Source organism: Anastrepha ludens, chromosome 5, assembly GCF_028408465.1.
Source record: "Anastrepha ludens isolate Willacy chromosome 5, idAnaLude1.1, whole genome shotgun sequence".
NCBI classification, from domain to species: Eukaryota; Metazoa; Arthropoda; class Insecta; order Diptera; family Tephritidae; genus Anastrepha; species Anastrepha ludens.
In genome coordinates this window covers 74879653-75023831 of record NC_071501.1, presented here as the reverse complement: position 1 = coordinate 75023831, position 144179 = coordinate 74879653, and the positions used below count along the sequence as shown (strand labels likewise).

Sequence of the window (144179 nt, the reverse complement as noted above, 5' to 3'; positions counted from 1 at the left end):
AACGCCAGAAGCAGCTATAGATCTACAAAACATTACGCTACCACCGCGTGCTCGACAATAGGTATCAAATTTTTCATTTCCATATCCGCATTTCTTTTCCTCCATATTTTAGTCCGCACTTCCAAATATTAAACTTCGATTGCTCAGTAAATGAAACATTCTTTTGTCAATGTATGCCCATGCCAACTCTGACCGAAGGTGACGGTTTTTTCTGAAATCAGAAAACTTCTGCTGAAATATCTGCTATTATTAAAATATCTCTTAATAGTTTTTGGATGAACCCTTTTTCCGGGTGTGTCGACGATGTGCTGAACCAATTTCGGAGCACTAATTCTAGGATTTTGGTAGATTCTCTTAAAATGGAGCTTCCATCCCTGGATAAGTTCTGTAGGTTGCCGATTCGCTTTTTATTTTCATATGAATTCATACGAACTATCACTTGTATGTATGTATGTAATAGCAACGAAGACATCAACTGAAATTTTCCATTAACGGTACTTCCCAGCTACATTTTCAATGTTTGCTTTGCTTAAGTGAACCGAAGTAAATGGTGGTATATAGACTTTTATTATACCGCGTTTTTGCTGATTTGTTGATTTTTTTTTTGTTATAAAGCAAGTAAAAAAAATTTATTTTTTGTAATTTATGAATACAATTTTTCAATTACTGTATACCTTCTGGGAAAAAAGGAAATATGCTTTTATATGTAGACTTAAGTGCTTCACTGTGTATCAGGCAAAAGGCAAACAAACACTAAGACTATGGAATCCTCTTATTAGAAACCTATACAGCTGGGCAGAAGCAGAGTTGACCCTATACATCCAGTCAGCACAGGCGAGTCCTTAATTAGCCCCTCTATATTATGTACATAGTATAGACTAGACCGAGCCAAGAGCAACTGACGATGAACTCTAATTGAGGTTAAAATATCGACAAATAAATAAAAGCAACAATTTTATTTGTTGTCTTATTGTCACATAGGCCTTAAACTTGCAAAATAAAAATATGAAAAAATATAAAAATAAAAAATAATAAAATATAAAAAAAAGATAAAAATAATAAAATATGAAAGAAAAAAATTCTAAATAATTCTAATTCTAATATTGCTGAACATATTTTTAATTCAATTTGATATAACTTTAACCAGTAAGCCTATATTGTTTGTCAGTGAGTCGAACTCGAAATCGCATGAAAAATTAATGGAAACAAACAGTTAGAACTTGATTTTTCTAGCTATTTTATCAGCAAAGTCTCTAATAGACCAGCAAAATCAAGGTTTTCGGGCAATTGGTTTTCAATGGACAGTGAAGCCAAACCTGTCAATCTTGTTTGGCGCGATGTAGACCGCAAGTGTGTTTTTATCAATATCAGTTTGGGAAAACAGTTTCTAATATATTTTTATTTTTTATAAAATAAGGTACTTTTCTCGGCACGGGGAGTAAATATCTTGCTCTACTTCCTCCTTTAAGATATTCTACTATGTTATGTTTCGTGCATGGCTTATTCATGAAAGTTCCTATAATAAATAAAGCTTAAGCTCTGTGGCGTAAGGAGCATCGAGTAAGGGCCTTAGTTACACTTAACTTTTATATGGTTCTAAAATTACTAGTGGAATAAGCGCTGGGATATACTGTCCAGAGTTAGACCTAACGAAGTTGTATAAGCTTCCAGATCACTGCAGTGTGTACCAGGCTGAGGTTTACGTTGTTGGAAAGGCACAAGACCAAGCTTGTGATACTGCTGGAACAAACTCCAAGATTACATTTTACATAGACAGTCAGGCAGCCATTAAAGCAATTACATTCTTTAGTATAATATCCCAAATCGTTCTTCAGAGCAGGCAGGCAGCAGAAAAATTGGCAGCGAATTGTAAGCTACATTTCTATTGGCTTCTAGGCCAAAGGGCATTGAAGGGAACGAGATAGTTAACGATATAACGAAAAACGGAGTCCCATTATCCTCGGATTTTAGCAACGAAATACCAAAGTGAGTACGAATATTATACAATGGACTTGATCAAAACATGGTTAGAAAATTCAGGACAAGATAGGGGAGCCTGTCCACTTGCAGGAATGCTCAGATCATGTGTAAACATCGATTTATTCTATCACAAAGACGTAGAGATCATAAAACTACTTGTACGATAGGCGTGTTGACGGGACATGGCCCAGTAGCAGCGTATGCTTATAAGAAAGGAATCTCGAACAGCGAAGAATGCAGGAAATGTAGGGAGCAGGGCTCAAAGGAAACTGTAGAGCATCTCCTTTGCGGATGTGCTGAGTTATTCAAAAACGCTTAAAATAATAGTGGGCACCACAGTTTGATGTATTGAAAGAAATCTCAGCAGTAGGTTGGAAATGTGTCCTCAAATTCGCAACAAAAATAGGCACCATGCGGGTGAACTTTTCAAAACACCTACTAATGAGCTCCATGTAATATTGCTGTGGATCGAACTGGTCTATGCGTGACTGCAAGTCAATCCGTTCAACCTAACCTAACCTAAATCCTATTAGTAAGACCATGTGTGGCGAAAAAATCTAGACTAGCTATGAAGCTCAGCTGGAGAGTAAACCTGAAGGTTCCCGAAAATCACGCCATCAGTACAATCCCGAAATTTGCATACCTAGTACGTGTTTATAGCGAGTGAGTTTTCGACAGTTCATTGAGTTGATTATCGATTTATCGATTATCGGCATTTATTATATCATTGGTGATGCCAGTAGTAAGAGTGCTCCTTGATAATCTGAAAATATATCCAAAGGTATTAACTTTGACTAATTCCAGGTTTTAGAGAAATGGCAATTGAGTTATAGTGAGTGCTTCCAAAAATTTAGTTTATTTCTGCACTTTCCATTTTTTGGCTGCACTTGTGTGAGAAAGAATCGAAGATTTTCTAAATTTCAGGGAAATTTACTGTTGACTATTTACCAATCAAATGCAGAAATAAAATAATCACTTCTGACGCGCTTTGTAATACACCTACGTAGTACATAAATTCACAGGAAACTGAGAAGACCTTACAGAGAAGTTTTTGTTTTTATACTGAAATGAATTTCTCAGCGAAACAAAACTTTTCAACGAGGCTAAAAAAATATGTGTAAGAAAAGCATTCCACATTCTTCGCTAAGTACTATAAAAATGTATTTATTTTCCCGTTGGATATTTGTTTTGCAAAAATATTAGAAGTGCTACTCTTATAAGCAGAAAAAAGGAATATTTTACTCTTATACCCAGAAAGCCGCAAGGATTATTACTTGGGATGTCACAGGATGGAGGCACTTCTCGCATGTGAGTGTTAGTAAGTCTATTTGTAGAAAAGTAAATACTCAATCCAAATAGGGCAGAGATGCTGATTGGTGTAGGATTTCAGTTGAGTCATAGCGTTCCACATGCCAACTGATCACCTACTTTGAGTGTGGGTTTGTATTTACATATATTAGGGTGTATGTACAAGCATAGTTTTGTCTGTATGTACTACAGACGTTTTACAATAATTTGAGGGCATGTATGGTAAATTTTTATGGCCATCGTAGGCCAATGTGCTTGTGTGGCTTAAATACATTTTTACATTTTAAAACATTGGTAGTTAAAGGAAAAGTTTTTCATGAAAAAATAAAATGCCATCCTCAGGCTGAAAAAATCATTTTAGGCCATTCCTTTAGGTAAAAAAGTAAAAGACCTCACAAAATACAAATAGCGTACGGGCCTGGTTTACTAAATAAGATTCCCAGTGTGTCGCTTTTATTATTATAATGTATGAGTATCGCTTCAATCATATCATCGAAACAAGGAAATTAATACCAACGACATTCGAGCGAAACACTCAACAATAGACCAAATACACTATAGGTATAACCCGAATTATAGAAAATGCAGTCGAAGAAACGAAGGTATGCTGTGCGACCTTTCTCGACGTTGCAAAGGCTTTTGGCAAACTATGAATACTAAATAAAATTACAGCACTGCTGCCCGAACAATATTATCATATACTAAAGTCATATCTGTCGGATAGATTCTTCCGGGCCAAACCAGATGATGAGTACTGTGAGCTGAAATAAATGGAAGCTGGAGTTGCTCAGGAGAGTGTGTTGGGACCCATCTTATATATACTTTTTTCAAGTGACTTACCTGTCAACAAAAACTGCGTTACTGTAACATTTGCCGATGATACAACAATACTTTCTATAGGTAACACAGAAACCGAGGCTAATATACAACTTCAACACGCTGTAAGTGATATTTTTGCGTGGACAAGAACGTGGCGAATTAAGCTCCACGAATCGAAATCAGTCCATATGAATGTCTCTTCCATTGTATCTAAATGGCGTTAAAATACGTAAATACGTAATTCGTAATAAGGCGAAATACTTACGCCTGACTCTAGATGCAAGAAAGAAAAAAAGAGCACAACTTGAAATCAAATATAAAAATCTCTATCGGCTCATGGGCAAAAGGTCCAAATTATTAATACTCGACAAAGAACTGCTGTACTAGCAAATTATGAAATCTGTATGGAAATATGGAATAGAACTTTCGGGTTGCACAAGTTCCAGCAAGTAATGCAGACTCAAAGATTTCAGGATAAAGTATTAGGGTGCGCCGTAAATGTTAATTGTATATTCGCTTTAACGACCTTGAATGCAACCTTGGTATCAAATCAGTCGCCGCCACAATACAAAAGTATGCTAAGCCATGGATAAACTGAAAATTAGCCCTATCGTGATTTTCGAAACTTTTTGTAAAATAAGACATCCCCAAGGAGCTCAAACGACAGTTCTCCACAAGGTTGCTTCGTCAATTGACGTTCCTTCTACCGCTTACGGTAGTGCACATGTGACCTGTATTTTGGCGATTTGTCTAGATGGCAAGAAAGTATCGCCATTTTTAATCACTGAAGGTAAAAAAGACCAGATTCAACGAGTTTCTGGAATTTATGTCATTGAAAGTGAAAAAGCCTGGTGCACTAAAGCAGTTATAAGAAAGAGGGTTGATTTTATGCTGCCACCACTGTTGAGGGGTAAGAATAGAGGTTTGCTAGGTTGGGATTCCGCCGCGCTAAAGGCATGAAAAACTTTCTTACTGAGAAGATGATTGATCAGTCAAATCAAAAAAAAAAAAAAAACCGAATGGAGAGAAATTATTGAGTTAATTTTGTAAAACCAGGCTTACAAGAAGTTGTGAATTGGGTAAAAAATTCATGGGGCAGAATAACTGTTAGTGATGTTTCCAATGCATTACGAATAGGCTACTGAGACAACAAGTATTCATTTAACGGCGGCTATCGCAAGACGTGAGAGATTTGGATAAATGATTCAACAGGAAATTAATTTGGAATAAAATCAGAATATAATTCAGAATTCTATTTATTTGACGATGTACCAGAAAAATATGGCATGACTGTAATTGAATAAATTTAAATTTCTGTATTCTGTGTAAAATAAATATTAAATAAAAATATATAAATATACTATTATTTTTGCCCTCTCCCGAAAATAAGCCTTAGCGCGTATTTTGGACCAAAAAAGAAAGTAAGACAGTGTTTTATTTCCGGAAGAAGACGGTATCTACAGCGAAGCTTCCATGCTGTCTGACCTAAGCAATTAGAAGACGAGGCTTAAACGAAGGAAGCAATTCTGCAGAATACCCACAAAATTATTTGTATTAAGGCAAAGTATTTTATTCTAAAGCTTTGTTACTATACCGCATAACATACGTACAGGGAGGGCCATATAGCGTTTGCTTTCTGAACCACCTATTTTTTTGAGAACGGTAACACAAATGACATGTCAAATGTGTTCATAATTTACTTAAAGGTTTGACATTTACGAAATGGGACGCCATACGCTTGAACAAAATTGGGAAATATTGAAAACCTATTTAAAAAGTGGTGAGTCTTCTTCCGCGGTTACAGTAAATGGCGAGCGTTACCATGACATGCTCAACGAGTTTTTGTTTCCAAAAATTGAAGAGGATGACATGGACGACATTTGGTTTCAACAGGACAGTGCTACTTGTCACACTGCCAAAGTTACCCTCGAACTTTTGGCTACCGTTTTTGAATTCCGATATCAATTGGCCGCCTCGGAGCTGTGATTTAAGCCCAGCCCGTTGGACTACTTTTTGGACAAATGCTATGCGAACCATCTAGAGACGATTGATGCTTTAAAACACGAAATCGAAGTTGCCATTCATGAAATTGGAGCCCAAACAATCGAAAATGTGCTTAAAAATTGGGTTGATCGAATGGCCTACTGTAAAGCCAGTCGTGGAAGTCATTTGAACGATATTATTTTTCATTCATAAACGAAAATGTTCAATCTTCAAAATAAAAAAAAAGTTTGAAATAATATTGATTAGTTTTTTTTTTATAGCCGATTCAAAAAGCAAATTTTACATGGCCAACCCTATATATACAATATACGCTATATTTCTTTTCATCTTCTGTAAAATTAAATAAACATTTTGGATTTTCTACGCGAGAGCAGGAGAACAACTTGGATTTTCGAGTTTTAATCCACATACTTGAAGTGATTGCTCTTGTACTTTGTTTATTGCCATGGAGTAAGCAACTGTAAGCGCTTGAATTCAAGTGGCACATTGATGGGGATCATAGAAGTACTTAGAATCAATACTTTCCTCTCCTTTCGATTTACCATTCAGAGTTGTCGCTTCGATAATATTGTGCAACCCTTCTTTTATTAAAAACCTGAATGAAAGGCATTCATAAATACGATAGGCTAGGGAACAATTTCATTCGCATTCATAAGAGTACAAGCTAATTTTTTTCGTTGCACAAAGTGGATTCGGTTTAGCAGACTGGCAACAAATGTTTTCAAGAGTTGAAAGGTACAAAAGTTCACTCTTCTCTGTTAAAGCGTGAACGGCTGGTCTTATAACTATAAAAGAGCGAGGTAACAGTTACAACACGAGAAAATGTCACAAAAAACCCGTTTCATTCGATTTTTGTTTTTGTTTCTTTATCTCTGCCTTTGTTTTTTTTTGCTTTTCAATAAATAGAAAATAAAATGGCGTTACAATGAATTTTAATTAAGTACATAAGTAGTACTAAATATATGTATGAAATTATATATTGTCTGGGGGAAAAAGAAATCCATTATTTTCTCGGTAGATGGCTGTAGTGATCGATATCTCGTAAAGTACTTAAAGTTTATGTGCGTTGTAAAGGTGACATTTCATACAAAAAAACTCGGTTACTGTTTTTTTTTTTTTTTTACAGAGTGTTAACAATGGAAGTCAACAAAGAGAAAATTCGGTACATTTTACAGTTTTGTCTTTGATAAAGGCGAAAATGCAAGAAAGGTCGCTGAAATTGTGAATGGTGGTAATGGTGTCGATTCTGTAACAGCTAATTACGTGGAATTTTAAATTCATCCATTCCGTTCAGGTATTTCTGATGTTAAAGAAAATGGCAATAATGTCGAAAATGTCGATTGTTAGTAGTCGTAGGATCGCCCTGGAGTTAAAGATCGACAAAAAAAAAAAACAAAAAAATTGGTTTAAAAGTATTTGCGGAAACATTTTTCCCAAAAAAGAATGGATATCTTTTTACTAAACTAATATTATTTTATTCGAATAGCTCCACATGTCTAAGGCACGGCCAACATGGTGAGAAAATAAATTCTTCGGAAATAAAATTGACAATTGAAAAGCTTAAGTAAAAAATACCAAATATGCAATAAAAAGAGTGAATTTAAGATGCGATCGATATCTCGTATTGCTCATTTGTGAGGATATAGACTTTAGGTTGTAGGCTTTAATTTCTTTATATGTATATTCCGTTTGAGCACTACGATTTTTCACAACCCCTAAAAACGCTCTTTATTTGTGTTCAGCCCAAAAATTCCTTTCGGAAAAACTTGGTTACATGCTGTCGACCGAGACAAAGTCGAAATTTGCAGGGCTTTGTAAATTATCGTCGCTCTTTATTGGAACATAGGGCGGAAACATGATAACTCATACAGTTGTAATATTTTTTGAATATTTTTTTAAATATATGAAAGTGTTTTCTCTACAGTCTATCGAGCCGGAGTTTTATAAACATAATTAAAGAGTGATATTTATGACATAAAACGCATACTTTTTTTAAAATGCCGTAAATTACAAAACTTTTCGAAACTCAAAAATCCAGCTTGACAGGCTATAACAGAATGTTTTTACTTTTTACAGATCCTTCAACATTTCAAGGAGAAATGATGCAGACCGTGGAGCACCTTTTTTCATTGTACTTTGGGTCACGTGATTTGTTATACACTAACTTTTGTAAAGAAAAATTAAAATAAATTTTTTTATAAAGTTTAAGTACTATATTTTTTTATATTTATTTCTACTGTTATTGTTGTTTAGACGTATGTAACCCCTTAACGACAGCTATTTCCAAAGAAATAAGCACCGATGATTCCGCCAATGCTCGATGAACTTTGCGAACAGATTTATTTTTCTCAAAGTAAATTTCCACAATTTGGAAGCATTTTGATGACTTGCTAAACTTTACTGAACAGAAATGTAAATATAATTTGCCATTCTGAGCTGTCAAATTATAGTTATCGATATCGATAGTTCTCATGCAGCTGAAAAAACATCCGATAATTCCAATCGAATCGAAATCGATAGTATCTTTGGTTTATTGTATATAGGGTTTTTCAGTAAGAGCGCTTCAACTTTTGAACTTTTTTGAATAAAACACAAACGGTTTGACTTTTTTAACTAATTTTTTTTTTATCGAGTTTGAACATATACATTTGAGTATGATATTCGATTTCTTTTGCATGACCACCGCGTGCACGTTTTACGAAGTCCAATCGTTGAACCCAATTTTCGACCACTCTTTTGCAAAAATCGGCCGAAATTCCAGCAATTTCGCGTTCAATATTGGCTCTGAGCTCACAAATCGTCGCCGGCTTGTTACTGTAGACCAATGACTTCACATAACCCCAAAACGGGACGGCTTGTTAAATGGACCGTAAAATGGCCGTAATGCTCTTAAAGTAGCAGTAACAGAACGATTATTTTCATAAAAAATTTGCACGATTTGCAATCGTTGCTCAAGTCTGTAGCGTTCCATGATGAAATGTATACTAATGAAGTTTACAAATGACAAGCGAAAAATAAAAAAATATTGCGTCGTTCGCCCTCCCTATAGGAAAAAAGTTGAAGCGCACCTATTGAATAACCCTATATTTTGTGTGAGCTTTTCGAAAGTAACCGTTTTCGTCATGACGCAAGTGACGTGTTGGTATCCAATTTATGGCGACAGCCACAATTGGAGGAGCCGTGCAGTCATTGAAGATAATACCTGGATATTTGAATATAATATCGAGAGCTGTAAAGAAAGTCCCAAAGGACTGAAAAAAGGGCAAATAAAGTGAGGATGCTCAAGTCGCCAATGAAGCGAAGAAAATGTTGTTTTATGCGGCATCATTCATTGGACAGGCTGGGACTGAATAGTTACTCATCTATGTTCGTCATAAAGCCGTTACGGGCACGCATTTTTCATGTGTATCCGAACAATTTTTGGCAGAAAAACATATCGCAATAGTTTGCGCTCGCCGAGAACGACTGGATAAGGCATCACAACAACGCGTCGGCTAACATATCGTTCATTGTGGGATAGTTTTGAAAGGTTTTCCAACATTCCCGCCTCCACCTTCAGGTGTAGCTATCCCCTTTGCAACTTTTTTTATACCACAAGGTAAGGTCGCACTTTAAGGGGTCTAGAGCTAGAAAATGTTGGGTATTTTCAGGAATTCTTAAATTTGTTTGGGCTTTTTATTTAACTTCTTTAACATACAAAAAGAAAAAAAAAATTTTTTTTTTAATTTTAATAATTTAAAAAATGGCGCTGTAGTTGACCCTCCCGAAAAATTGGACCTAGCCGGTATTGTCCATTTTGGCTCTTCTATTCATCAGAAACACAAAAGACAAAAAAAATTATTAATCAGTATGACTGCAGCTATGTCCCGTACTAGAATAGAAAAAAAACAAACAAAAAAAATATAAAGGGTGGTTAAATTTAAGGCCCGATGTTGAATGTAAATCACACCTAAACGTGAAGTTTTTTTCTGCATTTCATTGGACATTTTTCAATTTCAGGCTAATTCAATTTGAACTATGGAAATATATACAATCGAGTAACGCGTTAAAGTTTTTCAGGCTTATTATAAAAATGGGCGTTCAAATCAAAATGCATATCGCGCACTTCGTGATTTTTTCGGTCAATTTAATCGTCCAAATGTGCGCACAATCGGAAAAATTGTGCAAAAGTTTGAGCAAACCGGGTCTGTAGGAGATGTGAAAACACCAGTGCATGCTCGTACAGCTCGTACTGCACAAAATATTGCTGCTGTTCGCGATAGTGTGGTTGAAGAGCCGTCCACCTCAACTCGTCGTCGTGCCCAACAATTGCACCTCTCACGCTCGTCGTTGATGAACATTATGCATAAAGACTTGCATTTACACGCTTACAAGGTGCAATTGACTCAAGAACTAAAGCCTTTTGACCATTTCAAGCGTCGTCAATGGTCAGAATGGTGGTAGGAAATGGCAATAGTGAATGACCAATCTTCGAAGAAATTCATCTTATGATGAGGCACATTTTCACCCCAGTGGATTCATCAATAAGCAGAATTGCCGCATTTGGGCGAATGATAATCCAAGAGTGATTGCCGAAAAACCAATGCACCCACAAAGAGTGACTGTTTGGTGCAGTTTATGGGCCGGCGGCATCATTGGGCCGTATTTTTTCCAAAATGAGGCCGGTCGGGCAGTTACTGTGAATAGTGTTCGCTATCGTGAGATGATAACGAACTTTTTATGGCCCGAATTGGAAGATATGGCTGTGGACGATATGTGATTTCAACAGGGCGGTGTCACACAGCTAACGAAACAATGACTCTTTTGCGCGTAAAATTTGATGGCCGAATAATCTCATGTCGCGGCGATGTCAATTGGCCATGAGATTTGACACTGTTGAACTTCTTTATTTGGGGTTATTTGAAAGAAAAGGTGTACGTTGATAAGCCAGCAACAATTAAAGAGCTAAAGGATGAGATAATTCGGCACATTAACGGCATAGAACCACAATTATGCCTCAGCGTCATCGAAAATTTGTACCATAGGATGGAGGTGTGCCGCCGAGGTCGAGGCGGCCTTTGGCCAATATTTTGTTCTATACGTAATTGAGCCATACCAATATTATCTTAATAAAGAGAAATGATAATAATTTCTTAAAAAAATTGTATTATATGCAAAATCAACACCGACCCTTGAAACTTAACTACACTTTATTTGAATTTGGCACTCTTAAAATCCTTTTTCTTCAGTTTTTTAATAAAAAAAAAAACAAAAAAGAAATTATTGAAATAATAATATAATATGATTCTAGTACGAGTGATAACCATTGATGTTGTGAACAATATATTAAAATTTCAGACGATTTGGTTGAATAGTGTTTTTTTGTGTTTTGACAACACCAGACCGAAAAAAGTCGTATCGAGATAAATGAGTTTAAAGTTTGAGTTACAGGAGCAGTTGCGGACCGCTTTTTACCCAGTTAATGGGCTGTAGAGGCTATAATATTGAAAAACAAAAATTCGATTTTTCGAAATTTCTAGACCACCGGAGGCCAAGCAATCTTTTACCGCGGTGCTGAACGGGTTGTCTTCGAATCCAAAAAATTCGTTTAAAGTGTCTTTTGTTTCAAGTTTCGCTAACAGTTTTTTAAACATTGTAGAGAGCTAGAAGGAGACTAGTGGGAAGGTTGTTTGCAAGTTAAGTTTGCTTGCAAATTAATTGGGTTGCGCTTTATTGACAAACTCCCAGACTTATTGACATACCTCGCAATTTATATTTTATTCACCAATTTATGTTTTATTCGTCGTAACTTTTTTGATAGAGTAGATAGTTATTCGGACATCCTTGGGGAGTTTGTGCTATTTGTGGAGTTTTTTTTAGTGGGCTAATATTGATGCCTGCCAGTGTGGAGGACAATGAACGAGTTCGTAATTATAGACACGGTAGCAATTATAATTTCATGTCCGTATGTATGTATGTAACTACATATGTGAAACATATTCTTATTTTCTCCAGTAAGGATGCTTAGATTTATGCCTACTCACATACATACTCATACAAATTAATCTAAATCCACATCATCTACAAATAAACAGTCACACCTTACGCCATGGAAGTTTGCTAACATTTCCTACTTGACATAATTTCTTACCACGCATACCTGTATAAATTAATAAATTAATTTGTCCATTAGTGTCGCCTGAGCAAGATGGAAACGTGCTGCGCCAAATAATTTATGAGGAGACTCTAAGCTGTTCTATTACCAACTTCATGTAAATACCTACATATGCACACATCTATACACACTTACACACATATGTTCGTCTGTGATCTTTGGCACAAAAAATAGCCCATTGACCAGTATGCAATAATAATTTCGTGAATGATTCTGTTAAAGCTGCAGCAACATGTGGAATAGCAATAAACCACATCATTTTCAGTTACTTCAGCAAATTTTCGCCCATCGCTAGGTGTATGCCAACTTAAGGCCTATTTGCATTCCTCGCCTTTCTAGTCCATCCTTTGCACCCTGTAGGTATGCGACAAAAATAGTCTATCGCTGTTAAAATATACAAAAATATTCATCTAAAATGTATTTACATCAAAAGTGTCAACTTCGAAATGCTTACGTTTTCTCTAAGGCTGTCAACAAGTGCTGCACATTTTATTGCTTCTTCGTTAACACGCACACGCTGGCGTCGAAATGTTTGAAATGGTCAACATTTGGCCCTGCAGCGTTTTGGGCCAAATATCGTAGCTCCGCAGTTGTCGATGGGGGCAGCGTTCATGTTGATGTGTGCACGCTTGCGGATTTTGCACATCTGCATTTTGCATATCTATGTGTATCTTTGGGCAGCGTTTGACATACTTAGCGTTCCACTTATATACAAGTATGTGCATATGATTCATCGATTTTGGCATAGCAAATATTTATATAAAAATGAGCGTGAAACATCACCCGGTAGCATAAAACTATTAAAAAAAAAATTGCTCCAATAGTAATCGCTCTCGGCAGGCAATGGCAAACCTCCGCATGAAATGTTGTCACGAAAAAGGCTCTCATAAAACTCAACTACCTTACAGAGTCGTTTCGTAGCATTGCCTAGGAGCTAAAGAGCGACCGTAAAACAGTTTTAAACCATTTGCGCAAATTTTACGCAAAACTAATGGATTTCTTTTTCCCTAAACTAATATAGAAGTATAATAATTATAGTAATTTTATATCGGCAGCGTGTCCAATGGCCGAAACTCCGACATAAAAGATATTTTGTGTCCCACTACATGTTTTGGAAGTAGTTAATACTAGTCCTATTGACTGGCACTGCTACATTAAATAGTTTCCATCAGATTCTATTTAACCTAGATGTTCCCTGCCATAGGGTAGGAATTGGTTGAAAGCCAAATTCTCTCAGAAAATTTTCCGCCTTGCGGTATAGCTGCAACAGGAGCATTCTTCATTTGGATCCATTTGAACATTGGTTTTGCTGCGTAGAAGGCCCGGCCATTTTTGATCTCCTCTCTGGCCCAAGCCAACCGTACCTCCTCTTGCTTCGTCAGGTTGGACTTGCTGCTAAATCGGTCACATCGGTGTTTGTGCTCTCGACGCTTTCGTGGTCCGAGTCTTCGTGGACAACGGCACCCCCGCGCTGAAGAGCATTATGTGTGTGTTTGGCAGTAGAATTACGAACACTGTAGCCTGCTCCCGCTACAATGGAAGTTTTGTTGCTTACATTTTTGCTTGTATTCATCTTTTTCGTACGCAGGTGGTCGACGAGGCGAGCGCAGTGGTCTATTTATATAATGGGGAATTCAAAACGGTCCACCACCCCATGCCGTGGCAAGGCCAAAGTTACTTCCTAAGGCGGCCCGGTGTTAGGAAGGCGCCGTTGAAATACAGCCGATCTGGTGAGCCCCCTGGCTGCAAACCATCCAATGGGCATGGTGTCGCATAACACCCTGGATTAGGGGGTGGGCTAGGAGAGGAAATAACGGGATGTAAGGGGTTTGGGGATGACAAAGGGATCTTCGTCGGTACGGTGATCTTCGTCGGTACGGTGATCTTCGCATGGTGATTGGATGGCCACCAAGTACGCCGTAAAGCGAATGGATGTCTAGCCAATCCCCATATGGAGCTTCCCTCTTAGTTCGTATTGGGTTGGCCCCAATATGGGGGTCAGATCACCACTTAAGCTTCAAGGAGACCAACATGATGAGGAAGGAGTAAGAAAAATAAATTTTTTTGACAAAATGGCGGTTTCTCCAAAAACTTAAATTGTTTATAAAAAAATATATTTATCGGTGAGAAAAAATCTTCCATTAATTACTAAAAAATATATTTAAGAAGCTCGTGTTAAAATTGGAGACTTTCGAGTTGTTGTTGTTGTAGCAGTATCTTCGCCCTGTCAGTGTAGTGTAATTACCGGTCGTCTTCGTCTAGCTCATCTAAGGGTAGGCCCAGGAAACTGGCAGTTTCGACGGGTTGGGTCCAGAGGGAGAGGGGTGTTAGATGAGTAGGTTTGATGGGGCATGTGAAGAGGTGGTTAGTGTCGTGCGGGGTACCTTCACATGCTGGACATATGTTTAGTATGTCGGGGTCGATTCTGGATAGGTAGGAGTTTAACCTGCTACAATATCCATAACGTAATTGTGCCAAGATTACGCGGGACTCTCGAGGAAGCTGGAGCTCTTCGTCTGCGATAGGTGGTAGTTGGACTCCGATAACGGCATTCGGGGGTCGGGAGCTTAAGAAGGTGGTAAGGGTCTCCCGATGAATGTCGTTAATTGTCTGTCTGTATACTGTCTGATCCTGGAGTGGTCTGTCCGTTTTGTCCTGGATCTCGTCCACGTAGTTGAGGAAGTGTCTCCTGATGTGCCTGGGCTCAGGCTCGAGCAGGTGTCTGCATGGGTGAGGCCTACGGTGACACCCAAGCAGAAACTGCTTGCCGAGCATTTTGTTGTGCTCCTTAACCGGGAGCATGTGCGCCTCGTCATGTAAATGTTGGATAGGGGACATCAGGAGACATCCTGTCGCGGTCCTGATGGCAGTATTCTGGCAGGTCTGAAGCTTCGTCCACTGCGTATCACTGGTTCCGGGCGACCAGACAGGCGCGGCATAGTTCAGAACCGGTCGGCCTATTGCTTTGAAAGTCGACAGCAACATTTCTTTGTCTTTGCCCCAAGTGCTGCCGGCGAGCGACTTGAGGACCTTGTTGCGATTCTGTACTCTCGTTGCAATAGCGGTTGTGTGCGCTGAGAAGGAGAGCAAGCTGTCAAAGGTGACTCCCAAAATTCTGGGGTTGTTTACCGTCGGTATTGGGGTATCATCGACGTGCACCAAGTGGCAGCTTGACCTCCTTTGTCCAGGTAGTAAAAAGGGTCGCCGTGGATTTAGTGGGAGAAAGCTTTAAGTTTCTCGCAGTGAAGAAGCGAAAAAGGCTGGTGAGGTAGTCGTTTACTTTTGAGCATAGGCCATCAATGTCATTGCCCGACGCCATTATCGTGCAGTCGTCGGCATATGAGACCAGTGAGACTCCCTCTGGTGGCTGGGGGAGTTTCGAAATATAGAAATTAAAAAGCAAGTGTGAAAGGACACCACCCTGCGGTACTCCTTGCTTTATTTTTCTCTGTTTTGAGGTTTGGTCTCGAAATACTACCGACGAGTGACGACCACTCAGGTAGTTCGCGGTCCACCTCTTCAGCCCTGGCGGGAGTGTCGACTGTAAAATGTTATCTAGTAGCGTGGCGTGGCTGACTGTGTCGAAAGCCTTTTGTAGGTCCAACGCTACTAGGACAGTCCTCTCGCAGGGGCGGTTTTGGTTTAGTCCGCGGTTTACCTGGGTGTTTATGACGGTGAGTGCCGTGGTGGTGCTGTGCACTCTACGGAAACCATGCTGGTGTAGGGCTGGAGTCAGGTGTTCAGTGAGGGGTGGGAGTAGAAGGGCTTCAAGTGTCTTCACTACTGGGGAAAGGAGAGTTATCGGACGATAAGACTCCCCTTGGTTGGCGGGTTTCCCAGGCTTCAGCAGTGGGACCACTCTCCCTAATTTCCACTTATCAGGAATGATGAGAGTGGCCATGGACAGGTTGTCAGCATGTTTAGTCCGTCGGGGCAAATGGCTTTTGATGGTTTCATATGTTTGATGTCCCCCTGAACCTCGTCGCTGGTGAAAGTAAGCGGTGCACTATTGTAGGGCAGTTTGTGCAGCCGTCTGGTGGCACAACGTTTGGATCTGTCGACCGGAGGATGCAATATACCATAAATTGCCGGCTAAAATAGCTCGCGCATCTCTTCGGGTCCGACGAAGTACGACCGTTGAAGGTGATATCCACCTTGTCGTTGTGCTTCGTCGGGTTCGACAGGGACCTTACGGTGGACCAGAGCTTGCTCACACCAGAAGTGAAGTTACAGGACTTCAGATGCTCTACCCATTTGGTCCGCTTGTGTTGGGTGACCAGTTGCCGGATCTCCAAATTGATATCCTTTATACGAGGATCCTCGGGATCGGCCTGGCGTAGGCGGTCACGCTCGTTTGCCATAACGGCTGCTTCGGCTGGGAAATTGGGACGTAATTCCCGGATCCGTCCAGCAGGTATGAAGCGAGCCGCGGCGGCTGTAATCGCCTTGCGGAATGCGCGTTCGCCTGCGCGCACATTGGTGGGAGTGGGTAGGGCTGCGAAGATATTCTCAGTAAATTCCGCGAATCTGGTCCAATCAGCTTTGTTGAAGTTGATGTATGACCGGTGATCCGCGGAAACAAAATCGGCAGGTCTCTCGATCGAGATGATAATGGGCAAGTGGTCTGATGCAAGCGATAGCATAGGTCGCCAGGTTATGCTATTTATCAGTCCAGCGCTAGCAATTGTTATATCAGGCGAGCTGCTACAATTGCCCACTACCCTGGTGGGGTCGTCGTCGTTTACAGTGCTGAACGTCGAATCGTCTATCTGCTCTGCCAATAGCTGTCCCCTACGATCATTTGGCAGGCTTGAATGCCAAAGATCGTGATGCGCGTTAAAGTCACCTACTACCAATCGGTTTTCTCCCTTGATGAGCGCACCAATATCGGGTAGATATCCTGCCGGGCAGCAGGTGACAGGGGGTATGTAAATATTGTAGATTTCGAGCTCGGCATCGCCTGACCGGACAGCTATACCTTGACGTTCTAAGGTGCTGTCCCTGCGGTCGATGCCTTCATCAATAAGACGATACTGCACTGAATGGTGTACTATGAACGCTAGGCCACCACCGTTGTCTCGCTCGCGGTACTTTCGGTGCACATTGTAGCCGTCCCTGGTAATCAGGGGGGAGCTAGCGTGCAGTTTTGTCTCCTGGACTGCAGCTATCTTGATTCCGAACCGACTCATGAAGTCGACTATCTCGTCAATCTTGCTCGTGAATCCGTTGCAGTTCAGTTGCAGAAGCTTGAAGCTTCGCGGGAGTGTCGGAGTGAGGGATGCGTGATGTTGTCTGCATTGGTCCTGCTGTGCGTTCCGCAAAATGGGGAGTGGTTTCGAGTAATGTTTCGTTTCGAGTAATGTTGGTCACCGATTTTGAGAACACCATTTTGATAAAAACGCGTTTAAAGTTTGAAAAGTACTTTCAAGCACTCTAAAACGCATTTTCAAATTTGCGTGTAACTTCGAAGATATTAACCGGAACGATATTAAGTATTTCGTGGGTATTCTTAAGTATATGTACATTAAGAAAAAAATAATAATTTTTTGACTGTATATAACCCCTTAAACCATTAAAACCAAAGCTCTTTCATTATAATCTCTGCCGTTCGTTTTCGAACCGCGGAACATAACATGCAATGCACTTTCTCGTTCTTCTGACCAGTGTGAACAAAAAGGATCATCTTCGAGTTTAAGCCTGTGCAAGTATTCTTTAAAGCATCCACGACCAGTAAGATGCTGCGTTGTATCGCAATCAACTTCAACTGTTGTCAACTGTCTGTTCTGTTCTGCCAACTGTTTATCCATGTAACAACCTTGGGAATAAGTTTGAAAGTCCAGCGGCCCTTGTCAGATTGTTCCCATCGCCGTTGCCATTCAGCATTTATTTTTGCTCTGTCTTCCTGTTTTGCTGCATTCGACGACCTATGCGCGCTGTCGCTATACAGTCGTGCCATTTCATCCGCTAGACGATCAATAGGTACCTTTCTCGTAATTGCACATATTGCGTCATTCGATGCAGTTCGGTATACACCAGCCACTCTCAAGGCATCGATTCTGTATGTGGATTGAATATCTTTAAGATAGGTTTTCTTCGTTTGAGTCCAAATCGGTGCTGCGTAGAGGATCACGGAGCATGTCACTGTTGATAGGAGTTGCAGTATGCTTGATCGAGGAGCACCGATGTTAGGCATTAGCCTCCACAGCGCACCATTTTACGTGTAGCTTGCCACTTACTGACGGTAGATGCTGCTTGAATATCTTGCGCGAGTCGATGAGTACTCCCAAGTATTTTATATGCGGCTGAGACGTGATGTTGTGGTGACTAACCGTAACAGTTAATTCCTCACACATCCGTTGTGTGCTCAAGAGGATCAATTCGGTGTTAATTTTTTTCTGCCAACTCGAGCTTGGCCTTTCTCAAGTCATATCTTGTCTTTGCACAAGATATGATCTGTGATTTCAACATCTTCCAGACAGAATTCACACTCTGTCTCATTTCCAATGTGAATTTTTCGGAGATGGTGATTTAAGTAACAGTCACTTGTCAGAAAACCAAGTATTTTCTTTATATCTACTTAACGCAGGTTATGTAGTTCCCTTTTGTAGGTAAAAGGTCTCATAAGATTTTTGGCTTGATGTAGATCTCCTTTGGGTTATTCTTTGAGCATTTTCCTAACTATTTACCCTGAACCTAACCTAGCCCAACCTACCCTGAATTTAGCTTCTACCCAGTTAATACCACAGCATGGTTCTGGACCGTAAAAATCTGCTGCCGACCGTACCTAGCGAGTTCTTGAGCAATTTCATTACCCTTTATTCCAGAGTGACTCGGAACACATCAAAGTACAATTTTGTTTGTTGCAATAAGTTGGTTTAGGTTGTTAAGGCATTCGTACACTATTTTCGATTCCCCAAAATGTGAAGCTACGGCTTATAATACAGCTTGTCTGTCCGATTATATAGTTATGTGGGTACCTGGTTGCCTCTCATATGATTTATTCTCGCACAGAATGAAATTGCTTGGATTTCAGCCTGAAAGACGCCAGACAAAAGCCATTTGCCCATTGGTTAGGAGAATTTCGTGTTTGAACCATAGATTTTCGCACCCACTCCAGCGCATGGTTAGTGCGCAAACCTGTAAAGTTGCGAGGTCCTTCTGACCACGGATAGATCGGTAGCGCCAGAGAACACTTCTAACGATAAAAAGGACGCAGCTCTCAGACTTTGTTGAAATCCTTACCAGCATTGTCCGTTAGGTATCCATTTTATCAGTATTGATTAATTAATTTATTTATCAGTATTGATAATTATTCTATGAGACATAAAATCTGAAAATGAAAATTTTTAGTTCCTTCTCTAACTTATTGCACGCGCGATATACACATTTGCATATTTACAAACACGGGTTTAGAAAAAATGGCATGTGGACGATTATTGCTTTGTTTAGAACTTTTATATTCGCGCTTATGACTGTTGGATTAATCTGCACATAAATATTCATATGTGCATGCATTTAGGTGGCAGGATCACCTGCGTTTCAGAGTAGATGTTGACATAGCCAATATACGAGCTCTTGAATATGTATTTGTTGGCTGCTTATGCTACGCGCATATGTATGTGTATTGCAAGGTGTAAATAACTAAGAACAATAAAAAAATCAAGTTGTATTTTTGAAGCATTTCATCCAAATATTGCAGTGTTTATTTGTTTTTGATTAATGGAATGATAAAATGCGAGCAAGAAAAATAAGACCCGTTTGAAGCTTTTCAACTCGGTTTATATTATTTTGAATGTTACAAAATATTCATCCTACAGTTCTAAAGATCACTTCTAATTGATTTACCCTTAAGTATGCAGCCACGTTCCGTTGTTTGTTTTACTACGAGTATTACTAAGTTTATATCAACTCACTTTTTGTTTATCCCACCACCTTACCCATTGGCTTGATGTTTAACCTCTTGTTCTGGACAGATGAGCACATCACGTCGCCATGCAATGACGTGCAATGTACGCATGCTGAATTAATCCGAAAAAAAGCATGAAGTTTATTTCGAAAAGCAAAACAAATGTCAAATTCTAGGAAGTATTCATTTTCAAAATTTCGCGGGACATTGCAGAAGGAATTCTACAAAATGTTAATATTTCTGAATACCCAACACGCGGACAACGTACCATTGCGTTTACAAGCAAAACAGTGGGGTCATTTAACAAGAAAAATTCCTCCTACACAAAGTAAACAAAAGCCGCAATGGAGATATCAGGTATACGCGAAACAGAATAAAAGCAGTGAAAGTGTATGGGAATGTAAGAAATGTCTTGTTGCAGTGTACATTCCTGATTGTTTTCAAATATATTACACTTTACAATATTTTTAATAAAATTTTTCAAAATAGTATTAGTTTTATTTATATTTACAATATTTAAATATTGCGACAATATGCATTTTCTCAACACACTCTGCTAAAAGCTTTAAGCGTACCCGGTGGTCTATAAATTAAAAATAAAAACGATTTTTTGTTTTTTCTATATTTTGAAAGTATAGTATCTTAAGAATAAACTGTGAAATTTTCATGCGGAAATTTTCAATATTAAAGATTCTACAGCCCATTATCCAGAGAGCGGCCCGCGCGCTGCTGCACCTCAAACTTTAAACTCATTTACCTCGAAACTACTTTTTTCGGCCTGGTGTTGTTAAAAAAGCAAAAAAAAAACTATTTAACCGAATCGGCTGAAATTTTAATTTGTTATTCACAACATCAATGGCTATCGCGCGTATTATTTCAATTCTTTCGTATTTTTTTCATTAAAAAACTGAAAAACCCGATTTTTAGAGTGTGAAATTGAAAACCGCGCCATTTTGTCAATTTTTTTTTTTATTCTAGCACGCAGTCATACTGATTAATAATTTTTTTTGGCTTTTGGGTTTCTGACAAATATAAGAGCCAAAATGGACAACACCGTCCAGGTCCAATTTTTCGAGAGGGTCAACTTCAGCGACATTTTGAAAATTATTAATATTAAAAAACAAAAAAAAAAAAAAATTCCATTTTTGTATGTAAAAGAAGTTAAGAAAAAGCCTAAAAAATTTAAATATCGTTTCTAATTTTTTATTGTAAAAAAAATTCTAGAAAATACCCTACATTTTCGAGCTCTAGACCCGACGGGGCGCCTTAATAAAGCGGTAGAGGCATCAGATTTTAAATTGAGATAAAACCACGAATAGAAACTCAAATTGATTGGCCAATCTTTATTATTTTTGTGTAGAATCATTCATGACATTTATTTTTTAAAAATAACCCCTTTCAAATCTTGGCCGCAGCTGTGCCGTTGTTCAGCCATCCGTCAACATCAATTTTGAATGACTCGCTGGAGGCCTTCGGTCGGTATCTCGTGAATAACTTTGGTAATGTTGACTTCCAACATCTCAATCGAAGCTGGTTTATCTATAAAGCATTTAGACTTTACAAACTCTCACAAATAAAAGTGCAAAAGTGTGATATCACATGATCTTGGTGGCCAATCCAACTGGTCCGAGACGGCAGATAAATTCCTGACCGAAATGACGACGCAGTAAATCCATTTTTAATGGGCTGTCTGGTTGTATGGCAAGTAGCGCCATCTTGTTGGAACTAAATGTTGTGGAAATCACGGACTTGAGTTTCCGGTACCAAATGGTCGTTTATCGTGGCCATTCACTATTACATTGGCGTCAGCCTCGTCTTTGAAGAAATATGGGCCGATGATTCCTCCAGCCCATAAGCTGCTTGCTTGTTTCCAACGGATGCAATGGCTGTTCTTGAATAGCTTTGGGTTGGTCTTCCGCCCAAATACCTCAATTTTGCTTATTGACGTAGCCCTTAAGCCAAAAATGAGCCTCATCACCGGACAACAAAAGTTGGCCTGAGCGCGCGAAGAACTCTTTTCACAGAGCGCCGGTTTTGGTAATAGAATTGTACGATTTGTAAAGTTTGTTGAGGTGTAAGTCTTTCCACCATGAAATGTCAATAAATACTGAGAAAAATTTTGTATTTAGTTTGACAGTAGTCATTCGTGATCTGTAAAAAAGAAAAAAAACCTATTGGAAAAATCAACTCCATTCTGATCACTCTTTATATCCCGATCGTTTAAATCGATCTCAAATTGGCAGTAGCGCAGTAAGAATTTTAGATCTAAGTAGACGATATAAAATTCCAATTCGCGTTATAGCTTGCTTAGCCACGTTTTTGTCGTCTTTCCAAAGTGTGTGACCAATCCATTGCCATGTCCTTCACCGCACTTCACGGGCAATACCGAAGATTCGTAGTATGCGTCGAAGGCAGCGGTTGATGGAAATTTGTAGGCGTTTTGGGATTGTCACTGTAACTTTTTAAGTAGTGCACCTATGTAGTAGCACAGATTTAACGTACGCATTGAATATTTTCAGTTTGGTACCGACGCTTATGTTGTTGTTCTGCCACAGAGGCGCGAGAATACCAAATGCGAACTTCGTTTTGCCCTATTTGTTCAACATCTATGTCAGAGCCTCCCCTTGCGTCGACAATACTCCCGAGGTAGCAAAACTTCTCCACGCTCTCGAACTGCTGCCCATCGACGTCTAATGATTCAGAGGTGGTACTGTTGAGATAGAAGGCTGATTTTAAGTTCAGTCGAACGAAGTTGCTATTGCACGGACGCTGTCATAGCTTTAAGATCAGAAAGCTTGGGTGACAGTAAGTAGATGTCGGTGGCATAGGCCAGTTATCTCAACATGGAATTATCAAACTTCTATTGAATGTGACGTCGATCACCAACAGGAAAAGTAGAGACCATGATATCTTCGATAACCAAAAGAAAAATAATTGGCGAGAGGATACACCTTTGGCGCACTCCATTCTAAACTCGAAAAGGCTCTGACAACGCAGCGACAATTTGCGCCACGATAGCCTTTCTTAATATGAGCTGCAGTTGCTTACCAAAAGGTGTAGTTTTGACTTTAATTCAACTGATTGTTCAATGATGATGCGAAGTGTGTTGATTTAGTCAGCGCATGAAGAGCCGGTACGGAAGCCTGCCTGACAAGAGCTGATAGTTGCTTCTTTAAGACGGTTCAGTATAATTCTGGCTACTATCTTAGAAATTGCGGGTACTACGAAGATCCCTCTTCAATTATTGCAATTCTTGTGATTAGTAGGTGAGCAATTTTAGCGAATAGTTATCGGTCGCACTTGTAAAATTCGGCCGGTATAACGTCAATCACTGGAGCTTTTCCGTTTGGAAGTTATTTGATTGCTCCAGTGATCTATGCTAGGCAAGGCGGTGTAACTTTAATACGCGAGTTTATGTCAACGGCGATGTCGTTAGGAGTTGGGTCAGACGTATTGATAATGTTGTTAAAGATGGAACATTTTCATAATAAATTTCATAAATTATAGCCAGTTGTTCAATCGTGGAAAATTTTACATCTACTTGACAAATGTCAAAGATGGCATAAAAAGAAGTTACCCTCTAGGAATTATTCATTAACGACACCGAGGCGTAAATTTTGAAAGTCCCAGTCCAGTTGATAGGCCACTTACAAGTTTATTGTCAAACCATATCCTCTTGAACCATATCCTCTATTAGAAATAAGTAAATTTACTCAAAGATTTGGGTGTCGCAGAACGAGAAATTCTCTGTTGGCCACTTTTACAACATGTATCATTTCATCGGTCCAAAGTTTCGAGTGAAGTATTGAAAGAAGGCGAATTATTATCTTCGACAAAATTAAGTCAATTTTATTACTTTTAAGTACTGGAGTTCTATTTGAAAGCTGTATAGCAATAAATTAAAATAAATTCCGATTTCATAAATTGCTTGTTTACGCAAATATTGCCAATTACTTTCACTGTCTCAAATTCCCCGCTTTAAAGCCACAAATGTTTTGCTGCATACGAAAATCAGAGTAAGGATGTTTGCGATTACGAAAATGAGAGAACTCATATATAAGTATAATCACACTCTTAGCGCATATACATATACAAGTATGTATGTATATGTATGCACAAAATAACGCATAATACCTACATACGCTCGATAGCGTCAGAATTCATTTAAATTCGCGCTATCGACGACAAGCAAACAAATCACAACTAATTGCAATATCCAACACGCATGGTTACATACATACATACACGTACGTCCAATGGAGGGGAAGGCCAGTTGAAACAACACTAACACACTTACTACACACTGTTGGCAATTATTGGCTGACGGGTGGTACCAGCTATAACTATGCCACTTATAGCACTTGAGTTGTTGCGTATGCGCCAGCGGTGATTAAATTTTGCAATTGACAAAGCGTCTATGACGAAATGCGATACCGACGTAGTGGCGACAAACGCGCAAACACCCACTGCCATGCTAACACCCACAAGCACTCGCGTGCGCGCACACTGGCACACTGGGACACTGCTAGCAGGCATTAATACTTACATGTGTGGATTAGTGCATGTGCTGTTGCATATTTTTAGGTGTTTATATGAGATTTGAATTAGAATTAGTTGGTACGTTTGTTGGTCGTTTGATATTGACACAGTGATTACAGCGTTTATCAAATGTCAATTAAGCGTGCACCCCTGACAATGTTTATCATTTTTCCGTTTTTCCGCTTAATAAAATTTAATATGTACCGTGAGGCAATGAGTAGGAGTAACAACAGACAATACTTGACGTTTCGCAATTTTTGCATTTATTAGCTATATTTGATTTAGCATATTTGTGTCAGACATTTGCATGTAAGTGTGTATGTGGGATATTAATAATATTTGATTTATTTGTGTCAGACACTTGCATGTAAGTACGTAAGAATTTTATCCAAAATTGTAATATCGCTAGCTTTGGGTGAAAACAGTAAACGCGAAGTGTTCATTTTCATCATAGCAGACGCTCTAGGGCATAGTTGGAAATATGTGCAAGTTGATGGTTAGTATTGCACAAAACACTATGCTCCCCCTTGGCCTTTCAAATACCGACACTGAAATTTTATTTTTTAATAAAAAGTGGACTTGGCACGTCTTCTATTTAAGCTAGCGATAAACAATTTGCATTTAATTTAGTCTGTTATTACAGTCGCAGCTATTTTTGCAAAAGATAATGTGCATTCTCTTCCTCTGCACTTTCTCCGAGTTTTTTACAACGCCAGCGGACAGCTGATGCTTTTGATTAGCTGAATTTAATAACACAAACAGTTGATTTGCTTTTTGTTTAGTTGTTTATGTTTGCGTGTGTGTGCGCCTTTAGTGTACGTGCATTCTTAGAAATTATTGTCCCCGCGCTCTTCCTCTTCTCCTTCTTCCCCGATCGGTTGTTCTTCCTCTTCTAGCATTTCTTCTTCCACGATTTCCTCCTCAATACGTTCGCCAATTATAATCTCCTCGGCAAGTTGAAACAGTTCACGCATATTCTGTGGGAATGTTATAATTTGCAAAATGTATTTTGTTTTTGTTTTTATTTTTGTGATTTTCGCTTACCGATGCATGCTGCATCTGCATTATTCTGTTATCTTGATACCGCAACTGCTCAAATTGTGATTTTGAGATGAGATATCCACGCTCTACACGGTACTCCATTTCTTCGTCTAACTCAATTTCAAGCCGTCGCATTGATTCACTAATGGTGCTACCCTGTTCGTGTACCTCCGACTCGTTGGAAGCATCAGAGGCATCGTCCAAGTATTTTCGCCTTTGGCTTTCCCTTGCTTCTCTTTCGCTCAACTCTTTGCTGCTTTCTTGAACGCCAGGTTCGGTAGCGCCTTCGGTTTCGGCTTGTATGATATCTTGCACGTGCTTCTGTATAATCGCCTGCGGGTATGGGGAAAGTAGAGGCAATTAATGAAAATTTTGTAGAAAATTTTATTTATACATAAAATTTGTCTTCCGTAGTCCTTGAGCTTTTTGGCACGAAAAATGGCCTATATGTAAAAAATCTAGCTATTCAAAATGCCGTGTTCTCTGCTAATCTATTTAATTGATTCTGACTGGCTATTGTTATGGCTGGCCTATAAAAAATAACGAGTCCATCGTGAATACTACCAATACTGATGAACTTAGATTTTACCTTAGGTTATCTTTCTATCTGGGTAATTTAAAATTATGGTTATGTTAAATTACTAATGATTCTAAGCTCTACGGAGTCGAGGGTGATGCTCTCTTTGCCGTGTTCTATATTTCGCCCTATTTAATGCTTTACTGCCCCTGCTGTTCGTTCTTGGAAACAAATTTCCTCTGACCATTTATTTGGTATGCGTTTTAGGCAGAGCATAATGGGGTCGGTATAAAATACCAAAAAAAGTTTTTTTCTAATAGCGGTTGGTCCATCTCTGAAATTCAGCGTGCTTTAATACTAAGAAAAGTTTCTCATAAAAAACGTCTGTCACTCGTAGGCGGCATATAGGTTAAGTTAGGTATATCTGGCATATCTGAATAGATCGCACATAGACCACAAGACCCGTAATATTACCAGTGTTGTTGGGATCATTTTTAACATACTTCGTGATCCATGTCTTGGCAGGTTTAATGAACAGCTTAAACTTTTGCCACCAAAAAGGTCCTTCAGAGATGAAAAGTGTACCTCGCAGTTTGTAGGTTGAGAGGCGTATACTTACAGCCTCCATACCTTGTCTACCTTACAATCCCATTGTATGCCACTTTGCCCTGGCACTATGAAATGGTTGCGGACATATCCCGCCGTCTTATTAAGAGACACTTGGCATTGGCAAGCAATGATGGAATTTGAGACAACCCCACCAAGAGGTTTAGTGGTCGTATGACTACTGATTAAATATAGATTTCTCTGCAGGCAGTCACATTTTTCCCTAACCAGACAGTAGTCTCATTAATGGCTACAATTTCAGCCTGCAATACGTTGCAATGATTAGGAAGCCAAAATTCTTAATAGCGTTGGCTTCTTACAGAACACGCGAAAGCAAACTTTATCCTTAAACTTTGAACCATCTTTAGACTTAAGAACCGTAAACATTGCTTCCGTCCAGATATATTGTCAACCCACACAAGTCTAGCTGGAATTCTAGTACTAAATAACCTATTAAAATATAGTTCAGCTAAACATCCGAGTATTATGGCCGAGTATCCAAAACTTAAATCGCGCTATTGGTTAGTTGCGGCAAGCCGAATGTTGCCTGCATCCTGTTTACGAACCAAGTCTAGGGGAGGTAATAAGGTCTTTTTACCACTATTGAAGTAAATGAGCGATATGTAGTGAAGTAAAAAGTTCCCATAATTTTCGCTTGCTGCCTTTGCTGAGTCTCATTTAACGATGCATGCACAGTTAGCACCTTTGGATCTACAAAACAAGTTGCTTGGCAGTTTTATATTTGGCGCATGCAGTTGTATGTTGCGTTCCTTACTCGAGATAAAAATTGAAAATTCGTTACATTCTTCAGTCCGCCTCACGCAAAGTTGAAAGTCGCATGTGACCAATGCATTATCGACTGCAGTACCGCAACGGCTATTTCAACGATTTTATTCCGCTTGTATGAATATCGAAGCTGGCTCAGGCTCAAATACGCCCATCGTTGAAAATGTTGATAAAATTATGGAACTCGTGGGGTCGGACCGACATGTTAGCTTAGAAACTGAAAATTAGTGGAATTTTTTTCTTTTTCCTACACAAGTGGGATATTTCTAAGCTTCTGTTTCACCAAATATATAAATTGGCATAGCAGGGAGATAAATAAGGTGGCACAAAATTAATCATCCAATTTTGTTTTTGAATACATTCTTTATTAAGTGATAAAACTCTTTATTTTGACCTATACGCATTTCATTGCTTGTACGTTTGCTGTCTAGCAGCTGTTTAGTTCACAAGTGTCAAAGATGATTGACGTAGCACGCCACTTACAAAAATTAAAGATCTTCCGCTAGGCTGATTAATTTTGTGCCACCTTGTACTGTTGAAATATCATAACTTATATTCAATATAATTTTGAATGCGATGGTCAGACGACCCTCAGGACGGTAAATTCAATCATAGTGCCTTTAGATCTAGTGAGCGCAGAGCAGAAATTCCATAACAGAGAAGCAACACAAGTGTGCGATATACCTATTCCAAAGCATTGATTTGACAAAAAAATTAGTGTTGCTTTTCGGTCTCTGCCTTTTCTATATCAGAAATGCGAAAGTTGTACTTAAAAATTGGTACAAATATTCTTATTTATCTTATTTTTAAGGATGATTTTTCTATTGTTTTGAAAATATGAAACGGAAAAAAAATTTGGCTGAAAAAAATAGATATATTTGCATAATCGAATTCATATTTTTGTTTTACACTTTTTGGTATTTTATATTGAAAACTATGGAAACTCATAATTTAATTGGTGTAGAACAATTCCAAATAGAACGATGTTAGTTCAGAATATAGGGGAAATAATATATATCAAATAGGGGATGAAGTTAAAGTAAGTAAATGAATATTCTTGGACATGGGGTAATTCGCAGCATTGGACACTTGTGAATGATTTCTACAGCTATAAGAAGAGGAACTAGTCTGCGATGCGAAAAGGCTATGTGAAAATTTTGCTTAGATTTTGCAGTAGTTGTAGATAAGGTTTATGAGAGAAATGAGCCAGTCCCTTTATTTGTGGTATTTCAGGCCTAAACATGATTGCTTAACTATCTGCGGATTCGATAAAGATTATCTGCTTGAAGATATTAAATCACTCTACGAAACAAAATTGAAAAAAAAAAAATTGTTTAATTTGGAAATGGCAAAATGGCTTTGTGTGGGTACTCAAAGAACGATCCGAGAAGCAAATTCGTTTAAGAGTGCAGGAAAATAGAAAGATACTGGGCGTTGGTCAAAAGAGAAATCAAGGCAATAAAGAAATAAGCGAATAATGCTAAAGGTATTCGAAAAAAGTGGTTTTCAGTGGTCTTAGAAAAGCTAAAAAGTCTCAGAAAAGCTAATAATATTTAATAATGCAAAAAACTTAATTATATAATAAAAGCTGAAATGAAAATAGCAATTAAATATGAGTTTCATTTATAAAATTCCTAGTTATCTAATTAGAAAATTTTCAAATTTAGTGCTGAAGAAGTTTTTCAAACGCGGTCCTGAGGAATATAAATATTTGAATTCTCAGCTAAAAAAATAATAGTGTTTGTGTGAAGGAATCTTTCAGCAAAAAATTACAACAAATTGGACTAAAGTGTCGAGTAATGCATCTTGAATGTGCTGATATGAGTATAATAAATATTAAATAAATCTTTATTGAAGTTTTTCATTTAGACTCGTTTCACTCACCGTCTTTTCAGCCAATTCTTTACCAAGTTTTTTGTCTTTAGCTTTTGAAGTTGGTTTTGCAGCCTCTTCTAGTTGCTGGCAAATACGTTGTTCGGCTTCACGGAATTTTTTCCTACAAAAAAAAAAAAAAAAGAAATAGAAAAAATCTATACTATAAAGGTGAAAATCTGTACGTTGTCCGCGCATCACTACGAAACGACAACACCAAATGACGTACAAATTTTTATGCATTCATATTTTCACCCAATGAAGGTTATAGGCATGTTTTTATGATGGAACTCCCTTCCCACAGCCCCCAGGCCGCGCCACCACTCTCATTCGTCATTAATAATCGAATATTTGCTTAAATTTAATCTAAAAAATTTTAGTTTTTCCTATTTCCCACTATTTATAGCACACTCTAGACTTCATAATCCGCATAAGCTGTTTAACTATGACCCAAATGCAAAGTTGAAAAACGGTTTGAGATAGAAAATTAATAAAAATAATTTTGCTTGATATTTTTCTGATTGGTTGTTTTGATTTTATTCAACGAGGCATAGCAACGGATGCCGGGTATTGTAATATTATGGTTTTAAATAAAAAATTATTTTCTATTGTTTGTAATTCTTTTTCTGAGGCACCTATGCTTAAAATTTCATGATATATGTATATGTATAAATAATATCTCAACAAATGTCTGTAAACAAATATTCAAGAAATAAATATTCAAAAAGGTTATCTTACCTAGCACGCACAATATTCAATATATCTAATTTATCCGACGTGAATGGCGTAGGTACTCGCAACGTGCGTTCCTTCATTTTGGCGCGCTCTTCTTCAAGGAATCGCTTAAGGGTTTGCTCACATTCGCGCCAATCCTCATTATCGATGCTGAGTAAAATAAATATTATATAATATTAAAGATTAAATAATATAAAAAACTCAGTGTGTGTCATATTATAAGTAAAGTTGACGGAAGTCGTCACGTGCTGAAGAATAACTAAAAATAAACATGAAAGTTAAAAGCATTACTGTATAGATGTTCAAGGTGGACTATTGCGAATTTCCGTCAGCACTAATTCTAAGCTTATTAGGTATCCCTTTAATCCTATGAACGAATATTTTAGAGACCCTAATGAACATTTATGTATAGAGCTACACATGAATGCTTTCATCCGACTACGTCATTATTTATAAATATGAGAGTGAGTGTGGGTTAAATCCTAACAGAAGCATGTAAAAAATTAATTATGCTTTACAAAGCCAAAGCTCAAAGTGATGAAAGGAGGTGAAAAGTACTTAACAAAAACAACACAAATTACTTATCGCGCTTTTAGGTGTTCTGGGGAATGTAAAATTTGTAACTGGTTAAGCAGTTTTTGCTGATGCTTGGTATTAATGATAAAAATGCGTTTTAAAATTACTTCATCGTTGCTAGCTGCGCCATCCCCTCCCCGACAAATACATGCAAACATTACAAACACAAAAAGCAATTATAGTGAACAACTAAACGGTCTAAACTAAAATGGAGACTCTATGTACAATAAGTTTAACACAATTCTTAGTTTGCATGAGCCTGATTGACTCTTTATCTCACACTGCTCATTTTCTCAAGGTTACTTTTAATTGCATTAATTCCTTTTACTATTTTGCCATATGTGCTTGAAATTGTGATTTGCTATTAAATTTAACTCACCGCAACACATCCACGCCCCGTTCAGCATCTTCGGCCTTGTATCGCTCTTCGAGTTCATTTTGCTCCTTATCGCGTTCTTTTATCTGCTCTACACGTTGTTGTTCCTCTTCCACATATTTCTGCCGTTCACGTTCCCATTTTGAGCCTTGTGCTTTTAAGCGCTCTGCGTTGCGCTCACGGTTGGTTTTGAGCTATTTCGGAGCGGAAGTTTTGCGTCAAAATGGAAAATTTCATGGAATTGGAAGACATTCTCACCTTAGAGCGTTCCTTTTGTATTTCTTTATTCGCAATTTTATTAACAACAAATATTGGATCATCTGCCAGTTCTTCAGGTATCTCGTCTGTTTTTCCTTCGATGATTAGCAGGCGTTCACGTTCGACTTCTCTGAGCTGGTGGGGAAAATATGAAAAATATTAGGGAGAAAAATACGTTATCCCGGTGGCGGATTACAAATTGTTGAGAAAATATGGATGGTGATATAAAAATAAACGCACTGTACTTTAAAATAGGTTGAAATTAAATGAAAATATACGATTAACATATAAAGTTATAGTCCGGGTAGCAAGTTTTTACTACACAAAAACAAATTAGAACCAATTACAACCAACTAATATACATTTTGACTGGAGAAATTTTCTCCCTAGTTTTGCTAAACTAAATTAAATACTGCAGTGAAGTAGAAAGCAATAAAAAGAGAAAAATGAGAAAATAAGAAAAATTAAAATAAGGTAAAAAATAAAATAAATTAAAATAAAATATAATAAAATAATGTGAAGTGAAATAAAGAAAATAAAAACATAGAATAAAATGAAATCAAATAAAACGATTTAAGGAAAAACAAAATAAAAATATATGAAAAAATTAAATAAACTGAAATAATACAATAATAATAATAATAATAATAATATTAAAATAATAAATAATAAGTAAAAGGTATAATGAAAGTAAAAGGAAAAAACAAGAGAAAAAAAATTATAAAATAAAGTGTAAAAATAAAGGAAAATATAATAGAATAACAAAAAAAAAAAAAAATTACAAAAAAGCAAAAAAATACATACAGAGAAAAACAGATAAAATGAAGTAAAGAAAAGTAAAATAAAATAAATTGAAAACAAAAAAACTTAAATTAAATAAAACGAAATAAATTTAGGTATATTGAAATAAGTAAACTAAACTAAAATAAGGCAAAAATAAAACAACAAAAACAGAAATAAGAAACAAAGGAAAGGAAATACATGAAAAAGTATACAAAAGTAATAAAATAAATTACTAAACAAGTAAATCACATCAAATCGAATCGAATAAAGGAAAGTAAAATAAAGAAAGATAAAAAAATTAAAATAAGTTATGATAAAACTAGCATTACCCAGTGGGCTTCACACCACCATACATAAAATGTTTTTTTTGTATCGCAAGAAATTTTTCATATTAAGTTTTCTTTATAGAACTCGTAAAATGTTTAAACAGTTGAATTAGTTGATTTTTTTCATTCAACATTCTTTCTAAAGATGTTACAATAGCCTTTTCTGTACTTTTTTAAAATTTGATTGTGGTGGTCACCTATATACAGGTAAGGTGAAAGAGCCGATAAAAACTTGTAACTAAACTTTGATTCTTTAATTTCCATTTCAATTTTTTACACTAAATAAATTATGCTAAAATAAATAAAGTTAAAAATGTTTTTCCAGTTCCTCCTGGACCGTTCAATTTTTTATTACATTTTCATCCAAAATGACTTGCAATTCGATATTGCAATGCATCATAACAGCGATGGAGTTCTGAAATACGTTGTAATTTCTTATTTCTACGATACAAAACAATATCTCGTGGCCGAAACGGTTCACCAACCACAACAATGGCTACTTCATCAATCGTTGGTACATTGAATCGTCTGGCGTGCTCCCCAATTGGTGTTTTATCGGCTTTTATTATGATTTTGTGGCTATCGGTGGGTATCAGATCGAGTACCACTTTGAACAATTTCACCAATTCATTGTGTTGATGAAACATTGTTTGCAATTCATTCACGATTGATCCTCACGATCTAATTCACGATTCTCATCACCAATAAAATATATTTTGCAAAAATTGATGGTCACCATCTGGGAAAGACCCAGCTCTATGGTATATTTGACCTTGAATCTGTAAAGTTCGAGAAGATAACGGATCTGAATTTAACATAATACACTTACAACCACAACAGAAACGCTCAAAAGCGGCTATGTATTTGTTGTTGTTTTTCCCATACAGGCATTTCGTATGAGAGGAAACCATTACTCACATAAAATGTCATAACTCAGGAACGGCTGCACCGATTTCAATCAAACTTCACACAAACCACCTCCTCAAAGATAGAAAAGAACTCTAAAATTTTTGTGTCAATCGGTTCGGCGGTTCTTGAGTTATAAGATTACCAAGGAAATGTAACTTCTTTTTATATATATAGAAGATAATGCAAAGTAAGACAGAAAAAAATAAATAAATAAGTAATAAAAATAGACCAACAGAAGAATATAATCCACTGAGATAAAATAAAACAAAACAAAAAATATGTGAATAAAAAAAAAGGAAAAAAAAAAATAAAAAATAAAAATAAAATCAACTATAGTAAAATAATGTAAAAAATAAAAAATAAAAGGAAGTCGAATAAAAATCGTAATGAAATAGAGTGAAGTAAAAAAATTTATAATAAACTAAAACGAAAAGAAACATGTAAATATATAAATAATAAAAAATTAAAAAAATGGATAAATATAATAAAATAGTGTAAAGAAGGATAAAATAAATAAATTTAATAAAATAAAATGTAATATAATAAACTAAAATAAAATACAGCGAAATAAAGTTAAATAAAAAATATGACAAAAAAGTATATAGGTATCAAAAAAAATAAAATAGTAATGAAATAAAGCCGGGTAAAATAAAATAATAAAAAACAAATGAAAAAAATAAATATAATTAAGTATAATAAAAGTAGAATAGAACAAATAAATCAACCATAATAAAATAAACCAAGTAAAATAAAACAACATAAAACAAAAAAAAAAAAAAACCAAAAAATAAAGTAAAGTATAACGAAAAAAAAGTAAATTAAAAAATAAATAAATTCACAAAACATAAAAAAATATTAAGAGAATAGTCGAATGAAATGAACATCATTATGAAATAAAGTAAAGTAAAGAAAAACAAGATAAAACAAATACAAAAAAATAAGAAATAGAAAAACAATAAAAAAGATGAGAATAGATAAATAAATTAAATAATATAAAGTAAGGCAAAATAAATAAATATAATAAAAGAGAACTAAAATTTAATTAAATCGAATAAAGAAAAGCTTTACAAAATAAACAAATATGTTATAATAAAACAATATAAAGCGACATATAAAAATAAAACTATAGAATTATTGTAAATCAAATAAAATCAAAGTAAAAAAGGAATAAAAAATAAGTGCGTAAATAAAATGCTATGAAAAATAAATAATGAAATCAAAAAAACGAACTTTAAGTAAGTTAAAACAAATGAAAACCAAAAAAAAAAGAAACAGTAAAACAAAATTAAATTAAATCGACTAAAGAATTATTACACTTCTTATATACAAAAAACAATAAGTTAGAAAATAACATAACTTGAAATAACATAAAATAATATAAAGTGAGCTATGAAAATAAAAAAAATAAAATGAAATATAATCTATTGAAATAAGTTAAGGTATTCTGAAGTAAAGTAAATTAAAATAAAAAAAGAGGTTGTGTGTAAAGTCGGTTTACTGACGATAGTTTAACGTGACAACGTCATAAGAAAATATTGATGGAATAGTTGCAATTTTCAAAACAAAATTTTAATTTTATTTGTTTGATAGATATTTTGTATGGATATAGAGGAGGAGGTAAATGGAATTGCAATGGAATAGGTCAAGTTACATTTACACAAACGTGAAAAATTACGAAACATTTATCAAATTCATGAAAGATATCTTCAATTTCGATTGTGCATCAGACGTTAATAAGTCAACAACACTAAGAGGCACCATCATCAATTTGCCTTTTTCAGGACACTTTACACTCGAAATACTCCCTTTCATTTCCTACTTTTTCTATCATCGTCCTATTCTCAACAGAGAAATGGTTCATTATCATGCACACAGGAAGAAGGCATATGCAAATACAAGTATGTGAATTTATATACCTACATATGCGCATATACATACACATATCGCTTGCAGTTCATTCAAGGTAACGGCAATGAGCAAGGTAACGACAAATGAGCAAGGTAACGACACATTTTTTCGTGCGTGCAGCCGGCTAAATCGAATTATAAGACGTTATCACGTCAATATGATAAAGGTAAACCAAACAAAAATACATTAATAAAGAGTTAAAAAATAAATAATTATTAAAATAGAATAAGTTTGTCAAAATAATATAAAGTAAAATAAAAAAAATACAAAAAAAGTGAAATAAAATATAACAAAAAAAAATAAATAAATAGTAACTAAAATAAATCCCTTTTGGTTGGGCACCTATTGCGGCGCGTCCCAGGTGGTGGATAGGGTACGCCACAGTTATCTTCTGTGGTTAAGTAGGCCATAGCCTCGGTAAAAGCCTACTCGCGAACCGGCCTAGTTCTCGTCAACCAACAACTATGGTAGGTTGAACAACATGTAGTGCAGTGTTACTGCACGCGTGCCGTAACTGCCATAATTGCTGGCAGTGACCCATATCCACTTCGGTGGATGGCGAGAAGCCACTCGTATTAGTAGGTCATGTCTCTGCTAATACGAATGGAATAAACATGGACTCACGGGGAGAAAGCCACTTCCTTATATCAAAGGCTACCAATCCAAGGTGGAACAGCACACGCCGAGGGATGCATGGCTTAGGGTGAGCTAAGTCGCTAGTATGCGGACTCTGGGGCACCTGTCGCACCCCAGTTTAAACTCGACTTACCACGGCATAGGGCTCTGGCGTGGCGAACCCCATTATTTCCCTACTAATATCTCTGGTTACGACTGCTGACTCGTCAGCTGAGTGACCGCCCCGCAAAAAAAATGAATAAAACTAATACAAAACAAACAACACAACAAAAAATTCCTTCCCGACGCGGAAGACCTGTTGGCTCCACCAAACTTATGGCGGGGTCAAAAACCACCCCTTCGGTGTCGAAAGTGCTCACTAAGAGCAAAACCGTCAAAGAGACACCACCGCATTCTCTTGTGGCTTCTTCCTCCAAAACCGATTCGGCTGCGGAGAAACAATCAATAATCAAAACTGTTTTGCCAGAAACTGGGAAAACTAATCGGACAGAAGTCTCCAAAAAACCTGTCCCTCCACTCTCGATTGGGCCCGGGAATTCCTTCGGAAGTATGAGGCGTCCAAAGAAAAACCGAGTGCAGCTAAGCGGCAGCGGTCTTCAGAGGATCCTCATAGCTCCAACGACCCCAAGAAGCACAAAGCTTCCTCTGAGGTCAAAATACGCAAGTTCTGCGAAGTTGCCAGAGATAGTCTGGTCATGGCGGTGGTAGATAAGAGCCACCCTGACGGTTTCATCTCTCCATCAAACTGGAAGATTGTGGAGAGAAAACTTCAGTTGGGATACCTGGACGTTCTGAAACAGAACCCAGGGCCTCCTCCTTTCTGCTCTGACGCGGGATGGTTCCAGGCAAGGGTCAAGTTGATCGCGTGCTCGGATCAACGTTCTGTCAACCTGTACGGCATGGCCCTCGACCGACTCGGCGAGGTATGGCCCGGGGCGAATCTTAAGCTCGTCAATAAGAGCGAAATGCCAAACCAACCACGCGGCAGAGCCAGAATACCTCTAGAGCCATCCGATCCGGAAACTATTCTGGAGCTACTGAAGATCGGAAACCCGAACCTACCCACCGAAAACTGGAGGGTAGTTAAGGTGGAAGAGCCTTCAGGAAACTCCAGGCACATCACGCTGCTCCTGGACCAGGAAAGCGTTAAAGCACTGGACGACCGCAAGGGGATTGTGGCGTTCGGGTTCATCACCACTACCATTTGGACCTATCAGCCGAAAAATCTCCTCGCACCCAGCGAAGAGAGTACGGCGGCCCCCAAGATGGATGTCGATAAGCCTCTCTCACAAGCTTCGACGATTGAGTCCGACTCGGAATCGATCAGCGAACTTGTGGGACACTTATTTAACATTCAACTCGGGGACGAGGATAGACTTCTAGATAGCAGTGATGACGCGAACGACACAGTCATTGAATGTGCGTCTAAAAGTGCTGCAGATTAATCTGCACCACTCTAAGGCTGCCTCGGCAGCCCTCATTCTTCGTCTCTCTGACCTCAGAGAAGACATCATTCTCATCCAAGAACCTTGGATATCAAACAACAAGATATGCGGCCTGAAAGATAGGCACTACACCTTGTTTCAAGGTGAGGCTAACGTTAGATCGCGCTCTTGTATTCTCATTCGAAAACATATTAATGCTTTTCTTCTTCCCTTTAGCAACGCTGACACCACTGCCATAGAGGTTGAAGCTGTCCACGGCCCGATCTGGATTGTGTCGGCTTACATGCCTTACGACGCAGCGGAGGCGCCTCCTCCTGAAGCAGTGAGAAGGCTCGTCAATACGACGCTTTTGAAGCAGAAACGCATCATCATTGGAGCAGACGCTAATGCACATCATATCGTTTGGGGTAGTACAAACAACAACACACGGGGTGAGCAACTCTTTGACTACATTCTAGCGAATAAGCTTGATATATGTAATAGAGGTGATGTCCCTACGTTTCTTAACTCGTCTAGAAGAGAGGTACTCGATATTACTCTTGCTAGCGAATCATGTACACAACTGGTGCAGGACTGGAGCGTTGATAAACAGCACTCTTTTTCCGACCACCAATATATAACATTCACTTTAAAAGCCGAAACGGCAAAACCCATGAAGTACCTTAACAAAAAACGTATGAATTGGATCAAATATAAAGAACATCTTGCCAATGGACTTCCTGATATCAGGCAGTTTGAAATGGCAAATAAAAACGAAATCGAAAACGCTGTCAACATGATAACGAAGACGTGTCAAAGCGCAGCACGACAATCTTGCCCCCTGACGAAAACAGGAGGTAAGCATAAACCTTTTTGGTGGACTCCAGAAATCTCAGAACTTCGCAATCGAACTCGGAAACTCTTTAACCAATCTAAAATAACAGACGAATGGGAAGAATATCGACAATGTCTCAAAGACTTTAAGAAAGCCGTCAGAAGTGCAAAACGCACATCCTGGCGATCATACACTCAAGAATTAGAGAACACTTCAGAAGTAAGCAGGCTACGCAAGATTCTTGCATCAAACCCAGTCTCTCCCAGTTTTATCATGACTCAAGATGGAACTTGGACTACTTCAACTGACCACACTCTTAGAATACTTCTAGAATCTCACTTTCCAGGCTGTGTTGCCAACTTACCTGCACTTCCCAGTACTCTTCAGAGTAATTATGGGAATAGATCAGATCTAATCAGCTCTAATAGCATCTCTACAGCAATACTAAGCTTTAAAAAATTTAAATCACCAGGTCCTGACAACATCATTCCAGCAGAACTTCAAGAAGGACTGGAAGTTCTACTGCCTTGGTTAACAAGGATCTTTAACAAGTGTTTAAATCTCTCTTACCTCCCGACAATTTGGAAGAAATCGAAGGTAGTATTCATTCCGAAAACGGGGAAGCCTTCACACTGCAAACCAAACGACTTCAGGCCCATTAGCCTAACCTCTTTTTGCTTAAAGGCTTTTGAAAAAGTCTTGGATGAGCAAATCAAAACCCAACTTGATACTAAGTTGATCTCTGAGGCACAACATGCCTACACTAAAGGGAAATCGACTGAAACGGCACTTCATTCACTGGTGCAAACAGTGGAAACTTCCCTTCACAATAAGGAGTACTCTCTTGTCGCATTTATGGACATAGAAGGTGCTTTCAATAATATTGAACCCAACGCTATTTTGTCTGAAATTGCCAAATTGGGTATTAATTACTCCATCCGAAAGATGATCGAACAAATGCTCCAAAATAGAATAATCACTTCAGAGCTTGGGTTAAGCCGCATGAGAATGTACGCCGTCAAAGGCACTCCTCAAGGCGGAGTACTTTCACCCCTTCTCTGGAATCTCGCTGTAAACAGTTTGCTTCGAAATCTCGAAAAAGCAGGCTGCGAGGTTGTAGCCTATGCAGATGATATTGCACTCTGCGTGTCAGGCAAACACCTGAATACCCTCACTGAGCTCATGCAACGCTCAATCAATATTCTGTCAAAATGGTGCACCGAATGCGGACTAAATGCGAATCCAGCAAAGACAGATCTTGTTCTCTTCAATAGGAAACAACAATCTCCTCCACTGCAAACAATAACTTTAAAAGGGGAATCATTACTCCTATCTGATTCAGCTAAATATCTAGGAGTTATTCTAGATTGGAAGTTGAGTTGGAAATTGAACATCGAAAACAGATGTAAAAAAGCTTTCATAGCTCTCTATACTTGTAAGAAAGCTATAGGCAAAACCTGGGGTTTTTCACCTCGGATCATTTATTGGATATACACCTCGATCATCAAACCGATACTCTTCTACGGTGTGGTTGTATGGTGGACAGCACTCGAAAAACGATGCAGAGTAGCCACAATTGATCGAGTCCAAAGAACAGCCTGCCTCCTGATAACAGGATGCTTAAGTACAACACCTACTAAGGCTCTAAATACGTTGCTTCACTTGTTCCCTATCGATCTGGCTGGCAAAGCGATTGCAGCGAAAGCAGCGACACGCATGAATGCTATATCGAAATGGAATAAGTATCTTGGCCATTCAGCCATACTGAACAGGAACACTGTTATCTCTCCCGACATAGACTATCATGTAAGTCTTCTATTCTCCTGTTCACTCCCAACTAGGGAAGAATGGAAGACAAATCTAACCGAAATCGATGACCCTCTGATTATATATACAGATGGTTCAAAACAAGACGGCAAAGTGGGATTTGGAATCTTTTCCAAATCCCCTCACATCAATCTATCATTTAGATTACCAGACTACTGTAGCGTATTCCAAGCGGAAGTATGCGCTATCTGGTATGCTGCGAAAACTCTCTTAGAAAATAGAATATCACTAGAGGATATCCGCTTTTTCACCGACAGTCAAGCGGCCGTTCGAGCACTCAGCTCCTCTTATACCCACTCAGATGTGGTTCGATCCTGTCTCTTATCTCTTAACGAGATAAGTGTTCAGAATTCTGTCCAAGTTATCTGGATACCGGGTCACAGTGGATTCGAAGGTAACTGCAAAGCTGATGAGCTCGCAAGAGCTGGAGCTGCGCAATCAAATGTTAGTGACTTACCCACAATCCACATTCCGCTCTCAACATGTAAAATGCTCATCGATCGAGAATTTCACAGCATTGCTGATCGGAGGTGGCGAGTGGAAACTACTTGCGTTACGACCAGACAAATCTGGCCATCCTACAATCTGAAACAGACAAAAACCCTTATAAGTCTTTCGAAACACGAGCTAAGGCATATAACATCTCTTATCACCGGCCACTGCCTTTTGGGCACTCACGCACGTCGGCTCGGGGTTCCTCAGAACGACCTGTGCAGATACTGCGAGGACGAAGATGAGGAAGTATCGAGCAGACATTTGCTGTGCAGTTGTCCCGGTCTAGCCAGAAGTCGACTCGCTCTTCTAGGCTCTCCAACAATTGACAATCTTTCAGTACTCTCGGACCTGAAAATCGAATCTCTCATAAAATTTTCGAAACGAATTAATATCTTTGATCAAAATCTACAATAAAAATCTCGGTTAGGTGGGGAAATCATTCAAAATAATGAGCTCTAGGGCAACACAACGGACCCAACTTGCGGTCTATGTGGTACTCCGATGCGGGGTCACCCTTAAACCAACCAACCAACTAAAATAAATGAAATAAAAATCAAATGAAATCAAATTAGAATATCCTAAAATCATCACGCAGATGCAGAAAGCATCACTCATAAAAGCAGCATCGATCATACGTGGGACTGAAGGATAGTAAACTCGATGGCTAGATGATGTAATACAACGACAACTAATAACAACACAGCACAACCCTTGGACCCTTCGGACCAGGGTACGCGAATTCCAGCAGGAAGCTGTGAGTGTCGAATTCTGATATAAAATTAGATTAAATGATGAACGAGAGTTTTCTTTTCGCAGGCTTTTTCTTATTTAATTGACCGTAACAGCACGTTTCCAAGTTACAGCCTGCCGAATAATGTCACCGCACACCTTTTCCAGTTTCTTAAGTCTAGAGAAGTCAGGTCATCTTCAATTTGGTACTTCCACCAGACACAAAGACGTCCTCTTCGCCGGAGCAGTTTCTTCCATACGGACGACATGACCCTGCCACTTTAGGCTCTGCAAGGTGACTCGTTTGACTATGTCAATATCTCCGTAAAGGTTTTGTAGGTTACTAAGATTAATATAAAAAGCTCTCTAATTTGGAATGCCAAAAGCCTTAGTGGTGTAACTGGTGAAGTTTTATTTTCACAAAAGTGTTTTGCAACCTCAAACAACAGATGGGTTTTCTACAAGACAGGACAGGACATTTTTCCACAGATAAATAAAATCTGAGTTTTTTGACTGTCACTTGCCTATGCACAAAACCTGTGCTTGAAAATAAACTCCTCTCCTTCAAAGTCTTTACGTGCACTCTGTGGGTGAAAGTACATATTTTCACAATCTATCAGAAAAGTGGCCGCCGTAGCCGAATGGGTTGGTGCGTGATTACCATTCGGAATTCACAGAGAGGTCGTTGGTTCGAATCTCGGTGAAAGCAAAATTAATAAAAACATTTTTCTAATAGCGGTCGCTCCTCGGCAGGCAATGGCAAACCTCCGAGTGTATTTCTGCCATGAAAAAGCTCCTCATAAAAATATCTGCCGTTCGGAGTCGGCTTGAAACTGTAGGTCCCTCCATTTGTGGAACAACATCAAGACGCACACCACAAATAGGAGGAGGGCTCGGCCAAACACCTAACAGAAGTGTACGCGCCAATTATTTATTTATTTTTTTATCAGAAAAGTGGATCACGGAGATATGAGAAGGCAAAAACGAAGCAAGTTTTCTCCCTGCTTTGATTTTTTATTTTATTTATTTATAAAAATTTATTTATTTATGGTATTATATTTATGAAAGTGTAACAGTTATTAATAACTATTACACTTACGAAATAAGCACTGACTGTCAGGGCCTTCGGTTTATGATGGTAGATATGTAGATTATACACCACCGAGAGCTATGATTTTAAAACGCGGCCTGCCAAATCAAATTCCATTTAAAGAGCCAATCAGGGATAAGAGTGAGAAAGGCGAAGAAATGGCGTGTTTCAAACTATAATCCAGAAATGAAAATTGCTTTTGTGTTCAAGAAAATGTGGATTCACAAACGTTTAAATCATTGACAGCCAGCTACCTTACTGATGTATGCAACATAGAGTGACTGTATGTGTGTGCGCAAACTATACTATTGTATTAAATAATTTTTGGCATTTCATTTGCATGACTTGCTGTCAGATAATTGTCAAGCTGTCAACCTTTTGTGGCCACAAAAATATTGCATACCAGCTGCATTTTGTTGATGCACTATTGAATAAATATTAATTTAGTAATACTGTATAAAATAGTATGATTGCAAATTTTTACTACTGGTTTGGTAGTAGTTTTTCATTTTTTTCTGTTACGTTTTAAATTCGTTCTATGCAGAGAATGAAATCATTGATAGATAAGGGAGGTGGGCGCTGAAATCAGCATGTCGACTATCAAGGCCTATCTGACGGGAGAGCTATAAAGAAAATCTATGTTCTAAATGTTGATTACACCTGCCATGCAAAATAATGAAAATATTTTTATAGTGATTCAAGTTCAAAACGTTTACCGTGAATTTATTTTATAGAATTGTTCATTCACGATATTATAGCGGTGGTTTCAGATGTTGGCTGGAAGCGTTTTTAAGGCAATAAAATAAAATAAAGCTTCATCTTCAGGTTTATTAGTGGCAGTGGAGGCTGATTTAGTTTTTGGCTGAGGCTCGAAATTAGTTTTCGTACGGAATTTGGCTGGTCCGGCATGCGATAGTGAATCCTGGTCGTAGTTAATCTTTGTGAAGTGGAAATGGTATTTAATTATATCTATTAATTTAATTTGCGCATAGGAACTAAATGTAGCTGTTTCTGAAAAGTGTGCTTAGGGAAGATTTCAGTGATATCCACATGCTACAGCCAAGCTGCGATCTTGGCCTTAGACATCCCCCCACCCCCTTCAAGGGTAGTCGAGTTCTGTAAATCCAGGCTGAACTATGGCGGTAGACATAATAGCCTGATGCTAACACATAGGTATCGCGGGTAACGAGATCTCTGACTCTTTAGCGAAAACTTCCTTGACCCGGACCCGTTCTGCCATTCCCTTCTGCATCCATCGAAGCCATGGTTAGAAACGGATGACTCTAACCCACAAGCGAGCTTGGCAGGCTGAGAGAGGCTGCAGATGGACAAAACTGATGTTACCTGTCATGTCCGATCGACTGTCGCAGTTCCTTCTGTCACTAAGCAGAGTGTATAAAGCTGGTTGGACAAACCACATGGAAAAGGTGGACATCTCAGACAGTGCACTCTGCCCAGCATGTGGAGAGGAGGTTGAGACGGCGGACCACTTTCTGTGCGTCTGCCCCGTCTTCGCTCGAATCAGGCTTGAGGTCTTTGGCCCTGATGTGAAGAAAAAGAAGCGACCTTGGCTCCTTGGCTCCACAAGATCTACTCAGATTTTTTCGGAAGTCGAGTAAATTCAAAGAAAATTAAAAAAGGAATCCGAGTGCAGTACAATGGATTTAATTGTGTCTGAGTGCTGTACTTGCTAGTCTGTCCCGACAAAAAAAAATCATGCTAATACTTAATTCGTCTTTACTTATATTCATCATTTTCGCCTTAAGAGTTAGGTGGCAACGCTAAATATACACAAATAATTTTAATTAAAATTTTGTTCATTCTGTGGAACACATTTTCTGTGATGTCCATATCATAACCTTGATTTAAAGTTTGTTATTAATTTAATTTTTTTCTTTAAAATAATGTGTCAACGTCATTTAAAAATAGTATTGGGATAAATCAAGTAAGAATGGACATTACCCTAGCTCAACGGCGTACCGCTGTCACTGAAATCGTGCACCAAATACCTAAGAGTAATAGTGGACAATAAATTGACACGTAAATCCAATGTTGAGGAGAGGGTGAAGAAGGCAACGAATGCTCTATACGCGTGCAAAAGGATTCTGGGAAGTACATCGGAGCTCTCACCCGCTCTTATGTACTGGTGTTACACTACAATTGTTAGAACTATTACTACTCTATGGCCTATTGGTGTGGTGGAAGGCGGTTAGGAAAAAAACATATCTCAAACCATTTGTAAAAGTAAACGACTCTCCGCACTAAGCATTGCAGGAGTTATGAAATCAACTCAAACGGTAGTTCTGAGGCTATCCTCAAACCAACCCCGATCTCTATGCGGAAAATCGGATGGAAAACTTGTGAGGCTACAAACAACCGATCAGCTTACCTCTAGAACCTTCGCGCATAGCTCTATTACTGAGAATTTCAATACAGACTATTTGGTTTCAGTTACGTGTTTTGGAAAACAGCTAAAGGCCGTTATCGAAGACGATGGATGGCGCAAAGGCTTATTTCCTAGAAGTATTACCGTCAATGTATTTTTCAATGGATCAAAATTGGAAGAGGGGGTTGGTGCTGGCATATATTGTGCGGAACTAAGCATAACAAATTCATTTAAGCTCCCTAACTATTGCACTGAGTTTCAACCTGATACCTTTGCTGTAAATAAAGCAGCAGAGCTTGTATGCGCAGAAGCAACAATTAATTGCGCAATAAACTTTTTCGTGGATAGCGAAGTGGTTAAAAAATCCTATAATCCAAAAGTTTCCATGAATGCAACAAGCTCGCTCGTAATAGCAGGCTTTGTGTATATTCGGTTCTGGCGCATGAAGGCGTAGAGGGAAATGAGACAGGTAAAGAAGACGCGCGACTGGCAGGGGATCAAATAAGTCAGGTAATAAAACACCAGCGCACTATTCAAAAATAACTAAAGGAGGACATGTTGAGAAAGACGAAACGCAGATGACTTAGTTCAACCAATTGCAAAGTTGCTAGGATCGTGTGTAAACGCGCATACGATGATAAGTATATTGAACCGGCTATATCGTTCGATAGAAAAAACTGTAGAACATTAGTTGGCGTACTAACAGGACATTGCCTATTGCAGCGCATGCTTACGAGCTAAATCTAACCCTTCACGATGCTTGTAGGACATTTATTGAGCTGGGTACAAAAGAAACCCTGCAGCATCGCCTATGCTCCTGTCGGGCTCTTTCCAAAACTAGACTATGCTAACTGGCTACTCTCAGTTTAGAAGTACTAGAATGTATCTTTGAACGAAGCTTGAGCGACTTCTAAAATTCAGGTATTTTCGTGAATTCGAACAGTATGCGCATTTTCAGTGATGCGTATTTTCGCTACAATAGGACTCTGATCTGACCAAAATGATCTCTGCGTGGCTTCGGCTAGCCAGTACAACCTAACTTAACCTCAATCAATGAGTGCTTTTACATTGATATAACTATATAAGTTTTAGAAATAATATGTACAATTACGTAATATATTTCTTAAAAAAAAAAAATTAGGTGGCAGCACCAGCTACAAATATTTTTCCAAAGTTTTTCAAATATGATATATATTATTTAGTAATAAATATATGTAGTATAGTATAGAATTAAAATTAAATGCATCATAAGTTTCTATTTTTCGAATAAAAATCGGGCGGCGGCATCAGGTAAAAATATTGTATATTTTTTATATATTTTTTGCTTGCTTAAACACCATTCATACTTAATGCACAAAACAATTTGAGATACATTTTTATTTTTAAAAGGAAATACAGGTGGCAACGCTAACAACAAAAAAAAAATATTTTAAATCAATTTTTCTTAGTATTGTAATACTTGTGTCTATGTAAAAAAAAATTGCTAATTGTTGCAACAACTTGATAAAAACAAATGTTACACACAAGCCGGGTCGTAGATAGGCTTTCCACTGGTGTAAGAAGTTAAAAAAACGGGGCTGTAGTTTTTGATTCATGCTCTTTTTTATGTTTTTCTATAACATTAATTATTCAATTTTGTTTTCGAATAACTTTTTTACTAAATAAAAAAGCAAATAATTTTGTTTTGCGCGCTCCATTGCTTGTCCTGCAGTTGTCTAGTTCTCCAGTGTCAAACACGATTGATGCACGACGCAATTAATTGCAAAAATTAAAAATCATCCGATAGCGTGACTTATTTTGCGCCACCTTTTAAAAATTAAAATTTTACTTTTCCCGTTAAATCATCATCATCATTACACTAGAGTCTTGTGCATATCATTGCTTCCACAACTACGGTTCTCCACTCCGAACGATCCTCTACTGCGCCTTTCCAGTTTGTGATCCCCATTTTCGGCAGATTTTCTGTGACCTCATTAGCCCAGCGTTTATTTGGTCTCTCTCGGCCTCTGCGTTGAATAGGTTTTTTATGGAACACTATACTGGCCGCTCTCGATTTGGGAATTCTGTTCATGTGCCCTGGTTCGCCGACATTTCATAAAGTGGTTTGCGTTTATATTATGTATTAATGCGTCGAACCTTTGATTGTATCTTATCTGATATGTTCCATCATCCCGTCGAAAGGGACCATATATTATTTGCAGTATCTTTCTTTCTTTCGGCTAAACACCCAAAAAGGGTGTAAGCGTCAATTATATTTACGTATATATATTTTCTTTCAAACCTTAATATTTTGTCGATGTCTGTTATTTTAATACCCTGCCCCTACATCGAAAGTCAGTATGGGTTTAACAAGCCCTTTATGCACTGCCATCTTTTAAGCTATTGATGGCAATCGAGACTTGATTAATTTTATGCGCTACTCGGTCATTTATTGGCAGAGAAGTCTCTGAATTATTGCTCGTGAAGCGACCTAAGTATTTAAATTTGTCGAACCTCCGTATGCATTCACCACCGATTTCAATATGTGTTTTCTTTGCGAAATGCATATACAGGGTGGGCCATAGAGCGTTTGCTTTTTGAACCACCTATTTTTTTGAGAATAGTAACACAAGTGACATGTCAAATGTGTTCATAATTTACTTAAAGGCTTGACATTTACGAAATTGGAGGCTATACGCTTGAACAAAATTTTGAAATATTGAAAACCTATTTCCAAAGTGATGAGTTTTCTTCTTCTTCCGCGGTTACAGTAAATGGCGAACATTACCGTGACATGCTCAACGAGTTTTTGTTTCCAAAAATTGAAGAGGATGACATGGACGACATTTGGTTTCAACAGGACGGTGCAACTTGTCACACTGCCAAAGTGATTTAAGCCCGTTGGACTATTTTTTGTGGGGAGCCGTTAAGGATAAATGCTATGCGAACCATCCAGAGACGATTGATGCTTTAAAACACGAAATCGAAGTTCCCATTCATGAAATTGGAGCCCAAACAATCGAAAATGTGCTTAAAAATTAGATTGATCGAATGGCCTTTTGTAAAGCCAGTCGTGGCAGTCATTTGAACGATATTATTTTTCATTCATAAATGACAATGTTCAATCTTCAAAATAAAAAAAAAAAGTTTTAAAAAAATATTGATTAGCTTTTTTTATAGCCGATTCAATAAGCAAATTTTACATGGCCCACCCTATATTTCGTTTTCTCTGTGCTTACACGTAGTGCTACTTCTAAAGCTGAATTTTTCAATCCCTTATATTATATATTCAGACAAATATAAAAGTTAAAATGTGCCCTTTATTTCTCTGGTCAAATGACAGGTAAAATTTTGCTTATATTTTACGATCAAAAATTACAGCTTACATTTTCATAAGAAATCATGATTTCTTAACAAAGAAGTTGTTAAAACCTATTCTGGTGTTACAGTCCCCTTTTGGGCCGATTTTACGCATCGTCCTTTTAACTTTTATTGCTGACTGAAAACCTATCGGTGAAAAAATAACAATTATTTGTTGACTCTTTTCAAAAGAAAGCATGACAATTACGATCCTTGCTGATTCGTTAGTCTAGATTATATGGTCAAAGTTGTATTAAGAACTCTCTAACAAGCATAAAACTCTTGTGTAACCTTCCTTGTGTGACTTCCAGTAGAGTTTTTCGTGCCAAGTCACCCTTAGACACTGCTCCTCTTTCGCGTATTAAATTTCATAATTTTTTTAATTTTTTATTTCATTTTTTATTAAATCTATGGTTACAAAACCTACAACTAGACCCTCCTAATGTGGCTATTGTTAAATTAACTCTCCACCTTTTAGAAAAGAAGAACTTTAAGGGAAGTAATACTTTAATTTAGTTTTCACTACTTTTACTTTTGCTTCAGCCACTTTCATGTCAGAACATCATCACAAAAAAATCAGTGGGAAGGTGAAAGCGCAAACTTTGCCGGCTCAAATAACTTTTGTGCATTTTTCCAACACCACTATTACCATGCTAACAATATGACAACAGTTGTCTGCCAAATGGCTTGAAAAATATTTGCCGCCAATTTAATGAAAGTCGTAGTAATTTAATGTAAATAATTGCGAGTCGCAGGAAGCAAACTTTGTCCTTACCCGCGCGTTTTAATTGCCAGAAGTAAAGCAAAAAAAAAAAGCAAAAAACTGCGTGAACAAATGTGGGCTATCTAAAAAATATTTTGTACTTAATTTTCTGCTAGAGTTTTTTCTGTTTTTGCTAAATTTTTAATTTTCTTCGCGTTTTTCACTTCTTCAAATTTAATTGTTTCCCACAACTCACCGCTCTTGCCTTTATGCGACGTTCCAGCTGATTACGATGCTCCTCCACCAACCGTTTGCGCAGTTCGGCCATGAACTTGTGATCGGTCAGACGCACCACATTTGTGCCTATTAAACGCTCTAGTGTGGCACTTATGCGCGGTAAATTGAAGCTGAAGCGAAATTTGAGAAAAAAAATTAGTAAATTTATAAATTTTAGTAAACTTTTTTGTTTTCATTAATAATTAGAAACATAAATTTATTGACATTTACTCGCTACTTTCCTTAATATTGGCCAAATCGGTGGGCTTTTCCATAATTTTGCCTACAGCAATTCGCGGCAAGGCGCTCAATACAACTGTTTGCGTGAGAACTTCCCAGACTTGTTTATTGGCTTGTCATGTTCAGAGGCAACAGAGTAAGGCCAGGTAAAAGAAAATATAACATGTCTTGAAGGCACCTGCCGTTACTCTAATAATATTTGTAAAAACTCTAGTTTCGTGTTACGCGCGTTGCTTGGAGGCCTGTTGACGAATTTTATTTATGTGTATGTGTGTATGTATGTAAAAATCTATTTTCTTTTTCACTTTTGCGAATTTTGATTCTTACGTGTGATGTGAGCCAGTAATGGGAACTTTCCATGAATTCGCATATTAGGTATACCAAGTATATATATGTGCAGTTGGGTATGTGCGTGTGTGCAAAAATAACCCGGAAGCAAAATTTAATGTCGAAAACTTTGAACGATTTTAGGTGAGAAAGGTGTAAGCACGCCTACGAAATTTATAAAAAATATGTAAATCAATAAAAAGCAACGCCCATACTTGGCTACCAGCACTGAAGCAAGTACGAGTACGTATTTGGGCGTCTAGACAAAATTTTGTTCCATATTCATTGATTATAAATAAGGCAGCACTGCTTTGTGTTTGCGATTAAGCTGGAACTTTGGAAGCAGGTTGAAGTCTGCGAAAAAGGCGTGCATTTAAGTTTTTTTTGGCGATACAGCTATTCACTCAATTTTCATATAACAACGCAACATTTCAACAATATATTTATAAATTCACAATGCATGATATTGAAAATTAAGAGAGGGTCTCTGAATCTTTGGAGGCCTCTCGAAAAAAATTGTTTTGCGGTGTGCATGATAACTCACAATAGAATCAAGCGAAAAAAATAAAGAATATTCATGTGTTAAAGGCAATGTTTCTCAAAGTATCCTTGGGAAGATTATTTTTCGACTTTCTAATTATTCGTAGCAATTGGAATCAACGGAAAAAACGATTATTGTTAAAAAAATGTGGCTACTTTGTTATTGCAAAAATAAAATTTATAAAAAGGACAAAAAATCTCCCAAGAATACCGTGGGGCAGAAGTAGCAGAGTACTTCTTCATATAATTTACATATCTTGAGTTATGACGTTCAGGGATTTCAAAAATAACTAGTTTAAGAAAAGTGCGGCCCGAAACCCGGCTTGGAGTAAAGGACGCTCAGCGCGCCTCAATTTGATCATCAATTAAGATGTGTTAAAGAATGGGCGCTCTTACTTATCCAACAATACAACACCACATTTTGTTGGGTCCCCGGCCACTCTGAAGTGGATGAAAATGAAAGAGCGGATGAGTGTGAAAAAAGCTTTGACCTTGACCTTTAGCGAGTGACACAGGACGTTAACCTTCCTCTAAATGACTTCTTCGCTGCGATTTACTTGAGCGTAATCACGGAAACCAATAGTAGGTGATCTCTGACTACTAACTCCAGGGTCTACAAAGCGCTTTGGCCAAAACTGAATAATAAAAGGACAAAATGTCTGCTTGCATTTAACAAATCAAATACCAGCGTTCTTACAGGTGTTATAACGGGTCGCTGCACCTATACGTCAAGGAAGCCATGCAAATATCTTGATTAATATTTCTTTGAAGACCTGGGAAATTTGTGAAATGCCTCACCAGAGGAACTAGTTACTTTTTTAAATAGATCTAAGTGGTTTAAGCGACTTAGGTAGGGGATGGAAATCAAATGCAGGTATCTCAATGGGCATAAGGGCCGCCGAGTGTCTTGCCTTAGACAAGAAATCTGGCTAACCTAACATAAGGGACGTGCAAATACTCATAGATTCGACAATTTCGTTTTGATCAACATGGAATTTGTACACAATATTCTTGAGACATAACACCGTAATGCAAAATTGATTAAATTTTTTCAGACTCGAGGAAATCACATAAAATAAATTTGCGTTTATAGTTTTGAGACGAATGTTTGAATGTTTTTAAGGACCTTAAAGTTTAAACTAAAAAATGTTAAATAAATCTAGAATAACTTATGGTATAGAATAACCTATGGTATGGCTATCAAATGAAAGAGGATAGAGCACACACTGCTAAAAAATAGTCATTCTGTGATAAAATATCTCAAAAATGCCTTTAAATTTTTTTATCCTTGAAGATTTTTATTCAAACTCCTTCAGTTCTTCATAAAATTTGTAGTGCCAAATACAAATGCGCATTGAAAAGCTTTTGCTTGGGAAAGTCGAGAAGTAAAAAACAAAGAAGTTAATTGGAGATTTCTCAAAAAAGCGTTTTTTGTTATTTTTTTTAAATCATAACAAGCTACAACTTGCAGAAAAAGAAATATGGTATATAGTAATCAAAAATTTGCAAATAGATCGTATTACGTAGTTGAATTTCGAAAAACCAAAATCTCTCAACGCTACTGCAGCAATCGTTTGGTTGCGTATACGCGGTGGACGTCGAGTAAACCGGCCAAGCGGGAAGAAAGTGCATGAATACTAGTAACAGTCAAACAAAACGGAGCTTGGAGTTAAGTTAGTTTAGATAACAAATAGCACACTTCAATTTCGGATGGTAATAAAGGTTATAGCCCATTAGAGTACAAATTTTAAAAAATTGCCAAAAATGCAATTTTTAAGGTTTCAAACCACTTTAATTCAAAAATGTCGCTTAATGATACATTTTTGATATAAATCGGTATTTAGCGCACAAAAATACTTTGCAGAAAAAATGTTTTGTTGAGTAAGTTGCGGTCACTGAACGCGAAGAATGAGTTTCACTTATTTGGTTATTTTGGTTTCTTTGGAATCTGATTTCTAGGCAAGGCGAATTTAATGACGGTGGTAGCAAAAATACTGCTGCTTTTTTTTCTTTCGTCGTCTATACTTTGATGCCAGCACAAAACTGAATTACGAAACGTTCTACTTACATTAAAATTTTTAATTTGAATATTGATATTTTTTTATGAATTAAACTTAAAAAGTTATTATGAACATTTAAAATGATTTCAACACAACAAAATAAATAATTTTGTTTTTTATTTTCTTTCACAAATAAATCACTTCTTTGTTTTCTACTTTAACGCGACATTCTAATGTTCCAAATGTTGTTGTTGGCCTAGTGTAACCACCTTTAATGCCAAAAGAACTACAGAAAAGTTAACAAAACTAACCTTTCTTTCAAAATCATTCAAACGCTTTTGAGTCAATTCGAAAAGTACTTTTTGAGTTGCAAACGCTTTAATTAGAAAAATAAATACATTTGCACAATGCACTTCTCTATTGTGGGTCATATAAGCGTTTTGGCTTGACAAAGCTTTTGTGTGACTTCTCAAAGGGTAATTCTTTGAGCATTTTCCCAACTGTTTACCCTGAATTTAGCTTATATCCTGTTAATACCACAGCATGGATATGGACCCTAAAAATCTGCTGCCGATGCCGCCTACCGAGTTCATGAGCAATTGAATTAACTTTTATTTCATACTGACCAAGCAAGTTGGTTTAGATTTGGGCGCTACAGAAGCTTAGTTGTGAACTAATTTGGCTAATGGTGGTATAATATGATATTTGCTTGACACAATATATCCTTGAATGAATATTACATGTACATCATTTTTTTTTTTTAATTCTTTTTTTAAATTAAAAAAAAAAATGCCAGAACATCTGCTGCAGTTTTTCAAAAACTAACTTTCTTTAGTCCTTCTAGTTTTTTAATGGTTCTGTTGATTATCCCGAAGTTCTTGAACAGACAGGATTCTATGTTCCTCACAAAAACTTGCGATTTTATTATGCATTTAGAGTCAAAACAAGTAAATCAAGCTATAGCCCCTATTACGAGTGCTCTTACTGAGTAAATTAGTATCAACAGACTACTCGGCTAGATTTTGCTAAGCCAATATTTCTTTTCCCTGCAAGAATTGCGTGCCACTATTCATAATAGCTTTATTTTATTCTAGCTTATAAGGATTACTTTTATGTAGATATTTGTATTTAGTATGTAGAGTTCCTATGATTATAATCATAGACTTAAGATCCTCCTCTCATTTTAAATGGTGTTTTTTGGGTGTTTCTTCAAAAGCATATAAAACGGAAACGAAAAAATATTTTTTATTTGGGTTTTGAGTATTTCATTTTTCAATCCATTGTTCAAAAATATGAACTTTTTTATGGCCATACAAGGTTTGTTAAAAAAGTTGTCAGCCTTGAAGAAATGGTCTTCAATGGACAATGGACAAAGAAATAGCCGGTTCTACCGAACCGATTTTAATGAAAAAAAAAATTTAAATGACGTCCGCCATTTTGTAAATTTTTTTTTAAGATTGTAGTTCAAACGATAAGAACATTCATACTGAACAAGAACCGTTTTGTATTTTTGATTTCAGACACCTGTGAGTCCCAGAACCCGTGTCGCCAGCGACATACCTGTTTTTGGAATACCATTTTTGGAAGGCTTACAACTTTTTGAAAGAACCTCGTATGGCCAAAAAAAAAAATTTGTTTTTTAACAACTGATTAAGAGAAATAAAATAATGAAAACAAAAATAAAAACCGTTTTACGGTTTCGTTTTACACGCTTTTAAAGAAACACCCAAAAAACACAATTTCAAATGAGGCGAGGGCTTTAAAAAGATAAATGTTGCCAAATTTGTAAGGTACTTTGTCTGTAAGGTACTTTGTACTGTGGCTTATTATTAAAATAAAATCAGAATGAAGCGAAATTAAATAAATGTCTCGCAAATGAGTTGGTAATTGAAAACACTTTGTTCTGGCATACATATATGACCACCGCCATCCTTACGGTTTATCAAATAAAAACAACAAGAGCGCTGCTTCCTATAAATATACGAAATTGCCTTCAGTGGGTCGTGGAGTAGAGATTCATCGAGAACTATAAGGTGCGTATAATCGTGATGCAAAAACTAAGAGCCTTTTTTCATAAAGACATTGTTCAATGAATTTACTATCTCATACGCCGCACAACACCCAGGTAATATTCTTTTGCAAATAGTGATTTTTGCAAGTTACTTTCGATTTTTCCACTAGTTTTATCGTAAAGCAAAACGGCACATTTGGCATGTTTTCATAAACTTATATGGGGTTGGGTATTTATACTGAGGCAAAAATGTACTCACATACATTTACTTATGCTAACTAGGAGTTCTCAAACTTTTCAGCTTTCTGTAATATACCTATAGGGCTTTATGTTTGAAAGTGACTAGGCTGCATTTTTCTATCAACAGAAATTACTTACGTAGTCAAATACAGGATGATTTGTAAAAATCATTAATAACTACGAATATTATTATTACTTTTTTATTTTTAGGCTTCTGCGCACTGCGACTAAAGAGGATCTATTGTGCAAAGCCTGCTGAACAATGAATATTTGTGCTATTTCCAGATCTCAAATAAGCTGTTCTCAATATCTCTGGTTTATTTGTTGACTTGTTGTTGTTGATTGTAGAACTTGTTGATTCACCACTTTATTTCATCCGGATTTTCATTTAGTCGCCGTTTATTTTATTTTCATAAAAAGCATTTGAGGCTGCAAATTTCGTGGGAGAAATAGTTTTTGCAAGATATGGTGATAAGCGCTAAATATGAAATAAGAAGAGTTTGATATGTGCACCAGTAGTGAATCATATCGAAATACTGATGTGTTAGTGCTTTATGGTAGAAAATGTTAGCAAAGTAATTGTAATGGTAACTGGCATATTTTCTATATACAAAATGCAGTCAATTTGTTGAACTCTAAAGAAAAGAAATTTTTTCATAAAAAAATGGAAGCTCTGTTGCTTAACACAAAATTCACAAATTGCTTAGTTGAATTATGACATACCTATAAATACATTATATATTTTCAACGTCTCGAGGAATCTAGGACCATTTAATCCCTATTCCATACTTTTTTATATGGGAGAAAACATCCAAAACTGTCAGCAGAAAAAATTGTCACAATTTTTAAAACACTTCAAACTTTTACTTTACTATACCAGAACTCAATGACCTATAAAACTGCAAGCCCGATTTTTTTTTTAAATTGTGAGTAAAGTGTTTGAAATTGTGAAAATGGGAAAAATTGCCAAATTTTTTACAAAGTTCGAACTTGCACCTATAAAACTGCGTACCCAAAATTTTTTTAAAAATTGTGAGTAAAATGTTTGATATTTTGATGAAAATTTTTCGAATCTTCACAAATTTTTTACAAAGTTCGAAACTTTGCTTTATATAGTTTTTGTTGTAGTATGAAACATATTTTCATAAAAAGAATAATGGAAATGACAAATTAATTACATAAATAGTCAAAACTTATCCTTATATTGGTGTACACTTTACGCTGAGAGTATTTGATGCAAAAAGATAGCAGGAGAACGCACACTGAAAGTCTCAGATGTGATTTCTCCATGGGGTTCGGCCAGATTTGTTGTGTCCCAATTTGCCATTTGTTTTCCAATGCATCATTACGTTTAGAAATTATTAAGTTTTATTATCAAATAATCGTTCCCCAGTTGCAACTTTTCGTAGACTATCACCACTAGTTACTCGACGAATTGTTGAAAACTTCAAGCGAACGTTTTTTTTGGCAGAATGTTCGAGTGTCAATAAGATAAATACCCAATGTAAGTAGTCTAGTAGTCTGTTGCCATTCAGGCAAGTGATGCTGTTTACCGGATTTCGTCGATTTCAAGTTGTTCCCCAAAACTAGGAGGACGTCTACGGCTGTAGAATTGGGTAAAGATTGATGATAACCAACTTTTTATGAATAAAATTAGGACAAACTTGCAACGATAATATTTGGTTTTTATTAAAAGCTTGGCGATACGATTATTTCAAGAAATTGTGATAGAGAATGGAGACCTTTGTGAGAAGTTGTGGTTTGACACCATTGGACTGCTTCTTATGGGATTATTTGAAGTCATGGGCTTATGGGAATAAGCCTCTTCATGCTTTAAAAACCAATATTTTACGTATTATTCATTACATACGACCAAATTTAGGTTTAGTGCAGCAAGTGCTCGAAAATTGGGTTCATCGGATACGTTCCTACAATGGATGCTATTGAGGCCATTTGCATAATGTTGTATTCAAGATATAATGGCATTGATTTCACTTCCCATTGGATGGAAAAAAGTTGAGCTTCCATAATAGACAAAAAAAAAACAAAAATACTCAAAAGAAATCAGTGATAAAAACTGTATAATGTGAATGAAATGAGGTGCTTATTAAGCCACGAGGTCTTTAACCACAATTTTTTGGCGATTAATGAGCGCTAATATTCCTTGTTATAGTTAAAGTTCAGTAGTTCGAATACAAAGTGCAGCTCATTTGTTCTCTATCAACACTGTAAATCATATGAAGGACGATAAAATTCAAGTCCTACTACGACCTCTGAGAAGAACTACAATATACAATATCAAAATTGAAATAAGAGAAATGCCATACATAACTAAATGAAAATAAATTAATAATGGCATTTTGTTTTAGAATAACTTTTCCAAATTTTTTAAACAAAAAAACCATGATTTTGAGTGACCTTTACACGCTCGTTTGCTTATCTATTTGTATACTGCAGTTGTCTGTTCCACAAGTGTCAAATGTGATTGACGTTCAACGTCATTAGTAAAAAGTATAAATCTTCCGATGGGGTGATTAATTTTGCACCACCTTGCAGTATTGAAATATTACGTCTTATATTAAATTTAATTTTTAATGCATTGGTCGGTCGCCACTCGGTATAGTGAATTTATGAATAATGATTTTAGGTGTGATGAGTATAAATTTCAAAGCAGAGAGGCAACACTAGGGTCCGATATATGCCAAAGCATTCAAGTTAACGAAGCACAGTGTTTAGACTATACGGAAAGAGATAAAAAAGTCTAAATCAATCGAAAATTATTTTGCCTAATAGCGGATACTCATTAAAATTTAGTTAGGAAAATATTTCGAACCATACTGCCATTGTATTGCGCAGTAGCCTAGTAATAATAATGACGAGTCCATGTATTGCTGCTTTTACACTTATTCTCTCAAGCCGATCGATTAGTAAACGAAAGGTCCTAACCCAATCAGTGAGTTTGAGGTTGTAGCATAACGCCTTCGGTCGCGTCTTATAAGATTAATGCCAGCTCATCAATTTTGTCCATTTATATATTTTTTCAATCTCAAGAATTTTGCCTCTTTAACTGATTCATCCCACAAAGTAAACCTTTTAATCCTTTGTTTAATTCCTACACATTTGCCGCCAGCTGCTTTCTCAAGCATTTCACAATCCTTTATTTGCGCCATTAATTTTAGGATTTGAGCGCTGGAAAGTGACAACAAAACTTAACAACGAATGACTAAAAGACATGCCACAAACGTCACCGCAAAAATCGCGTGGTACGTTTGGCATTTCTTGTATTTTGCTTCATGCTTCACGACGTATGTATTTGCTGCTACTTTCATTCTAACTCATTTTATTTGTTAGAAAAAAGAAACTTTTGTGCTGTTGATAAAACGACACAGAAATTATGGAGAGTTTCACCTTTATTGCAAAGCTCAAATTACATGTGGCGGATTCTTGCACAGAAGTACTCATGTATACATGCGTACATATGTACAATGCAGATATCTAATATTTATTTGGCTAACAGTTTTTTCTAATTTGCATATAAAACTTATTGCTATTGTCAGTGAATTTATTTATCAAGCGCTTTAATGTGTACGAGCGTAGTATTTAGATAAATAACTTATTTCTAATAAATTTCCACGTTTTGTCCTTGATGTGGCATAAAAGCGCATGATAGTTAGGTTAGGAATTTGTTAAAGCATTTTTGTTAATTTGGTTTAGTTTTAAGGATAACCTAAGCCATATGATGGGGAGTTCCGAGTGGAGTAAATAATTTTTTAATATCCTGCCAGTATGCACACCTTTTCATATATTCAAATCCCTATGGAGCATTAGATACGCGCACTGAGTTCTTGTGAAGGTTTTACTCGTACTAGTATGCACATTGAGGTGAGTCGTTTTGGAAAAATAAAAGTTAATTGATCATATTTTTATAGTGGTATTATGTTGTGTTATCTACAATATTTTTGTGCGCTGAACACAACTTTATGACCCAAAAGTGAAAAATATTTATTGAATTATAAATTGAAAATATTAAATCTATCCTCTGCTTGGCAACCACGCGTGTGTCTCAGGGTTGTATTGTTGGACCCCTTTTATTTATTATTTTTAGGAATGCCATTAGAGGCTCTATTCAATTATATTATTTCTAAGGTCTATTCGATTAGCGGCCGCCGTAGCCAAATGGTTTGGTGCGTGACTACCATGTAGAAGTGCACTGGTTCGAAACCCCAAGTACGAAACAGCAATTGATAGAAGAAGTTTTTTCGAATGGCGGCCGGCCCGAAGACAATGGCTCTGAAAACAACAAGGTGCCATATCAAAAATAGGAGAAAGAGCTTGGCTACATAACAAAAGAAGGTAGCTTTTTTTATAAATAAATTTAAAGACCGATGCTGAATGTGAACCACACCTAAATGTCAACGACACCGTTGGACTTCTTTCTTTGGGGTTATTTGAAAAAAAGGTGTACGTCGATAAACCAGCAACAATTCAAGAACTAAATGATGAGATAATTCGGCACATTAACGGCATAGAACCTCAATTATGCCTCAGCGTCATCGAAAATTTGGACCATCGGATGGAGGTGTGCCGCCGAGGTCGCGGCGGCCATTTGGCCGATATTTTATTCCATACGTAATTGAGCCATACCAATATTATCATAATAAAGAGAAATTACAATAATTTCCTAAAAAAGATTGTATTTTATTAAAAATCAATATCGGCCCTTGAAATTTAGCCAGCTTTATATACAGGGTGCGCCATCTTTTATGTCGGTATGAAAACATTGAATAACTTTGAAAAAAAAACCAAATGATTTGTATAAGTGAGGTATTTTTATTTGGTTTGGTTATTTACAATTTATTAAAACTATTTTTTGAATACAATATCAATCAAGTGGATACCTTTATTAGCAATCACAAACTGCGATCTTTTTTCTGCGTTGGTCATCACCTTGTCAAGCATTTCGTGTTTTATAGCGTCGATTTCGGTTGTTTCGGTTGTAAAGCGATCCATGGTTGAAATTGTACTGAATTGACATATCAAAAACATGTATGTTGACGTCGATCGGTTGGTAAATGACAAAGTTATTCAGCGTTTACATACCGGCATAAAAGATGGCGCACCCTGTATAAGTATGTATATGTATATATTCGAGTTTACATTACGGAGTTTACTTTACGCAAGGGTCAAAGTTAGTTTGATCAAAGTTGGAATTTGCCTCAATTATCTGGAATCCAATTGTTTCACCTACTCTTACGGCTCAAAAGCGTTCATCAAAATATCACTGTATATATGCATGGTATATGCTTAGAAGTCTGTGTTCGTTTGTCCAGATGGTCCGTTCTCTACATAAGCATAAAATTTCTCACACTCGCAACTTTAATGATGAGCAGGATGGCAGATTTCATCACGATATTCGGAAAACGGAGGAACGTTATCAAGGTGCGCGGAACTCTGATATGAGGCCAAGGAAATCGATCTTAAGTCCATCTCGCTTATATCCTGGGTTGCCGCCTATCACCTCTGTTTGAGAAAAGTGTCCGTAAGCCAACAAAATGTTACTTCAAATTGAAGTAAATTCCGCTCTTTTAATCTAGAATATAATTACTCTGGTTGGACATAAGATTTATAAGATTTATAATTTTTTCAACTGGCGTCGTACTTCAATCATATTTGACAATTGTGAACAAACAGTTCAACAAAGGAGAGCGTAAAGGTCAAAATATAGATATCCATCACTCAAAATCTTTTTATTATCTCTTTATTTATTAAAAAAAGTTATTCAAAATCAAAGTTGGTTGATTAATTTTTGGCGACCTTGTAATAATCTAGTTTTATCTTTTTGTTTTTGAGGATTTTTTACCAGCAGTTTATGTTAAGCGCACAAAAGTGAATCGAAAACCAGGCTGATTAAAAAAAAATAATAGTATTCATGCTGTACGACAAAATCAATTGTTTTATTTACCAAATGAACAAGATGCCGAAACAGATTCTTATGTATCAGCGATTTGAAAGTTTACATCTGAATTTTTTGTTAAATGTAATATGTAGGTTTACTAAAATAACAATAAATAGTAATTTACAGATTTAAATAGATAAGAAAAAAATCATACAAACCCTAATAAACAAGTGCTCCCATGAGCAGATTTTATGCAGTAAAAGATACAAATTTATGGCTACAGTTGGGTTTACTGCTTTGAAAAGTGCCCAAAACGGCAAATGTGGAACCGAGAGAAAAATGATGTGCCAATCAGTAAGAATGAGTTGCGAGTCAATTAAGTAATACATACATACTGATAAGCTTGATGACTATGCAAGAAAAAAGGCGCACAAAATTTGGTGGCAGTAGAGCTACATGGTTGAAAATTTAATATTCAATCACTGAATTCAGTGAAATTTGTAAGCTAGTATAACCAGAGTATAATCAATTTAATAACTGTTTTTACCATTTTGGAAAAGCAATATTTGCAATTTACTACTACAATTCTATATTTAATTTAGAAGCGTGCAGGCATGTGAGAAAATCATTAATATTTACCACTGCCAATACTCGTAATTGAATTCATGAACCAACCAATCGTCGTCTGTGGTAGGGACTAGAACTTCACTCTAATTATTTAGGGGCAGTATTTAGATTTCCTATAATTTAGGTGTATTTCATATTATGTATATGCATACCCTCTATGCATACTTATGTTTATAGGCACAAGTGCATGCAAACCCACAGCAAATTCAATAATTGCATTAAAAAAGGAGAATAAGGTACACTGCAGAGAAATCTACTAGAACCACCTCTAGTGAATTTGGAAACATGACGAGTTTGCATTCCTTCTCTTATTTATTAAAATCATTAGAGAATTTGACACTGCAATTCTGTACGATATGGCAGTAGTCCTCTTTGCATCACTTTTTCCATAGTCTGTAACTAGTACACAATTCGACTAACGGGATTTATTACGCTATGGATATCTTTTCCGATAGTTCTGGGACATCGTTTGAGCGCAAGAACATATCAATCCGAGTTCTGATACCTTTAACTGAAGTTAAGAAAGGACCTTACATTACTCGAAATAAATGGAAGTTGGAAGAGGCGCTGTCTGAACTATAAGGCGGGTGGAGCAAGACTTTCTTAGAGGTAATAAAATGCCTATTCGAGTCACTCCCAAAGACTCAGCACACCCCTTATGAGTTTGACACGGGCCTTTTCTCGTTTAAGCTTCCAATTCAGTATCTTCAAGCATTGCTGGCTTTCTCTCACGCTCTTCGTCACTTATATCAAAATCAACATTTGAAAACTTAAAAGTAAAAAATGATGGAAACTATGACCTGTTATGCAAAATGAGCCGCTACAAAAACAATGGACTGTTCGCATTTAACTTTCTTAAGTTCGTTGTCCGAAAATATCACACGTTTACCTAAATACTTAAGAACACTCTTATTAAGGTAATTTCTAATGAATTTGGTTATATGACATGATGTCCACAACTTAACCCTTTTCGAGATATTGGATTCTAAAACTTATTTAAAAAAATTATCTCTTTTTTCTGTTTTACGCCCACTTTTTTATTAAATATTAGTACAAGGGTAAGATTCGCATGATTTAGGTGTCCAGTTTGCGCCACCATTATGTGAAATGAACCGACGGGGAAACTTAGATTACAAAGTGCAATCTTTTCCCGTGTAGTGTCACTTGTGGCTCCATCCTGTTGACGATAATTCCTTCAATGGACGGCCAGGCTACAAAAAATATTCAATCTATAGACAACTGATGCCCGTTGACAGTAACAAATCTTATTCCACCAGAGCAAAAACCACACGAAACGGTGCATTTTAGGGGATGATTGATTTTTCTGAAATTACTCGATAAGTTTCTTCTCCTCAGATGTCGCAATTTTGTTTGTTCATAAATTCATGCGGTGTGTATTGAGCTTCATCACTATAGATAATTTTCCGTGAAGAACCAGCGTCATGCTCAAGGAACCAATTCACGATATTTCTGCGTGGATAATCGTGTAAGTATCCGTGCTTAGAAATGTATAACGTCAACGACACCGTTGGACTTCTTTCTTTGGGGTTATTTGAAAGAAAAGATGTACGTCGATAAGCCAGCAACAATTCAAGAGCTAAAGAATGAGATAATTAGGCACATTAACGGCATAGAACCTCAATTATGCCTCAGCGTCATCGAGAATTTGTACCATCGGATGGAGGTGTGCCGCCGAGGCCGCGGCGACTATTTGATCCATATTTTGTTCCATACGTAATTGAGCTATACCAATATTATCATAATAAAGAGAAATGACAATAATTTCCTAAAAAAATTATATTTTATTCTAAATCAACGCCGGCCCTTGAAACTTACCCACCCTTTATAAGGCGGCCTATCTTTCACATTTACCTTTGGCTTGCACACTCTGAAAACATATTTTGCTAACCCAGACATGAGTAGCGGAGCAGTTTGTACTAGTTCTGCTTCCCCACTTAATGTTTTCCCTGTAGGGTATAAGTATACCATATATACGAGCACATACAAAAATGTGAGTAACATTGAAATAAATAACCACTTCTTGCTTTCCGCCTTGACACTGACTTTACTCGTATAATATGAAGAGCTGTTTTCACATTTAGGGAATTCTGCAGAGGCTTGTGGGTGTTTAGCAGCAATGCCAACTATTTGCCATTGAATTGGTTGTTGATGCGGGTGTTTCATTGGTATTTTATTATTGTTGCCGCTTTAAATACACCTAATCATGCTACAGAGATAGAATTGCATTTGGAATTGAGTTATTAACGAGTGTGTAACTGTAGCTGATTGAATGAAATTTATTACTCTAACCAATGACAGTAAGAACGAAAACTAAAAATATTGCTTGCCGAAGAAGCTTCGCCAGTTTTTTGAATTACCAGAAAATTTACAATGAAACTGCCCGAATTAGAGTAATTAATAGTTTCAACAGTAATTTCAGGTTGAAGAAACTTCATCGCTTCGATTTTGAAGATATTTGGTGAAGACGAGCAGTCCAGTAGCGGTGGGTACGTGCGAGGGATGCTGCGAAACGTGTCGAAAAAAAAAATTTTAACAACTCATTTAATACCGGCTGAAATTTTTTTTTGTGTATTTAGTAGAATAAAAAAAAAAAAGAATCAGCTGCGCTGTAGAGGGTGGAAAATACGTCAGCTGAATAGGCGAACTTGTAAAATAAATGAAAAAGTAAAACTACTTTACGCCGATTGAAAATTTTTTACATGTTCAGCCGGTATAAAATGAGTTGGTAGAAATTTTTTTTCGACACGTTTCGTACCCGTAGTCGGCCCAGCCGCTGCACATTGTAGCTTATACTCTGGGACCGTAATATAAAAAGCGATTGTCGAAAGTCCATCGTTGGAATTTATTCTACTCAAAATTTTGGGGTGATGCCTTTTAGAAATGGGTAGTAGGGTGGAAATAAAATAGCTCCCGCGGACCAACAGGTTACACTAGGTCGATAAACGCTCCTTCTAGGAAAGACCAGCAATCTACGCGTACGTCAATTCAAATTGCTCATAGAACAACCAAAACACTCTCGGTTAAGAATGATAACAAAGACGGCAAAATGGCGAGAAGAAGAATTTGATTTTGGAAAATGGAAACGGAAACTGGAAGAATTGCATGCTGAAGCATTACATCTTTCACAAACAAAGATCAAGAGCCATTTATAGAGATTGATAAACACAAAATCGATATCTGCAAAATCATATGCTCATATACAGTGCAAAAAGCAAAGAAGATCGAGCTTGTTCTAGTATGGGATTGATGGTGCATAAAAAATTTACACAATTTACTGAAAACATTAAATGTGTAAGCGAGAGGTTGTTGTAGGTTTCAATTTTCCTTACTAAAACAAAATTAAAAAAGCCAATGCGATTTTCCGATGAGGTTATTCTGCTGGGCGATTTCAATACGCGCGCGCGTAATCGAGCTAAATCTAGTGTAACAAATCGCTTTAATGAGGACGAATACAACAACAATGGGCAACAAGTAATATAATTTTGCTTCCAAAACGGGGTACGCATAAATAATAGCTTCTTCGGGTGTTCGGATGTTTACGCGATATTATATTGAAGGACAAATTAATTGACATCAAGAGCAAAGTTCGTATACCTAAGAAATGCGGAAGACCACCAAAGCATTGACACGAGTGTCAAATGTCTGGATACCAATCCGAATGATGCAATAATTATATTTTTATTAGAAAAAATATAAAAATATTGAGGTTTTTCATCAATTTCTGGAATGTAGCTCTCAAGGATGATAGATTACAAGGTTTGCCTATCCGTAGCAACATTGTGAGAGCACTGTGTGCACTAATATTTTATAGAGATATGATATACTTATATGTATTATAATGAAGTTATAAGCTTTTTCTGACCGGTATATCAGACAGGTTAAGAAGAACTCATACGTTAAATGTACTTTCTCAGTATATCGATTCCATTCAAAGCTCTATTTTTTTATTATCCATCGGCCGCCGTGACCGAAAGGGTTGGTGCGATTCGAATCTCCGTGCAAGAAACACCAAATGATAGAAAATGTTTTCTCTAATAGCGGTCGCCCCTCGGAAGGCCGAGTGTATTTTTGCTATGAAAAATTTCCTCATAAAAAATATCTGCTGTTCGGAGTCGGCTTAAAGCTGTAGGTCCCTCCATTTGTGGAACAACATCAAAACGCACACCAAAAATAGGAGAAGAAACTCGGCCAAACACCTAACAGAAGTGTACGTGCCAATTATTTATTTTTTTATTTAATATTATAGTTCCATTGAAATTGAATAAAACCTATGACTTACAGTGAGAATTGTTATTGATCGAATTTTCGACCACGGGCGATACTAGTTGACCTAAATGGCTGACGTCATTGTTAAAAATATCACAAGCGCCCGGTTTTAAGACCCCTGCTGCAAACTGCCTGCCAGATCGTCACCTTTCTTGAAAAATACCAACTTTTTTATAGCTCTCCAACTCATTTTTATCCGACATCAAAGTTATATGTCCACTTTTCATATGAAAATACCAAATTTCTATCCGTCAGTTTAATGACACTAGCTATAATTCCCTGTGAGTTTGTGTAACTGGATACATAAAGTTTGCGCCGAACCGAGCTTAGCCTTCTTCACTTGTTGTGCCTGGGTTTGCCCATGTCGTGGCAACGAAATTATTCCCCTTTGTAGTTGGTATGTATGTATTACTTTATTATTATTACTATTAGTTGCTATAACGCCGACTTTGAGCATATAGTCCCGAAACAAATGTTTGCCAAAGTTGTCTACTTCTCGCTTTCGTCTTAATTTTTGTTCATGTAAGAAATTCGTCCGCCGTAGCCGAATGGCGTGGTGCGTGATTACCTTTCGGAATTCACAGAGAGGTCGTTGGTTCGAATCTCTGTGAAAGCAAAATTAATAAAAAAAAAACATTTTTCTAATAGCGGTCGCCCCTCGGCAGGCAATGGCAAACCTCCGAGTGTATTTCTGCCATGAAAAAGCTCCTCATAAAAATATCTGCCGCTCGGAGTCGGCTTGAAACTGTAGGTCCCTCCATTTGTGGAACAACATCAAGACGCACACCACAAATAGGAGGAGGAGCTCGGCCAAACACCTAACAGAAGTGTACGCGCCAATTATTTTTTTGTTTTTAAGAAATTCTTATCAAGACTGCGTCGCCAAGATCCTTTAGGGCGTCCCCGGCGGGGTAATCCTTGTGGGTTTCAGCCAAGGGCCATTTTTCTGATGCTGGCCGCTGGTTTGCGCAAAATATGGCCAATCGACTTCCATTTGCTTTCTCGTATGTTAATGTCTATTGGTTCTTATTTGCTTTGATCAATGAGTTGTTCGTTTGAGACCCTTTTGCTAGGCCACCGGATACGAAGAATGGTTATGAGACGTCTGTTCTTAAATATTTGTAATTTTCGAGTCGCAGATGAAGACCCCAACCACGTGTCGTACCCACACCGCGGAATGGATTTAAAATTATAATTAAAACTTAGAAGTTTGGTGCGCATCGCCAGTTGTTTGAACAACTAAGTCTTTTTGAGGCTGCTTTAGGCTTTTTTGGTTCTGGTATCAATATTATCTATATACTCCACCCTGCACTATGATTTGGCTTCCTACATAGGTGAAGCTATTGACATCAACGATGGAGAACCCATAAATGGTGGGCTTGTTCTAGCGCAAGGTGTTGACTTTGCTTTGCGAATGTCTTTATCAATGCCAATGCTATTTAATACACATCTATTTCGGATAAGTTCATCACGAATCGTCATTTTAACACTCATCACCCGGCCAAGTGAATGCTAAGTAGTTGGTTAACGAATTTGTGCAGCCTGAGATGATGATTGCGAATAAGTTTAAATTTACCAACACACAAGTTTGGTTTTTTAACAAGGAGGCATCCGATTATTAATTGGCTTCCATCTCTCACACACCGATTGACGTTATTTTGCCTATCAAATCACGCACACTTCATCTTTATTGCCTTATCACCCCGTGGAAATGGGTGCCTGCAGGAATGCGTTGTTGGGTTCAGACTATAGCGTGTTGCTTATTGCTAGATTGATTGATTTATTCAGGTTGCACCGCCATCAACGGCAGAATATTCGTAGTTTTTATATATTTATGAATCTTTATGGAACGATTGGAAATAAAAGTGGTGACGCCAGGTGAGCTTGGAAAGCACGAAGAAAAAAATAGTGAGTAGAGAGTCGAAACATGTCAGGCACGAATACAGAATAAAAGAAGCGTGACAAATGACATTGATTTTTAATAACAGTCACAAGCCCAGTTTATCATGCAGTGATGCTTCTTTGCTTCGTTTTGTTGTTTTGTGAAGGTGTGGAAGGCGTTGCATGAAGGCGTTAATGAATGTGCAAATGGTGTTGCAGAAAATGAGCCACTTCGTTTATTTTTGCGGCTTAAAAGTGTTGATGACAGAGATATTTATATCTGCTTTTCTGCAGGGTCTAAAAAGTTTACTTTCTTGTTATTAATATTATGAAATTTTTCTTTGATTGCCAATCTTGTGTTTGATTGCCAACAAAAGTTTTAATACAAAGTGCTTGCACTTAACAAACGAGAGATAATATCTGCTTAAGGGTAATTCAGCAACGAACAAAGACATTTTATTCGCATAGCATACAATAAGATTTTCAGCATACGTTTTGGGTGCAATGACTTTTTACTACATGGTCTCTTATACTACCATATAGTATTAATAGTTAAAGAGTTCAGTAAACTCGTTCTAGACCTTTTTTGGCTTCATTAGTAATGCTTCCGGAACAGCAGGTTCCTGTTTGAAGGCACAGCATGAGCTCAAATAAGTTCTAAAATGTCACTCTCCGGAAAACTAACTTCATAAGTGATATATGTGTGTATGTATGTATGCAAAAGTTAAAGATTGCATTAAAATCCTACTATATGTCTCACTTTGCCACCTCTATTTCTATTTTTAGTATGAAAGAAAGATTGAAAAGTGGTATTCTTAATAATATTTTTGTAATAGAGAGGTAACCAGAGGCCTGTGACCGCCGTAGGCGGATGGCTGGGGCGAGACTACCATTCGGAAGTGCGTAGGTTCGAATCTCCGTGCATGAAACCACAAAATGAAAAAGGCATTTCTAATAGCGGGTGCCCCTCGGCAGGCAATTGCAAACTTCCGAGTGTATTTCTGCGATGAGAAAGTTCTTCTCAAAAAATATCCGCCGTTCGGAATCGGCTTAAAACTGTTGGCTTAGTGAATGAGCAAAATTAGGACATTTCACAAATGTCACTAGTACACAACTTTGTTCCAACAAGACGGCGCTACTTGCCATACATCCTGAGAAACAATGAATTTATCGCGTCGCCGTTTCGGTGAGAAATTTATCTCTCGCCTCGGAGCAGTGGATTGGCCACCAAAATCGTGTGATATCACAGCTTTGGACTTTTATTTGTGGGGGTATATAAATTCTAAATGCTTTATGGATAAACCAGCTTCGATTAAGGCATTGGAAGCCAACATTACTAAATTTATTCACGAGATACCGAACGAAGTCGTCCAGCGAGTCAATCTCAATTGGTATTTACGGATGGCCGAATTACGGCGCAGTGGGGGCCAACATTTGGAAAGATTATCTTTGAGAAATAAATGCCATGAATCATGTCATTAATCAAAAAATAATAAAGATTGCCTAATTAATTTGAATTTTCGTTGTTTTATTTCAACTTAAATTCCGACACCTCTAAATTGAGCACCTTTTATTTATAATACAAAAAAAAATTAAATATATATTAAAGAGAAAAAGGAATAAAAATCGCTTTTGCAACTTCTCATCGCTACTTGATGTCAAGCGTGCACGGTTCCAACCCATCTGTCGGATTTAACTCCACTTATTAACGGCTTCTGTTGGTTTTTTCGGTGCTACAAAGTCTGATAGGTTAAGTTAGGTTAGGTAAAATGGCTGTCTCACGACGCCCTTAGACCAAATAGAAGCACTTTGTGATACCACCGGAACTATCCCATTCTTTCCTATTAAATTAAATATTCCATTTTGACCATGTCTTCCAACTAATACTACAGGTATGTAACGGCCTCCAGGGATTGTTGACAATACTTAAGGTGTCTCTATCTATTTGCAGCTTATATGCTGCCAAGGGCATAGGTATATCAATTATGTCTTGAGTAATATGGAGCGTAGTGTCCAGTCTAGCTAACTCACCAACCTTATACTCAGGAGGCACCTCTTCAATTATGCCGACGATATCCAGGACAAAACACATCGACAATTACTGGACCGGACAGTACTCAGACAGACTATAAACGAGACACTTACACCCTTCTTAAGCTCCCGATCCCCGAATGCCGTTATCGGAGTCCAACCACCACCCAAAGCAGACGAAGAGCTCCAGCTAGCCCGAGAGACCCGCATAACCTTGACACAATTATGTTCTGGATACTGTAGCAGGTCGAACTCCTACTTATCCAGAATCAACCGTTAGATGAGCTGGACGAAGACAACCGGTGATCTACATAACACTGACAGGGATAAGTATACTGCTACAAAATCCAGTTCAACCCACTATCGTCCCTTCTGCTCAGTGAAGGGGGATCTGCGACAGTGATCGGACATGCCAGGTAACATCAGCTTCGTCATTCTGCAGCTTTTCTCAGCCTGCCGAGCTCGTTTGTGGGTTGTAGTAAGCTAATCGTGGCTTTGATGGCTGCGGAAGGGAGTGGCAGAACGGGCTCTAGGCCAAAAAAGTTGCCCTCAGAGCCTATCCTAGCTAAGGAGTCAGAGGTCTCGTTACCTACGTTACCCACGCTATTATGCCTACCGATAGAGTTCAGCCTGGATTTACAGGACTCGACTACCCTTGAATTGGTTGGGGAGCCGCCTAAGGCCATGAGCGCAGCTTGGCTGCCGCTGCAGACACATATAGATCTGGTTCTCCATCTGTTTTCCACAACAAAGTTACTCGCTTCTTGAACAGCATATACCTCCGCTTGAAACACAGATGCATGCATTTCAAGAGCACAGTACAGTTTTGTCCCGCTGGATTCCACGTAGACCACAGAGCCGGAGTCGTGCTCGGTCCTGGAGCCATCCGTGAAAATGTGAAAACAGTGTTTGCAGGCTCATTTTCAGAATTTGACCACAATTGAGCCTCTGGAAGCATCAGACTGTATTTTTTTTCAAGTACGACTTCTGATGGCATGAAGTCAAGGGACATGAAGAGGATCGTTGGATTTCTGATTGTTCATAGCTCTCAACCACAGTTTTCGAAGGGTGTTTCCATGATTGAGGCGATTTCAAAGCCGCCTGTCTATCGAAATATATGTAGATATTTCTGATAGTAATTGCGTCTTTATTTAGCACTAAAAAACCTTCATTAATCACAAAAACTTCAGCTTAGAATATGCTGCAATGATCAGGTAAGGGGGAAAGTATATTAATGCCTATAGTATCCGAAAAGGTACCGCCTCCGAGAAAAGTACTTTATTTGGGACTGTTTTTTGCTTCTGGAGTCGTTTATACAAGGTGGCGTAAAATCAATCACCTTATCGGAAAACTTACAATATAATTTTTGGAATGGCGTCGTACGTTAATCCCTGCAGTATATAAACATACAAGAACTGGAATGCGTAAAGGTCAAAATAAAGATTTCCTGGAAATAAAATTATTTGTTTTACTCAGTAAACAAAACAATGATTCGAAAACAAAATTGGATGAGTAGTTTTGCGACACCTTGTACAAAACTTGTTATCCAGCTACGCGCGACTTAAAGATTCTGTTGAGATTTCATTGCTTTATCTTACACGAAAATTTTTTACATACTTTGGCATTCGTTTAATAATTATTCTTTGTATAGAAAAACTTTTTTGTTTTGAAATTCGTGGAAGAACGAAAATTTCATATAAGCAATTTTTATTTTGTGAACCGTGTTATCTCCAATTTGTTTAAATAAAGGCCATGTAAAAAAAGAGGTGGGTGCGTACAAAACACGTACATGACTGAAAATATTTGCTTAAGCAAACGATACTAATAACTGTCTTTTATAATTACTAAAATTAAATCCTTAGATGGTTTTTTATTTTTTATCATCAACAAAACAAAATAAAAATAAATAAATAATTGGCGCGTACACTTATACGAGGGGTGCCTTTTATATTTCGGGATTTGGCAACCCTGGTGTTGCAATCTGGCAACTGACAGCTGTATCGCAAAGTTTGAAATTTTTTGGCTTGTTTACAGTAACTTAAAAGATTCATCTCGGTCCAAAAATGGAATTAAATCGTGAACATTTTCGTGCGATTATTTTTTACAACTTTCGACGTGGATTAACTCAGCAACATTGCATGGATGAACTTAATTCATTTCCATTCCATGAAGCTCCATCAAGGACCAGTGTTTATCGATGGTATGGCGAATTCAATCGTGGTCGTAGTTCACTCCAAGATGAATTTCGTGAAGGTCGTCCAAAATCAGTTGTTGTTCCGAAAACCATTGATGGTGCGCGCGAACTGATATTGCAAGATCGTCATGTGACCTATCGTGAGATTGAGACAATCTTCGGCATTAGAGGGACCAGCATACATTCAATATTGCATAAACATTTGACTGTCAAAAAAATTTGTTCGCGTTGGATCCCACACAATATGTCAATCGCTCAAAAAAGGCTCGTGTCGATTGGTCGAAGGAAATGCTCAAAAAATACGATCGCGGCTTCGAAACACGTCTATGACATCGTGACAGGTGATGAATCATGAATTTACGCGTATGCGCCCGAAAGTAAACAGCAGTCGACTGTATGGGTGTTTTAAGATGAGCCAAACCCAACAAAAGTTGTTTGCGCACGAAGCACTTCCAAGCAAAAGGTCGCCTGTTTTTTCGGAAAAACTGGACATGTCGCAACCGTACCACTAGAACAACGCAGAACAGTAAATTCTGAGTGGTACACAACCATTTGTTTGCCAGTTGTCTTCCAAGAAATTAGGAAAACCAATCGCCAAAGACGGATCACTCTTCACCAGGACAATGCGAGCTCTCACACATCGGCTCAAACAGCTGCATTTTTGAGCACCCAAAACATCGAACTAATGGGTCATCCGCCGTATAGTCCTGACTTGGCACCGAATGACTTCTTTTTATTCTCGTACGTAAAAAACAAACTGAGAGGTCAACGTTTTTCGACACCTGAAGAAGCGGTTGCGGCATTCAGAATGCATGTTTTGGAGGTACCTCATTCAGAGTGGCAAAAGTGCTTCGACAATTGGTTCAAACGCATGCAAAAGTGTATAGATCTTCATGGAGAATATTTTGAAAAAAATAAAGTGATTTTCGATGATTAAAATTTGTTTTTGTTCTCTAATCCCGACATATAAAAGGCACCCCTCGTGGCGGGCGCACAGTGCGGCCGATTCCCGAAAAGCTGGCCAAAACTCAAAAAATTAAGTAATTGATTCAAAATTTCTTACTCGGGGGTTGTCGGGGTCGCTGATTACGAATTTGATCTTAAAATTTTGAAAATCCACCCCCTTCCACCCCTATTGGCCACCTCCTCACGTGAAATAGCGTATATTCAAGAACATAATCAAGATGCATGTAAATTTATATGTTTTCGGGGTCGCAAGGTAGCAAGTGGTAGCAGCTGAATCTTGTTTTATTCAGTAACCATTACTTTTTTGAGGGGTTTTTAAAGCAGCATATAACGGCGTTGTATTACTATACAGTTTGAAAACTCAAATTTTATAAAAAAATTGCAAAAAATGTATCTACGTATTGCTGCAGCTAAAAATTTTGTGTCGAGGTATTGATATGTACTAAAGATTTCTCGTATTTTACTAACCTTCCGAAGATGATTCCATTTGGTTTTGTTCAATTTACTCCATTACAAAATCTTTCAAATGTGTACAACTTTCACTATTCATCGACAGTAATACGATGCTCAAACGAAGGCCACGTTGCGACTGAAAATACAGAGGATACTTAGGGTACAGGACGTTGCTATGAACGGTTTTCACTACTCAAGGCATTACTGTAGCCAACCCAAAGACAAAAAAACTCTATCTAGAAACTTTTTTTTCGACTTTTGGCCAGCTTTTTGGGAATCGGCCGCACTGTGGGGCGTATTGATGTTGTTCGCGAATGGAGGGACCTACAGTTTCAAGCCGATTTCGAATGGCAGACGGCTTTTTTTATGAGGAGCTTTTTTATGACAAAATATACTCGGAGGCTTGCCATTGCCTGCCGAAGGTCGACGGCTATTTGAAAAAAACTGTTTCTATCTTTTTGGTATTTCATGTACCGGGACTCGAAACTATGCATTTCCAAATGGGAGTCCCGCAGTCACGTCCGAAAACAAAGCAAAATTATTGTTAAATAATTATTGACTCAGTTCTTTTTTATTTAGAATCTAACCTAATCTCACTCTCGTACTCGAAAACTGGTTTCTTTGAAACTCTACGCAAAAACAAAAACAAAAAATACTAATGCATGTTATTCTTGCCACATTCCAGGATCTTACCGCCACATTTTAGTTACACCATTTAAATTTAATTGGAAAAATATAATAGGTCTATTTATAAGTTCGTGCGGTTTTACAACAGATGGCGTAACTTGATTATTATTCCATCGATCCACATTTCCAAACATTCATTGGAGAGCTACTGTCGTAAGGCACAAACGTCAGTATAAGTTTTTTATTTGAAGCGTAAACAACAATATTTTTACCACACTTGAAAATGTCGAATTTCGTGCCAAATAATGTGTTTTTGCGGGGAATTCTTCTTCATTATTTTAATATGAAGAAAAAAGCAGCCGAAAGTCATCGTATCTTGGTGGAAGTTTATGGTGAGCATGCTCTATCTGAGCGAACGTGCCAGAAGTGGTTTGCACGCTTTAAAAGTGGTGATTTTGGCTTGGAAGACGAAGAACGCGAGGGTGCGCCGCCAAAGTTCATGGATACCGAATTGGAGGAATTGCTCGATCAAGATCCGGCTCAAACGCAAGAAGAGGTTGCAAAAACTTTGGGAGTTGATCAATCAACCATTTCCAAACGTTTAAAAGCCATGGGAATGATCCGAAAGGTAGGCCATTGGGTGCCGTATGAATTGAAGCCAAGAGACGTTGAACGCCGTTTTATGGCATGCGAACAACTGCTTCAACGGCACAAAAGAAAGGGTTTTTTGCATCGAATTGTGACTGGCGATGAAAAGTGGGTCCATTACGACAATCCAAAACGTCGGGCAACGTATGGATACCCTGGCCATGCTTCAACATCGACGTCGGCGCAGAATATTCATGGCCTGAAGGTTATGCTGTGTATCTGGTGGGACCAGCTGGGTGTTGTGTATTATGAGCTACTGAAACCGAATGAAACGATTACGGGGGATGTCTACCGACGACAATTGATGCGTTTGAGCCGAGCACTGCGAGAAAAACGGCCGCAATACGCCGATAGACACGACAAAGTTATTTTGCAACATGACAATGCTCGGCCACATGTTGCACAAGTGGTCAAAACATACTTAGAAACGCTCAAATGGGATGTCCTACCCCACCCGCCGTATAGTCCAGACCTTGCGCCATCCGATTACTATCTCTTCCGATCGATGCAACATGGCCTGGCTGACCAGCACTTCCGTAATTACGATGAAGTCAAAAAATGGATCGATTCGTGGATTGCGGCAAAACCGACCGAATTTTTCACAAAGGGAATCCGTGAATTGCCAGAAAGATGGGAAAAAGTAGTAGTAAGCGATGGACAATATTTTGAATATTAAATTTGTAACCATTTTACGTCAATAAAGTTTCAAATTTCGAAAAAAAACCGCACGAACTTATTCATAGTCCTATTATGAAGTAACCTTTCCATGTTGTTACAATAGTCTGTACTCAAAATATTTTAGAAATAAATTTTTACGTTCGATATTAATTATACAACTTTTAAAAGAATTAGTTTAGATTAAATGGTTATTGCTTTTATTATTAATCGCTCACTATTTTACCTTGGCGCCGCCTCCAGTGTGCACTGTACATAATCCGATAAGTATGTGACACCTTCACCGTCAGCCACTGGAGTAGCAAGCCGCTTCTCCTCCTCGACCGAGGCATGCATCGCACTAGCCTTGGCTAATAACTGACCATGTGCCTTTTCACAGCTTTTTTTCCTACCACCACCATGACGACCAACCTTGTCTTGCTGCATGCTACGTGAGCAATTAAAACTTTCACTTTCCCTTTTAACTGTGTTTCTCGTATTTACATACGCATTATGCAGAGCAATTCATTTGTCTTTTAACTACTGTTTTGTATTATTGCGCAGGATAATTGTGCTGGGTGGAGCGAGTAGTATTGTAGAGAAAACTTCTGCCTGCAAACATTTTTTAATTACTAAATTGTGGAATTTTGATTGGTGAAAGTGCAGCAAAATTACGAAGCGTTAAAAGCTGCAACTAGTTTCCGAAGCCCACTTTTAGAGTAACTGCCAAATGACTCTGTTTATTTGCACTTTTCCTTTTTGTTCCTTTCGGATTGCCGGATTAACGACTTTTGTGAAACGGTCGAAGTTGTTAATGACACACGACTGACGTGTGGCGACAGTCACTGTCATACGAGTAGCTGCGTTGGCAGCCGGCTAAACAAGATTGTTAAATCGCAACAATAATATGTATGCACGCGTACATATTTCCATACAAAGTCGCGATGTCCTTACACACAGTTTGCGAATCCTTCACACAAGGACTTCATATGCTGTTGGATTTTATTACATTTTCATTCAATGCTATTTGTTTTGCTGATTGTTTTCTTACTTTCTTTTGTTTTCGCCAGATGTACGCTTGTATATTTTTGTTTCCATCTTTAGCTATTTTCGCTGTTGTTGCTTTGGTATGAGGTGTATAAGACATACATAAAGTGTTGTTTACTGTGATATGGCATGAAATCTGTTCACAATACAACAACTGGTTAGAGTGACGTATCAAAGCAAAATATGATAGTATTGAATTATAAATATTATAGTTGCCATTTGGTGCTGAGCATGCGAAAGGCGTAACTAATAAAAATACACACGCGCATGTGACAATTTGCATATCAAAATATTTTTATGGATTTATTGTATGTGCGTATGTATGCATACGTATATTTATGAATTTTTGCTCATAAAAATGCTTGTTTTTTTTATATTATTTCCCGTAAAGCATTTTTAACTACTATTTTGCAACAGTTAAGAAAATTTCAAGAAATGATACCAAACAAAAAAAAAACGAGACACATTTTTTTCTATTTTTGATTTTTAACATTTTTTTAAATTTTGGCAGATTTTCGGGGTCCCTTTTAAAAATGGTTTAAATTAAAAAAAGTAGGCTACTATTTTTCGAGAAATTAAAAGACGTGATTAAATAATTTCGATGCAAAAGGGTGCGCAAAATTAGTAGATTTATAATTTGTGCAAATGGCGTTGTACGTTAATCACATCGGGCACTAGTGAGCTAGAGAGCTGCAGTATACAAACAGACACTCCTGTTAGGATGTGACGCCAATGAACGCAACGAGGAGTGGGTGAGCACCGACTGCAACAGAAGAGGATTGATTTATATATTTATTTATACAATATGTTCAGTGTACACCAAACTTTGTAATAAGGAATAGACAAGAAGTCCTTGATGTGACCCTGTGTAACAAACTGGCTGAAAACCTGGTGTCGGGTTGGAAAGTTTCCTCCGAGCCTTCCTTATCTGACCACAGGATCATTCAGTTTGAACTAGGAGCAGAAGTCACTCAAGAAAATCCGAGAAGAAACACCAGGAACATAGACTGGGACAAGTTTAGAAATGTGCTGGGTATAAATTTACCCAGGATGAGTAAGCGGCTACGGCGACCATATAGTAAACCAAAGTTCTGTGAGGAAATCACTTCAACCCCCGTTGCAGCTAAGCCACATAAAGCTATGGCTAAGTAGGAAAAAGGGCATTGATGACATCCCAGCTCAGACTTGTAAAACCAATGTAATGCTCTCTGCCGAAACATTGCTCCCACTTATAACATCTGTGTGGGACCTATCTGCAAGAATGGAAAGAAGGAATTATTGTGAAACTGGCAAGAAAGGTGAATTGAAAGATTGTAGTAACTGGTGAGGCATCTGTGTTCTTCCTGCTGTTGCAAAAATAATTGAGCGCATCATACTTGACCGATTAAAAATTCCCCTTGAAGCATTGAATGGTTCCTGCCAAGCTGGATTTCGTAGCGATTTTTCCTGTGCAGACCATATCAAGACACTCCGTATTGTCATAGAACAATGCACTGAGTATATCTCCAAAGTCCGCCTGCTGTTTCTCGACTTTGAAAAAGCATTCGATAGGTTAAACAGGGAGTGTATCTGGGGTGCTTTGAGGAGGAGAAGAGTACAAGTTCAACTTGCAGCCCTTAAGCGTCAGCCGGCACAACCCTTATTGATAGAGGCGGTTGTCAGAGCTGCTACGCATTCTCGGCATGACTGGTACGTTGCCAGATCTGTGGCGAATGAGGTCGGCAATCGATTTTCCATCAAATCTTTTGGCGGCTAAAAGTCGCCTGGACCAGATGGCATATATCTTGCCATGCTGAAGGAAGGTGCAGAGTCCTTTACTGCAGCTTTGAAGAAAATCTTCTCTGCATGCCTGGCACGTGGCCTATATACCACGCTCTTGGAGGATGGTGAGGGTCGCCTTCATTCCAATGGTTGGAAGAGACGACTACACCAGCCCCAAAAGCTTTAGACCCATCAGCATAACTTCTTTAATGCTGAAAAATATCCAACGACTGGTAAAATTGCGCATATGTTAGAAGTCGCGGAAGGCTCACCCTCTGTCTCAATTTCAGCATGTCTATCAAAGTGGAAAATCCTGCGATTCGGCACTGCAAAACCTTGTTGATAAGGTTGAGCTGGCCATCGACAGGAGGGACTACGTTATGCGCATCTTTTTAAACATAGAGGGGGCCTTTGATAATGCCACTTTTGACAATATGTCTAGCTCTGCTAGTAAGCACAGCGTAGACCGGGTGCTAGTGAATAGGATTCGTTCGATGCTGGCCCAAAGAATCGTCTCGGTACGAGCAGAGGAAGATCTTCTGGGGTTATCCGGGGTTAATAGATGTTACCCTGCGGCGGTGTGCTGTGTCCATTGCTCTGGTGTATGTTGATCGGTCCTCTGCTCACCACCTTAAACGACTAGGGAGTCTACACACAAGCATATGCGGACGATGTTGCTTGCTTGGTAACAGGCCCTTCGCTTATGAACATCTGCAGGAAAGTGCAGAAAACTCTGGATATGATTGACACTTGGTGCTATGCGAATGGGCTATCGGCAAATCCTACCAAGACTGATATTGTCCTCTTTACCAGAAGGAGGAAGCTAGATGGACTCGTTCTGCCTAAGCTGCAAGGCAGCAAGCTCTCCAAGGAAATTGAATATCTTGAAGTAGTCCTCGATAGTAAGCTCCTCTGGAAATCACATGTTCAAACAAAGGCATCCACAGCACTGACAGCCTTCTGGCTTTGTTGTAGAAAACAGATGGAGAACTAGATCTATATGTGTCTGCAGCGACAGCCAAGCTGCGATCATAGCCTTAGACGGCCCCCCAACCACTTCAAGGGTAGTCGAGTTCTGTAAATCCAGGCTGAACCTTGTCGGTAGACATAACAGCCTGATGCTAATATGGGTCCCGGGACACGTGGGTTTCGTGGGAAACGAGATCTGTGACTCCTTAGCCAGACTGGGCTCTGATACCAACTTTTTTGGCCCGGAGCTCGTTCTGCCACTCCCTTCTGCAGTCATCAAAGCCACGATTAGCAAACGGGTTACTCTAACCCACAAGCAAGCTTGGAAGGCTGAGAGAGGCTGCATATGGACAAAACTGATGTTACCTTACATGTCCGACCGACTGTCGCAGTTCCTCCTGTCACTAAGCAGAGGGACTGTTAATGGGCCAATTTCTATGGAGAAAGCACATGGAAAAGGTGGGCATCTTAGACAGCGCAGTGCTTTGCCCAGCATATGGGGAAGAGAATAAGACGGTCGACCACTTTCTGTGCGTCTGCCCGGCCTTCGCTCGAATCAGGCTTGAGGTCTTTGGCACTGATGTGTTAAGACCAACTTGGCTCCTTGGCACCACAAGATCTACTCAGATTTCTACGGAAGTAGTGTAGATTTAAAGAAAATTAAAAAGGGAACCCGAGTGCAGTACAATGGACTTAATTGTGTCTGAATGTTGCACTTAATATGGAAAGCTATAGCTAGTGCTCCATGAAGGCAAAGTATCGGAACCCTTTCAGGTGCTGACTGGCGTTCGGTAGGGAGCACTCTGTCCCCAATCCTTTTCCTGCTGCTAATTGAAGACGTTCTTAATGCTTCTTTTGCTAACAAAAAACATCATAGGGGTGTTCAGTGGCAGATCAACAACAAATACTTAAACTATTTGGCATATGCTCGCGACATTTGCCTACTTTCGAATAGGATGTGTGATCTAAAACTGATGACACAGTCAATGCAGGGACAGTTACAAATAACGCGACTTAAAATCAACATAGAAAAGACAAAAGCATTTAACCTGAATTGCCCCCCATCACATTCGTTGAAAGTGGGTGCGCAGGTCTTTGAAAGCGTGGATAATTTCTATTATTATTACTTGGGATGTATAATCGCCGCAGATGGAGGAAGTGTGTCTGACGTTGAAAGCAGAATTACCACAGCCAAGGCGACGTTCGGCACTTTTACACCACTCTGGCAAAATATCGTTAGATGGAATAATATTTTGATGCATGTTTCTTTTCGAGCAAAGTACAGTCTTCACTTGAATTATCAGAAAGCCCTTGACCCCTAGAACAAATACGGTTGCCTTAATTACTATTTTATTCTATAAAAATTATTGCCTCTGCCTTGTGTAAAAACCAAAAAATATATATATACCTTAGATAAGAATGCAGAAATGACCAGATGCTCTTCTTTGCTGCTGCGTAAAAATTTCTCTATTAGCAGTGTCTGATTAGAAGCAAATATGCCTTTACTTTTATTTAGGGAGAAATCGTTTTTCTCAAAAGTTTGGTTCTTTAAATATTGGCGGCCGCCGTAGCCGAATGGATTGGTGCGTGACCACGATTCGGAATTGACAGAGAGAACGTAGGTTCGAATCTCGGTGAAACACCAAAATGAATCGCCCCTCGGCAAATCTCCGAGTGTATTTCTGCTATGAAAAAGCTCCTCATAAAAATACCTGCCGTTCGGAGTCGGCTTGAAACTGTAGGTCCCTCCATTTGTGGAACAACATCAAGACGCATGCCACGAATAGGAGAAAGAGCTTGGCCAAAGACCCAAAAGGGGAGTACGCTCCAATTATATATATATAAATACATATATAAATATCTGCCATATAAAAAAAACGGAAATTGGAAGTACGTTACTCGTACCAGCGAAATTTTAAAAGTCACATCACTTTTTCAACACCCCTCGTACAACTTTAAACCACCGCTTTCTTTCTTTCGCTCACGCCTAGCGGTGTGTTTACTCACGCTTTCAGTTCTACTTTTATTTGCTTTTCTTGTCATTGAACTTTCACCTGCAATCAATTTGTGTTTGCTTTTGCTGTTTATATTATTGCACGTGGATTCAGTTTCACAACTTGTTGCCATTTTCAATTGTCTCCCTTGATGGAATGCATTATGATTGGAAATCCATTCTGCTGTTTGTGAAACTTATAACTCAGAGTAATCTAAACATAACAATGATGATAATATTTTTGCTTCAGCATTCTCATAGTTAGAGTGATAAAAATTTCCTAAGGCAATAATAGTCCGGGGGCAAGAGACAACACCAGGCAACAGTAACACTAAAAGGACTTGAATTGCCCTTTACAGTGAGAGTACTACACATTATCAAAGAAGAGTTTAGGCAGAAAAGCTCAGAAGAGGTATTACTGAAATCACTGCACTACAACCAAACAACGGGGCAGTGCCTGGCAAAGAAATTATAGGATATCATCTGCATCATAGATTCATCATACGATCGAATAACTACCATTGCTGTCTTGGCACGGCCGTGGAACCTTTGAGCATGTCTTTCCAAAGTACGATGCCATGTCAAGTAGATGGAAGAGTTTCTTTTCTGATCAAGCGTGAAGCTAAAGTACTTACATTTGCTATCTGTGGACACAAGTCTCTACTTTCTAAGCAGTATTGGTTTAAATGAAAAACTGAGACGAATGAATAAAAGAACATAAAATACAGCACGACTAAAGCCCAGTTAGTTTAAAGATCTTTTCCACTTCCCTTTTAAGAATGTACTTTTGACCACCTGTACAGTTTGTAACTTCGGTGTCCTTGAAACATCGAACACGTCATAGGCATCTGTCCAATTGATAAGAATTTTCGTTTAGAGCGTTTTGGTGAAAAGACGTTAGATTTATCTAGTAAAGGGTTTTCCAATAAGAGGTATTATTTTGATATTCAAAGAAAAATGCTATTTTTTAATATAAATGATCGGATGTTTATTTCATTATAAAGAGGAAGGTATGCCGTTAATAGTGGAAAATAATATCAGGTAAATGACCACCATGACCACGCTTACAGGACAATATCCTTTTCATGAAATTTTCCACAACCGAACGGCAAAGTGGCTGCCCTATGTCCTCGATAGCCTCACGAATACCATCTTTGAGGTCTTGAATCGACCCTGGGCTGTTGGTGTGCACCTTCTCTTTCACGTGGCCCTAATGAAAAAAATTACAAGGTGTTAAATCACAAGATCTCGGTGGCCAATTGTGATCACCTCTTCGAGAGATAACACGGTTCGGAAACTTTTCCCGTGAAAGATCAATGGTTTCGTTGCTTGTGTGGCACGTAGCGCCGTCTTGTTGAAAATAAACGTTGTTCAGATGAATACCATCCAATTCCGGTCATAAAAAATCGTTAATCATCTCTCGATAGCGATAGATAACACCTGTTATTGGAAAACCCTTTATTACAAATATGTTGAATGGATGTCATTATAGATCTTTGTATAAATTTGTATTTTGCTGTATAAGGAAATGATTTTAAATCAATTTTGTACTCTTTTGAGCTTGAATAATAATATTTTTTGCGTACTGAAGTTTTAGTTATGTTTTGCATTATATAATTAAACTTTTGGACCTGAATTCTTTGAAAAGAAGAAAAACGTCCATTATATTCGTATACTTATTTCAAATTATTTTTTACATACAATTCTGTTTTTTCTGTGTTATCAAAAATATTAAATTAAATTAAACTAAATAAAATGGATGCCGGCAAAGAAAACAGGTTTGTAGACATAATTTCTAATAAAACTTTTGTTAGGCATTTTTAACTATGTATTCATATAACAGAAAAACTGAAAATTCAGTAAACGTCGTGGGTCAACATCCAGACGCACGCCACAAATAGGAGGAGGAGCTCGGCCGAGCGCCCAGAAAGGCGCCAATGATATATACACGCACACATACATAATTGGCGCGTACACCTTTTTTGGGTGTTTCGCCGAGCTCCTCCTCCTATTTGTGGCGTGCGTCTTGATGTTGTTCCACAAGTAGTCACGCACCAACCCATTCGGCTACGGCGGAATATCGTTAATAATAATTAAACAAACCAAACCTGCAAAATATTTCACCAAAGCAATTTCTATGAAGAATAACCTTTCAAAGCAGTATTGAGAGCTTTTTAGAGGTAATCTGCCATTTATGAACGGGTAGATTAGTTTCGTGGATTTATTGCATAATTACTGCATCACACATGCACAACACTTAACGTGCTTTAAGAACTAACTGTCAATTACAGTTGGCAACCCTATAAAGGGATAGTCGGTTGTTGATTTGCATAGATAGCGCACGATTGATCCGCTAGCTTAGAGTTCTGCTATTGAGTGTAATCCTACGTTTATTTTAATATTCAAAAGATTTATCTTAATCAGTATCACCATTAAAGTTACGCGTTTCATTATTTCGGCTATTCTGATATAACTAACTAACATCTTTTCCAAGGGGAATTCATGCAGTAGACTTGCGGATTTTTTTTCTAGCAATTTGGTATTTTGTTTGTTATTTACATAAAGTTTTTTTGTGTAGTGTCCTGCTTAATGTTGTTATTTCGTTTGGTTGCCCACATGCTCATTGAAATTTTGGCATTCAGAATACCAAATGGCAGAAACAAAATGCAAATGCTATTGTTTTTCTACCGACTTAAATAACTTATATTTTGACCATATAATATGGTATAGGAGACTAGTCGAAACTCCACCCTGTATTTTTCACATTATTAACCCTACTTCTATCCCTTCCGTAGATTATGTTAAAAAAATCCTGTTAAAACAGAAACGTCAGGTGGATACTGCATATTTCACTGTTAAAACATATCTGCCTTGGCGAGTTTCTTGCCTTCGTTGTCCTAACATCAGCTGTCATTTCGTAGTTTGACAACTCAATTTTCACTTTATTGTTTTATTTGCATGCACGAATGCAGCGATCTGATTTGTTTGATGCCATTTGGAAAATGAAATATTAAGACGGCAAGTTGGCCATATGGGAAAACGGGACAAAATGAAAACAGAAATTTTACAGATATTAAGAGACATTTAATAGATTGAGTGCGGTGAGAGAATCAGGCTTGCCAGGCATTAATTTTCATTGACAATAAGTAAAAATAATTTTGCAAACGGTTCTATTCCATGCCGCATCCTAAGCAATGAGAGTTTGCTGAATTTTTGAAATCTTATGCTGGCCAAATTAAATTTCTATAGCTATATAAAGTGCAATAGCTACATATGTGTTCATAAATTATAAATTAAAATCGGCCTCTAGTTTACTGGAAGTACGACGATTATCTATTGTACTTTATTTAAATAAATCAACCAAACTTTGGGACCCACTAGTAAACTCTACATTTTTAAAGTCTTTTGAATGAATACAAACTCTTTAACACACGATTATCATACTTTAAGATATACACCTTTTTGAATCTGTCAATCAAAGCTCCCGCTCAAACACGTCGATTGCCATCTCATACATGTCTTTCGACACTCGCAGACGGAAATTGTAGTGGAGGTACGACTACAATAAACATGAAAGAATTTTCTGCGCGGGGGTAGTTAATACTGAAGCGTTGAAGGAGTAAAAGCCCTAGAGGGCACTTGTTGCATTAGCTGCAATAGATTGCAATATGTAACATTTAATAGCATACTTCATGGCGTTGAACACCGCTGCGTGATAAATGGCATGCACAAGGTCGTTAAAAGTTGAGCTTTTTTATTGAGGATTTACAGTAAATACTTTTATGCTCATGTGTTGGGCTTAAGGATACAGTCTGATATACAAATAAACATACACATACAAGAGTAAGGATGCTGGTTTGAAACCACAGAATGCTTGAATGCTGGAAAGAGGTGATGCTCACTTGCTTGTGCAATTATGTGATTTTTAAAGAATTTGTTTTCTTTCTGAATTCAGATGCTCTTACATACATACATCGATGATTGTGGCAAGCTTTAGGGTTCCATTTTGCGCGAACTGGTTTTAGATGTCGGATAATTTGTAAGTCCCTCGCAAAACAGTTTTGAAGATGAAGCCATTGGCTGTGAAAACGTTGGCCGTTGAAAAAGTGAAATAGTAATTTCGGTCAAACCTTAACCAAAAAAATGTATCCGTAAAAGTCTGCCGAATAGATGTCTGCTTGTGATTGGTGTTTGTTTGGTTTATAATTTTAGACCACTTCCCAGAAATAAAATTATATTAGAAGATAGAAGAAATAATAAGTTTATAAGTATGTTAGTTGTTCTTTCTAGTAGTTCATTCATATGTATAATAATACGAGGGCGGTTCAATAAGTACCCGTGTTTGATGACAGAGGGTGTTCCTGAGGAAAGTTGGTGCTAGCATCGTGTGCTGCCATCTATCAAACGACGGCAAAACAAATTTCAGACTAATTTATATGTTAGTTTGGATTTGCTATTCGAGATGGAAAAATCGTTCGATAATTCGCTTTTGCTTTTTGGATGGGGAAAAATGAGAGGAGAACGCTTCGCCATCTATGACCACTGGTAGATATTGGTTCAACGAATTTAAACGTGGGCGATCATTCATTTTTGATGAGGAGCGCATGCTGCTGTTAACTTCGAAGGAGTGTTTGGAGCAATTTAAGCGAAATGCGAAGGAATTTTAGCGTCGAGTTGTCACCGTTGATGAAACCTGGATTCATCATTACACACCAGAAACTAAGCAACAATCAATACAATGGCTTTCTCCCATTGAATCTACCCCAAAGATTCGCCAGTCCCATCGGCCGGAAATGTCATGGGGAGGATTTTTTGGGATGCGAACGGCATAATCCTCATGGATTTTTTAGAAAAAGGAAGAACTATCACTGGACAATACTACAGTGAGTTACTGGACCGCTTTCACAAAAAATTGATGGAGGCACGACCGCATTTGGCGAAAAAGAAGGTGCTGTTTCACCACGATCACGCATCAGCACATTCATCGGGAGTTGTCGTCGCTAAACTGCATGAATTGTGTTATGAATTTCTGCCGCACCCTCCGTATTCACCCGATCTGGCGACCTGCGACTTTTTCTTGTTTCCTAACATGAAGAAAAAAATTTAGTGTAAACGACGAAGTCATCGCCGAGACAGAGGCGTATTTTGGAGAGTTCGATAAATGCTATTTTCTGGATGGGTTAAAAAATGGCTGGAGCGTTGGGAGCAGTGTAGTGGAGACTATGTTGAAAAAAAAAATTTTTCTTTTTGAAAAAATGGTGTTTTCATTTTGAGTACGGGTATTTATTGAACCCGCTTCGTAGAATAAGGTATGGCCTATTCTTATTCCTAAATATTAAGCTTCAAGCTTTGCTTATATTTCAAAAATTTCCAAAAACATGTGCATATAGTGTCTTTCAAGCGTAAGACTTTACTTCTGGAGCCAATTTAATATTTTTTGGATGAAGGCTAATACTATGAGGGTCGTTTGAAGAGTCCATGCAAAGTCAGAGAGATGGCACTATTGGCACGTATCGAGGTTATGTTTAGTTAGTAGCATCTCTTGCAAGAATACATACCAAGTTTCAGCCATATCGTTCTATTTCTTTGTGTTCGGTTTTCCATTAAATCAAGGAAGTCGAGTGATTTTCAAAAAAGTTCTTTTCCGTCACGACAACGCACCAGCTCACGTTTCATCAGTTGTGGTCGCAAAATTAATGGAAATAGAGTTCCAACTCGTTTCACATCCCTCCTATTCTCCAGACTTTTATCTCTCTGATTCCACGTTCAACTATTTGCTTCTCTATTTGAAGAAATGGAAGGCGCGAAAAAGATTTTATTAAAACGAGAAAGTGATTGCGAAATGAACGGCTACTTTTCAGACTTTGAGATATCCTATTATTCGGAGGGGATCTACAAACTAAACCAGTATTGGATGAAGAGTATAGGTTTAAAAGAAGACAATGTCGAAAAATAAAAAAAGATTTACCCCAAGCAATTAAGAAGTCTTTATTTTTGCACGAACTGTTCAAACGACTCTCGTATGCTTATGGAAATTCGCCTCAATGTGGAGTAGGAGATTGAATAATCTACAAGTTGCAGGAAACCTCATTTGAAAGTTATGATATCAATGCGTTTCTTTTATAGAAATATTTGACTATACATCAAAAATTTGCTTACTGACCATTTCAATCTTGGCTGTGTAGCCTCAAACTTAAGGTATTCTTAAACAAAACTTGATGAACATTTTAAGGTTTTCTGTTGTTTCAGGATATTTATGCGCAACTTATACATTTTTAAAGTAATCAGGTGCAAATTTATGTTACCCATTTACTTTTTCAATCCGAACCCAATGCTGTAAAAAATGAGGCTACAGAAAACGTTCAAAGGACGCACTTTCTAATGCTAAGTTATTAAAAACTGTGAAAACAACTGGGCCCAAGGACTAAAAGCTATTTCTATAAAAAGTTTTTTAACATATCTATCGTCGCATTTATTTAAATTATATAGTTTTTTTTAAATAGGCTTGAAAACGGAAAATGTATAAATTAGATTCAAATTGCTCTCAGACGTTGCAACCGTTCATACAATAATGAGCTTGGATCAAAATATATATAATATTTGGACTTTGATTCCGCTAGTTGAACAACTTCAATCAATTTAGATTCAGACGTATAATCGTATTTTTTGGCAGTTGATCCAGCCAGTTAAAAGATAAGTTGAATGGTATAGGCTTTGCAAAATGTTAATTGGGTTATTTGAACGTATTCAAAGAAAATTACCCAACAAAAGCTTTCTACTGGAACATATGTATGTATGCATATATGCGAAGAAAAGCTTAGTCAAAAGCTTTTGTTTATTTCTATTTCTAACACTTATAATATGTTCACATATGCATTAATCACCTATAAATCCACCAAATTAATCTAACCGTTCACATATGGCAGATTAGCTGGAAAATTGACAATCAGCTGTCAATACTGCTTTGTGAGGTTTTTCTTCATAGAAATTATTTTGGTGGAATATTTCGATGTTTTTGGTTTCTTTAATTATTATTAATGATATGAAGAAAATACAAAGAGAAGTAATAGCTAATTTAAATGCGCAATTGGCTGCTAATAATAAACAGTTTGAGGAAATCTGTATGCGACGTTTACTGAGGTTGCAAAAAAGTATGGCAGTAATACGCATTCGAAATTCGATATTACATTTTATAGTAAGTAATAAGAGGACAAAACGTTTATGGACACACGCTTTTTCTGTAAAATGAATTTCTAATTAATAATATTTAACAAAAATGTTATTAGAATTATGTTTAAAGATCTGTTTGCTTTGCCGGCATCCATTTCATTTAGTTTTTATTTTGATGTTTCTCCTTACATTCGTAATAATAATTATCGACAACACAGAAAACACAGGGTTGTATGTGAATAAGTATCGTTATTATCTGGGATTATTTTATAATCAGGACTATTTTATAATCTCAGATTTTGGGAGAGAATATGTGAAGGTATTATTAGAAACTTGCCCAACTGTTAACACACAAATTTTCATAAAAGCTTTTAAAATTAAGCCTTTTTTAACTAATTTAAATTTACGATTTGCACGCGATGCAAATATAACGTAAGTACCTATGTGTGCGTGTACTCATAAACCATATTCTGACTCGTTTGTTGTGTGGAAAACCAGTAAATCAGGAGTTACACTCAAAAGGTGTTCATTTGTTAGAGCTTTAATGGCAAATCACTTTTATTTTCGTGCTTTTTGCGAATGATTTTATCCGCGTGCTTTTATCCGAAGGCTTTTCGCATATGAATAAATATGGTAGGAGGCTTAGATTTAAGCAGCTTGCCATAAAAAGCGATTTATAATATAAAAATTATGTTTGAAGCAAATGTATGTATATACACATATGATCATTAAAATACATAGTTACGCTGCCTTTAACAATCGATTTCCGAGAAACGCTCGGAAAAATTGAAAGATGCCATAGAATTTTCGTTTTTTTTACAAATTTAAATTTTACGAACTTAAAAGCTCCGTTACATTAAGTTGCGTTACTGGTTGCACAGATTCGATTATTTTTAATAAAGTGTGAGTTTGCGTGGCCACTAAAATAAGTCTTTGCGGATAGCTCTTGCAATTTAACTAATTAAATGAGAAATAGTGAATATAACGTAAGTACGGAATTCGATAATGCATTTAATAACTAATAATTAATATGAATTTCTTTATTGCACAGTTGAGGAGCGGCGGCTTGTTGGCATTCTTCAAAAACAAAAAAATAGTAAAAATTTATCGCTGAGTCAATTGGACGGTCCAAAATGTTTGTTCAAAACGGCCTTAAGGTCGTCTATAGAACGCCGTGGTGGCAAAAATAAAACTGCTTGCACTACTGAAGGGATCCCTTTAAGTCATCAAAGACCATTGCAGCTGAAATTAACAATATACATACATAGTATCAGTGAGAACTACACGGCGTTGACTGTATAAAAATAACCTACCAGGCAGAATAGCTTGTAAAGATCGGTTGAAACAAGAAAATTTAAGGAAGAGAAAAAGTTTTGCTTACGTGCGAACCAGAGGGTATGCAAAAATGGTTAAACATACTTTCGAGCGATGAAACAAAAATAAATTTATTTGGAAATGAAGCTGAGCGAAATGTCAGACGCTCTAAAGGACTAGAGTTCTCGTCGCAGTATATAAAGAAAAACAAAAATCAAAAACTCCGTGCTTTGCTGTGCGGCCACATAATGAGTTGGGAATGCTTTTCTTCAAATGGTGTAGGACCTATCCCCTTCATAACCTGTAAAATGAGCAAATTTGCTTACAAGAACTTACTTCATTTGCCAATTAAATTAAAGTTGGGAGGAAGTGCTAGCAAAATGTCAAGATGTTGCTTATTGCCAAAACTAAATTGGAATCTCCAAAAACCTGAGATGTATCAAGAAAACTTAAATACAAATATAGGAAATATAAGTAGACTAAAAGAAGTTAAAATTCAAGATCTCCAAGAAGCTGCTCTATTGCTCATCGTCGATAAGAAGTCGAAGGAAATCAAAAAGTTTGCCAATAATTGTGTGTTTTAACAGAGAATGTAAAGAAGCGAGAATCTTGTCGCTTCAAAGCTTAAGTGCGCTTAGAGAAAGTAATAATGAAAGAAAGAAATTCGTATACTTTAAAGCAAAAAAAGATAGCGCCAGCTAATGGAAACTTGTTAAGAAGATAAAGGAGAAGTTACTAAGTGTCGCATGAATTTAAGATTTATTTTGAAAATCTGCTGAGCCCTACTACTAATGACAAAGAAATTTTCTATGCACATAACTTCCACGCTGACGATCTGCTTGAGGAAGTTTTTTCACCAGGCGAAGTTAGATCTGTGCTAAAAAACGATAAAGCAAAACTCCAGGGATTGATAGAATTCCTTATAAGTTCTCAAAAAAATGCTCTTGATAATTTTATTACGGCTATGGCAAGTGCTTACCCGAATCTATATGAAAAATGCAAAGTAGACAAGGCTTTTAGAACTAGTGCAGTTTTTCCTCTCTTCCAAGAGGGAGGTCCCGCCTAATCTCTTGGACTGAAACAAACATTATAAACGAGTTTCAAACCGGCTTCAGAAAACAGTACTTATATTATTTCATTTGAAATTAGAAGTAAAGAAAATGGTTTACGTGTATTTTGTTGACTTTAAAACGGCGTTTGATAGAGTATCAGTAAACGCCTTGATATAAATTTAAGCGGCTCCATATTGACCTTGCAATGAAACTAATGAAGTTCATAGAGAAAATAGACAGCGATACAAGAACAGTAGCATGGAATGGGTCAGAAATTTCAGATACGTTCAAAATAAACTCAGGTGTCAAATAGGAATGCCTATTGTCGCCAATACTATTTGTGCTTTACACAAATGACTTACATGAAAGCTTAGAAGGAGGATTCAACATAATAGGGAGCAATATTCAAAATTTTAATGTATGCGGATGATATCATCTTTTAGTGGATCACCCAGGCAAACTACAAGAGATGATTAATAACTTTCAAAGGTACAGCAATGTATGGAATCTTGAAGTAAACCGCTCAAAGTCACAAGTAAAACTTTTTCTTGCAGTTTGTCGTTTAATACAGTCAATCGCAGCACAGATGTGGGATTTTGGTTGGTTTGAAGAAGTTGATATACTGCAAAAGAATTTTATAAAGCGAATTCTGAAGCTACCATCATATAAGCCTACAAAAATACTTTTTTTGGAAACTGGAATGCAAGAAAATCATTTGTTTACTTTAGAACTGTTCTCTAAGTTTATGCACAGAATTCGGTTTATGTATTCAGAAAATCAGCTGCGACATTATCTGTCAAAAATTGCTATAAAGAAAGAAGTATTCTGGATTAGAATTTAAAGATATTATAAGGCGAAGCCCAAAATAAACAACACAACTAAAATAGGAAGGACTGGAGCTTTGTTCTGATAACTTCGAATTTTATTTATTCAAAAGAGTCCCCTCTGGCCTCAATACACTATTTTGCACGATCTAAAAGTTTTTGGAAACAGTGTTTCAGGTCATTGACCTGAATATCCTATCCGGAATATACAAGCCTTTTGGATGGCCTCTACGGACGCAAAACATTTTCCTTTCATGGCCAGATGCAATTTTCCGAATAGGTAGAAGTCACAGGGAGTCATATCAGGCGAATACGGTAAGTGATTGATGATTAAAATGCGATTATAGTCAAAAACTCAGTCATAAGAGTGGATCAATGAGATGTTGCATTATCATGCAATAAGCGTCAGCTTCCTCCTTCGCGGTATTCTGGCCGAATTCGACGAAGGCGATGCAACAAACGCTTCAAAATGCCAAGATAGAAAATTGCATTGGTGGTTTGGCTCGTTTGCACGAACTTCTTGTGACCAATTACCTTGAAACCGTAAAAAAAATGAGCATCGACTTGATTTTTGACTTCTCCAAATGCGATTTTTTTGGTGGCGGCTCGTCTGGCGCCTTCCATTCGGCACTTTGACGTTTAGTTTCAGGTTCATGTTGGACACATCATGTTTCATCACCGGTTACAATGTTGTAAAGAAAGTTCTCGTCTTTTTTCGCCTCTTTAATGAGGTCTTTCGAATGTTGAATTCTGCGCAATTTTTGGTCCTCAGTTAACTTTTGCGCAATGAAACGTGCACAAACCTTTCGTAAGCCCAAATGATCAAAGATATTCAACTCCGATTACATGAATTTCAACGATGATTTCAGTACATTTCTGATAAATTTACGAACGATTCCGATGGAGTTTTCGATTATTACTGATTTTGGGCAACCGGTATGTCCATTGTCATTTATATCCTTACAACCATCTCTGAAACGAGTAAACTACTCATGAACTCTGGCACGAGATGGACAATCATCGCCATACACTTTTTTCATTAATTCAATTGGTTCGGTAAACGTTTTACCGATTTTAAAACAAACTTCATATTAGCTCTTTGTTTGAAACTCACTTTTGTACCGATGACACGAACATACTGATACTCTAGACGCAATAACTTCGCTTCCACTGAACCGAGTATCACCAAACTTTCATTGGAAGTCAATGCACTAACTCATTAAAACATTTTTATGACGCCAGTCTTGTTTATTTTGGAGTTCACTTTGAATTTAGTAAAGACTATCGCCAGATGACATCGTCTTTGTTATCAATAAGCAATCAGAAAGCTGGATAGAAGATGCAAACCACAACCAGGTAAGGGTGAATGTGTGTAAGTACATATAAAAAGCCTTAAGTACTAGTAGGATAAGTAAGGAATCAGACTGGTCAAAATAACTGGTTTATTTAAAAGAATATGACTTAGAATCAAGTATGTGGATAATGAGCTGCTGTTAATGTGCTGCCCAATATTAAGAGAATATAGAAAGGTCTTTTCGGAAAATTGACACTAAATGATTCGCAATTGATTGAGCTTCTCAAAATTATAATTGAGATAAACCTTTGCATTTTATTAAATATACGTTTAGATATAGATATCACTTAATAAAAGAGGTTAACACGAAAATAAATCGACAGGTGGCTCAGTCCATTACCGTTAAATTTTTGCTAACTTTTTTCTTAACACTAGAATAAGTAATTATCAAAATTTTGTATATTTTACTTTTATTTGTAATAAATACTACTTCCTACTATTTGCCACTTTGGTAGCTTTTTATGCAAGATAATAAGCCGAAACCCTTCTTAATGTTAGTACGTGAATGGTTTTTACAAAATAATATTAAAATTATGGGTTGGCCAACGGTCACCCGATCTAAATCCCATTGAAAACCTTTGGCGAAATTTAAAGAAGCGAATTGGGAAGGATGCATATAAAAATAAGGATTTATGACAGAAAATCAAAGAACTAAGATGAAGAACTTTTATGCCGCCTCCGAACTGTAAATGTTTTTCATGAGGAGCTTTTTCATAGCAGGAAAACATCCGGGGGCTTAGCATTGCCTGTCGTGGGAATCTATTCAGCTACGGCGGTCCCCGCAAAAAAGGGGCCCTAAAATATGGTTCACGCTCTGCTTTTTCAAACACTATCTTCTTCTTGAATTAAGAAACTGCAACGTCCAGACATTCAGCCACTTAACACAAAGAAATCTCCAATTAAGAAGATGTGAATAAATACAAATAAATTGAGTTTTTTCCATACTTGCACTGCACCAAATCGGTGTATTCCGTCTGTGATAGCGCATACTCCGGACTCGGCGCCACAGATTTCGTACGGCGCTGCTGCTGCTGCTTGCCACTCTTGCTCTGCTCACTATGCCCGTTCTTCCTCCCTTTAGCGCGTTTATTACGATTTCGTTTTTGTTTGTCACTGCTCGAGCTGCTTTGCTGATCACGACGCATATATGTAACGCCATTGCCAATTGCGTATTCCACATCACCAACATTATCCGTAGGCGCTTTGCTGCGAAGGCTTCCAGTACCACCGCCACCGCCACTGCCACTGCCACTGCCTCCAGCATTGCCATTGCTCTCTTCCTTATTAGCGGCGGCAGCTTTCTCGGCATAACTGTCGCGGCGCCATGATGGCGTTAGAGTACGTATAATATTTTCGGTATCACTATAGCCCTCGTAGTGATAGCGTTTGCGTAAATTCACACCGGAAAGAAATTCGAGTGTCTGCCAGACGTTCATTGTGTTCGACTCGAAAAAGTGCTCATCGTCTACTGACCACTGACTATGGTGCGCGATTCGATTTGCCAACATCATTGTGACGGTGGTGCAATTGTTTCCGTTGGTGGAACGTTGCAAAGGTGGCGGCGGGCTTCCAGTGAGTGATAAGTTTTGCGAAGAAAGGCGCCTGTTGACAGGTGTGTAAGGCATTTTGGCGTTAGCACAGCGGAGGGTGGCACAACGCGCACTCGAACGTAAAAGCACAAATTTCTATTTTCGTAAAAATAATTGTGTGTACTGCAAGTTGGTTGCACGTTGCGATTGCTCACTTTGTTTTCTTTTTTTGTTTTACATCGTTTATTTATATTTATTTTGATTGGCGCTACCAAGCAAATTTAATTTCAATCCCATTTTAAATGGAACTTTGCAATCGTACTTGGCAAAAACCAAAACAAGAAAAAGAAACTTTGCCTTGCACTGGATTTGTGTGTTTCACACTCTACAACTACTCATATGCCATGTGATGCATGGGCACGGCTGCACTATTGTGTGCCACGTTGCACCAAATGTGTGACAGCCTCAAGTCGCTTGCTTGCACTTTTCACTTTGCGCTGTTGTTGGCCCTAACAACTTGCTGGCGCACATCCACTTTTGAAACTGTTGCCGTTTTGATCGTTTTGACACCTTGACAGCAACACTTTGACACACTTCCCCACAGCCACTTTGCTCGCTGTTTACACCTTATTACCAACCCCCTGGTAACTACCAAGAGTACCTTTAGCGGGCGCTACGCAACAGTTAACAGTTGCGTGGCAGCAAAAAGTAATGTGCGTGCACTCAATGTAAACTGTAAAGTTGTGTGTTTGTCACTGATTTCCATAAAAGCATAAGCACCCACCAACCTTTGGTAAAAGGCCATTAACACCCTTTGTAAATATTAAACATATGCAAGTATGGGTATATTGTAAAGATGTACATATTGATAGATTCATGGATTTGGCAATATTAGGTGCGCAATTAAGTTTACGTTTTTTATAGAAAAAATATCAAATTCTGTGCAAAAATAAAAACCTTTAGAAACACCTGTGCGGGATATCACCTTGATCAAAAAGTTCTTGGGATACATTCCGACAATTCAAAACTCAAGTTTATTTCTCAAAAGAGATATTATCGTCTTCAAAGTATTCCCCATCAACTGCAGCGCACTTATGTCAGCGTTTGATTCAGTTCTCGAAAAATTTCTGGAACTCAATTTTTGGTATAGCGATAGAGCAGTCTACGATTTCTCCATTACTTCCTTTCGGCTGCAAAGCGCGTTCTCCGTACTGGTTTTTTGACTCAATCAAACAGAAAAAACCCCAGAGAACCATATCAGCTAATTTCGATGGCTGTTGGATAGTATTCGCTTCGTTCTTGGTCAAAAGTTCATGGAAAATGATGGCACTGTGTGACGATGCGTTATCATGGTGCAAGTTATTTTCACACAAAACCTATCTTTTTTTGCCAAATTGCTTTATGTAAATGTTCCATAACGCCCAAATAGTAGTCCTCATTAACTGTCTGACTTTCTGGCAAAAATTCGTGGTGCAGAAAACTGTTGTAACCCATAAAACCGTGAACATCGCTTTCTTTTTGAACTGAAAAAGACGTGGTTTTTTTTGGATTTGGTGCATTGGAAGCTCTCATTCACTCGCCTGACGTCTGAATTGCGTGTCGCACTTATAAACCCACGTCTCGTCTTCGGTAATGATGCGTTTGATGAATGTTGGGTCGGATTCAGACTTAGAAATCAAGATTTTGGAATTCAGGTCCTTTGGGACTAATTTTGCAGCAATTTTGGGTTTGCATTGTACCCAAATCATTAATTACAATGTCCTCAAGGGATTTATAAACAATGTTCAAGTCCTCTGCCAGCTCTTCAGATCTCTAATACTTAATTTGGGGTTATTGATCAAATTTTCTTTCACTTTATTGATGTTTTCATCATTTTACGCTGTCGAAGGTCTGCGACTACGTTCGTCATCCTCGATGGTCTTACCATATCTTCTGAAGCGTTAATGCCACTCGTAAACGGTTATTTTCTTTAGTGTTTTATTAGCGAAAAAGCTTCACAACATTTCTAATGTTTTTGCACCATTAAATCCATTTTTAACGCAAAATTTAATACAAACTCGTGCAGAGGTAGATTTATTCAAGGGGATGTAGCTCTTACAAATGGTAAGCATTCACGATACAATTTTGATAGGAATGTTATGCATAGATGTGGCAACCTAAAAACCAAATTCAAATCAGTTGACTTAGAACGTCACCAAACGGTTGTTCCGGGAACTTTTTAATCAAGGTGGTATAGTGCATTTATAATTCCGATTGAAAAACAATGCCGATTTTTTCTAAATGGAGAGTGATGTACTCTAAGCTATATACGCCGCTAGGGCAATTATGATTCAAACCCGTAAACTTAGTTGTGCATTTAGTATGCCTTGGTCAAAGTCCAAACGGCTAATGAAATTTCTGTTTAATAAAATTAAAATAAAAAAAATACAAAATTTAAAAATGCTAAGATGGCCGTAAGTGGCTTCTGCAGAACTTCGAAAGATCCAAACTAGTGACCAGAAGAATTAAAGGACTTGACAGTTCAGTCCCTAAACGCAGTTATGAAATACCAGGTTAATAAAGTTTAACTTTACCTACCAAGTACCATCCAAGTAAAATAGTTTCTCGCCTAATCTGATTTAATTTACAAAAAATTATCGCGCCGCATTCAATATAGCTGAAATTTCCAGAAATTTCTTGTTTGCCAGAATCAGTGAACGTTAATGAAATTTTTTCAAGGTTTGTGAGCTTTCAGTATATTTCCCAATAAAGTTATATTCCATTACATGAACCGTGTTATTTGACCCATGGATTCAACATACCAAACAATAAATTAATAAGTGGCAAGTTGAAGATTTGTTGTTTACTGTTTATTGATTGTTTACCTGAGAATTGACTACGAAAACCTGAAAAGGGCAGATTTTAGCAAAAAATACTTTAGGATGGGCCATCGGGTGATTTCTGCTAAAATCACATACTATTATGACAGTGGTATCTGTCAAAATATCCGATATCAGATGTGAGCAATGATCAAAATTTCGCTTGTCAAATGTTTCGTTCACAAAAAATTTAAAACTTACTTCCAAAGTGAATGTCTTTGTTTAAAGGTGCGTTTGTTGAAAAGAAACTACGAAAGAAGCTCATTTTCATCTTGAATGAAATTTGAAAGGTGAGCCAAGAAGCACCGAGAGATTGGTAACTCCTAAAATACTTAGGCTAAAAGGTCCCTTTTTTTCAAAGCTGTGAAAAGTGAATAGGTGGATAGTCAAGGAGGAAAGGAGAGGAGTAACAGAAAGAAAGAGATGGGATAGAATAGAGACAGAGACAGAGATAGTTAGTCCTGTAAGAATTTTCAAGATTCTTTAGCAAATCTGAAAATATCCTCCAGTATGTGAGAACGAATGTTACTCATTCTCAAGATTTCGGAATACAAAATTCATAGCCTTGCTCTAGGAAACGCAGGACATTCACAGAGAAAATATTCATATCTGCCTTCTCTAAGCAAGTCAGGCAAATCGGGTTCTCAATTATTTCAATGGTGGCCAAATGCTGACGCCATGGGTTGTGTCTTTTAATAATACCGACTATCATCCGTATGCCTTTCCTTCCAGGTTTTAGAAGGAAGTTCGACAGTTTTCTGTTCGGGCTTGTCACACAACACTTTGCAGTTCTGCAGCGTTCTAGACTGGACTACCGCTCTTTATGTAAGTTGCGAACAGGATTCCTGATCCAATTCATAATACCTGTAGAACTGATTCCGATTATTGGCCCTCGTCCCTGTCGGTTAACCGACCGCAGTTGGCCAATTTCATATCCTTCATTTTCGTATTAGCTGCTATTTTAGCAAACCAGCACGTGATAATCAAGTAGCCAATGCACTCTCAATTAGTGACAGTTTGATATCGATTTTGGGCTGGTAGCATTAAGGGCCTTTTTTGTTTTTAAATGCTGAAAGGTCATTTGGGTTGCGAAGCTATAAATTATTTATTTTAGTGCGCCAAAAACTTGCATGGCCTTTAGTTATATCATGAAGGTGCACCTTGTCACACAGCTCAAACAAAAAAACTGCCTTTGGACACTATGCTCGGTATTAGTTTTGTCAGCCGTCTTCGTGATGGCTATGGGCCACCTTGAGGCTGCGTATAACATCAGCATGGCCGATATTCGAAAATCTTTTTATAGCTCAGCTTATAGCTTTTGAACAGCTTAATCGTAGAAGTTTCTGCGAACTAAGGGTCAGGAGACTTCACTTCTTGAGTTGATTTGATCTTGTAAGAGGAGCTAATACTTTACAACATAATATATTTATCTCAACCTAGAAATAAACTCTAATGGAACTTGCTGGTTCTGTAGGGAGGAAAATGAAACTGCCAAACATGTGCTGGCATCATGCCCAGTACCGAGGCATACGCGGCATAAACACTAGGGCAAACATATTTTACCAGAGGACGAAATAAAACTCATTAAAATAGGACTCATACTAAAATTTATTGAGGTAGTTGAGGAAGTTGGGCTCAGCAAAATACTCTAAATTCATGAAGGCGGCACAATAGATCTTCAGGTCGCTGTACTAAATTCACTCATAATAATAATAATAATCTTATAATTTTGCAACGGAGTGTACATGAGAAGAAATCGTACAGGGGTACAGGGTTGAGATGCCCTTGACATTTTTAATGCTTGAATAGAAGATTATTTAGACCCTATTTAAAAGCACCAGAATTACATTCAAAACAAAAATCGTGCTAAATATGTAAGAAATTACAAAGCAATTTAAAAATTCGTGTACTTATTCTCCATTTTTTATTGCTGACCGAATTCTTTCCATCAGTTTTCAGCCAAATCAGAATCGAATTTAAAATAGTCAATCAAAATTTTAAATAAACAGTGGCGCACAGTAGTCGCAATTTGCGAATTCGGAGCTGCGAGCAGAGAGCGTGGCGTGACTGCACGTGACTTTTAGCTAAATTAACACCCTCACAGAAAAAAAAACAGAGCGCCGCCAACAACAACGAGACACACTTCAAGAGCTCGTAAACAGTTGAAAGCGAAAGGAAAAACTTTTGAATGCCTTTGTTGGCGCCTAAGGTGAAAGTGTACGAAATGCTGTAAATTGTTTGCACGCTCTTTGTTTTATTTTTATTGCCTTTTGTGTGTTCGGTTTTTTGTTTTTGCTCTTTTTTTTTACGAATCTTGAGTGCCGCTGCCGCTAAGTGTATGTACCGACGCGAACCTTGCAACACGTTGTTGCAGTATAGCTGAGTAGTATTTAAGTAGACATTTCAGCTGATAGTGGCTTGTGGCATGCGGCAGGCGTCTGGGTGGGGTACGAGTAGTGTGCTATGGCGTGCCGCGGGGCGTGCTAGCTGCTGGATGTGTGTAGGTATGTAAATACTTGCACTTTTATGTGTCGATTCAAAAGTGTGGCAAACAGAATATGGCAGCCGAAATGCCAGCACGTACCAATTGCACCAGTGGGCGTTGTCGGTCACAAGGGGAATACCAGTAACGCTAAACAACCAAACCAAAACAAAAAAAAAAAACGTTAAATGTAGCGACAACTAAAACTGCAAATTGATTTCGGTGGATTTCGGCGCACTTTGCATGCAAGTAGCAAGGAAAAAAGTCGTAAAGTTTATTTGAAAACTTTACATTAAACTTTGATTCGATTTAAAGTTACAGCTTGTAAGCCGTGCTTGCGTGCTTTGATTGGCGTTTAATTATAAGTATAATCTCTGCTGTAATAAAACTGTAGCAAAAAACAACAGTGGGTGATATAGGGAGTAGTGCAGAAGTATGTAATGAGACCATTTTTAAAAAGTGATTCTTCTTTTTCTTATTCTTGATTGGCGCGTTAACCGCTTAAGCGATTTTGGTCGAATTTAACAAAACGCGCCAATCGTTTCTTTCTCGTGCTAACCGCCGTCAGTTGGACACATCAAGTTAAACCAAGTACTTCTCCACCTAATATTTCCAATGCAAAGTAGGCCTTGGTCTTTCTCTGCTACTATCAGCTGCTACCGCAACGATTAGCAGAGTCACTGGATTTTTATTCGCTGCATTATGTCTATGTCGCCATGAAGCTCATACAGCTTATTGCGCCTAGGACAAACGCCATCGCCAGCGTGCAAAGGCGCAAAAATCTTCGCAAAATCTTTCTCTTAAACACACCAAGGGACGCCTCATCAGATTCCATCGTCTTCCAAGTTTCTGTGCCAAATGAGATACCTATAAAGCGTTAGTTTTGTTCGTGGAGAGGAACTTTTATACTTAATTCCCTTAGTCCAAACTAGCACTTGTTGGCAAGAGAGATTCAATATTGAATTTCAAAGGTGACATTATTATTGGTGTTAATGTAGATTCCTGAATAAACGAAGTCTGGTACTACTTCAAAATCAAAATTATTACCTAATTTATTGCCTATTCCACAAAAAGGTTGCGACGAATTCGACGGCCTTTTCACTGGTAGGGAGATAAATTTTCTAGTCAGGTCATGAGCTACTGTTTTCTGAAAATATTGCACTACATGTCGCGCTGGAATCGAAATAATTTTAACAATTCTATTTATTGTACGATTTTCTGTTATTCCATTCAATTTATTGGGGGCTGAAAACAAATAGCTTTCCAAGAAATTTGCTCAGAAAACGGCGATTGGCACAAGATACGAAAAATTGTCTAAACGGCACCGTTTTACCCGAAGCTTAGAGCATAGTTATATACGATATACCCAAAACTTCAAGCATTTTCAAAGAATTGTCATACAAATTTTAAAATTTTTAGCCAGGATTTTTAGGAAACTTTTGGGCATGCAATTTAAGAGTCCGTTCAATTTTAGTATAATAAAATTTTAGTTTGAAATCGCTAAAAATCGCGTTGATTTTTTGAGAATTTTCTTCCATGTGACGCACATGCCTGGAAGACGATTAAAAAAAGAAAAATAAATAATTGGCTCATACACTTCTGTTAAGGATTTGCCGAGCTCTTCCTTCTATTTGTTTATCCACAAATAGATGAATTTACAGTTTAAGCCGACTACGAACGACAAATGGTTTTTTATGGAATGTTTTTTCTTGGCATAAATACATTCGGAGGTTTGCCACTGCCTGTCGAGGGGCGATCCCTATTAGAAGAAAACGGAGATTCGAACCTACCAATTTTGCGCCACCTTCTATGAACACCAAGAAATAATCACACAGTGCATCCTCAGATTAAATGAGAATTCAGAAATTTGTTTACTAGTGTAATATCCCATCAGTTATGCGCAGTTGTTACAGACTCGAAGCTGAAAGGGACCACATATATGTATATGCACATATCTGCAGTCGGAAAGGTTCTAGTCGATCTTGTGGAAACAGCTTACTTAGCCAAAATTTGCAGATGTTTTGCAATATTTTCGCCATCACACAAAGATAGTCAAAACTAAAGATAACAAAAGGCAGTTATTTTCTTTTTCTTGAAGGAGGTTTAAACAAAAATGTTAAGGCGCCGTCACACCCATGGTATGTTGGACACGCTCCTACTAACACTAAAGGGTTTTCGAATAAGAGGTGTTATTTTGATGTTCAAAGAATGGTTCGTTGCTTGTGTGGCACGTAGCGCCGTCTTGTTGAAAATAAACCTTGTCCAGATCAATACTATCCTATTTCGGCCATAAAAAATCGTTAATCATAAATCGATAGCGCAATCCATTTACCGTAACTGTTGCTCCAGCTTCATTTTCGAAAAAGTAAGGTCCAATGACTCCGCCGGACCATAAATTGTCACACGTTGAGGATAGAGAGGCTTTCCAACAATAACTCTTGGATCTTCTGAGCCCCAGATCCGACAAGTTTGCTTGTTGACGAAGTCACCGAGGTGGAAATGGGCGTCATCACCCAAGATGATTTTTCGATTGAATTCCGGAGCATTTTCATGCTTTTCTACGACCCAATCAGCAAAGACACGACGTTGTTGTTGATCAGCCGGCTTGAGTTCTTGTGTTACCTGGACTTTATAAGCCTTAAGACCCAAATCTTTATGCAAAATACGCCTAATTCCAAAGAACGACGAGGAATGGACAAACTTGGGTTTTCTTAAGCCCTTTCGGCTACAACAGCAATATTTTCGGCTGTTCTTGAGCGACGTGCACGGGTTTTATTCTTCACATGACTAACTTGTCCCAACAGCTCCAATTTTTCCCCCAATTTCTATATTGCGGTCCGACAAGGTGCTTCACGATGACCCAAAACTGTTTGAGTTTAAGAACCGTCTCTCCCAAATTTTCACCATGAATTTCAATAATTTCCATTTTTATTAATTGCGTAGTTTCTACTTGTGAAATATCAAAAAGTGACAGCTTCAAAAGTGACATCAGCCGAAATAGCGGGCTGTTCAAAATAACACCTGTTATTGGAAAACCCTTATAAAAATCCTCCGACTTCGGATAAATTCTATCGTGAGACCACAAAAGTATAACATCTTGCTAGAGCCGCGTTTATGTCCGAAGACACAACATGTATCTGAGTCCAGGTTCCTCTCCTGCTGGCTTATGAAGGCTATGTACCGTCGATAGCCCCAATTACTTACATTGAGTTATAGGTGGTTATGAAGTAAAACAGCTATCGGAAAATTTTATTATATATATTGCTATATTAACCCACTAACGTCTTGTCTTCTGTGCGATGTTGTAGTGAGTGTTTCGCTTAAAAGTCTGTGTTTATCGTCGGTTCGTCATAAATCGTCCACCTTCACTGTTGATGCTGCTGTTGTAACCGTTGCTGTATCGCCTTGCGTTCCCAAACAATATGACGGATTCGCGCCAATATTTTAGCTGCGTACGTTTGGGCTGTCTCCCACTTACTGCTGGTTGCGCACATATCTCGTATCCCCTTGGTTGATGACCCAGGAGAATAGCTCGTTCCCCTCTGAAGCGGTCGTAATGAAAAATCACTGCGCTTTCGTCAATATTCGAGCAGTTTGGACAGCAAGGGCTGTCTGTCAGCTTAAAACGGTGCAAGTATTTCCGAAAACGGCCATCTCCGCTGAGTAACTGCGAAAGGTAAAAGTCGGTGTCTCTATGTTTTCTTCCCAACTACTCATCAACAATAGGTATGAGTTTGCAGATTCAATGCTCGTTTTGTGACTGATACCACCGCTGCTGCCAAATCGCAGCTATTGAACATTTTAGATACACAAATTTATCAGCAAAAATCAGACAATATTTTGGAAATTCTTAGTATGCAATGCACAGCAACTTTATTAAATCAGACCTACCACCTGTACTTGATTGTTTTAGAGGTGCATGCAATTTATTAGTGTATATTTTGTGTAATCAATCCGTCACCAAATTAGTGACCCATAATGACTGCGGCAACGAACTAAGACCGACGACCGTCACCCGTAGCCTGCCGTCACCCAACCGCCAGCCAAGTGTGGTTATTGTTTGGCCGGCAGCTGCTTTGATTATGATGCAATTTTCAACAGATTTTACATCATTCTGCAGAGAAAACTTGAATGGCACATGTTCGCATTTTTTGTGGCAGCGACTACGGTACAAAACACCCAATCAGTTAGCCAGGCAGCCTTGGGTGGGGCGCATGCTAAATATAACGCGACTATGAGTAGATTACAAGTCGACATTGTTGGGTAAAGCGAAAAGCTGTGACGGTAGGAAAGGTGCATAGAATTTACCAAATTTATGTTACAAATTTGCTTCACAGCCGATAAAGAAAATTCCTTTTTATTTTTTAATTTTGTTTTTTTTTTTTGGTTTTTTTCTTTAAACAGCACAGCGAAGTTCCAGTTACAAGCGTGGAGTAAATTTATTGTTATGTTTAAAATTATTTTATGGAATTTATGCCACCCCGAATGTGGGCGAACCACTTGGCTGGCAAAGAACTGGTTTATTGATAAATGCGGAAAGATATCAATGTAGTAGTAAATATAGTATATGCATATGTATAATGTTGCCATGTTTTTGTTTGTAATGTAGTCAGAATAATGGATGTGATAGGGCAAAACTAAATCTGCTACAATGTTGCTCACGTACGATACGAACTGTAGCTGTGCCTTTTTGTTGAGGCAAATTTTCATATCATAAAATATTGTTTGCACTTTATCACAAAATTTTACCAAATACATGCCTTTAAATGTACATACATATACGGAACCAGGATATAATTTATGTTTGGCTCCACTCCATAACTCTGTCGCACAAGAAAACCATTTCGGTTTTTCTGCTAGCCAATTTAGCTAACGCACGCCAGTCAATGACACCGCATGAAACCAATCACCACATCCGGCCATTAATGGCCCATAAGAAGTTCACTCACGCATTAACCAAACAATAAACTTCCTATGGTATAATGTGCACAGTCATACCGACACACATGACAAACATGAAACCAGGTTAAAGCGGAAAAAATTTGAATATGAAACGTAAATACTCACGCAACTACGACATCGGGATCCTCCCACCAGTTGTTGCTTGAAGGCTCCAAGAGCAGGCTCACATTGCGCCATCCTTTGGGACGTGGCTGAAAAGGAGACGTACGGTGATAGGTACAGAAACTTATTAACTTGGCCTTTTTTTTTGTGGCATTTTTTGTGTTGTGTCTGTTGAAAGGATAATTTCACTAAAACTGTCTAAAGGAATAATTCAATTCAAAAAGCCTGCTTCTATACTGATTTATTAAACGAAAAATGTCTTATCCTTTGTAGTTCAGATTTTGTTAGTGTATGTAGATGTATGCATGTGCATATGAGTGTGTAGATATGCACCCGTAATTTCTTTTTTGCTTTTGTTGGGGTTTCACTGAACACTAGACGCGCCATTCTCGCCTTCTGATTCGCGTTTAGCTAAGAACGCATATAATAGTAACAAATACAATTGCAACTACTCCATACGGATTTTCACGCCACTAATGCAGACATTAAATGTATGAAATGAACGAACGGAAGCACTTTTTTGTATCGCCGCCGTAAAACACAAATCGTTGAATTTGTCGTTGTTTTGAGTGGAACGAATTTATAAAAAAAAGTAGTAAAAAAATACAAAAATTGCTTTTCTCCCAGTAAAATGTGCTATATCAACAGATGTGACTTGCGACTTTTGTTTTCGAAATAATGACATAATTTTGAAGTGTAAAAATCGGAAATGCTGCCAAAATTGAAATTTTAATACAGTGTGTTGAGAAAGCAAAAAAGTTGTAACTGGATATATGTATGTACGTATGTATATGAAATAATTATCTCTACTTATACATATATTATATATATATATATATTGGCGCTTTCACCCTTTTGGGTGTTTGGTCGAGCTCCTCCTGCTATTTCTGACGAGCGTCTTAATATTTTTCCCAAAATAAAGGGACCTACAGTTTCAAGCCGACTACGGATGGCAGATAGTTTTCTATGAGGAGCCTTTTCATGACAGAAATACACTCGGAGGCTTGCCATTGCCTGCCGTGGGGCGACCGCTGTTAGAAAAAACTTTTTAATAGTTTGTTAGTAGTCCGAATGGTAGTTACGCACCAATATATAAATATATAAAAAACTATGAAATCGCTTCGAAAGAGGATCGTTGGAAAGCCTGTGGATCGTGTATGAATCTATAGGCGAATCAATAGGGATCGCATCAATGCCGCTAACGTATTATATCTACCTTAACTTGTTCAAGTCCCGGCTTACGTCTAAAGCTACAAAGCTAACTATGTACAAGTCCTTATCCGATTAATCTTAACGTATGTATGTGAGGTATGGCTTCTTAAAATTGCTCTCTACGAACTGATTACTAGCATAGAAAGAAAAATTTTACGAAAGAAATTCGGTATAACTCGGAACTTAACGATCTCACTCAGAACGAGACAGCTGCGCGTTTTGTTAAAGCGCAGCGCATAAGATGACTAGGTCATGTTATCCGTACGAGTATTCCTGCTGACTGTACCGTGAAGAAAGCCATGACAGGAAAGCTAATGGGCGTAAAGGCCAAAAGCAGACCAAGGATCCGTTGGATAGACGCAGTGGAATACGATCTCAAGGATTTTCCTACCTATAATTTTGCGCCCTGCGTTGTAATGCTGTGAAAAAAGAAGACGATCCATGTATGAGAAAGCCAATTTGTATCGCCGAAACGGATTATATTATACAAGGTGAAGCCCAAAATAAACAAGACTGAGCTAAAATAGAAACGGCATGAGCTTTGATCTGATAACTTCGAGTTCATTTATTCAAAATAGTCCCCTCTGGTTTCGATACACTGTGTTGCGTGAAATAGTGTTTCAGGTCATTGACCGGAAAATCCTTTAAGATGTCGGTATAAGCCTTTTGAATGACCTCTACGTACGCAAAACGTTTTCCTTTCATGGCCAAATGCAATTTTCCGAATAGGTAGAAGTCCCAGGGAGCCATATCAGGCGAATACGGTAAGTGATTGATGATTAAAATGCGATTATAGTAAAAAACTCAGTCATAAGAGTGGATCGGTGAGATTGTGCATTCTCATGCAATAAGCGTCAGCCTCCTCCTTCGAGGTATTAAGAACGATTTCGACGAATGCGATGCAATAAACGCTTCAAAACGCCAAGATAGAAAATTGCTTTGACGGTTTGGCTGGTTGGTACGAACTCCTTGTGGACGATTACCTTGAAATCGTTAAAACAAATAAGCATCGACTTGATTTTTGACTTCTCCAAATGCAATGTTTTGGTGGCGGCTCGTCTAAGGCCTTCCATTCGGCAGTTTAGTTCCAGGATCATGTGAGAAACACCACGTTTCTGCACTAGTTACAATATTGTAAAGGAAGTTCTCGTATTTTCTCGCCTCTTTAATGAGGACTTTCGAATGTTGAATTCTGAGCAATTTTTGGTCCTCAGTTAACTTGGGTGGAATGAAACGTGCACAGACCTTTCGTGAACCCAAATGATCAGTTAAAATGCGATAAATCGATGTTTTCGAGATGGACAATCATCGCCATAAACTTTTTTCATCAATTCAAATGTTTCGGTAAGCGTTTTACCGATTTTAAAACAAAATTTGATATTAGCTCTTTGTTCGAAACTCATTTTTGTACCGATGACACGAACATACTGATACTCTGATGCAATAACTTCTCTTCCACTGAACCGAATATCGCCAGGCTTCCGTTGGAAGTCAACGCACTAACTCAGTAAAAAGATGGCGCCATCAAAAACCTTTTTATCTTGTTTATTTTGGACTTCACCTTGTACTATACGAACAAAAATTTTTATGTACCAAGTATGATGAAGATATGTAGAATATGCAAATGAAGCATTCAAAGTACGAAGGTTTATGAAGATAAGAAGTGTGGGAAACTGAGTTGTTACGTCTTATGGTGCTAGAACTTACTATTCTTTATAGGCGTGGCTTTTAAGTTATCCTATCAATCACTATTAAGTAATATGCACTTATGCGCACATATAATTATAACTGAATATTTACAAAGAATAATTACTTAAGTGCACCGATTTATTTATAACACGATTACTTATTAGCATAACCCGTTGGACGCAGTAATTAAATTAAATCAAACCATGAGAAATTTATTTAATGAAATCGCTTCGAGACATGAGGATAGGGAACTAAATTTTTAAATTGAATACTTGGGGTAAATGCGGATGAAATGGGTGACGATAGTGAAAGTCTTTCAGGGGATTTTTTTTTGGCATTTTTCAACAATAAATCGTCAAAATATCTTTATTTGAAGCGTTCAAATATGGGAATAAATGATTATCTTTAAATACTCGCAGGCCTAAGTTGGCATGCTTTTTAAACTGTGCATTGTTTTTCGGGAAAAAGGAGAAAATGCGTAGTGTATGCTCACATTAGACACCATTAACTTCCCTGACTTCATATTTTATGTTAGATATTAAAATATATACTGTGGCAGCACCGCTGCTCAATTAATTTATGACATGTGGCAGCACCGCTGCTCAATCAATTTTATGTCAGTTCGTCAAATAATGTCAACCTTAAAATTCAATGAAAATTTATTCTCTTTTCAACCGGCGACGAGACCACACCATAATTTGATTCAACTTATTTAAGTTCCATTTACTTGTGTATTTAATTGGATATAATAAAAACTCCATATTGGTGACCCCGACGTTTAAAAATAATTTTTTTAAATAATCAACGGAATTCACTCGCAATTTTTTTGGACGAAATTTAACACGCTATCCATAAACGCAATTAAGGAAAAGAAGACCTTATTGCCGCCACGTGGTTTCAACGCGCCGAAATTTGCGAGGGTTTGTTCGTCGTATTTTTTCAAGAGGACTTGCATGAGCGATCGTTAGCAGAAATTGTTTGAGGGATCTTTCGTCTGGAAGTCGAATCGTGACAAAATTTTGGAAAGTCTACTTCGTGCATTCAACATGCCTGGAGATAGCGAATCGAGCGGGACTTCACAGTCAAGCAATACATCATACGTGAGTACTGTTAATTCTATGCCTTTACCAGAAATCAGTCGGATTACAATAAAAGCACCGACATTCGTTAAGAAAGAACCGGATTTATTTTTTATACAAATGGAAGCACAATTCATTAACGGTAGCATTACTCGCGACAATTCGAAGTATAATCATGTAATATCTGTTCTCGAACCTGAGTATTTATCAATGGTTTCTGACTTGATTCGTAGTCCTCCCGCGGAAAACAAATATGAATCACTTAAAAACCGTCTAATTAGTGAATACACTCAATCTGATCAAAGGAAACTCAGAGTTTTACTCACTGAAATCGAACTTGGTGATGACAAACCGTCACATTTGCTACGCAAAATGCGTGATTTAGCCAAAAATGCTCTCACCGATGAGGCAATCAAGTCCCTTTGGATTGAACGTTTACCGGAAAACGTTCGTGCCGTCGTGGCAATTTCAAACGACGACCTCAACACCTGTGCTACCTTAGCAGATAAAGTTGTCGAATTGACTGCCCCAAAACTAATTTCGGAGATCAAATCGGATAACACACTCCTTCAATTGAATGCTCGTATCGATGAATTAGCCAAATCTTTTCGCGAATTTAGAGCGAGCAGAAACAATAGTCCAAATAAATCCCAGAAGTCACACAATTCGAGTCGTTCACGTTCCAAATCTCGTAATAAAAGACCGTATTGTCGATTTCATTATCGTTTTGGGGCCATGGCCCGCAAGTGTGAACAGCCATGCGCATTCAAAAAGGCCGACGATAAAAGTGATGAACATTCAAAAAACTAAATTCCACTTCGTCATTTGCGGTAGGCGAAGTGGGTCTGAATTATTCTCGCCGCTTATTTGTCACAGATCGTTCAAATTGCCGCAAATACTTAGTTGACACCGGAGCAGATTTCTCCGTTTTACCTCGAAATTTGTTCAATAAATTAAAAATTCCCGATAGCTATAAACTTTTCGCCGCAAATGGCACACCCATAGCTACTTTCGGTTATTTCACTTCTTCAGTCGACCTTGGACTTCGACGTAATTTCACGTGGTCATTTCTCATCGCCGATGTAGCAAAGCCAATATTAGGTGCAGATTTTCTCAATGAATTTGGCCTCTTAGTTGACATCAAGAACAAGCAATTAATCGATGCGAAAACTAAGTTACGCACCAAATGCAATTCTCAATTAATTCAATATGAAAGAGTCAACACTATTGACGACAACTCGATTTTTAGCGATTTATTGCAACAATTCAAAGATCTTACGCTTCCCCCTACTTTCAATAAAGGTAATAATCTGAAACAAAGTTCAGTCAAACATCAGATTATTACAAGTGGACAACCAGTCTTCTCCCGTGCTCGGCGTCTTAATCCAGAAAAGCTAGTAATAGCAAAAAAGGAATTCGAACTGATGATCAAAGCTGGTATCTGTCAACCAAGCAAAAGTCCTTGGGCAAGCCCCTTGCATATGGTTCAAAAAAAGACAGGACAGTGGCGCCTTTGTGGCGATTATCGCATGCTCAATGCTATCACCACGCCTGATCGATACCCTTTACCTCACATTCAAGATGTGACACACATTTGTGCTAATAAGGAAATTTTCTCAAAGATTGATCTCGTAAGTGCTTACAATCAAATTCCAATTGCCGAAGAAGACAAAGAAAAAACAGCAATTATTACCCCTTTTGGTCTCTTCGAATTCAATGTAATGACATTTGGTTTGAGAAACGCATCTCAAACTTTTCAACGTTTCATGAATAATTTATTCCATGATTTACCTTTCGTAGTAGTCTACATCGACGATATTTGCATCGCCTCTAGAGACACCGAGGAGCACAAAAATCATATACGCTTAGTTTTTGAACGCTTACGCGAAGTAAATATTAAAATCAATCTAGCAAAATGCACCTTCGGTAAAAGCGAAATAAATTTTTTGGGACATTTAATCAAAAAAAATGGAAGCATACCACTGTCTGACAAAGTTGAAGTTATCAAAACGTTCAAAAAACCTGAAAAAGCCTTCGAACTCCGACGTTTCATCGCACTTTTGAATTTCTATCGTCGATTTTTACCAAATGCCGCATTTATTCAAGGCAAACTTCAATCTCTTATAAAAGGCAACAAGAAAAAAGATACTTCCCCAATTATTTGGACCGATGAAACCTCTGACGCTTTCGAACAGTGTAAATCTGATATCGCTAATGTCGCATTTTTAGCGCACCCTATTCCAAACGCGAAATTAGTACTTCTAGTCGATGCCAGTAATTTTTCCATTGGAGCAGCGCTTCATCAGGTTTCAAACGATCAGTTGCAACCCCTTAGTTTTTATTCTAAACGAATGACAGACACTCAGAAACGTTACAGTACATACGATCGTGAACTTCTTGCAATTTTTCAAGCAATTAAACATCATCGATTTATGATCGAAGGACGCGAATGCATTGTGTACACTGATCACAAACCACTCATTTTCGCATTTTCTCAAAAACCCGAACAAGCTTCGCCACGCCAATTACATCAATTGGACTTTATTGGTCAAATGACCACGGACATACGCCACATTTCAGGCGAAGACAACATAGTAGCAGATGTCTTATCTAGAATTGAGGAAGTCAGTTGTGACAAATTTTCTTTCGACCTTCTTGCACAGTCACAAATTAATGATCACGAACTGCAACTAATTCTTGATGGAAAATCCAAACATTCTCTCGCTCTGAGCAGAATCTCTCTACCCAATGGGTACTGAATTTCTCATCTCTTAACACATCTTTGACGAATGCCTTACAAATGCTACGAATGCTGCAGTTGCATGCCAACAGGAACAAATGAAGCTAGCGAGTATAGGGTTTTCGAAGTAATAGGGGCGGGTCGATGCCGACAAAGATTTTAGTCATTTAGACATCGACCCGTTTAGGCTCCTCTGCAATAATGCCAATAAGTGGCAGTCGAACAATGTCCTGAAAAGTTTATATAATCCAGGTCATTGCTCAAAGGCAGCCGTGCCTATACAGCAAAGCATTTTACACCCTGAATCCGTGCGGATCTTCGCACCAGCAAATCTGTATTTCTAAAGGAGCTTTAAGTTTCACTAAGGATTATGGATTGAACAATTTTTTTATATAAGATGCTTTCCATTTCAATTCAACCGGGCTATTCGGGTCATGTTCTTCGATTTCGATGTAACTCAAATATGTTGCTCTCTAGTCAAAATAATGAGACACGTATTTTTTTGTTCGCCCGAAAAAAACTTTTTTCAAGAGTTATCGGCAATTTTGTTTTTCGGCTCAAAATCGATTTTTTTTAGTTATATAAGAACATTTATTTTTAAATGCCCATAACTTAGTCAAAAATTAACCGATTTTAATAATTCTGGGTTCAAAATGATCGTCATTACTTACACGAGCGACTTAATGTAGAAACAATTGCAAAAAGTAGTTGAAAATTTTTTATTTTGCAAAAAAGAAAAAAAATTGAAATTTTTTCGAAATTCAATATTTCAAAAAGTGTATTTTTTTTATAACTTTTTCCAAATCAAGACGACACCTCAAACTTCAATTGAGCTGAATGCCCAGTAGCTAAAATGAGTTGTTTTTGAGTAATGAATTTTTGAGTAAAATACCTGTTTCGCACTTTTTTTTTTGTTTGCAAAATAAAAAATTTTTAACAACTTTTTGCAACTGTTTCTACATGAAATCGCTCGTGTAAGTAATGACGATCATTTTGAACCCAGAATCATTAAAATCGGTTCATTTTTGACTAAGTTATGAGCATTTTAAAAAAAAATTTCTTATATAATTAAAAAAAATCGATTTTGAGCCGAAAACCAAAATTGCCGATAACTCTTGAACAAAAACATTTTCGGACGAACAAAAAAATACGTGTCTCATTATTTTGACTAGAGATCAACATATTTGAGTTACAATGAAATCGAAGAACGTGACCCGAATAGCCCGGTTGAATTGAAATGGAAAGCATCATAAGTAAATATATTATAAAATACAATATATATTCGTCCAGTATAGCCAGGAATACAAGGGCTAACCGAAAGTTGACTGCCTGGGCATAATATATACTTATACATATATCCAATGATTCCCCTTCTCCCGCTAAAGCGATACTTGTGGCGCCTTTCTCATGACGTACGAGTACAAGTAAAAAGTGTTTTTGAGTGTTATTTATCTATGTAAGTGTCTATTTACACGAGTATATATAGGAATTTTTAAAGATATTCCTTTTGTCATGCTGAATATTTGACTTTTCATGAGTGTGTCTCGCTTTATTATGTTGTTGGATGTAAAAAATTATAATATCCCCTTGCACTAGCGCGTATGGGCATAAATTTGAGAACTGGCTTTCATAATTTCGGACAAATCAATAAACTTATTAGTATTAACAAAACAAATTGAGGTTTTCTGAAGCTAACAACTTTTTAATAAAATTAAGTTTACTTTTGCGGCCTTCAGGCAATTTGCAAATTCCCTTTGGCATGTCTCGGTGAATTTGCGCGATTAAGACAAAGAAATATGATTTGACGCTTGACTTGATTTATTTGTCAAAAACGCCAACGGCAGAGAGTTGTATGTCAGCAAAATTAACATTATTGTTTTTGTAGTGTTTTTTTTTAGTTTAAAGAAAAAACATGCAACAAAGTGTAGCGTTAACATGTCTTGCTTGTTGTCTGGTACTTTGCTTGTTCGTCTGTCTGTGCAAACACTTACATGTCTAAGTACCCAGATTTTTACAATTCTATACATACATACAAACACATGTACGTATGTATTATGTCGCTTGTCTTATTTAGTTTTTTTCCCTTTTGCCGCTTTGTCCGCCTGTCTGTCGGCTGTCAACAAGCGTATCGAGTTCTTGCCGCACTTGAATTATTACAAAATATGGCTATTGACGTTGATTTTTGAAACGGAAAGTGATCTTGCAAGAGTTGTCATATAAAATACAAAGTGAAATTAGCGAGCACAGAAACCAGAAGATACATATGTACTTACATATCCCTAAAAGAACTCAAAACCACATTTACATACCATATTTCGAAATAAGCTGCAGAATGTACACGTGTAACTGTAAAGCTGGACACAATCTGTACTTATACTGGTGCTTAAGTACTTATTAATCGAGATTTGACCACCCACCTTGCCGCTGGCACACACAACCACATAAATGAACAAATCTATTAAATTCATGTCGTTTCTGGACGAGCTTGAACTTACGCCGCGCTTTGGGATGCCTTTGAAGTAGCTTGGCCGTACTTTGTTGCCATGGGCGTGTCTAATACCTTTTTCGCAAGTGTGTTTGTGTGTGTGGCGTTGGTGGACGAGATCTGTAGTACGGCGTTGCTTTAAGACGACGTAAAGGTTGTTTCCGTGTCACCTATTTATCAGCAGCTCATTTATGTAGGTATTTCTACCAGTTTGTTCATAACAGCTATTGATTTGATATTAATTTGCCATTGAAAGCGAAACTGGAACTGGATTAAAATGTTTTTGCTATATTTATAATATTATAAATCATGGACATATTGTATAATGTACAAGTACATGCTGTTGGACTTATGATCGAGTATATGCAGCAAGAAAAAATCAATTGAATGTTGTCGCGGAGCAAGAGACAAAAGTACATTATTTCTGAAACGGTAGCGAAATGCTAATGAAGAAGTATAAAAGATCACTCGAGTGTGCAGAATGATCATAGTAACATTTGAAGCTTCAAGCTGTTAAGAAAGTTCTTTTGAACCAACATCCTCTAAGCACTAAACACATAAAAAGCAACATGAAGGTGGGCAATAAAAAGGGATATAGCAACGAGTTACAAAAAAAAAGTACAAGTTTAGAAAAAAGTGATCCTGTGAAAATTGAAATCAATTTATTATATGGACAATCATGACGAAAGAGTATCCGAACACGATTGTTTCGAAACTACATAGTTTAAAAAATATAAAACTAGAAAATATATTATATTTGTGCGCCGCTAAATTAAAATAGAACATCAAACTTTGCAAATTTAAAAACAGAGAAAGAATATTTAGAAAAAAGTGAAACTATAATTTTACAAGAATTAGAATTTAATTTACTTGTTTTTATAAAATTAATAACGAAATATTGAGTTAATAACATGCAAATGAAATTATAGTTCGAAAGTGTGAGCTGCTTAGCAAATTAGTTACCATTAATAATATTGTAAATTTGGTACGGTAAATTTTGTATCCAAAACTTTAGTAAAAAATTTTGTATACACAAATTTAGTATTATATATAAAATTTAATATCGTAAACAAACTTTATATCGAAAAATTTAGTTTCATGTCACAAAAATGAATATCGTGAAAAGAATTTAGTAAATTTTATACCGCAGAATTTAGTTTTGTAAATCTTATGACTTAAAAAGTAAAATCGTTCAAAAATAATATCGTAAAAATAATTATCGTAAAATTTAATATCGTTTATTTAATATCGTGAAATTAAATATCGGAAAAATTAATATCGCATTAATTAATATCGTAAAACCTATTTATCAAAATACAGTACTATCTCGATAATCCGGACACCCTTAATGTTAGGGGTCGTCCGGATTATGGGGGTGCCCGGATTATAGATGATTTTTTTTTTCAACTAAACGTTGTTTTTTTGAAATGAACATAACGCAATTCAGATATATGTATGTACATAAATAGTTTTATTAAATACAGTACAATCATACTTACATAATAATATGTACATCTGTACATAATCAAACATTTTTTTTATTTAGTATGTACAATACTATTTCAAAAAAATTATTAATTTTGGTCTGCTGCGAGTTCGCCAGCAACATTTTATCTGCAGTTTCTTTAAATCGTCTTAAAACTAAAATATCCATAGCCGAAGCGTCAATTTGTTCTGCCCATTGTATAGCCTTGGAAAAAATATTTTTTGCTTCACCGCTACTTATAGTATTTACCGCTTCAACTATGGTGCAATCAGAATCAGCTTCTTCTATATTATTATTTTCCACCACAGACTGTACAATTTCCTGATCAGAAAAATCGTAGTCGAATTCATCTATTCCTTTCGCCCAATTATTTATGAATTCAATGTCATTCTGTGAGTCTGGATTAATTGATGCGATGATAGTTTGAATTTCATTCAAATCTGGATTATTGACTGTAAGTTGAGCCAGAGGTATCGAATCTTCCTCGGTCCATTCTTCGCTGTGACTCCCCAACAACTCCTTCCAACTGTGTACAATATTTTGTTGTGATATACCTAACCACGCATTGTTTAAAAATGTAACAGCATTTCGCAGCGTAAAGTTTTTTAATGCAATTCCAAGATCTGTATTGTCCGTAATGAGATGATTTAAAAGCTGTTTTCGGTAAGTGACTTTTATATTTTGAATTAAATCTTGATCTAACGGCTGTATGACTGTTGTGCAATTAGGTGGAAGAAACACAATTCGGAAATTCGGATCCGTTCCAAGATCTTCCGAACCTACGTGGCATGGCGCATTGTCAACTAGTAAAACAGCCTTTAACGGTCTATTATTATCTTTTAAAAACATTTTTACGTTTGGTATAAAATGTTTTCTGTACCATTCTGTAAATAAATATGTCGACATCCAACCTTTTTTACTTGCATTATAAATTACAGGCAGATCAAAATTTTTAAATGATCGTGGATTAACTGATTTGCCTATTACCAACAATGGTAACTTATGTGTGCCAGAAGCGTTACAACAAGGCATAAAAGTTATACGATCTTTCGAAATTTTTCTACCGGATGCGGATTTTTCGTGCGAGTGCACCATTGTTGTTGTAGGAATAACTTTCCAAAAAGCTGCAGATTCATCTGCATTATAAAGCTGCTCATTATCTAGCTCCATTTCTTCAATGATATTTTTAAGTTTCTGCCTAAACGGTTCTACTGCAGAGACATCACTGCTAACTTTTTCACCACAAATTTTTAATTTTCTTTAGCCATGTCGTGCTTTAAACTTTTCGATCCAACCTAGACTTGCTGTAAAATCGTTTTTGCCAGTTATTTGATTGTAGAAATATTTTGCTTTGGTTTGAATTATTTCATAGTCTGCCTTTTTTCTGAAAAGTGTCACTAAGTTAATTAATTGTAAACTAAATTTAATTAAATGTTCACTAACCAGGTTTCTGTTCACATTTAGTCGCGAATTTTCTAATGGCATCACGTTTCTTTTTTATGTCAAAAACAGTAGATTTGTTGACACCAAATTCTGTTTCAAACCATCTTAATGATTTTCCTTTATCAAGGAGATCTAAAATTTCACATTTTTTCTGAAGAATAAGGGTTTTATGAGCCCTTTTATTAAATTTTCCACTGCTCATAATAATAATGCCCACTCAATTCAGTTTGTCACTAAAGAATAAACACAACGCGTGATTTATGCTGTCGCATTTCGTATACATATATTGTTGTTAAAGTACCGCTATTTTACGAAAAACTCACAAAGCAAACTAAAAATTAAAATACATATGTACGTACATATTGCGAAGCGAATTTGAAAAATGTCCGGATTATAGAGTAAAAAATGTTAAACAGTTGTCCGGATTATAGATGTGACCGGACTACCGCGTGTCCGGATTATCGAGATAGTACTGTATATATTGAATTTTTCACTTTATCTTTTATTAGGAATTTTTCGTAGAGATACCAATTCGGTTATTCGAATATTTTCCATTTGCCGGATCAACGCCATCTTATAAACTTTTTTATTTTTTTATCACTCTCACAGTTATATATTATTTTACTAGTTTACCAATTTAAAAATGGTTAGTACCGACTTTTCTCACTCTTCGTCCGGAAAATAGCCTGGAATCGGCGGAAACAAAATTGAAGGGCTTCCATACCGAGATTCAGTAAAGTAATACTTGTGCTGATTTTGTAATATGAGCACGCCATTGTTAAACTAATAGTATAGTTATAATACCAACAAATTTTCTAATTCATTCCTTTATTTAAATTTATTACAATAAAATGTAATATAAGAAATTCATTATCGTAATTTGAGAAATAGCTAAATTCAGTTGCGCTCTGATACTTGAAAAAGGTTTGGTGAAATATTTGCAAACTGCGCATGCCAACAACTTTTATTTCATTATGCAAAATCGAAATTTATTTCCATATTTTTTATGTTTAATCAAAATTTTTCTCTTTCAATTTTTCCTCAGTTCGCCGTTTCCGTAGTCTTGTTCGCTTTGGCCCTTGGCGCTGCCCACTGCTCGGTCATCCCATTGGTCACCTCCATCAATGGCGTCGTCTTGGCCTCTGCACCCGGTTCCATTGCCGTACACGCTTCTGCGGTACCAGCTGTGGTAGCTGCCCCATCACCCGTACAGATCGTCACCAGCCCTGTAGTGGCTCCAGCCGTAGTTGCTCCCGCTGTGGTGGCCGCTGAAGGCACCTATGTTGCCAAAACTCGTGGCGCTGTACATGTCGCACCTCTGCCCGGACATATACAATCAGCCGCCTCAGTGAATTTGGAACCAGCACCAGGCACCATCTAAATATCTACTAGAAAAATATAAATGAATGGCGTTTCGAACGGGAATACACGCATATACATATGTAATAAGCAAAAAAATATATGCACGCATCTGGCCATAGTCAATTTAACTGGAAGACGTGCTACACATTTACATACAAATATACATATATACAATGCAACGATGGAAAAATAATTTTAGTTTAATTAAACATTTTCGACAACAAAATTTATTGCATTTCTTTTTATTTCTATGATTTTCATATTTCCCTTTTATTGGTTTTAGAACATCTAACCTTAACCTTAACCGACTATACTTGTACATACATACATACTATACCTATCATACTCTATTTCTTAGTGCACTGTGATATTGCATCATTTTCTAAGTCAATTGCTCACTGCCATTTTCTCTGACCACAGTGTAACTAAATCTGCACTTTTATGCTAAATAATTAATTATTGTAAATTTTAGATATTTAATTTTTTCTGTTCTCTACTGTCAATTGGATTTGTTACAAAATAAAGTTTATTGAAAAAAAAAAAAAACAATTCACTGCAATTCTTACGGGAATAGGAAATATTACAAGTTGCATTTTTCTAAAGCTTTTCTTATAATTTAACTAGTTTAAAAATAATGGTATCAAGGTAATTTTTAAACAGACAGCGCGGGTCGAGCCTTTGCCTGTATCTTAGCTCTAGTGACAGGTAACAGGTGGCACTAAAGTAATCCTCCTATCAGAAAATGCTATAAATTTTGCGATTGGCCCCTGATGTCAGTTCTGTTTTGACATTTGTGTAGTAAACACATGCGAAATACCTGTTAATAAACAATGTTACGCTACACTGCTCCAGAACGCGGAATATTGCTGACTATTTATTTGACCAATAATCGGTCGGTGACTTTGGCACAACGTGAATTTCGTCGCAGATTTCCTCGCCGTCCAACGCCTACTGGTGAAACACTGCGACGTTTAGCCGCTCGCCTCGAAGAGACTGGCACAACACGATATGCTGCCAGGCGTGGCAGACCCCGGAGTAGCCGTTCTGCAGAGAATATTGCTGCTGTAGCCGAGGATGTCATGGAAGCGCCGTCGACATCGACCAGACGACGTGCCACGCAAATGGGTATCAGTCGACGGTCTTTACAGCGAATTTTGATACAAGATTTGAAGATTTTTCCGTACAAAGTCCAGACGGGGCATGAGCTGTTAGCTGCTGACCGCCTATCGCGTGTAACATACGCTCAAGCCATCCTTAATCACAACCACGAGGAAGATGATTTTTCATCAAAAATAATCATGAGTGATGAGGCCCATTTCCATCTTAGCTAGTACGTAAATAAGCAAAATTTACGCTTCTGGGGCACTGAAAATCCGCGTGTAACCCACGAAGAGCCATTACACCCGCTCAAAGTCACTGTATGGTGTGCTGTTTTCGCTGGAGGAGTCATCGGACCTTTTTTCTTCGAAAACGTCGGGGGCCAAATGGTTACTGTGAATGGTGAGCGCTACAGAGCAATGATCAACGAGTTCTTTTTGCCGCAAATTGATGAATTGGGATTGGAAAACATGTGGTTCCAACAGGACGGTGCAACGGCACACACTGCACGTTCCACAACCGATATGCTGAAGGATGCATTTCCCGAGCGCCTAATCTCCCTTTTTGGCGATTTGCACTGGCCAGCAAGATCGCCTGATTTGACCGCTCCAGACTTCTTTTTGTGGGCCTTTTTGAAGTCGCGGGTTTATGTCAACAAGCCTCAGACTCTTGCAGCTCTTAAAGACAATATCCGTCAAGAATGTGAGGACCTATCGCCGGAAGTTTTGGCCAAAGTGATGGAAAATGCCATAAAAAGGGCTCAAATGGCAATCAACTGTGGCGGCGGCCATTTACATGACATCATATTCTCGACTTGATGTAAAAAAAATTAAAAGACCAAATAAAAATAATCCACAAGAAGAATCACAGTTTTTCATTTTTTTTTTTAAATTACAGCCAAAAAACATCGCAAGGTTACTTTTGCGCCACCTTGTACTAAGTAGTTCGGCCCCCCGACTCTATTAATGGCTACACTCCCGACGGCTGCGATATGCTCTTGGCGTATTATGGCGTACTGAATCTTCAAAGGGAATAACAGTATTATCTCTTATGGCTAAACAACAGTACTCGAGGTTAATCAGTATACATAATAAGAATTAAAATGTTTCAGTAAATATTTGAATATGAGATAAATACAAAACGGCCAAAAACAGATCCTAGTTTGATGAGTATTAAAAAGTTATGGTATATAAAGAGACGATATACCTCTTAAAGGCTCGTTAGTGGAGCCAAAGTAGGACTCAGTTGAGAACTGAAGAACTCCATTGGAAATTAGTAGTCATTAATCAAACTTCGAGTACTCAAGTTTTAAATTCTAAACATATTTTTTTTGGCGGTGAGTTTGGGTTAAAAATGCCTTCGCACCATATAGTAACCGTCGTTAGAACATGTCTGGTGATTCCACTAAAAACATTCCTTCCTTCTCTTGGTTTTTTCCTCAACCCCGGGACTGTTTCCGCATTGCTTTAAGGTAGAGGTCCAAGACAGCGTCCTAAGAGGAACACTCACTTACTCACCCTGCGTCCAGGATCACCTGTTTTGAAAAAAATATATGCTTAATGCTCTTCAGCATAAGTTTCTATTTCACGCCTCTTTTGTCGGATAATATCCTCCAGAAATTTGCGACGGCATTCCATTTTTCTTCGCCTATCACCATTTTAGCAATTATTTCATCAGGTGTAAATATACCAATAGCTCGTTGCAGAGCTGTTCTCTCAAAGACTGTCCTGGAGAAAAATAGTGCGAGGTAATAGTTAACCTAACCGGATTCCGGCGAGCCCGAAAAAACAGTTGGTACGACGAGGAATGTCACGCTGCCGCAGAAAGAAAGGATGCCGCCTATAGAGCCACGCTGCGATCGGGCGCAACGCGAGCCATGTGGGATCGATACAAAGAGCTGAAAAAGGAAGAGAGACGTATTATCCGAAAGAAGAAACGAGAGGCCGAAATACGTGAGTGCGAAGAGCTTGAGATGCTGGCCAACAGGAACAACGCCCGAAAATTCTACCAGAAAGTTCGGCGGCTTACAGAAGGTTTTAAGACCGGGGCGTTTTCCTGTAAGAACAAAGACGGCGATCTGGTGACTGACGTACAGAGCAATCTTAAATTATGGAGGGAACACTTCTCGAACTTATTAAACAGTGACAGCTGCGCATGTCACCGAGAAAGTGAAGATCCCGATACCCCAATCGTTGACGACGGAATTGTCGTTCCGCTACCCGATCATGACGAGGTGAGAATAGCGATAACGCGGCTAAAGAACAACAAAGCCGCGGGCGCCGACGGACTGCCGGGTGAGCTATTCAAACATGGCGGCGAGGAGCTGGTAAGGTGCATGCATCAGCTTCTATGCAAAATATGGTCGGATGAAAGCATGCCTGCCGATTGGAATTTAAGTGTGCTCTACCCAATCCATAAGAAGGGCGATCCTGCAATTTGTGCCAATTACCGCGGGATTAGTCTTCTAAATATCGCCTATAAGGTTCTAGCGAGCGTATTGTGTGAAAGGCTGAAGCCCACCGTCAACCAACTGATTGGACCTTATCAGTGTGGCTTCAGACCTGGAAAGTCTACCATCGACCAAATATTCTCAATACGCTAAATCTTGGAAAAGACCCATGAAAGGAGAATCGACACACACCATCTTTTCGTCGACTTCAAAGCTGCATTCGACAGTACTAAAAGAAGTTACCTGTATGCCGCGATGTCTGAATTTGGTATCCCCGCAAAACTAATACGGCTATGTAAGATGACGTTGCTCAACACCAGCAGCGCCGTCAGAATTGGGAAGGACCTCTCCGAGCCGTTTGATACCAAACGAGGTTTCAGACAGGGTGACTCGCTGTCGTGTGACTTCTTTAACCTGATGTTGGAGAGCATCGTACGAGCCGCAGAACTTAATCGCTCAGGCACAATTTTTTATAAGAGCGTACAATTGCTGGCGTATGCCGATGATATTGACATCATCGGCCTTAACAACCGCGCTGTTAGTTCTGCCTTCTCCAAACTGGACAAAGAGGCAAAGCGAATGGGTCTGGTGGTGAACGAGGACAAAACGAAGTACCTCCTGTCTTCAAACAAACAGTCGGCGCACTCGCGTATCGGCACCCACGTCACTGTAGACAGTTATAATTTCGAGGTTGTAAAAGACTTCGTCTATTTAGGAACCAGCATTAACACCGATAACAATGTCAGCCTTGAAATCCAACGTAGAATCTCTCTTGCCAACAAGTGCTACTTTGGACTAAGTAGGCAACTGAGCAGTAAAGTCCTCTCTCGACGAACAAAACTTACACTCTACAAGACTCTCATCATGCCCGTCCTAACGTATGGCGCAGAAGCTTGGACGATGACAACATCCGATGAAGCGACGCTTGGAGTGTTCGAGAGAAAGATTCTGCGTAAGATTTTTGGACCTTTGCATGTTGGCAATGGCGAATATCGCAGACGATGGAACGATGAGCTGTATGAGCTTTACGACGACATAGACATAGCGCAGCGAATAAAGATCCAGCGGCTACGTTGGCTGGGTCATGTCGTCCGAATGGATACAAACGCTCCGGCTTTGAAAGTATTCGATGCGGTACCAGCTGGTGGTAGCAGAGGAAGAGGGCGGCCTCCTCTGCGTTGGAAAGATCAGGTGGAGAACGACTTGGCTTCACTTGGTGTGCCCAACTGGCGCCGGTTAGCACGAGAAAGAAACGACTGGCGCGCTTTGCTAAACTCGGCCAAAATCGCGTAAGCGGTTATAGCGCCAATTAAGAAGAGAAGAAGAATAGTTAACCTCCCTGTGCTTTCTTTCTACCCACTTTTTAAATCGGGTATTAGTCTCGCTGCCCATCTTCCGTACTGCTCAGAGTTTCATCTTGTTTGCCAAAGTATGAGCGTTTGAATTCTAATGCCGGAGAAGCATGGTCCTGGAATTCTTAACATTTTTGCCTGCCATCTCTGCGTTTGCTGTGTTGAGCTAAAATATCTATAGGGATAGTTCCGCTGATAACTAAAACCGCAGCTTCTGATGAAGAAGTCATTACATAGTTTTATAGTTATAGTATGTAGAATTGAGTTCGTCATGCCCATTAAAAGTTTTCGCATGCTCTGAGTTGGATCTCCAAGGTTTACCTAACATGCCGCTTACTTGGGCAGCTGTTGTGACAGCATTCTGAACTATTTCCTTGAGAGCGATAACAAGTGAGAAAAACATATCCTGCAAAATTAACCAATAATTTTGTAACTGGAGCTACTCAAAAAGGTTTATGCGATACTATCATTCGGTAGCGACCGGCTACGAAACGTACTGGGAATAGGACACACCAAATAATTGGAAAAGTTTTTTATAATAGCGGTGGCCCTTTCTGCCATACAAGAATTTCCTTATAAAATCTATGTCATTCAGAAGCTCAGGATGTATATTAGGAGTTATATATATATACAGTTTGTCAAGAATATCTTTGCATAGTGAAGGAAAATTTAAAATTTTAGCTTTGATCGAGAATTCCAACAACAAATAAAAAAGCAAACAAAAAATGTATACACACTTTCCATTACTGTACTTACGACGGAAAAAAGCGCTAGTGCGAATGCATATTCTGGCTAACTACCATTCAAAACACTTTGTGAAAGAAATTACCAAATAGAAATGGAACTGGCTTGGCCACACACTTCTCCTACCAAATAACGACGTCACCAGAACTGAAGTTGAATGGAACCCAGCGGGAGACCGTCTAACACTTGGAGAAGGATTATTGAGGCGGAGATGGAAAAGAAGAACAAAACATCGAGTGAAGTTAAATTGTAGCTCAAAATCGGGACCAGTGAGAACAATTTGTTGAGGCCCTATTTTCCATACAGGAATAAAATGGTTTTCCTCACATAAATCACAATCTCGCTGTTTTGCATTCGTGAGCTCTACTTTTTCCATAAAATTCTTTTTGCATAAGAGAAAAATCTCCCGGGGAGTTCCCATGCAGAATCGGGTCGATGTATCGGTCGAGGCTTAATGTATGCACTGGGTTTCGAATTCGGGATCAATCGAGTGCTAATCAAATGCAACTACTGGCCTGCAGCGGAAGCAATCAACAAGCATGAAGTAAAATGACAACAAACCTTCCGAATCAAAACAAAATCAATAACAAACCCCTTTTGTTTGCGCGTTAAAAAAATGTGAAAAACATACAAATGGAAATAAATAAATATGTTAATACAAAAAGAAAAAAATCAATAAAGAGGTTCACTTAGTGTTGCCTAATTGGCAAAACAAACAAGGAAATAAAAGAACCGAATACAAACAATACGCAACTGCATTTACATACACACACATACGTGACTAGGAATCAGGGGTAGCCAGAAATAAACGATAAAAGCCAGCTAAAAATAAAACTTATTTTTTGTGTGCAGACTCATTGAGTAATACGAAAACGAACGCATTTCAGATAAAATCTGCTAAAACGCACACACACGCATGCAAACATGAGCATACACATTTCTAGCCATTGATTGGGAGTTTTTGCTGGTGGTTCAAAATAAATTTGCCAACTCATTGCGAACAAAACGCACACAAGTGGCTCAAATTGCTGCTGATCGACTTAATGCAGACAAGGAGGAGAGGGGACTTACGTTTGCCTTCATGCCAAAACTGCGTGTAAACTAGTCAGTCGCACAGCTGGTGGCCTCCGTTGAGTAAACAAACACTCTGTCAGACATGCGGTCGCATACCGAAGGCAACGATTTGTGAGAGATTGCAGTAGATATTCGTATCTACATATGTATGTATGTATTTGCGCATTTTTTCAACGCATGTGCGAGTGTATGCTGTGTAGCGAGCGACAATGACCGTCCAACGCACGCAACTACTCGCGCCAGTTGCACATTGAACTTCAAATTTTGTAATTTTGCAGCTAATTTGTCAAAGCGATTTTTTCTTTGTGCAGAAAACGCATACAAATATACAAATTGGCTGCGTGCACTTGAACTTGGCCATTGCAACGGCGGCATTTGGCATTGCGTATGCAAACATTTTTTGTCGCCATTGAAATATTGAATCGATTTACGCATTGCACTTAAAATTGAATTCGCTATATTTTTTTTTTTTTTTTATATAGTATATATAACAGGTTGCAATAATAAAAAGCGAAATAGAAAAATAGAAATAAAAGCGGAAAACTGTGTTGCCGCCTGCGTAGTGTTGACGTGCTGTCGCGCAGGCGTACCAGCGCACAGTGGCAGGCACTGGGTGAGAGATTTATTGCAAATGAACGTGTGCGGTGGTTAGCAATTTCAAATAGCGCCGGTATTTTGGGCTTGGCCCAATAAACAGGCGAGCGGCTAGCCAACCAGCCAGCGTACCAAGCAGCCAAACGCAAATGCAGCTGTAAATGTAATGCGTTGCAAATTGCTTGCCGGCAGTGCCGGAGTGTTGGTAGTGCGATCAGCTATGTGCATACATACGTACATATACATACATATTCATACTTACATACATACCTACGTACGAGTGTGCAAGTGGTTTTGAAAACAAGTGGCCGCGAGTACTCAACTCTACGATGTAACCGACTGCTTGACTACAAATATGGCTATCAACAAGAATTGTTGATACATACATACATATGCATGTACCATATGTATGTGCATATATGTACGAGTGAATATTTTTTTCTTTTATTTCTCTTCTACTGTGCTTATGTTTGACAGTTTTATTACAATTGTTATCATGTTTGTAATTACGCTGCCTGCATATTACGCATAGCTCTACAATTTTGCTCAAGGAAATGCGATACATTCTAGGGCGTGGCACTTAATGACTGGCAAATGCTTTTGTAAATAAATTATGGAATTTATTAATTGAATGGAATTGAATTGAATTTCGCAATGAGCTAATTCTTATGGTAAATGGAGCAGGCAAGCCAATCATGCATTATGGAATTAATAAAAAAACATATTTTATATTATAGGTACTAATGCTGGCAATTAGGCCATAAATGGCTTTAATAGGTGTAAGATCGATCATCACGTACTTACACTTAGCTTAGTGGCATAGAACCACGGATAAGCCCCCGGCTCTAAGCTGTGCAGTCGAAAAAGGAGCGTTGCTGTAAGCATTCAATGCCAAGTGTTGTGGCAGGTAATGTTTTATTCTAATAAACTACCCGATAGGAAGCTATGTGCACATACCCGTAAAGAATGCGTTCACTTTTCAAATAAACTACTCACTTCATTTTTTACATAACGATAAGTGATTGCAACCATCAATTCACTGTTGACAGATATGACTGCGAGGTTGTGAGAGATTTCGTTTATCTAGGAACTAGCATTAACACCGATAACAATGCCAGCCTTGAAATCCAGGCGAGAATATCTCTTGCCAACAAGTGCCACTTTGGACTAAGTAGTCAACATAGTAGTAAAGTCCTCTCTCCACGAACAATACTAACACTCTACAATGTTCTCATCCTGCCCTTCCTAATGTATGGCGCAGAAATTTGTATGATGACAAAATTCGATGAGACGTCCCTTGGAGTGTTTGCGAGAAAGATTCAATGCGGTACCAGCTGGTGGTAGCAGAGGAAGAGGAAGGCCTCCTCTGCGTTGGAAAGATCTGGAAGAGAAGGACCTGGCTTCACTTGGTGTGTCCAACTGTCGCGGGTTAGCACGAGAAAGAAAAGCTTTGTTGAACCCGGCTAAAATCACGTAAGCGGTTATTGCGCCAATCATGAAGAAAAAATAAATGCAAAACATGTAAATATAGCAAGCAGAAAGCGTCCGTACAGTTTTAAAGCGTATGGAAAAAGCTTTAAAAATATGTACAAAAACGAAAATGAAAATTTTGTTGGATAACCACTATGTTTTAGGACTTCATTCAATCTACTTCACATTGAGTTTCCTAATTGATCTGTTTCCTCAGTTGTAATCTTCACTCATTCTGCCCGTATAACACTTCGCAAAGCCATTTTTCTTGTTGTTGTTACATGCCATCGAATTTGTTCTTCTAACAGATTCTACAGATGCTCAATAGGAATGAGCCTCGATATTTCTTTTTCTGTTAAGTTTTTACTTCTAACAGATTCTACAGATGCTCAATAGGAATGAGCCTCGATATTTCTTTTTCTGTTAAGTTTTTATTTAACTTTTACCCAAACATGTTCAATAGGGCTGGTATCAAGCGATTGTGAAGATCAATACTACATTTCAATCCCATTTTGCTGGAAACCTTCGGAATCGATGTTTGGCAACGTTGCCTTCTTGTAAAATCCAAGATCGGATAGTTCTTCCAAACATTTGCGCAGCTGATGGTAATAATGCGTTTTTTTAGATTTTATTTATTAAAACTGCATTCGAGATGACTGAAATGCAAATAAACGGCCGAGGCCTTTTTCGGAGCAGCAGCCTTTAACATAAGCTTTAAATGGATGCTTAACAGTTCGTTAAAGTTATCGATTATCAGCAGTACACCAGGATCTACGTCTGTAATTATTCACCGAAAAGGAAGATTAATCTGTGAATATTACGTTTGCCCAATTCCGTTCTAAATTTGCCCATGCAAGACTTTTTTCAAGTGCTCCGGAATTTGAGCCCTTCTTTGGATATATTATCAACTTTTTTTCTTAAAAATGCTTCGGCTTCACGCGACGATAAGTTCGGTTTTGTCACAAACAAATCCATGATCTTCCGATTTTGCTTCGGAGAGATATTTTTTTGGACCTCTTCCGAGAAAGTCGCCAAAGTTTTTAACTTCGGTGTACCATTGCACCCACTTTTTGGTGAACATCTTCGACTTCTTCAAATATTTTGCTGCAGTAGTACGCACCATTTTTGGAAGTTTAGGGTGTGTGCATAGGAACAGTGTTTCAAATCATTTTTACATGCGGAAATTTAATTTTTATTATTAGTTTATAGAAATGTCTAACGTTAGATCAAAGTATGTGCCTATAAATGTAATATACCATTCTGCATTTTCTAATTTAAAAGAATTTTTTAACAAAATTAATAGGCATATAATAATTAATTAAATATTTATATACACATAGATATTTATTGATCTAACTTAGTATATTTCTTATTATTATAAAATATATTATTGTATTTAGAAAAAAAAAAAATAAAATTTAAATTAAAAAATAACAGGATTATTTATCAATAAATATTAAAATTTAATAAATATGAAAATTAAAAAAAAAATTTAATTAGATCTATTTATTTAGTAAATATTTAATTATTAATTTAATTTTATTTTGTTATTTCAACTAAATTTTTTATGATAAATAATTTAAATTAAATTTAATTATTTACTATCTATTAGCTTATTAAATTGAATTTGTTATTTAAATTTTTATTAACCTATTAAATTCAATGAACTTATTTGAAATGAAATAGGCAGTTTTTGTAAAAACAACGTACGCTTTCGAAATCTCTTATAAAACGAGCAAATTACACGACAAGTATTGTGCAAAGGATATGTCTATTTAGCAGCATTTACCTTTTATTTTATTTTATAAGTTTGAATTTTGTCGATTACGCTTCTATTAGGCAGTCTGTATTTGAATGAAATATTTTCCATATTTAGTTACAAGCCACACATTTCTGTATGAAGCTGGAAATTATACGACTGACGGGCTTGATAATGTTTTTGTGCCCTTTTAATATTTGCATATTTATACTCTCGTTTCGAACGCTATGAAGCACGCCAAAGCACGGTTAACCGGTTAGAGCCACCGAGTCACTTGCTCTCGTGACAAATTTTAAACGTGTATTTTTGTTTGTTTTGTGGATGAGGAGGTTCAAAATGCCTAATGTATCATCAAAGCTGTCAAAGCTATGGTATGTCCGGAGACTAAAATATTCCCCCTCGTTGGAACCGTCGAGCACCCACAAACCGCTTTCGCATTACTTCAGAGCGGAGTTCTATCTTCTTCATTACAAGGCCAATGCTTATGTGCCTCCATACAGGCCCCTCTTTTTAATCTGGAGAATTTTTTCCGCGAAACCACTAATGATTTTCCACTTTGCCGCGCTGCTTAGCATCTTATCGATTATATTTTCAGTGTATGGTTATGTGAGCGATTGCATACTCCAGCGTTCGACCATTTTGTTCCCAACATATGCATTGGAAAGAGGTCTGCTCAGCGTCATCTTCGGCTGCATCTCCGTATATGCATCCGAAAACATTTGGGTTACATAAAAATTTACTTCATCGAAGTTCCTGCTATACAATGAAGCGACGTCTTTTCCTAGCCTAGTCGTCTATCTGCCACGTGCTTTGTTTGCCTAGCGGTCTTGTCATAGCCTTATCGTTTCGTACTTCAATTCGCGCGCTGCAGGTTTGCTAACTCCTTCTTCCATCCTCTCATTCTTTAATGCCTACAACTTTTTCCTCTCAATGGCTAGTGAATCTATCGGTATTGAACCGTTTATCACTTGTAAAGCTGGCTCTGATGCTGTGCGGTAGGCTAACACAACTCTCAGATCTACCAATCGTGGTACCGATGCTAGGAACTTAATCCGGTGATTTGCCATTTGCGTATTTGCCCATAGTTCAGTGCCGTATAGGAAAAAGGAAAGCGTTTCCCGTTTCCTTTGGGTTGGTCCCCAATGTTTGCTACCAGTCTATTGAGTAGTTATGCCATCTTGGCGACTTCATCTGCTGTGTGTTTTTCTTAGACCTAGAAAGTTAGTCTTGGGTCCAGTCTTATTCCTAGGTACTTTAGGACGTTTTTTGTGGTTCCTAACTTCTGTGCATCCTAACTTCTCACGGAATGCGCTTGATACTAATTTGAGGCACGTGAATCTAACCACGTTTTTTTCCGTATCATGATTGGGTTAAGTTTTCTTTTAGCTTTTTCAAGGTTTCGGGCTGTGATGACTGCGGCGTTCTCTCCTGCGCTTCCGATTAGAAATGTACTATCGGGCATTTCTATATTGAATATCTCATCGAAACTCATATCAGACGAAACCATTAAATAAATAAAAGTATTGATAGGTAGATATAGGGTTTTAACGAGAAGAAGAATTATAATTTCATTTAAAACACTTGAAGAGTCTTTACAAATCTGGCGTCACATTGTGGCAAGCAGGCAGCCCAACTTCGTGCTGCCTAAGGGTTGAGTGAATGATTTGATGCAAGGTAAAACAAGTCTGCTTTTTTTATATATTATATACTTTCAATACGCTGGTAGCTTTGATATTAATGCGCATGTTTGCAGCCTTGAAATGTTGCTATTCAATGGCATCAATGGCACAAAATAGTCTAGTTGAAAAAATGCGGCATTGTTTTACGAGCGTAGCATACTTTTATGAAGTATTATATGACAATATTTGTTCATTAGCCTTGCAAGTTTACGACGGCATGAATATTCTACTTTTTGTATGTATCAATTTTATTAATCAGATGCTAATAGTTTAATGTGTTATACATTTTTACTTACATGAATTTAATTGACTGCTTATACTCGCATATGCAAGTAAAGCCGTTAAAGACTTATAATATCAGTGAAACCATTCTTATTGAATGCAAGTAATGTTGACGTAGCATCGTAGCATGAAACAAATGATAGAACAATTTTTTTTCGCATAACGATTGCTCATAGGCAGCCAATGATAAGCCGATTGCTTTTCTGCAGGCCCCAGATGAGCACAACAATTAGAAGGAACATCTCGGTCACACACCTAACAACAAACTTTCGTTTTTTAAATTTATTCGCCTTTCGTTTTTCGAAGACCTGACCTTCGATCTCTTACAGCACTTGTAATATAAATTTGCCCAAAAAAGGGGTTTTTTAAGAGCTTAAGAACTTAAAATGATAATATATACTACTGTGGGCAAAAAGTAAGGTGAATTATTTATTCTTGTAAATCAATTTCAACCCCTTCAAAATAATCCCCTCTCGATGAAATACACTTATGCCAACGATTTTTCCAATCCCCGAAACATGCCAAATAGTCCATTTCCGGTATAGCCATCAGCACCTTCTTCGATTCAGCTTTTATCTCCTCAATCGACTCAGAACGCGTTCCCCGGAGTGGTCTCTTGAGTTTTGGGAATAGCCAGAAGTCACACGGAGCCAAATCAGGCGAATACGGTGGTTGCGGAACGATATGCGTGAAATTTTTGGCGAAATGGTCACGATGCTTTCCATTTCAATTCAACCGGGCTATTCGGGTCATGTTCTTCGATTTCGATGTAACTTAAATATGTTGCTCTCTGGTCGAAATAATGAGACACGTATTTTTTTGTTCGCCCGAAAAAAATTTTTTTCAAGAGTTATCGGCAATTTTGTTTTTCGCCTCAAACTCGATTTTTTTTAATTATATAAGAAACAATTTTTTTTAAATGCCCATAACTTAGTCAAAAATGAACCGATTTTAATAATTCTGGGTTCAAAATGATCGTAATTACTTACACAAGCGACTTAATGTAGAAACAATTGCAAAAAGTAGTTGAAAATTTTTTATTTAGCAAAAAAGAAAAAAAATTTAAATTTTTTCAAAATTCAATATTTCAAAAAGTGTATTTTTTTTTTTTTTATAACTTTTTCCAAATCAAAAAAACATCTCAAACTTTAATTGAGCTGCATGCCTAGTAGCTAAAATGAGTTGTTTTTGAGTAATGAATTTTTGAGTAAACACCCTGTTTCGCACTTTTTGTTTTTTGCAAAATAAAAAATTTTTAACTACTTTTTTGCAACTATTTCTAAATGAAGTCGCTCGTGTAAGTAATTACGATTATTTTGAACCCAGAATCATTCAAATCGGCTTATTTTTGACTAAGTTATGAGCAATTAAAAAAAATTTTCTTATATAGATTCTTTCCATTTCAATTCAAAAGGGCTATTCGGGACATGTTCTTCGATTTCGATGTAACTCAAATATGTTGCTCTCTGGTCAAAATAATGAGACACGTATTTTTTTGTTCGCCCGAAAAAATTTTTTTTCAAGAGTTATCGGCAATTTTGTTTTTCGCCTCAAACTCGATTTTTTTTAATTATATAAGAAAAAAGTTTTTTTAAATGCCCATAACTTAGTCAAAAATGAACCGATTTTAATAATTTTGGGTTCAAAATGATCGTCATTACTTACACGAGTGATTTCATGTAGAAATAGTTGCAAAAAAGTAGTTGAAAATTTTTTATTTTGCCTTCATAACTGAATTAAATAGCTAAATGCTTTTAAATGCAAAGTAAAAACATCTAAAACTGGGCAACATTGGCTTTGAAAGGGTTAGTAAACATTTTTAAATCGATAAGCGCATCGAACACACATAGATATTTGTATATGTATACGTATATATGTGTATATATCTGTATGCATTCCATAATGGCTATTGCTCGATTGTCCCTAAACGCCTGACCTCATTGCAATTCAGACTATTAATCACAAACTGCTTTTGCATATCGCTTGAAAAGGCAGTATGTGGAAAAGAATTACAAAAATAGAGCCATTCTACACCAACGCAAAGGAGAACAATAAACTTAACGAAATTCTACAAAAAAAAAAACATGGTTTGCATTGAGTAACGCGGCTAACAGTGCGTTGACAATTCGCAGCAAAGTCACGATGGACACCAAATACTAGGCAAATATATTTGTATACTTATGCACATTCATACACACATACATATCCATAGATTTATGTAAATAAATGCAGAAAAATATGCACATACGTATATGGGAGCGAATGTTACGGTAACCTTTTACCGGCAAACGCCGTTAAGCTGCCACGAACTCAATTACTGCCAATCGACATTTCTCAAGTTGACGAGTTGGCATAGTGGCAAAGTGACGTTAAGTGTCGCTGAATTACCTTGATCACCAATTTTTGAAATGCAAATGAGAAACTTCTACGTAAGTATCTTTGAATGCTTGCATATTAAAATAAAATTTAAAAACTACCTTTCTAGCCATTAAAAGTGTAACGGCAATTTTATACCAAACAAATAATTGTATATGTATGTATGTACTTGCTACCAGCCTACAATCATTTCACGATTCCGGTTCACTAAACATCAGACGATTTTGCACACATTAAGCAGAAAGAAATCTGAAATGATTTTTCTATTTTTATGACCATTCAAATCGATTGATATGCATTACAAGTGAATTGACTCGTAGGAAATATGTCGGCGTAATTAGCGTGAAAAGTTGTTGCTGTAATCACTGTGTCAACCATGATTGATGGCCACAATATATGATCAGCGATAAACTAACTAATATACAACAACAAGCATGTCTTTATCGATAAAACTTTACATGCAGAACATTTTGCGATTACGCCCACTCACCAGATTATCAGTGCCAAAGATCGCAATTCTTGTAATTGCAACACCTGAAGGAAGTTATGCGCCTGAATTGGAAAAATGGGTTGTAATGCGATTTTGCCGGCTATTGGGTGGAGCAAGCCGGAGACGGACTAATGCTAGGCTAAAGTATTGTAATATTGAGAGCGGTACAGCCGGGGGCTGGTATTGTATTTATTTTTATATTAGTGTCTGTATTTGTATTGAGGTAATGATAATGGTATTGGTATTGCTACTAGAACGAGTGTATATTTTTGGATTAGTATAAACAATTGTATTGGTATTTATATTGGTGTTGGTGTATGTATTAGTAATGGTATTGGTATGGGTAATGATATTAGTATTGATATTTGCAGAAATATTGGCATTGATATTTATGTTGGTATTGGAATTAGTATTGGCATTGGTAAAAGTATTGGTATTGGTATTAGAATTTAAAGTGAAATTACCAATACCAATGTTGATGTTGGTGATAGAAAAGGTATTTGATTTTGCCATTGGTATTGGTATTGGTATTCGTATTGGTATTGGTATTGGTATTCGTATTGGTATTGGTATTCGTATTGGTATTGGTATTGGTATTGGTATTGGTATTGGTATTGGTATTGTTATTGGTATTGGTATTGGTATTGGTATTGGTATTGGTATTGGTATTGGTATTGGTATTGGTATTGGTATTGGTATTGGTATTGGTATTGGTATTGGTATTGGTATTAGTATTTGTATTAGTATTGGTATTGGTATTGCAAATAGTATATGTTTTTGCATTAGTATAAACATTTGTACTGGTATTGGTATATGGGTGTTTCCTTTAGTATAGATATTGGTATTAGAATTTATAGTGATAAGGCTATTGAAATTGGTGATACGAGTAGTAATGGTATTGATACGGGTATTGGTATTAGTATGATTAAAAATAATAGAATGGGTATTTACAGTATTAATACTCCAAATAACGGTAGTGTTTGTATGGATAACGATTTTGATTTTGGTACTGGTATTGGTATTGGTGCTGTTATTACTATTTACAATGGAGGTATTATTTGTTGTTGGAATTAGTATTGGTATTAGTTGCGGTAATTGGAATTCATTTAGTATTGTTAGAGATTTCGATATTGGTATTGTTATCGTTGCTGGTATATTGGTATCATTATATTTTGTTGGTCCCCTGAATTTGTTCAAAAAAGTGGGCCTTTTTCCGAAAAACAATTATATCAATAAATTAGTCAATTATATATTCACCGTTGCTGCTTACAACCTCTTTCCACCTTTCGACCAATTTGTTGATGTCGTTCCGCCAAAAGCCGCCTGGTCTGGTGTCAAAGAAGTGGTTGAACCAGTTTTTAAGGACCTTTTTGTTATCGCAAGTAATATCCTTCATAAGGTTTGACAGAAAGCGGAAAAGATGGTAATCGGTCGGTGCAAGGTCCGGAGAATACGGCGGATGCTGAAGGACCTACCATTCGAGCTCTTGGAGTGCGGCTTTGACGACTTGTGCAAAATGGGATCTGGCGTTGTCGTGAAGGAGTATTGACCATGTCGATCCGGTCTTTTCAGTCGAACAGCCTAACTTCCCTGTTGACCGTGGCATTCTTTTCGAGCATTTCCCAGTGCACCATGCCCTCCCAGCCCCACCAAACATATATCATGATCTTCTTTTAATGTTAGTTAAAGTTTAAAATAAGTTTCAAATTTGGAGTTTATATGTGACATTTTTGCAGTTAAAAGATTAAATGTCTTACAGCATATTTTTCGTAAACAAATAAATAAATAAATAAACTCAATGGAAATTTTCAAAGCTTTGGTGGCACGCATAAATATTAAATAACCAATAAACGCATAGCTGAGTAATTGTTTTGGCCAAATAATAATTTTTGTGTGCCTTCCTAATACACATCTAAATATACACTGATATAGGCTATCAATATTGTAAACAAAAGACTACTTGGGAAAATCGGCTGTACATCTTTCATAAGACTCATCCCAACAAATGCAAGCGCTTATAAATATTTAACTATTTTTCCCCCTCTTCCTCATTCGCAATAGAAAGTGTTTGCTAAAAAGATAATGTGTGAATCTCAGGGGCACTAAAAACACTCGTTGAGGCCTAGTAATTATCAGTCTGAAATAATATTCATAGTCACAAATGTTTAATAGCCAATTAAGTTTTTGCGCTTTTACTTTCCATTATCGCCTTCTTTAGAACAATATAAAATCGCATTTAAATGCTAAACTAGTTCATTAATAGTTACTGTTTCCTGCAAACGCTCCGCCTACGCTTATTGTAAATCGTTAAACATGATCGCTTTTTTAATTGAATTAACCACAAAGCTCACTGCAGGCCATTTGGGGCATCGAGCGCCCGCCAGGCACGCCGAAAAGACAAACGAAATAATTCGATAGGCACCTTGTGGAGATTTTTTTTTAAATAACACCTTGCTCAAAAAGTTCCTGGAAAAGCCGACAGGGGGCGCTCTAAGTCAACGAGCTTGAGTTCTTCTTTGTTTTGTTAGGTTGCCACATCAGCGATTCCTACAGAATTCCTGCCATTCTTACCAAAATTGCTATTTACATATAGGCATTGTTTGACATTTGTAAAAGTTACGCCATCTATTAAAATTGGATATGAATTTGTAACAACGAGTTTGTATTAAATGTTGCGTTAAAAATATATTCAATGGTGTGAAAACCTTAGATTTGATGTGGATCTGTTTGGGTAATGATACTCAAAAGAAAAAGCCTTACATCCGTTTACGAGTGGCATTACCGCATCAGAAGGGACCATGAGTTCATTAGGGATGAGGAACATAGCAGCAGGCCGTTGACATCGAAAACTGATGAAAACATTAATACAGTGAAAGAAAAATGTATCTATAACCGTAAACTAATCATCAGAGAGCTGGAGAAATGGCAGAGAACTTGAACATTGCTTATGGATCCGTTCAGGATATTGTGGCTAATGATTTGGGCTTGTGTCGTGCTTCTACAAGGTTGATCTCAAAGGACTTAAATTGCATGTAAAAAAGTGATTGCGTTCATATTGCTAAATATACGATTTCCAAGACTGAATCCGACACAACATTTATTACTGGAACCACGACGCAGGATTACGCAATCCAGACATCACGCAAGTGAATGGAGAGCTCCGAGTGAACCAAGCCCAAAAAATCACTTCGTTTTTAGTCAACATTGAAAGCATTTGCTCACGGCTTTTATGGATTACAACGGTATTGTGCGCCACATCTTCAGACAGGTAATAAGGATAATTACGTTGGCGCGACGAGACGTTAACGGGAAGGAATTCGAAAACAAAAAAGTGTTTGTGTGAACAGAACTAGTAGATGGTAACGCATCATTGCACATTGCCATCATTATCCGTGAATTTTTTACCAAGAACGAAACGAATACCATGCAACGGCCATCGAATGCAACTGATATAGTCTTTTTGCAATTTTTCTTGCTTGATTGAATCAAAAAACCACTGTTGGGAAAGCATTTTAACAAGCCTAAAAAAGTAGTGGAAAAATCGAAGAGAGCTCTGATGGCTATATCGAAAATAGAGTTCCAGAAATGTTTCGGGAGCTGTTTTGAACGCTGGCATAAGTGCGTTGCAGAAGGCGATAATTTGAAGAATAAACCTGTATTTTGAATTTTCTGAATATATTTCGGGAACTTTTTGACCAAGGTGGTATATATGTGTATTTGTATGATGTGTATATAAATGTGGGCGTTTTGCCATGGTGTCGTGTTTATTTTTTGCTATACTACTATACTACACATGTGCATGCACATATATACATATATGGGGAATACTCTTACAAACATACATATAATTCTTGCACGTTGGCCTAAGCTGATTGCACAGACAATTTTCTGAACCACTTTTCCCCTAATACATTTGTTATTATTGTCAATATTTGGACTAGTGTTGCAACTGACTTCATTATATTTGATAGGTTCAAATTTAATGCGGACTTTTAGAGTAACGTTAACTTTATTGTACTATTTGGCTATTTTATTTTTATATTTTATTGTTTTACTTCAACTACTGCCTGCAATGTGTTGCAAACACACCTTAAATGCCACATTTACAAGACAAACAATAAATATATAACATATAGGTATTTTAATGCTTATGTATATGTTGACGTTATCCATTCTCCTTAACTTATACATTTTTAATCTATGAAATTTTTACAACTTTAGCATTCGCGTATCATAACAAAACAGAGTTAAATTTCAGGCAAATTTATTTTATCTCATTCAAGACATGACCCGTCTAAAGCAACACACATGTGCCAACGTTTAACTCAGTCCTCCATGCACCACTGGTAGGCCGACGAATGAATGGCCTTCAGCTTCTTCGTCGAATTCTCTTTGATCTCGTCTATTGACTGAAATCTCCTTCCACGAAGTGGTAACTTCAATTTGGGAAACAAAACGAAGTCACACGGGGCCATATCAGGTAAATACGGTGATTGCATGATGGTATTTACTTGGTATATGGTCAAATAATCCAGCACAATTTGGGCTCGGTGCGATGGCGCGTTATAATCATGCAAAACCCAAGAATTGTTTGCCCACATTTCCGGCCGTTTGCGACGTACAGCATCACCCAAACGCTTCAGAACGGATAAATAATATTCTTTATTAGCTATCTGGCCCGATGGAAGGTACTCATGGTGTACTACGCCTTGGAAATCGAAGAAAACAGTCAACACCACCTTCCCGGTACTTTTTGCTCATAGGGTACATACAGGGTGCGCCATCTTTTATGTCGGTATGGAAACTTTGAATAACTTTGAAAAAAAAAAAAAAACTGATTTGTATAAGTGAGGTATTTTTATTAGGGTTGGTTATTCACAATTTTTTAAACTATTTTTTGAATACAATATCAATCAAGTGGCCACCTTTATTAGCTATCACAAACTGCGATCTTGTTTTGCGTTTGTCATCACATTGTCAAGTATTTCGGGTTTTATTGCGTCGATTTCGGCACGAATGTTTGCCTTAGGCTGGTCAATAGTCTGCGGCTTGTTGGCGTAAATCTTACTTTTCAGATAACCCCACAAAAAGAAGTCCGGGGGGGGCTAAGTCAGGTGATCTGGGGGACCAGTCGATGTCGCCTCTTTTTGACACTAGACGTACCGGGAATTTTTGTTGCAGATATTCAATTGTTGTAATCGCAGTGTGACATGGCGCACCGTCTTCTTGAAACCAGTAACCGTCTAAACCGTTCTCACGCATTTGCGGGCAGACATAATTAGCCAACATCCATCGATATCGCCGATGCGCCGCATTGTGGTTTGACTGTCGCCAAAATGCTAAGCGCGACGACGATACGATACTATTGGATCCTGGGCAACGCTCTCCCTCACTGCTTCAACAAGTTTATTGGAACGTCTAGGTCGTTGATGAACGGATCTCCTACTGTCCCGTGCTCAAAAAAATTCGACACCAAACGACGAATAGTATTGTCAGACGGTGCCTGTTTGCCGCGATACTTTTTGCGATATGCGCGTTGAGTGAGAACAATAAAACGACTATTTTCGATGTATAGCGTCAGTATTTCAGCGCGTTGTTTCGGTGTAAAGCGATTTATGGTTGACATTGTACTGAATTGACGTATCGAAAACATGTATGTTGAAGTCGATCGTTTCTTAAATGATGTATAAAATCCTTTGTATTAATTTTCTTACCAATCTCTAGTTTTTCTGTTACCTCACACAGTTCTATCCTTTGATCCACCATCAATGAGTGGCCCGGGTGGGGTTAATTCCCACAGACCTCTCTTTCGCGTGGAAACAGTCAAGGTCATATTTTTACTACTGTACTTATATATAAAGGTGGAGAAAATATTACAGGTATTATTTTTTAACGCTTGTTTTAAATAGTAAGAATTTTCAGCTGTTGTATTGTTGCTTGCTGTAGGTATAACTGTTATACTACCTTGATCAAAGCAAAAAGCCCCCGAAATATGTTCAGAAAATTCAAAATACAAGTTCATTCATCAAGAGTTAATTTATCGCCTACATAGCACTCCCTTAACGCACTTATGCCAGCGTTCGATGCAGCTCTCGAAACATTTCTAGAACTTTCGGTATAGCCGTCAGAACCATCAGAGCTGTCTGCGATTTTTCCATTTCTTCCTTTCGGCAGTTAGAACGCTGCGAGTGGAATCCGATGGCTGTTTGATGGTATTTGTTTCGTTCTTTGTCAAATGTTCACTAGTCTGTAAGTATGTGTCTGTAAGAAACCTCGAATATAGTAAATGAATAAAATCCACGAATTATTTTTCACAAGTCCTTCTTTATTTGCGAGCGAATTGCTTCACGTAAACGTCTCATGAGCCCCAAATAATAATCATGATTAACTGTCTGACATTCTGGCAAAAATTCGTGGTATAAAACACCGCTGTAATCCATTAGAACCGAGAGCTTCGCTTTTTTTTAATGAAACAACGTGGTTTTTCGGTCTTGGTTCACTACAATCTTTACACTTACTCCCGTGATGTCTGAACTGCGTGTCGTACTTATAAACCCACGTCTCGACTCCAGTAATGTTACGTTTTATGAATGTTTGGTGGATTCAGCTTTGGGAATCATGTCTTTGGCGATTGGCAATATCAACGAGGCCCCTTTTTTGCATGAAATTCTGTTTTTTTAGGACTAACTTTGCAGCAACACGTCATAAACTCAAATCATTCATTACAATGTCTTTAACGGATCTTTAAGCAGTGTTCAAGTCAAGTCAGCCCTCTGATGAATTTTTGGTTACTGATCAACTTTTCTTTCACTTTATTGATGTTTTCATTAGTTTTCGATGTCGACAGCCTGCGTCTGCTTTCGTCATCCTCGATGCACTCACAATCTCTTCTAAAGCGTTCATGTCACTCGTATACGGCTGTCGGCTCTTTTCTTTAGAGTATCATTAACATCATCGAAACAGTTTTACAACATTCTAAGATTTCGCACCATTGAACCCATTTATAAGACAAAGCCAAATCGAATGCAGTCTCGTTGTTGCAAATCCAAATCCATGTTTAGAACTTTACAAAATCGAAAACACGTGCAGAGGTAGATTTACTCAAGACAGTGTAACTTTTAAAAATGTAAAGCAGGCCTATAAAATTTTTGATGTACACCTAACAGAAGATAGAACACAAATCAGTTGCATTAGGGCGTCACCTGGTGGTTGTCCTGAAAATTTTTTGATCAAGATAAAATAACTTTGTTCTGGGATAGTTATTATTAAGCCAAATAAGAAAACGGGGTGCGATTTAAAAAACAATGAGTCTAGTAATTATTATTACCACTAACTAATGAAAAAATTTTTTTTTTTTAATTTTAAAAATTAAAAAAATGGCGCTGAAATTATCCGCCAAAAAATGGGACCTGGACGATGTTGTCCAAGTTGGCGCTTTTATTTATCTGAAACACAAAAACCAAAAAAATTATTAATCAGTATGACTTTAGCTAAGTCCCATACTAGAATAAAAAATGGCGCGGTTTTGAATTTGGCACTCTAAAAATCGGGGTCTTTTCAGTTTTTAAACAAACAAAAAATACGAAATAATTGAAATAAAAATATGATTCAGTGCGGGCGATAACCATTGATGTTGTGAACAACATATTAAAATTTCACCAGGCCAAAAAAAGTCGTTTCGAGATAAATGAATTTAAAGTTTGAGGTACAGGAGCGCACGGACCGCTTTCTACCTAGTTCATGGGCTGTAGCAGCTATAATAATGGGAATTTCCACATGAAAATTTCACAGTATATTCTTAAGATACTACACTTTCGAAAAATCGAAAAAACAAAAAATCGATTTTTTAAAATTTCTTGACCACCGAGTCCCCTTAATTTTTCTTCGGTTCTTTATCAAAGTGAATTTCTCTATTATTTCATCCATATCTAAGGATTCCATAACATCGTCTATATCAGGGCAAATTAATTCAGTTTCTCATTAGTCATTGATCGCTAATGTGTCTTTTATGTATTTTAGTTTTGAAAAGGAACGTTTATCTGCCAGATTGGTAAGAAACGACGATGTAAGGACTCTTAGCATTATCTCAATATTCGAAAAAAAAATCGTTTGCAATTTGTCTTGGTGGATTCTGGAATAATGTGGAGCATGAGAAACATAAGTATCAGAATTTAAAAAGAAATAATAATTTCCTATTTCGCATTCAAAAATCGGTTTCGTTAAGACCATCATAGAATGATAAATTTTTACAAGCCATGGAGGTTTCATCGACGCTCAACTCTTTAAATTTTTGGTGGCGTTTTGCTTACTTGTTTATACAAGCCACACAATGGCTGTCGAGTAATAATTGTCATAGATTGGATTGACACTTTATAAATAATCAGTACTCACCAAAATGTATTAAATTTTGCATTATTTTATAATAATTGAATAAAATATTTGAGGAAAATCAAAAAGTCTAATTAATTTTCTATGTGATATTTTCCATGGTCACCAAAACAAATTTTGCCTCAAGGCATCAAGAAACATTAACTCAACACTGCGCCCTAGATCATAGTTTTCTCAGCCAGCCCTCGCATTTACAGGTAAAATTAAATAAGATTTCAAAACCAATTCCGAGTTGTATTAATGATTCATTTGCGAGCAAAAATAGCATTCAGTTTGTTAGCCGAATTCTCAACTTTTGGTCGAATAATGGACGATACCATCCGTTCAAGTGTTTTATTCCTATTTTTTGGACTTTTTTAAACCAGCCAGTTAGTTGGTTTTAATAAATGAAAAAAAGCCTTGGGCTCGCTTCTAACGACAGCGGCAAAATTCAAAATAAATGTAATAAAAATCATAACAACAATTTGCGGCATGGCCAAAAAGTCATCAGCGATAAGAAGAAATGTGAACAAACAAATTGCCGCATGCCCTCAAACCGAAAGCTGAAGAACGAGGTGGAGTAATATTGATTTGTTTTGCTAAACCAAAACGAAGAAACGAAATATGGTTAAGGAGATAAATTTTTAATGAAATCGCATGAAAAATTGCTGCAATTAATCGAACTGTTGGCGATAAAATGTGCTTTAAATAAAAAAATACAAAACAAATAAATAAATGTGTTAAGCATGCATGAAAGGCAAAAGAAAAAGTTGAATTGCCGTTGTCAACAACGCCCTTTTGTTCAAAAATTATAAAAAATCACTTCTCAAATGGGTAGAAGAATCGTTGCCACATTCGTAATTGTTGCTACTCGCAGCATGCTTCTGGTATGTTTTTTCTGGTATTTATTGTAAATAAGTAAACACCTTCACCTTTTTAGTTTCATACATATCTGCATAGTAGTCGCCAATAAACCACAACTGCCCTTTAATGCCACTGATTTGAGCAAAGTTGACATGCGCGCTGCAATCGTGTAATTGCTTTTGATTATCTCTTGCACCAACCAATTAACTGAGATAATTAGCTGTACAATTATGAAGTACTTTTTCATAAGATTTTTTGTCACAGTTTTCTAAGAATTTTGATTGGCAGCCAAATGAGTCTTTTTTTTTCTTTTCACAACTGCTAGGGCTCGACTCTTATTCTGTAGAAGGGGGCGCTTATTAAGTTAAGTATTGCATTTTTATGTGTCCAACCAGGTGTACGAATGTCGTTTATGTGAGTTATGGTGATGCAGGGATTTGATCGGACAGCAAAGCAATTTAAAGTAAAAAAATGTGGTTGACCAGCGCTTAAAATAAATTTATTATTTTTAATGTCCCTGCTGCTGCACTTGGCTGCCAAGGTGATAAATGCCGTCTTGCGAGTGAGTTCACTTATGGTAATCAGCTTTCAAGATACACTTACAAAATTCCTAGATAATGGGTTACTCACTAAAGAGGTTATTAGTGAGACTCGTTTCCAATGTTATATGTGGTGGCGCAAAATTAACCACCTTAACGGAATATTTACAATTTTAAAAATTTTTTTATTTAATAAAATGTCGTTTAATTTCAAAATTCGATAATTTATTTTGCGCCACCTTGTAAATAATTTAATTTACTTATTAGATTATTTGGACTTATGTAAAGTTCAATACATGAAATGAAGAATTTTGCGCTGGAGTAGTACAAATCTCGGCCATCCATTAGCTTTCAATTACTTTCCGGGCTTATACTAAGTGGCGTAAAATTAATCCATTTTATTTTTGAATAATTCTGAGTGACGCTTAAGAGAACACTCTCACCTTTTGGACCTTCCAGAGTGCAAATAGTGGCGCAAAATTATTCATCCGATTTTGTTTTTGAATAACTTTTTTAGCTAAATAAAAAAAAAAATTATTTTCATTAATGCAAATATTTATTTTGACCTTTATGTGCTCCATTGGATGTTTCTTTGTGTAGTGCAGCTGTCTAGTTCACCAGTGTCAAATGTGATTGACGTACGACGCTATTTGGAAAAACTATACCATAAATCTTCCGAAGGGATGACTAATTTGGGCACCTTGTATATACATAGGTGGCACTTACACCCTTTGTGGGGTATTTGGCCGAGCTCCTCCTCCCATTTGTGGCGTGTGCCTTGATTTTGCTCCACAAATGGAGGGACATATAGTTTTAAGCCGACTGCGAACGGCAGAAAGTCGTCGAACACGCAAAACACTTGTCTTATTTATGCCTCTCACAAACAAATAAATTGCTAAAACCGTGAACATATCTTCGAGAAGAGTGTATCAACATAAAAAAAGTAATAAGCGAACGTCGAATGTACGTAGCGCGCGAAATTTTAAAATTCACCTTATTTTTTAACAAACCTTGTATTTTCAGATAGTCTGGCGGCTTTAAAAGCCTTTCCACAGGGTGGGCCATATAGCGTTTGCTTTTTGAACCACCTATTTTTTTTTACGAATGGTAACACAAATGACATGTCAAATGTGCTCATAATTTCCTTAAAGGTTTGACATTTACGAAATGGGATGCTATACGCTTGAACAAAATTGGGAAATATTGAAAACCTATTTCCAAAGTGGTGAGTCTTCTTCTTCTTTTCTGTTTTTCACATCGGTGGCTACGTCAATAAGCAAAATTGTCGGATTTGGGGCTCAGAAAATCCACACGTTACTGTAGAGAAGAAAATGCATCCACAACGAGTCACTGTTTGGTGCGGT

The 144179-nt window shown here is 37.4% G+C and overlaps 2 protein-coding genes across 2 annotated transcripts; one reads left to right on the top strand and one right to left on the bottom strand.

Annotated features, from left to right (window-relative positions):
- Positions 1-24959: 24959 nt before the first annotated feature.
- Positions 24960-104892, bottom strand: LOC128863871 (trichohyalin). The gene is made up of 9 exons (XM_054103250.1): positions 104516-104892; positions 104186-104271; positions 49124-49274; positions 31478-31612; positions 31223-31413; positions 30271-30417; positions 29545-29656; positions 25755-26084; positions 24960-25687 (listed from the first exon to the last, which is right to left on the bottom strand). Exons 1-9 carry the CDS (start codon positions 104567-104569, stop codon positions 25538-25540), a joined length of 1356 nt encoding a protein of 451 aa, XP_053959225.1. The 5' UTR covers positions 104570-104892; the 3' UTR covers positions 24960-25537.
- An 8960-nt stretch (positions 104893-113852) lies between these two features.
- On the top strand, positions 113853-117908 carry LOC128864223 (adult cuticle protein 1). Its single transcript, XM_054103784.1, has 2 exons — positions 113853-113962; positions 117362-117908. Exons 1-2 carry the CDS (start codon positions 113957-113959, stop codon positions 117695-117697), a joined length of 342 nt encoding a protein of 113 aa, XP_053959759.1. The 5' UTR covers positions 113853-113956; the 3' UTR covers positions 117698-117908.
- The last annotated feature ends 26271 nt before the right edge of the window (positions 117909-144179 follow it).

Coding starts and splice junctions, on each gene's coding strand:
- LOC128863871 (XM_054103250.1), bottom strand. CDS start 104,569: ATGGCGCGTCTAGTGTTCAGTGAAACCCCAACAAAAGCAAAAAAGAAA. Junction 31,414..31,477: donor TACAAAAGGAACGCTCTAAG/GTGAGAATGTCT, acceptor GCTCCGAAATAG/CTCAAAACCAACCGTGAGCG. Junction 26,085..29,544: donor AAGAATTGGCTGAAAAGACG/GTGAGTGAAACG, acceptor CCATACCCGCAG/GCGATTATACAGAAGCACGT.